This window comes from Dermacentor albipictus, chromosome 6, assembly GCF_038994185.2.
Source record: "Dermacentor albipictus isolate Rhodes 1998 colony chromosome 6, USDA_Dalb.pri_finalv2, whole genome shotgun sequence".
Classification (NCBI taxonomy): Eukaryota; Metazoa; Arthropoda; class Arachnida; order Ixodida; family Ixodidae; genus Dermacentor; species Dermacentor albipictus.
The window spans coordinates 61905891-62027786 of record NC_091826.1 but is presented as its reverse complement, the minus strand read 5'-3'; the positions used below and the strand labels follow the sequence as shown (position 1 = coordinate 62027786).

At 48.2% G+C, this 121896-nt stretch overlaps 3 protein-coding genes across 7 annotated transcripts; all 3 read right to left on the bottom strand.

Moving 5' to 3' along the window:
• Window positions 1-442: 442 nt before the first annotated feature.
• LOC135896586 (neprilysin-1-like) lies at window positions 443-12507 on the bottom strand. Of its 2 annotated transcripts, XM_070540662.1 has the most exons (6): window positions 12339-12507; window positions 11928-12269; window positions 10343-10915; window positions 8748-9325; window positions 3862-4177; window positions 443-1270 (listed from the first exon to the last, which is right to left on the bottom strand). In XM_070540662.1, exons 2-6 carry the CDS (start codon window positions 12171-12173, stop codon window positions 863-865), a joined length of 2121 nt encoding a protein of 706 aa, XP_070396763.1. In that variant the 5' UTR covers window positions 12174-12269; window positions 12339-12507; the 3' UTR covers window positions 443-862. The 2 variants fall into 2 exon arrangements, with proteins under 2 accessions (XP_070396763.1, XP_065281118.2); XM_065425046.2 differs by having other exon boundaries at window positions 11928-12507.
• A 3256-nt stretch (window positions 12508-15763) lies between these two features.
• On the bottom strand, window positions 15764-86681 carry LOC135896581 (phospholipid-transporting ATPase ABCA3-like). Of its 3 annotated transcripts, none has more exons than XM_065425037.2 (27): window positions 86524-86681; window positions 82121-82422; window positions 79043-79306; window positions 76073-76376; window positions 75509-75757; window positions 72363-72551; window positions 69019-69203; window positions 66810-66935; window positions 64251-64368; window positions 59721-59875; window positions 59096-59251; window positions 56891-57063; window positions 55500-55710; window positions 50378-50543; window positions 47603-47862; window positions 45149-45348; window positions 42153-42465; window positions 38713-38866; window positions 36330-36455; window positions 34228-34485; window positions 31932-32176; window positions 30266-30415; window positions 28824-28982; window positions 22808-22989; window positions 21924-22097; window positions 19470-19692; window positions 15764-16223 (listed from the first exon to the last, which is right to left on the bottom strand). In XM_065425037.2, exons 1-27 carry the CDS (start codon window positions 86534-86536, stop codon window positions 15978-15980), a joined length of 5301 nt encoding a protein of 1766 aa, XP_065281109.2. In that variant the 5' UTR covers window positions 86537-86681; the 3' UTR covers window positions 15764-15977. The 3 variants fall into 3 exon arrangements, with proteins under 3 accessions (XP_065281109.2, XP_065281110.2, XP_065281111.2); XM_065425038.2 differs by having other exon boundaries at window positions 30266-30412; XM_065425039.2 differs by lacking the exon at window positions 79043-79306.
• A 3736-nt stretch (window positions 86682-90417) lies between these two features.
• On the bottom strand, window positions 90418-108417 carry LOC135896602 (uncharacterized). 2 transcript variants are annotated; one of them, XM_065425061.2, is made up of 4 exons: window positions 108127-108417; window positions 105572-105777; window positions 101345-101450; window positions 90418-92888 (listed from the first exon to the last, which is right to left on the bottom strand). In XM_065425061.2, exons 1-4 carry the CDS (start codon window positions 108380-108382, stop codon window positions 90841-90843), a joined length of 2616 nt encoding a protein of 871 aa, XP_065281133.2. In that variant the 5' UTR covers window positions 108383-108417; the 3' UTR covers window positions 90418-90840. The 2 variants fall into 2 exon arrangements, with proteins under 2 accessions (XP_065281133.2, XP_065281134.2); XM_065425062.2 differs by having other exon boundaries at window positions 105596-105777.
• Between the last annotated feature and the right edge of the window lie 13479 nt (window positions 108418-121896).

The following is a 121896-nucleotide window of genomic DNA, read 5'->3' as shown; positions in this document are numbered from 1 at the left end:
GTTCTCTGGTGGTAAATATATTTATTACCCCCCCCCCCCACACACACACGCACGCACGCACAAAAAGAAACGCTTTCAGCAACCAATGGGCGCCGCGCCGCGTTCTCCCTCAACCCCAAAACGTCATCAGTACCCCCCAAACCAATTGTCTTGTTCCCGAGGCTTTGCTCAATTAAATACGTTGCCGACATCATGGATCTGACAGCAAAACTGTGGCATTAGCGCCTTCATTAGTATCTCGCGAGTTTGGCGTCGCTTTGGCATCTACACCGAGCGCTGCGCGATTTGCACCACAGCAGAAATGCCCCCCCTTCCCCCCCCCCCCGTTTTCTAGTGGGAAGCGAGGAGTCTCACCACTGGCTGTAAATACTGATGGGGAGCTACAGAATATGCTTTATTAGCCTAACGAGAGAGAGTTCATAACCGCCACGGAGAACTAATCTCCAGTTCTAAGGCGTGCCTCTTTATTAACTTACAAACGAAAATATCTGTAAAAATGCAAAACGTAGGAGCAGCGCGTCACAACGCTACCTATATTAAAAACAATAAGACGCTTTACTAAATATTAGCTTCGCGGTAGACGGCTGGTCTCTAATACCGATTTTCGATTCCATACTGGGTTGTTTTTATTACCAATAAATAAGGCGTTTAGCAAGATGCGATTCACGAGAGAGATATATATGGTCTCCACTGTGTCAGACCAACGAAGCTGATTTCTTTCTTCAACGTGCAAAACAACGCAAGACAAGAAAAAACTACTCGCCGTAACATCGATTGAAATATAAAGCCTCCGTCTATAGCCACACGTAATCGCTTTTATCTTTCTATAATATAACACGCCCCCTCCCCCGCCGCACCGCCTTCACTTGAAGGTGCACTTCTTGACGGGGTTCATGGGCGCCCCGGGCCGGCAGCCGTAGGCGGCGGCGAACTCGGCGTTGTTCATGAGCGGCACGTTGCAGCGCAGGTTCTTGGGCGAGTAGTAGGGCGAGTTGAGCTCGGCCCTCGCCGAGCACCACTTGTGGCACGAGGCGAGGAAGAAGAGCTGGTCGTTGCCGAAGCCGCTCACCCCGGAGGCGTCCGCCCCGCGGCCCACGGCGCGCCGGTAGGCGGCGAACGTGTGCTCCAGGCCGCTGTTGTCGGCGAAGTCCTCGGACAGCGTCAGCGAGGTGGGCTCGCGGTAGTGGTTCGACGCCTCGCTGTACTGCTGCACGAGGCACTCGAGGCGGCCGATGAAGCTCAGCCGCGACGCCTCGGAGAACCAGTTCACCTGTTCGGGGGAGGAGGAGGAAGGAAGGAAACTTTATCATTCCGACAGGGTCATTCTGGACTCGCTCTTGGCTTTCGCCAAGGACGCGCAGCTTCTAGGACGGCTCTGAATATGCCTCCCCCCTCCTCTTCCTATTCCCCATTATAGGCCTTCGCGCCATCCCTTAATACATACATTTTGTCATCATCATCGTTTGCCCTGCGAGTTGGTGGGGAGGGCCAAAGCCACCCCCTCCCCCCCTTTCGCCGCCAAGTGGCGATAAAAAAGGCGAGGTTTCGAGCGCTTCGCGGAGTTCGAAGCGGTCCTCTTTTGAACACTCGAAAGCCCTCGAATGCGAACGTGACCTTTGTTTTTAAGGTAGGTGTCGAGGCGCCTTTTTAAACGTTTCCAGGAGTGCATTAAAATTCCAGAATTTCGCTTTTGGCTAAGCTTTAAGATCTTTGAACTCCGTTGAATTTTTCCCGCAAGAGACACTATGGGCCCTGGGTTCGAAATGGTATGGAGCACGGTGTGTATAGTTACAGGGTGCTACAGGAATTTTTTGCTGTAACGCCGATCGCAACGCAGGCATTATATTATAGATATTATATAGTATTGTATAGTATAGTATAGTGTAGTATAGTATAGTATAGTATAGTATAGTATAGTATAGTATAGTATAGTATAGTATAGTATAGTATAGTATAGTATAGTATAGTATAGTATAGTATAGTATCGTACAGTATGTATTGCTGCATTACGTGCCTGCCACTCTCTTCCTTTACGTTGCGAAATACTTGAAATTATGGTGGCTTGGATACTGTTTTGCCGATATACTGTTGATTGTATTGAAAATTCTAGAAAGCAGGCAAATCGCACAAAAGACGCCGTGAAACGGGAAATGCAGTCGGCGCAGGAAAACGCGAGAAGTGAACGATATTTGTTTTTTCAGATGTCTTTAGCGTTGGCGTATTCCTGCCTTTAGATGAAGGAGGTTTTCGACAATTCGACTCGGGTCAAGCAGGGGCGGTATTCTCGAGCTATCACTTTCAGGGATACGATTATTGTCACGGGATTTTGCGTGACCACATATCAGTATTTCTACGACCCGACGTGTACGGTACGAAGCAGAGTGCCGCATTCTAAGACCAGCTGCAAGAAAGAGAGAGAGAGAACTTCATGTAGTCGCCTGCAGAACGACACCATGACTAAATGGCGCCGTGACGCGGGCCCTGACGTCTTCTCAGCGGGTGGTCTCTACTCAACTCTAGCGCGTGTTACTCCCGCTGTCAGTCGCCCTGAGGGGCAACGTTCCGTCGGTTTCGCTCGGCCTTTGTCTTTCAAGAGCCACCGAGACCTGCTGGACGGCCAAGGTTTGGCTTTCGTGGTCGTAGCATTCCGCCGCAGCCGCGAGTCGCGGCGGAATCGCTGTACTTGTCGAAGCCTCATAGGGGAACTTGGTGCAATCCCATAGGATGTGCGTCAGGGTGGCCCTCTCCCGCTGGTACACGCGGCGCATACAACTCACATATGATTTCGGGTATAGATGAGTCATTATCCCTGGGGTGGGTAAGGAACCAGTTTGCAATTACCAGCTGCAAAATTACGGTGACTTAGCACCTTCCTCCGCCCTGAAGTGACGTCGGTGGAACCACGCACAGCTAGCAGTCTTTCGTTGGGCATTTTCTTTGACGACAGTGACGACGCGCATTGACATTTCGTACGCATTTCCCGCTTAGTCGCAGGCCCGAAGCATCTTTCTGTCTGACGAACTGTTCTCGTGGAAGGCACGTAACATCTTCGTCACTGTCTCTGATATGTTACCCTAATGGATCATGTAACATTCGCAGAATCTTATCCTACGAAAAAAGGTTCTTTTCTTGAACGGCAAACTAAAGAGATGTACTAAATAGCCTAAAACTGCGGACAGTAATACAAAACGATTTCTTTAGCATCTATTTAGCGGTGAAATATGCATCACAAAGAAGAGACAATGAAAGCCAAATTTATTTCTCTATAACTTTCGCGCTTAAACAATCGCTCTGACGTCAGCGTGGCGTCACAGGCATCACGAAACTTTCTCCTATTAGGACCATTTTCTTGCACGAAAACCACCGAGTTGCTATAGGCTGAACCTCTATTTTATTTGAAAAGGCAGCGTAGTATTTATTGATAGATAGTTTATTAGGCCCTAGGAGGCGCTGTCAAAATCTGCTGACTTCAGAAAGAGCTGAGGGCGAATCGGTGAAGTGGCGTCTTTCGTTTTCTAATCCTGTCCTTCTTAATCAAGCGCTGGCTTTTGGTAAGGCGGAGCTAACTGCTATTACAAAAGGTGTGTAATCAAACAATCCAGCCAAACACTTATCTTTGCACTCTGACCAAAGTGAGGTCACGGCGGCCGCATTTGGATGGAGGTGAAATGCGAAAACACCCGTGGTCTTAGATTTAGGTGCACGTTAATGAACCCCGGGCGGTCCAAATTTCCGGAGTCCCCCACTACGGCGTGCCTCATAATCAGAAAGTGGTTTTCGCACGTAAAACCCCACAATTTTTTCTTCTGACCGAAATGAATGATAGTCCCCAAAACGGGACCGCGTACGCGCAGAGTATACCTTGACTCCGGTCTGGTCCATGTTTCCCATGAAGGGGTCGAACACGTGCGTGATCTCGTGGCCGACCACGTGACCGAGGCCCCCGAAGCGCGCGGCGGGCGGCAGGGAGCGCGCGAAGTAGGGCGGGAACTGGATGGACGGCATGATGAACATCACGTGGTAGACGAACATGTAGAACGCGTTCACCGGTATCGGCTGCGCGTGCAGGTACAGCTCGCGGTTGATGGACCGGTTGCCGCGCCCGCCGCGCAGTAGCGGCTTGGACTGCGCCAGGGCGGCGCGCAGGGACTCCGTGTAGGCGCGCAGGAACGGGCGCCTGCGTCGGGACGCGCATGCGCGATGTTGAGCAGCCTCGTTTTGCATTCCGTGCGCGGAGGAGGTCGTCCAAATATGAAAGGGGCTAGAGATAGAGATATAGATAGATAGATAGATAGATAGATAGATAGATAGATAGATAGATAGATAGATAGATGGATAGATAGATAGATAGATAGATAGATAGATAGATAGATAGATAGATAGATAGATAGATAGATAGATAGATAGATAGATAGATAGATAGATAGATAGGACCTCATCTGTGTTAGTAACGGACCTTTCTACGTTAGCGAAAACTCCACTCGCGCTTGTGTCCCGTCCTTCTTACTTTGTGGTTGCATGTGTTTCCGCTGTAACAATTCTTATGTCAAGTATGCACCAACTCGCCCAGAAAGAAGCTTTAATGAACTCCACTCTTGCCGCTACCAAGAAGGTTGGTCGACCCGGAAAAGGGGCGTAAAACGGAAAGATTGCTGGAAACGCCGCCCCTTTGAGGTCCCCCGCACCAGCTGGCTGTGGCGTCACGAGTTTTGCAGGCGTCTACTGGCGCCTGGTTAATAATTTGCGGATAACAAAGGACTGCATTGCGTCTTAAAGCCAGAGGTTGATTGTGGCAAGTTTCCAGAACTTTTGGTGAGCCTATACGCGGTCCAGATGAGAAAAAAATGTGCTTAGAATGACGTCACACTGACGTACCAACACCTTCCCGAAACGAAAGCAGCAACCGATTCGTTATGGCGTCATTGCGAGGCACGCATTGTTCGCTAAACCAGAACCGTTAACTATGGAAGTCAAAACCACCGAGCAGTTATTTACAGTGCCAATAGCAAAGCCTAATCTTTACACGTATGAGAGAGAGAAAGAGAAAGCAAGGGTAGGAAAGGCAGGGAGGTCAACCAGATCAGCATCCGGTTTGCTACCCTACACTGGGGGTGGGGGAAAGGGGAATAGAAAGAGGAAGAAAGGGAGAGAGTAAGCACTGAGTACGTGTGGGAGGGACACCTTACACAATGACACTATAAGCGGTCTCTTAAGCCCGTGCACTTCAAGTACCGCACTAGTGCACGAATCGCTTTTCGAGCCAGTGACGGTTGTGGCCACGGTCCGAGTATCTTTGACTCGGTGAACGGTCTCGAGTCTAGTCTGCGTAAAGTTGCCCGCAGAGAGAGGCGTTGGACATCGTAGCGAGGGCAGGTACACAATAGGTGCTCGATGGACTCCTCGCACCCCCAGGAGTCGCACATCGGGCTCTCGGCCATTCCCATACGGTAGGAGTATGCGTTCGTGAACGCCACTCCCCATTAGAGCGCAGCTTATAGGGTGCCTTGAAGAGGAAAATGTAAGCACCTTCCGTATCACGATGTCTCGAACCTCCGTGGTTTGATTATATACGCCGCGAGAACTGTTCGCTTCGGCAACCCACGGAAAGACCACCTCGTATACACGCGCCTCATAAAGAAGACACCACAAGCCTCGTTATGTGAATTCACTTGATTTTCGAGCACCACCGGAGCGAGAATGAATGACGCTTCGGCTACTCGCTGGCAGCAAGCACACGGTAGAAAAGCCATATTAAATAAAAAAAGAAAAATTGGCGGAGCAGCTGCGTCCGTTTCGCTAAACAGATACATCATAACTGCTCCCCACTAAACAAGGCCCGCTATATTGCCGGTCGTAGTTGAACGTGCATCACTGAAAAAGATAATAAATATTGGTCCATGCATTTTCATGCGCTGCAAACCGCTGAAAGCCTCAATCAGTTTTACTTCAAATAACCGGCGCTTAACATTAACTGGCAAAGAACGACCCAATTTTGAGAAGCACTTTGAAAAACAAAGGGCGCTGGCGGAATTATTTTTGACTTTGGTATTAGTTCAGTCTTCTTGATACCGACGAATGTTTGTTAAAAAAATGAAACAAGAATGCTATATTTAACCACCACTAACTCATCGTGAGCAAACAAGATTTAGCGGGTTTAAGGTAAACGCCGCAGAAGACATACATAGCCAGCGTTTAATTGTTACATGCTTGTTGCACCGCGGCAAGTATGGTCGCTTAACTGGGTTGTTCTATCCAACTTTTTCGGTGTTTATGCTTCTATTATCCAAACGAGTTACTGCTGCAGAGTGTAGAACCTTGCATAAAGAATCCGTACCGCGCTGGACTGAGCTCCATCGGCCGGCATTGTAACGTTGCCTTTGAGAAATATATTTTTGGTTAGGCAATAAGGCTATTTGAATAAATTTTGACAAAAGCCATTGTGATAATATATTTCACAGGAGCGTCATAAGTGTACTAGCATAGGGAACGAAAGCGAACAAACGGAAACACTGCAGGAGGCGCCCGGACACACTGCAGCCCTAACTGTAGCAGACGATAGGCGCAAGTCGTTGCGCTATATGTCACGCGAACAGCGACAGTAGCGCCCTTGCACATCGTCTTCGGGGTTAATGCGTAGGCAGTGGCGCTATAACGTAAAACTATTCCAAACTTTTCTAATCCCATTCTGCAATCAGCCCTCTGCGATTGGTCAAACACCTTTTTGGACCACCCCCATTTCACCTGTCTGTCACGCGACGTCACGAAAACCGCGATAGCTCCCCATCTGATATGATGTGAACACACTGATTATGCATGAGCTGACCGAAAAAAAAAGAAACATAATCACTTCTGATTCGACGCCTTTTCACCATTAGCCCTCGGCTATTGGTGAAAATTTTTCGGGCAACATCCATTTCACCTGCCTGTCACGCGACGTCACAAAACCACAAGAACTCGCGGCGTCAAAGTGACGCGTACCCGTTAAAGATGCATCAATATGCCGAACAAAACTGAATTTTCTTCTGAATAGCCACAGGCTGCCCCGTTCCAAAAGGAATAAAAGATGGCTGCCGCCGATTGCTCAGGCACTGGCTACTCGCACCTGCCGCAGAGCATGGGTTTATTTGCGTGTAATTAAACTTTTTGCGTGACCGTGTAACGTTTTCCTGCACTTTCGGCACGTTTAAGACCTCGTTCTGCCAACTCTTCTTTGCTGAGGATCCGTTTTAGCGTCATTCTTATGCTTCCGTTGCATGCCGCCGCGATTTTCGACCAGCCCCCGCAACCCAAGTAAGAGAAAGCGGACGCGGTGGCTCGACCCCGTCGATTTCTTCTCCACTTGAGCATGCTCCTTGCCTCTTGTCAGCCAATTAGATAAGACAAGGCGCTCAATGTAGGCAATGCTATTCGTTTTTAAAGCAAACAAAAGTGACCGCCTATAAACGAGGAGAGCGTTTGATTGGTTTGTTCAGACAACCTTGCGGATGAGCGCCCGATGCTTGCGTCGGTGGTTACGCAAATTTGACGTCAGGAGATAGGAAAAAACCATATTGGAATGGTTTTACGTTATAGGGTCCCAGGATAAATATTCAGGTGGGCCAATACTGACTAGTGCATGGCGGGTGCCTCCGCAAGGGTTCTAACACGGTTTGTAACGCTTGGATATCTCGTAGGCAGTGTTACGAAAGGTGTAGGTGGGTGAATTTTCATTCCAACGAGTGTGTGTGAGTGCATATCCGTTCAAAGTCATCCACAAGCGAGAAATAACTATAGAAGGGGATAGACGAATGTAAGAGCAAAATCTTGTAGTTTCTTTCCAACCCACATATCGGAGTATACATTAGACGAAGCTTTGCCTAAATTTGGCCTTACTGGCTTTAGGCAGCCTTGCGACTTCGCAAACTGACAAGATTACAGCGAAGCTGTTAGCCTTTCGGTGGTCAGCATTATTTGTTTCCACCCCTGAGCAGAAATTATCATCAGCAATGACTCATGCAATGACTCATCCCCGTCGTATTGCAGAGGCTACAAGCAGCCAGCAAAGTGAGGCGAACAGTGCATATATTCATTGAAATCACGCATACAACACGCGGAACAGCGTACGCTTCAACAAAGAACAAGCCCAACGCAAGCATCTGAACCATCATTGAAGCCTTGCATACCTCCCCAGCAGTTGTGGTGATGGTTTTGCAACAGCCTCGCTGGACGTCCACCTTTGCAGGGCAGGAACGACGAGTAAATTTCTTTTTTACCGAAATATTGCGCTATAAATACAACAATTCGTAACAATTACGCATACTTGCAGAGACTCGCTGTCTTGCTACGTTTCGTCAGAGAAATCGCCATTCTGACCAATCATGCGAGGGCAAGCAAATGGTTCGCTTTCCGAAGCGCTACAAGATCGCCCACCAAAATGGCATCCTTGGCTGAACCGGCCTGCTTGAAGCTCGCATAGACACTAGCGCTGGAGTTTAGTAATATTTATAGGAAACTCCATAGAGGACTTGTTTTCTGTTCATCTTAAAAATTATTGTGCGCAACAAACAGGGATGAAGAATAGAAGAAACACAAGGACGAGCGCTAAAGCGCTCGTCCTTGTGTTTCTTTTATTCTTCGTCCCTGTTTGTTGCACACAATAAGTTTTAAGATGAATTTGTTCCAACTAGGCCGACTCGCAGTCTTGCGTTGTTTTCTGTATTTCTCCGCGGAGAGTACCGAGAGGACTCCTTTGACGTGCGCGTCCTGACCTGAGCTTCGGCAGATAGGAGTAGTGGGCGTCGATGGCCTCGGCCGACGACAGCTCCTTGGGGAACGCGACGATCTCGTGCAGCGAGGAGAGCTTGTTGACGGCCTCGCGCCGGGTCGCGTCCTCCATCCAGGACAGGTTGCGGAACGCGAGCAGCGACGAGTCCCGGATCGCGTTCACCATGTGGTCGGCCGTCTTGAGCGCGCCCGCGGGCAGGAACTTGGCGAAGAAGAAGTGCGCCAGCGCGAAGGGCGCCATCTCGGACACGCGGCCGATGCACGACTCCAGGTAGGCGACGGCCATCTGCGCCTCGCTCGTCTCGGCCAGCAGGGCCTTGGCGAGCTCGTACGAGGCCAGCGGCAGCAGCGACCGGGTCACGTGCCAGCCGACGAAGAGCCGCAGCCGGTCGAGCTCGCGCGCGTACTTGCCCAGGAAGCGACCGGCGACGCCCAGGTAGGCGGTGCCGATGATGTACAGCTCGTTGAGCGCGCCCATCTGCGCCTCCTCCGGGAGGTGCCGGTTGATGGCCTCCAGCCAGCGCTCGGACGAGACGCGGCCCGCGCTCAGGTCGCCCAGCTCCTGCGTTGCGTACCGTACGAGTTGATCTTTGTGCCAGGCATGTGTAACGCTTATGTGTAAGCGGGTTTCCACAAGGAGTGCAATGTCAGTCGCTGGGGCACGCGCGACGCCTGTGGTAGACACTCGCCTCGTACGGCTCAACTTATGTGCATGCGGACCTGCTTACAAAAGGGATATCATGTTGTAGGCGATTGCTGGACTGCTGGAATTTGGGCAGCCGATTCCTTCAGAAACATCTCAACGGCTATCGCTGATGATACGACTCGCCGCTGACAGCGAGGATGTAGTGCTACCACGGAGTCACGGTAGCAGTGCTGTAAACGGCACAAACTCACGGAGGCTCTATGCTTGTGTGAGAACTAGTCAAAATACATTCGAAGCAGCAAACCCGTGCCTCCTTACGTGTGCTCATTCTTACCTGAATCCCAAAAGAGATCTTCAAACGACATAGTTTCCTGTAGTGCAGTCGGTGTAATTCATGCGTCGAAGCGGTGGTTCTGAACAAAGCCAGTACCTATGCGCGGTATACACTCACTGGTAGATTGAAAGCGCTCTGGAGGCATTCGCATCACTAAGAGAACGCTAAGGCATTTGCAAGCCGTGTGCGTATGAAAATTTATATCAGTTCTTGTATTTTAGCAACTCGCACTGTTGAGCAAGCTGGCTCTTCTCAAATTTTAAGATGGCGCAAAGCAATGTGGCAGCTAGTAACTGCGACATTGTAAAATGGCACCCGTTTTTTATACTTCGCTCCGGTATTCGGATCTGTGACTTTAGAAGCAATATTTATTCACTGAGCAAAAAAAGAAAGACGTCCTGATTTGTGCCAAGAAGCTTAGTTTCGAATAACATGAACTGCTAAAAGTTGGCCGTTCTCCTGAGTGTGATGCCTGTTTCAGTCTTGCGCTGACGAAAGCTTTTTTATAAGGCGTGATCCGGCACAACCTCTCATCTGGTCTCTGACGTTCTTAGCTGGCTCTAGAGATGACGTCTTTGACAGCGACGGGGATGCCTCACCTGGAACTGCGAGTAGCCGATGAGGTCCTTCTCTTTGTACTCGAAGTACATGGACATGAGGTCGGTGTCCATCTGGACCATGTCCTCGACCAGCGACGTGTAGTCCTGCCCCGCGGTGCCCAGCGCGGCGGCGAGCTTCAGCAGCGTCTTGCCCAGGGCGGCGCCGGGCAGGTGTAGCGCCCGGTGCTGGAACCAGAGCATGAGCCCCTGGTTCTGGCTCAGCGACAGGATGAGGCGGTCGTCCTGCCTGAAGTTGGGCACCAGCTTCACCTGGAACAAGACGTGCACGTCGGACTCCAGGCTGAGCCCGACGAGCGTGTCGAGCACGTTGAACTCGGCCGAGTCGAGCGGCGCGTCGGGCCAGCCCAGGCCGTGGTCGCCGAGGAACGCGCGCAGCCCTTCGAGGTTCTCCTCGCGGTTCGCGAAGATGTCCTCGCACATGCGCAGAGCCTGCGCCGACTTCTCGCCCGAGCGGCTTTGGGCCAAGCTCGGCTGGCGCCGGATGTCGGTGTACAGGCTGAAGAAGATCTTGCGCTGCAGGCTCGTGAACTGGTTCGTGTCCACCGGGTGCACCTGCGCCACGAACACACCGATGTTCCCGTCACGTGAAACGATGTTTGGTAGTCAGGTGTAGGAACGGATCGCTGAATCATTCATTCAAGAGGAAGACCATGACGTGGCCGAGATAGATGCCGATATAGCGCAGCTGACAGCTCATCTGCGGAGTGATTCGGCAGAACTAAGCCACACCCCGATTGCCCTGGGACTGAAACAGCTATTCGCCCTGTCGGGGAGGATTCATGTTAATCAGCATTGGCGTAGATCTCTAGCAGACGCCAAATGCTGATGAATTTCTTTTTGTCTGACAACAGCTCAAGTGTCAACTTTTAACTAAGGAAATGAAATAAGATAAGATCACCTATTTCCACTTGTATTTCGGAGACACAGACAGGGTACCCGCAGATAGGACTATTGGCAGCTTGAAGCCGCAGCCCTATTACATTTTCCTAACTGCCGCAGCAGCAGTTACATTAAAACTGCTGTCTGGACATACTCGTACAAACAAGTTCTGGAGGTACAAGTAATACTTATTAGTACAAACAAATGATACTTATTTTGTAAGTACTGTACTAGCTCGGGAACGGAAATTGTGCCGAGAACATATCGTACGAGGCCGAAAGTAGACATGACCCATTGATCGGCATTTCACATAATCTATTGTGAGCGTTTAAAAACGAGGGATGTACCGCAAGAATTCATACGCTTTCTTCAATTATGTAAGTGGACCTCAATGGACGACGAAATGGGGCAGGGCCCTATTCTTTCATACATTGAAAATGTCATCGAGTTTAGAAAAACAAAAGTCTTTGCTGCTGACAAGTCTTGCGTTTTGTTCGTACGTGCTCTGTGCCCTAAACGAAGACAGAAAACACCGTGAGGCACAACGACATTCAAGATGCCGCAATCAGGGCAGGTACGTTGTTCCACCCTTACCTGGTACGAAACTTAGTTACGACATAAAGTTGCGTAGAACACCCACCGGCCATACCCCAACCATATCCAGCAGCGTATGGGCAAAACCTACCTTGCTCCATCGGCCGCACGAGAACTGGTAGAAGTCGGTGCACGGGTCCACGCTGGCGTCCATGGCCATGGCCAGCTCGTTGGGGAAGTCGTAGCAGTCGGGCGCGAAGCAGCGCGGCGCCACCACCGTGGTCACCAGGTGCGGCACCAGCGCGTACAGGCTGGCGTACGCCAGGCTCGCCACCAGCGTCGCCACGTACGGACTGACGTTGGTCGCGCACCAGGACAGCGCGCCGGCCGCCTGCATGTCGTCCCCGTCTTCTTCCAGCGTGGCTGCTTGCTGGGTGGCCCACCCGACGGCGAAGGAGAGTGCACCCGAGTCCCAAGCCCAGTAGCGCGGTCACTGCGCAAGGCGGTCGTCCTGGTACGGGCTTCCCGAATGGGTGACCGAGGGCAATGGAAAGCAAAGTACCAGGACGAGGCAGCAGAGTGGCCGGCGGCTCGGACTCGAACGTTCTCTGTGCCGTGTCGTCTCGACGAGCAGCTAGTGCGAGTCGAGTCCAGAGCAGGGAGGCCTTCGGATCGGCTCTGAATCGGCGGCCTCGGATGGGAAGGGATGAGCGTGCGCTCGCGACCTCGTGCTTCGCTTCTTCTTTTGTCTCGTGCGCACCGGCCACGGGCCTTCCGTGCAGAACGTCGTCGATGTTGATACCTTGATCCGTGGAATGTGCCCACGAGTGGGATTTACCACACAAGAACAAGAAATGAAATAATTGCCTGGAGATGAGATAGATAGATAGATAGATAGATAGATAGATAGATAGATAGATAGAGATAGAGAGAGAGAGAGAGAGAGAGAGAGAGAGAGAGAGAGAGAGAGAGAGAGAGAGAGAGCTTTATTAATGAATGGTCCTGCAGTTTCGTTGTGGTGGCCTCAGATGGCGGCTCGAAGTCCTTGGACTCGGGCGGCATCTATGGCTTGCCGGACGGCCCAGAGCTGGTCTGCCAACTCTGAACTTTTGAGAGCCACCTCCCAGCGGCGGAGACTCCCATGGAGAAGGTCCCCGGCGGCCCCCGCAGCCGGGGCGGCGTCGGGAAGAAGCGAGCTTGAGGCTTCCCGTACTGTGGTAACGGCAAAATAAAAAAAGGCAACAAACGAAGGTGTTTGAGAAAGAATTGTAATGAAATTTAAAATTAGGGCATAATTAAAGAAAGCGGCTTGTGATAAACATCGCAGTAGAGATGGCACCCCAGAAGCGCAACTTGCTAGATGCTTATTTAAATTTATGAAATGCCTTGCAATTGCCCTGGCGCAGATGCCCAACTGGGCAGCTTCATCATCATCATCATCAGCCTGGTTACGCCCACTGCAGGGCAAAGGCCTCTCCCATATTTCTCCAACAACCCCGGTCATGTACTAATTGTTGCCATGCAGCTGGGCAGCTTCGAGCGAAAGCAAATTTGGTGGTCATCGAGAACGCAAGATGCCGAAGAGGGATGCTAGAGAGAGACAGAAGAAAGGGGAAAGGCAGGGAGGTTAACCAGATGGGTAGATAGGGTGTGCTACCCTACGCTGGGGAGAGAGGGGAGAGGGAGGTAAAGTGATAGCAAAGTAGAGATAAAGAAAGAAAGGAGCATAGACATACCGTCACAGTCAAATACTGTCACCGTGTACCGTCACCACACAGCACAGTAGCACTTGCAGCACTATATATAAACATCTGTTCATGCTACAGCCGTTTGTCCAATTTTGTTGCCCGTCGCCCTCCGCTGGGATGCATGCGAAGGAAATATATTGAGCAAGGGCGTGACACGGCGGCAAGAAACAAGGAAGTGATCAGTGCTTCTTCTTTATTATAAAGAAGGAAAGATTGGAATAGGAGGTGTCGGACCGATAAAACGGCAACCATCTAGGGAAGAGACTCCAGATCGTAAGCTGGTCACTGTAACCTAGCATTGACGTGAGAGGTATTTATCCGAGTCCCATGGGTAACGTACATGTTGTTGCTGCTGCCTCGGAACATGCTCGATGTTGACTTACGATATTAGGATGGCTATACCCAGGGCACTTTAGCGATATAGAAGCATCCTGAGGAGTTGTCGTTCATGGATAATTCTTATAGAAGTGCCACTCGCGATCAAGGCGTGAAGAGAGAGGCGAATAGGCAAGGAGGTCTGCCTGGGGCTAGTATGCTCTGGCCTGCTGCCTTGCACAGGGAATGGAAGAAAGGGGACTAAAAAAAAAAAGAGCGATGAAAGGCGATGACGGCAGGAAGAAGGAATGAGTATATACAAATAACCACGCAAGGAAGTGACTTTTCTACAATCCCGAGTCTTGTCCGGTACTCTAGTCGTGACTCACTGTGAACAGACTGTGCTAAAAGAAGTCGGGATATATGTGGCTGTACACTTGCGGACAAGGGAACGAATGGGTCTGGAGGTGGTGCGACACGATTTGCTGGAGGTTTCGTGAGTTTGGGGTGCGGCGGTGGTTTCGTCTGGCGGGCGAGGTGAGGCGCAACACCATGCCAGAATTCAGCAGTTTTTTTGAAGCCGTGAGGTGGCATACGAGCGTTTCGGCCCGGTTAAAAAGGAAGGGTTGTGTGTGTACTACATATATGCATTGCATGTTATGTATGCACCATGCCCCACCGGGGTAACAACACTACTTGGACGCTCCTGACGGCGCTTTTCATACTGCCAGCGTTGCGAGGGAAGCCCGGTAGCTGCCGGGGCGCTCTTCGTCATGCCCCACCGCAGTTGGCTTGCGTGCTTCGTCGCGCTGACACGCCGAACCCACTTGTAGTTAGAACGTCCTCCGAGAAGCACAGGCGTCAATCCTAAACCAGGCTATCGCTGTGAATGATTCGACCTCCAATCGAAGTTGCAAAGCTCTTTAATTTCTCTCCCGAAGTTTACGCTCGCAGCATCGTCTTTGTTCGGCACAGACGTTGCTCGCTGTGCCCTCCGAAATACTTGTACGACCGATAAAACGCTCTCACAGCCTGAGTGGGACACCAAACTCCACGCAAACAGCGAAGCACAACAGCAAGCTCGATATGCATTTCGTGCCCCCTCGGTGTTGTGTCAGGTGGCGTAGGCTAGCGCGAGCTCAAGCGCTCTCTAAAGCAGTAGTCCAGACGCCATGCTGCCTGGTAGCGAAAGAAGCCAAACTTTATTACGGCACATTGCTTAAATGGGGCGCTTTATCTTTAGCTGCACCAAATTTTAATAAATTTTCTGCGGCAGATAGCACAATTCTAACCCGTGATATAAATTACTCGACGAGGTGGCCATTATACTTCTGCGAGAAATGAAAAATCTTTATCCGAATAATTACCATTACTACGCTAAGTTCTTAATTACTTTACGGTATTGTATCTGCGAACGGCAAGGGTCACGCCAGCCAACCTTAATAGAGAACCACAACGAGACGTTCGTCCATTGCCCGCCTGTAATCGCCATCCGGGCGATTACAGGAATTGATTCAGATGGAATGGAAGCTTGCCGGAAGGTTTAGGAGTGCACAATGAGCGAGCCGTCCTCCCTTCTCGGAACGCACAATCAGCCCTCGTTATTGATTGGCTGGCACGAGCACTAGCCTTCGCCGCGTTGCACGGAGCTACCGAGACAGTCAGCGAATGGAAACGAGGAAGACAATGTTCGTGAGTGGGAGCTCGCGGAGCGGTTCGACAGCACCAACGCTGGCCCGCACTTCAGCACATCGGGAAGTGGGTGAGTCGGTGTGAATTCATGGTTAGGAAAGCGCGAAGAGCAAAAGGCGACAGAAGAACGCTCGTCCATTGTTGCTCAGTTGTCTTCGCGCTTTCCTAACCGTGCTGGCATAGCACGGTATGTAAGATGTACGAGCCGGTTATCTGTTTAGTTAAGATTGAATGTACGGGCAGAGAAGTGTGGTAATTCCGCGGAAAGCCCGCACGTATTTTCTTTGTTTTCTTTTACTGTCAGCCGACAAATGTATCTGTTCGACCCGACGGGAGCCCACACGGCCAAGCTCCTTGGTGCGCGGACACAGCGCTTGCGCGCGGCGCCACAGTTGTCCAGGCGATCGAGTGCGCGCAACACATCAGAGGGCATGCAGCCGCTTTCATCAGAGTCCCAGCGTTGTGCCCAGGACGGGCGGCAGCGCGCCGGTGGCTGCCGGTGCGGCGGCGGCGGCGGCCGCGGCGGCAGCCTCGAACGCCTCCTTCCGCGTCACGCTCGTGAAGATCTGCTCGAGCGAGGTGTCCGTGATGAAGAAGTCCTGCAGCTTGAAGCGCTGCTTGATGCGCGCCATGCGCGTGAACATCTCGCTCCACTGCATCTGCACCCGCGACATGCGGAACTCCAGGAGACCCTGCGAGTCGGCGAAAGAAGAAGGACCCGCCGTGGTTGCTCAGTGGCTATGGTGTTGGGCTGCTGAGCACGAGGTCTCGCGGGATCGAATCCCGGCCACGGCGGCCGCATTTCGATGGGGGCGAAATGCGAGAACACCCGTGTGCTTAGATTTAGGTGCACGTTAAAGAACCCCAGGTGGTCGAAATTTCCGGAGTCCTCCACTACGGCGTGCCTCATAATCAGAAAGTGGTTTTGGCACGTAAAACTCCATAATTTTTTTAAAGAAGAAGGGCGCGTTGCCGGTGGTCTTCTGAAGTGCGGCGAGCGGATCACCGGATCTCGGTTACGCGAAAACTTAAGTCGCGACGCGTATAGAATTACAAATGGCTGGAAAATGCATTTGCAGCTGGCAGTTGCCGCTCGACGTCATTCTCGCGGTATAAGTGCGACGTGTGAGGAAGCGACTCACGCACATTTCGGCTTCTATTCGGCTTCGTTACGGCTTCGTTCGGCTTCATTTCGGCTCTTCTTCGCAACACGCCATCGAAGCGCAAGCTGCACAACTAGTACATAGTTTTACAGCGAGGTTGTTGTTCTTATTAGAACCGTTCGAAGACGTATATGCGTAAACGCAAGGTGTGAAACATTCGAGTTTCTCTGGATGGAACCAAAAGCCGTAGCGTGCTGAAAATGAGAAATTGGAAGCAATTGGTCTTATCTGGCGCGTTGTGAGATTCCAGCCGATCGGAATGGAGCTATCACGTCAGCGGGAATCGACCTCGCGACTTGATGCGCCGCATCAGAAAGCTACAGCCAACTGAGGCACCGCAATACTCATGCGGTTGACGTCCGCAAGGCTAGTGAAAGGACATAGTCGCAGCAGGCGTGCTGTTCGGCACAGTGTTCCTACATGCGGTTAGGCGAAATAGCACTCGCCAATAGAGCAATTACACACCCCTCCCCCACTTCCGTCCTAATGAATGAATGAATGAATGAATGAATGAATGAATGAATGAATGAATGAATGAATGAATGAATGAATGAATGAATAACAATCACCGGTTACGAAACTTCCTGCCTGGTGAAACGCTCGCTGCGCTAAGGAAGACGAGACGCAACGCTAGAAGTGCACAGGGCGGCGGCTGGCTTTGTTTATTTTGCAGCAGGCTTTGCTGGAATACGCTGAAGACTCCGCTGAATGGAATGATTCTTAGCGACTTACATATAAGGGACGTCTCTTTCTACTTTCTTATAAAAGTGGTATGTAGGACTATGACACATAACAGTGCTCGGTCCATACTTCCTCTTCCGCCGTCAAGAGCATTCGTGTGTGCTCATTGTCCGGCTAATCTTTGACTCGCGTTGACGTTCGGTCTTGTTGGCAACACATATTTAGGATTATATAAGCGCGCCGACAACGAGGACAAGCCAATGAACGCGCTATGTGTGTGTTCGTTTGCCTGTCCTCCTTGTCAGTGCACTTTTAAGTATAGAACTTTTTTTCGAATTCGGTGCATGGATTTCGATGGGAAAACTCTTTGCGTTCGAAAACAACCCACTCGCTCCTTTTCACCGCACTATGTCGTGCTTAATTGTCTTTTTTTTTTCCTGCGCGGTACTTGTAGCGCGCGAAAATACCGTAAGCACCGCGTGATTGCGCGCGCACGCAGAAGCCAGTGTTCCCCAAAAGTGGTTTGAAAGAACACGTTGTCAGGTTAGGTTAGGTTAGGTTAGGTGCCCGACTCGGCGCGACTCCACTCGCTGCCCGACTCAGCAACCGTCAGGAAGTGGCAAGCTGATGTGTGTTGGCTTCCGGTTACCGCGAGCTGCGTGTTCCGTGTGACTAATATCACAGCCTGTCACAATGACCAGGTGGGCGGGTGCCCATTGAGGCAATCAGTCGAGTTAGTTCCTTCAAACCGCGCTTGGGACCGCTGGTGTAGCGGTGCACAGTCGCGCATTCACGCCGCACTTTTGGTATTAAGCCCCAGACCCATTACCGGAAAAAAAAAACGCGTGCTGTGGAAGCTGCCGCGTGGCAGCTTTTTTCTTGCTGCGGTAGGTTACGAGGGTGGTACGAGTAATGCGCGGAAGAAATAATTACGCCGGACATGGCACCCGAAAAACGACTGAATGGGTTGCTTTTGGACGCAATAACAGGTTTCCCATCTCCAGAGGGCACATGCTTAGTTAAAAGAAAAAGATTAACTTAATCTTGTCCAAGTAGCCGGACAATGAGAGCACAAAAAATCCTATATTGCAGTAGTTTTCTTTTTTTTTTAACAGCATGGCTAAACTTAGCTGGGACAAGTTTTTTAATATTTAGCATGTTTTACTGAAAAATTGACCAATAAGGTTACGATAAGCTTGAACCTGTCGGTTTATATGGCGCTTCTCGTTCCCCTTTAGCTTCAGTTTTTACGATCGTGAACTGGACGTAATCTTCATGTCTATATACGTATGCATTCAACATCGCGTACGTATGTGGGACAATTCGTTTACGTGCCACTGTTTTCGTGTTCCGTTTCTTCAATTTGTGCATACTCAACGCATACGTATACAAGCAGCACGGTAAAGCGCGTTGCTTATGGCACTGAGGGACACGATACACTTAATAGGTAAAATAGCGAAACAAATTTTTATAAATGCCGGAAGCATTCGATGGCCGGGTTTTCAAACGGTGGGAAAAGGGGGTGTAGCATACACAGTCACACGCCTCCTGTGGTGAACCAGAATCTCTGGAACACCTCCTGCTGGCCTGCCCTGCTCACCTGCAGCACCGCGGTCGACTTCTGCAAGAGTTCCACCGCCTGGGGCTCCCATGTTCACGACAGGAAGATATCCTCTTCCCCTGTCGTAATCAGCTACCAGCCTTCCTAAGTGTCGTCGAGTACCTCGACTCGTCGGGGCTCTCGGCGAGATTATAGGACATTTCTACAAAGACGGATGGCCTAACGGCCATCCCACCACCTCGGGCTTCCTGATCGGCCACTACTTCGCTTCCATCTCTACGACCCTCTACCTTTCTCCCTCCTACCCTCTCTCTCTTTTGCGCCAGCCTTTTCTCCTTCCCCTCAAGAACCACTTCTCTCTCTGCAACTAACGCCCCCTACAACGAAATGACCTGTATAACAAGGAATAATTATGTCCCGCTTCTATTGCGAACGGCGCGGTGCGCTTCCTTTACAACGAAGTCACCTCTATAGCGAATTATTTCGAAGGCCCCCCCTCCAAGCACTTCAGTTACAAAGGCCTCGAAGCGTACCTCGCAAGTGTGCACCATCTCGGCTTCCGGGAAGGCCTTGCACACCGCTTCGGCGACGTCCTGCTGGTAGCCGAAGTCCTGCTTCTTGTCCGGGTACGTCTTGACGCTGATGGTGTAGCCCTTGCCGAACTTCTCCTTGAGGTGCGCGAGCGAGCCGAGGCACTGGAGGCGCCCTTCGCCCATGATGGCGATCCGGTTGCACAGGAATTCGACGTCCGACAGGCTGCGACATTGAATCCACGGATTGTTCCAGCTTAGTTCCTTGTCACATATTGTTACAGCTTAGTTTCCTGTCGAAAAAGAAACCCATATATCCAGAATCTGAAATAAGCATATTCGTGTCCTGTATAAAGATCCCTATGTTCCCATATATCGCTTGGGATGGACAATCGAAAAAAACAACAAGAACAACTATATGCTGAATACCTCTATGTTCAATATTTGAGCACATGAAGATCACATAAGAATCCCTCCGTTCCCGTCTAACTATAATAGGAGGCATTTATGTATTTTCTTCTTTAGCGGGACACGCCCCTCATAGACCTATTTATCACATGCGGCATACATACCATAGAATGAGGACATACACTTTCTTATACGAGATGCTCAAATGTTAATATATTGCGTATAATAGTTGAGGTTAATATAGTCTACTTTCTTAATAGGCTGTCCCATACGGCATATGAGAACACACGGAGCTTTATGTGTAATACCCATATATTCATATGGGACTACTGGATATGAGACGTTTTTTATCCATACGGCAAACAAGGCTGTGGAAGCTAGGAGAGTAGTGTCGTTCATAGAAATCTCACCGCGCGTTTCACAGTGCAGTGGTCCTTCATATGCGATGCTTTGTGTACTGAATAACTACTTTATATATTACAACTGCATATTGTGGATGTAAGGTTACGTCAAATCACGCGTAATTTGGGCCGCACGCGTTGTGCATCGAGTTCACGCGACGCACTACATTTTTGGGCAAGAGCGAAGCGCGAACTGCGGCTATTCGTCGCGCAAACTTGTCACTCCGCTCGTGCGGTGGTAAACACGTCCGGAGATGTGACGCCTTCCGCACAGTAAACGCGTCTTATTATTGCTCAAAAATGTGGGACCTCATGTTACGTCGAGTTGCACGATGCTACACCTACATATATGAATTTCTTCCGTACGGTTTCCACACTTTCTTTTTGTCGCGAATTCGAACAGTGAAAGTATAGTCTCTCTACAGGCGCTGTGGCGAACTTCCTGCGCAGGCGAACTTTCCGCCGAACTTTCGGGCAGGCTTCTCAGCCGCCATCTTGTTTGAACAAATCATCCTGCATATTTTTTTTTGCCTAGGATGCTCTGTTCGCGAAATTGTTTTATTTTCTTGACGGCTTCGTGAGATGTGAAGTGAGGCGTAACATTTCAATGCCCTACGTAAATATGTTACGCAGTTCTCACAGCTCAAAAATGCGGACTTAGGCGCGGAAAAGCTTGACGCACGGCTCGTAGTAGAGATCGTGACACTCTGGAGTGAGTTGTCATTTGTAGATGGCTTGGCAAACCAATTCCTAAATAATAGTATACTAAATAAGTTGTAACTCAAATAACATTTCCCTATTTTTCTGCACCAATGCAAGCTCCTTGGATAAATAAAGGGGAAAATGTTCTAACCTTTTTTTAATGCGGAACTGTGATTAAGCTCTGCAGTTGTAACATCATCATCTCCATTGTGCATAATCATCTGCTATCACCGAGCCTGATATCCCATGACTCGGATCGCGAGCTTAAAAAAAAGGCGCTCGTCCTCTAGACCGGGCTGTGGTCGCCGCAACCGCCGCTCCGCTGTCCACCTTCCCAAATAAATGCAGGGACGACGGCAGGCCTCGATCGGTCACCATTGCGTCCTCCTCCTACACAGTGTAAAGACAGCAGCTCCCTGATCTGCCGTTTACTTAAATAGCCGTCTACACTGAGTATATTGAAGTGGTGTACGGAACGTTGGCGTCTATGTGGCCTGTTTTCGGCTCCCGCAGTCGCTTGGGGGCGCATGCACAACCTTCGAGTAAGGCCCCTTAAACTTCGTAAAGTAGCGACACTCTCCGCCTCTGCCTTCACTACTCCTAGTTTCTCTTCTCTTTCACGCTCCCTCCTCGACCGTGGCGCCGCCTAGACCGCTAGAGCGTAGCAACAGCGCCACCATGCGTTTCTCGCCACTCCGTAAGCGCTTCTAGAGCGAAAATGGCCGAAGTTTGGCGCTAAGGCGCACGTGATGCTATTAGGCCAATAGCGACGCGACGTTGGCCTCGACCAGAACGCGCGAGGAGGAGGCGGCATTCTTCAAAGCGTGACGCTACTTTACAAAGTTTAAGGCGCTTTAACTTCGAGATCTATGCCTGTCGGCCAGAGAGACCCATCTTTGGGGGCGTGGCTTCGGGCGCCGCTGATTGGAGGCAGCACTGCACCAACCTGTGCGAGCTGAGCAGTATGGACATCTTGCTGACTTGCTGCAGGGCGTTGATGTAGTTGACGATGCGCTTTCGCGCTGCCGGTGCTATTGTGGCGTAAGGCTCGTCCAGTAGCAGCATCCGGGGCATTCCCATCACCGAGACGCAGAGGGAGAGCTTCCGCCGGTTGCCAGCACTGCGCAAGACCCGTCGTGTAACACAATAGGTCATCGAGATGAAAGAGAATAAGAGGAACCAGGAACCAGAGAGCAAATTTTTTTGTCAGTCAGAACTGCATGAAAGTGGACGAAAGAACAACTGGCCCGCCGGTGGGAGCAGAGCCCAGATTAGGCGTGCGATGTTGAAGCAATTCAGTTAAGGCAGTGGCTGTTCCCGCGTTCACTTTTTTTTTGCGTTTATGCAGGTGTACTAAATCTGACACTGGAAGTCAGCGCCCCTCATGGCCCTGGCGGCCGATGTGGCGAATCCTCTTGACCGCTGGCATGGCGTAGTACGTGAAGTTTAGGAGCAGCCAGCTGTCCAATGAACATCTCGTATCAATCGTACCCGCACTGCGCTGAATCGTTTGTCGCGACGGATAGAGCAAAAACCGTTCTTTCTTATCACATCCGCTGAAAAAAGGCCCTTGTGGCATTACGAAGACATTGGGCGAGCAGGCGCATGACTTCCTTTGAGCTCCTGACCATGAAAAGGTCAGTCTGCTAGACTTCGATCTGTCGTAATGTTAGGAAAGAAGTCACTGACCTACAGTCTAAACGAAGTGACGTTTCGAGATACACAGTGAGCCCTTGTTCTATTGTGAACAAGGATTCGTACGGATATCAACACTCAGAACGGTAATTCAGTCTCAACGACCTCACCGGGTATATGTCATTGGCGACTCACCTGAATGTGATGACGAGCTGTTCGGCGATCTCCTGCAGGCGGAAGATGTGCAGCAACACGTGCAGGTACTGCGGCGTGACGGCGATGCCCTTGAGGTGCCCGAACAACTGCAGCGTCTCGGTGCCAGTCAGCATGTCGAGCACGCCGTCTCGCTGCGGGCAGTAGCCGACGTAGCGCCGATACTGCGAGACGCGAGGCGAGAGGAGGCCGTGTTACGAACTTGCGGGATGTCCCTGAGCATAGGATGATTCTTTTTTTGTGATGACTTAACGATGCGATTAGCATTCTTTGGGAACTTCAACCAGTTTACGGCTTGTCTGTCTGTCTGTCTGTCTGTCTGTCTGTCTGTCTGTCTGTCTGTCTGTCTGTCTGTCTGTCTGTGTGTCTGTCTGTCTGTCTGTCTGTCTGTCTGTCTGCCTGCCTTGCCCTGCCCTGCCCTTCCCTGCCCTGCCCTGCCTTGCCTTGCCTTGCCCCGGCCTTGCCTTGCCTTGCCCCGGCCTTGCCCCGGCCTTGCCCCGGCCTTGCCCCGGCCTTGCCCCGGCCTTGCCTTGCCTTGCCTTGCCTGCCTGCCTGCCTGCCTGCCTGCCTGCCTGCCTGCCTGCCTGCCTGTCTGTCTGTCTGTCTGTGTCCGCGTCTAACGTCCTTCACGCCAACTTGGTTCACCAGGAATGTGCCACTGGGTATGCGCAGCTCTTAAACGATAAAAAGGAAATAACCCTTTAAATTTTTATACGGCGCAGGGCGCCGTTGAACCTGCGTCTTATATATTCAGGCAATCTTGCGTGAATATAGACATTCATACTCGAGGCAAGTGCGAACTTCGCGGCGTCGGCGCTAGATGGCGCAATGTGTTCAGAGAGAAGCGCGAGAGAGGAGTGCGGCTGCAGTACAGGTCTCATACGTGACGCGTTTGGGCGGTAGCAATATACGGTGTGTGTCTCCACGGTGCTTCAATGTCAAGCGCATTAACGTTGACAGTCATCCTGAGGTGGTTTGCAGCGTAAGTTTTTTTACGAGTAGATGCGTGTCAAATAATGTTCAGGTCGCCCTAATCACACAGTATATACTGTGCACCGCCTACTTATCGAGTGTTAAAATACCGAAACTGCAAGGCGGACTTCGAGGACATATTTGATGTCAATAAATCGCCTACATTTACCACGAAAAAAAATGTTGGCCCTGGGCTATAAGCGGGTTAAAACGGACGTTTGGGCGAGTTGGTAAGCCATATTTGAAACAGAACAGCGCGGTTCTGACGGGGACAAGCAGGGAGAAACGACATGGACGAGAGCTGCGATGCGACACGGACAGCGCTCGTCCGTGGCGTTTGTCCCTGCTTGTCACCACCAAAACAGCGCTGTTCTGTTTCAAATACTATAAGCGGGGTTGCGGAGAAAAACGCTTGTTGCTTTAAAGTTCTATAATCTAGGGATCTAGGGGCCCAATACCACGATCCAGGGGCCAGCTATGAGGCGGGACGTAGTTGAGTGCTCTGGATTAATTTTGATCGCCAGTGGTTCTTTAACGTGCACCTCATGGGTATACACGAGGGTTTTCTTGCACTCCACAGCCATCGCAAGGCCCCGAACGGGATTGAAACCGCGACCTCGTGCTTGGCAGCGCAACTCCATAGCCACTCAACTACCGCGGCAGGTGCTTCGAAACTTTTTTTGAAAGCGCAAGCAACTTAGGCTTATACTAAATATTTGTTCTTTAATACAAAAGTATTACGTGCAGGTATACAACGATTACATCTGTGTCGCGAGTGTTTAAAATAGTTAAGCGATATTATTTAGTTCTGTAATATGCTGAGTAGTTATGGCCCACTCATCTGCGAAATGTTAGCTGTGTTTTTCACGCACAACTTCAAGTACTTTATTTTTGTAACTGCGCGGGTTGATAAATGTGTGCGCATGTTCCTGTACTTTCCTCTGTGATTTACTGGACTAGTGACAAGAACTTTCTGTTTGCGTTTATTGCCTGTACTCGATGCTCTTCGCTGGATATTGGCATTTCATTTCGTCTAATATACAACAAAGAGTAGTGACTGCCCCCTAAAGGCGAAAACTCGTCCGAAATGATCATCCTGATAAAGAAAAAAAGAAGCCTAGACATAAAGCGAAACAGAAACATACGAAGATGTACTTGGGTGACCCCATACTTCTAGGTTCTTTCTGCAAACGCTAATAGTTATTTTGTTGCATTTATAGTAATACAGAACGAACAGCACAAAACAGCACAAGCATTACCGCACAAGCAAAAAATAAAAAAAATGGAAATAGGAATTCACAATTATCACACAACCAATAAACGTTACAGTATTTACTGATAGCACCGCATGCTTGTCTTGCGGAACGTTGGTACGTTCACGTTATCAGCTGCAACCTAAAATATTTTATTGTTCGGGAATAGAACCCTAGTCCTCCGCTTGGGAAGTGAACGGGAAGAACTGTGTTGTTTGCGAGCTGAGGCGTCTTTCTTATAGCTCGTAGCAAAGCATCCCGTAATGCTGCATTTTTTTTTCATTCTTCCGGCCTGCTCACCAGCGTTTTTGTTCGGTTGGCCTCAGTATGCTTAATATTCTGGGGCGGCTCCATCACCTCGCACGTCGCTAACTGTTGTTATTCAGTCGGAAGTGCAGCATTATAGATTCCGCTTTGCACTCTGAAAAAGTTGGTGGCAAGTATACCCGTGGTATTGCAGGTGATGAGCGTTAGCTAGTCAACATCGAGTTTTTAAAAGTTTTAAGGCGAAAGCCTTTAGATCTCTATGTTTCAAGGTCGCGTTGTAAATTGGACGTATCACGTGATCCAAGGAAGGCCAGAGGCGACTCAAAGCATGTCCACCCCTGTATAAGAGAATGATTACCCAAGTTAATGAATAATTAGTGATTGACATAAGGTGGATTAGGGAAGATTAAGGTTCATAAGGGTGTATTAAATAAGATTAAGGTGGATTAGAGTGCATTATGAAGGATTAAGATTCATGAATAAAGATTAAGGCGGGTGTAGGAGGATTAAGGCGGATTATGGTGGATTAAGGTGAAGGGTTGATGAAAGGGTCTTAAGACCAATTAGGGCGGATTAGGATGCATGAACAAAGATTAGGGAGGATTAAGGTGGATAAAGAAATATTAAGGTCGATTAATGTGGATTAAGGTGAATTAGGGTTGATAAAGGAGGATTAAGACCGACTAGATGGATTAGGGTAGATTAAGGTGGACTGGGGACCATGGAGCTGGATTAGGTTTGATAGAGGTGGTTAGAGTGTATTAAGGTAGATTGGGACTATTAAGCAGGATGAAGTTGGAATAAGGTGCGTGAATAAGGATTAAGGTGAATAAAGGAGGATTAAGGCGTATTATGATGGATTAGGGTTGATAAAGGAGGATTAAGATAGGGTAGGCTAAGGTGCATTAGGGGCGATGTAGGTTGATTAGGTTGTATTAAGGTGGATTGAAAGTATTAAGCTGGATTAAGGTGGATGAAGGAGCATTATGGTGGATTAGGGTGGACTAACGTAATTAGAGTTCATTGAGTATTAAGACCGATTAGTCTACCATAATCCTCCTAATGCACATTAATCCATCGAATCCACATTCAGCGGCCTTAATCCTCCTTCATTCACTTTTCTCCACCATAATCCACGAAAGTCCTCCTTAACGCACTCTAATGCACTTTCATTAACCTTAATCTACTCTAACCCTCCCCTTAATGCACTTTAATCCTCCTTAATCAGCCCTAATGCTTCCTCATTCCTTAATTCACCCTAATCCACCCTAATCAACATTCATCTACGTTAGTCCACCCTAATCCTCCTTCATTCACTTTAATTCACCCTAGCCCACCATAATCCCCCTTAATGCACATTAATCCTCCTTAATCCACCCTTATCCTTCTTCATGCACTTTAAACCACCCTGATCCACTATAATCGTCCTTAATGCACCTCAACGCACTTTAATCCACCTTAGTCGACCTTAATCCAACCTAGTCCTCCTTTATGCACCTTAATCCACCTTCATTCACCTTAATGCACCTTCATCGACTTTAATCCACCTTAAACCTCCTTAATATACCCGAATTCATCTTAATCCAATCACTAATCGATCATTACTTTGCTAATCATAAATCATCTCTTATACGCGGCTGCACATGCTTTGGTTCGCTTCCCGCCTTTCTTCGGTCACGTGATGATGTTTTCTGTAGCTCAGAACGCGACCTTGAAACAGAGGTCTTAGGCTTTCGCTTATTAAGCCGCATACAAAGGGATGTGTCACAGTCAATACTATACCAGAAGCACGAAGTAAAGCATCTGATCATGTGACAGAAAAATTGTCTGGAGTATAGAACTCGCCTCAAAGCTCCCTTTACATCGGTATAACCCGTTCATACGGCTTTAAGAAAAAACCAACCACCTCATAAACGTTGCCTCCAGCATTATCGATGCTGTTATTAGGATTTCTCAAAATTTTCAACCCTACTGAGGCGCGCAACTGGTCCAAAATGACACGCCTACATAGAATCCTGCAGCCCGTCCGCTGGAGCCAAGGAAAAGCGCGCCGTGCGCAGCCGGCGGGCAAGGAGAATCGAGGAGGAAAACGCCGTGAAGAGGAGAGTGGCGTTACTTTCGAATTATCAAGGGGCTTTAAAACGGTAGAAGGCCGAGCATAGAGATACTTAAGCCGTACATTGCGTCGTCACCGTAAATTGAAAGCTGAGAAACAAGTGATGGGGTAAAAGTTGAGGCCCGATGGCAAACGTGCGAGAACGGTAGGCTATTGTTCGTAAAGTGCATTATTATGATATCCATGAATATTTTTGTCTTTCTTTTTCTTCAATGAGTAGGGACGCCAAACACGGATAAATACATTGTCGGAGTTTACTTTCCAGGTGTTCGTGTGTGCACGTGTTTGACATTGTTGGCCGCTGACCCTCGCCTGATGCTTACGGAATTTTGTTTCTTAGGAAAGCTGTTCTCACTGGATGTCGCGCTTTGGATTGCCTGGAGAACTAGACTGTCACATTACGTTTTCCTGTGGTGTTGTTTATTTGGGTGAGCGCATATAGTTGTCATGCAAGCGAAGGAGTAAAACTGCGCTAATAAAGTGTTCTACGTTAACTGGCATGGCCGCCTTTCTTAGGTCGGTGGCGCAGCATACATTTCAAGCAAATCATCCCATTTTATGTCGGCAATATTTTTATCGCCACGTAAGCAATTGCGGAAATCTTTTACGAACCTTCATTTGCAAACTGTTGAGCTAGTTCATTTGATTAAAAGAAAAAAAATGCTGACTGAAAATACCGTTTGCTTTGCTTATAGTGTCTTTCGAGATACCTTCTTATGCCCAAAAAGTTCCATTTTATAGATGGCTTTGTTGCCCATAGGTGACGTGAACGTTCTCCAGAAGCCGCTAAACATTCCCGTGAACGCGCTTTTAAATTAAGCGCGAACAATTTTCTCGAGAAAGGTTTAACGAGAAAGTGTGTCATAATGGACAGTCCAAAAAAGACAACTCCACAGCGTGCGCTGAGCCCGGCTAGGGCGGAAAATGAAGACTTGCCGGGCCACGATCACATTCTGGGCCGACTTTCTCAGTCATCATTATTCAAAAGACTAGCGCAAAATAGCAGGGACAAAGACAGAGAGGACGACAGGACGAGCGCTAAACATCAACTAGCCAACGCCAAACACCAACTAGCCCAGCTTTCTGCCTTGATCGACTTTCTCAGGACTGCGTTTTTTTAAAACGCGTGACTCTCTCTTCCTCCCAGTTAAAATTCCTTGCTCCACGGATGATGTGGGTACAACAAGCTCATCGAAAATACTCGCTTATCATACACAGCTGCCGATGCCCCGAACAATATGGTCGGAAAGCACGCGATATCGGTATTTCATCGTCGCTGCACTGGCAACACCTTCCCTTCTGTATACGGCAGCCACGGCCACGCGGGCGGTGGCTTTCCCCGCAAGACAGGCGTGCCCGGTAAGTGCGCCCTCGTTCGGGGGCAGCTCACCATGTGCGTGTGATTGACGACGGAGAAGCCGGAGATCAGGGCGTCCCCGTCGTGCGGCAGAATGTCGCTCGCCAGCACGCGGAAGGTGGTGGTCTTGCCCACGCCGTTAACGCCCAGCAGGCCGAAGCACTCGCCGGAGTGCACGGTGAAGCTCAGCCCCTGCGTGCGAAGTGCAGTGCGGGAAAGGCGAATGCGCGGCGACGTTGAAACACCGCGACTTCTTCAATCGTTCGTTTCTTTGAAACGACGCCACAGAAAACAAACAAACAAACAAACAAACAAACAAACAAACAAACAAACAAACAAACAAACAAACAAACAAACAAACAAACGCGGGATGACATTTCAGTCTCACCAGTTCTTCGATCGTACCGTATCTGGAACTGCGTCTTTAAAACTCCGTGAACACCCTGGCACCTTCGTTTGGGAGTTAATCGACTGACGCGCCACCATAGTGTCACAAGGTCAAAATTGCCGTCCCCACTGAGCACCCGATAAAAGAAAAAGCCTTCGCGGATGGAAGGAAATCCGAGCAACTCGTACACCAAAGACATCGAGGCTACGTGCAAACGATGTTCCGACAGCCTTCGCAAGTTTTAGGGGTCTTGTTCGGTCACTGCCCGAAATCTGCCGAAGGCTTTTGCGAGCGCCTTACCATGTCCATTGCGATTTCCTCACTGGAACTCAAGCCTTTTTCATACGCTTTGCTATATTCGTATACGATGCGCCGGCTCTACTGCGCCGATAATGCGCCTGCGCTTTCTCGATTCCGACCATGCCGCACGAAGTTTAGCCACGCAGTCCATCTCACGCGTATCAGGCAGCCTTTAAAAACACCGTTCTTTTTTTACATGTCGGACGTCAGCTCCCGGCTGCTCCGCATGACCCAAACAGTGTCGGCGTGGGGGGCCATGTTTACTTATTTGAAGTAGTAGCTTAGCGCGAAAGAAACCACGGACACAAGAAAGACGGACAAGGACGGACAAGGAGACTTCAACAAAGTGACAACGCGAGCGAACTATGATTGCTCATGTTGATATAGACGCTTTATTACTTATTTTTATTTTCTACCACATTGTGTATATAGTTCCCTTCCTCCTACTCTAGGATCACTTCCTGTCATTTTCCGCTGTCGGTGTACTGTAAATCAGTTTTCTCCGCTTCAGTTACCTAAGCGCGTGCAGTGTACAAAATTGCTATACTTGCGACTGTTGCTATAATTGCTATAATTGCTATAAATTGCTATAATTCCTTTGCGTCTGCTTAGTCACGCAGACGCGAAGTCGCTCATCAGTTTGGCCTCCCCCACTGACGCCTTCTGGACGTATTCGCAAGAAACTGTCTCCCAACTTCTGGCCGGGTAGAATCGGGGAAAGAGAACGCACGTCCAGGCCTTTAAAAGCACCACAGCGCAACAATGCCAGCGTGCGCGAGCAACTTGCCTGCAGCACGGGATTGCTCTCCACGTAGCCGTAGGACTTGAAGAGGCGATTCACCACCATGAGAGGTCCCGATGCGGGCGTCGCCGTCGGATTTTTCACGAGCCCCCCGATCAGCTTGTTTTCAATCGTCACGTCCGTGTCTTCCGGCTTCTTGCAGAAACCGAAGCAAAGAGTGCGCAATCGTTAAAACAAGTTGAAGGGGCAGCGCAATAGGAATACGGAAGACAGAAGGCAGGGACACACAGAACAGCGCTGTCCTGTGTGTTCCTGCCTTCTGTCTTCCGTCTTATTGCGCTGCCCCTTCAAGATTTTCAACCAGTACCAACTCGCCCAAATGTCGATCCTTCTACGTTAAAACAAGTGCTAACCGTATATTTGGCACACGCATAGATCTAAGTGTTCGGTTAGGGTGTTTCACTGCGATATTCGGGCTTCACGCACTCTTAAAGTAACGTCTGCGCCCCCCCCCCCCCCCCGCAAAACAAACAAACAAACAAAACGCGGGCCCATCTAGATGGCGGTTTGCTCTAGCACCAAGTCTCGAAAAGCTATAACTGCCACGCGAGAAGAATGCGAGAAACTGCCACGTGACGGCCGCGCGAGACGTTTCAAGGAGCCCCCTCATCACCCCCAATCTAAGTATATATTACGTACTTACAGAAATACCGGTGCTAAGTTCTAGTTTAGTTTTCTTTTTCTGCATGACAATGTCGTAAAACCGACACCCCCCCCCCCACCCCCCCCTCAGAGGAAAAATGAAGCATAAAGAATGAGAGTTCCGCGAGAAATCTGAAAATGGTCGTAATGGTTAGTGCATCGGGGTCCTGCAGCTGGGTCACGCAAAATGGGTTTGATTCTTACTGCCTTTCGTAATGAAAGTGTTATTAGACGGTGCCCTGGGTTTTTTGTGCACGGAGCACTTAAACGGAACCTATGAAGTGCGCTGTAAAAAATAAAAACGCAAACAGTGCTCGTATCATTTGTCCAGTGGAGGCCAACGCGTGGCTTGCTGTCGAGCGATATTGCGCCGCGCCTTTCAGATTATCAGTAATCTAAGATTCAGCATTTACCGCAAGAGGGCGTTTAAGATGGTGTGGCTGGTTAACCCAGAGTATATATGAGCGCGCTATAGACACTGCAGATGAATTTGGCAGACCCCGCCCGCGAGGGACTATTCAAAGGCGTTGCCAAAACAATGCAGCTGAGTCGCCGCTGTTTCTTCTTGACGCAGAGCGACTTCACATATTCTTTGTGGCATCTTTTAAAATTATCACTTTCTCTCTTTCTTGTGCATAACGGTGTGTCTCCTATGTAGGCACCTCAGCTAGGCGCTCCTATACAAATGTAGCTTCCAGGTCACGGAGTTTTCACAGTTCTCTTAGCAAAGAAGTAGCTTTACAGGCGAACTATAAGTGCTCCCGGATCTAGTCGCTACAATGCGACGTATGTGTAAGCAGCTCCTTTCTATCTCGCTATCTTCATGTTTCTTTACATCCCTCACCTCCCTCCCAGGCTCCAGGCTGAATGCTCCAAACTGAGGTTCCATATTGTTCGCCCATCGTTGATCGAAACGCAAGTTGCAATAAAAAAAAAATCATAAAGTAGGCGGCGTGATTGATTCAGCTCTGCCAGCGGCGGCATCCCAGCCAGAAGCGATAGCGCTCACCTTCTTGGTGCCAGTCAGCGCCTTCCCCACGGCGTGGGAAGGCTTGTCCACTCTCTCCCGGTGGGCACTGGTGTTAGGCGTGCTCAGCGACTTGTCCACCCAGGGGAGCCACACCTCGATGCACACCAGGAGCACGAACAGCACCACTCCCTCGATGGAGAGCGTGAGGAACTCGTAGAAGGCGGAGTACGGGCTCACGTCCAGCGGGTGGATGATGTACTCGGACGGGTCCGGCGTGTGGAGGTCTGTGCAGCGCAAGCCGTCACGTGGGGAGGGGGGGGGGAGGGAGCGCCTCAGTCGGGCATGCGCATGGCCTGTCGCATCACTAAAGAGCGAGCGTCCTTAAAAGGGAAGGATTCGTGCGAAAATTAAAGAAATTGCGGAATTTAACATCCACAAGCCTTTTTCCTTGCCACCTGGGTTCTTTATTGCATGCCTAAAATAAATACAGGAGCGTTTTTATTTAGTCAGCATTGCGACCAACGGATAACACGTGGATTCACCTAAACCTTTGTGTTTGTGGTGGCTTGAAACTGCTGCCTGACTTTGCAAACAGGTGGTGTCGAAGGCCTGGCGTCTTTGACATGCTCCTGCAATCGCGACCGCCGCATTCAGCCAGCAAAAAGCATAGCCTTTGAGATCTGTATTTGTTGCCCAAAGGGGGCTGTCGGTGGAGCGTAGATTTGGACACCACCCATTGGTCACTTTAAACAAAGTATTGCGTTATGAATGCAAAAGCTGTCGTGATTTTACATCTGCGCAGATACGTATTGCCTTTCCATGTTTAGAAAACTACGATTACTTGGTAATTTAGAAAGGCAGAGCTTAATATAATGAGACCATCTGCACAGACATGCACAAAGATTGGACAAATTCGTGCGCTACCTATAATTTCCATGGCGATAGAGCAATCACATTCACGAGAGTTCCCCCTATTAAATGTTGTAGGGAAGTATGCTTAAGAGGTTCTAAGCTGGGATAGTTGTTTCAACATGGCGAACAGCGGAGACGTCGTGACCAGTGATACGAACACAGCGCACTAGCCCTGCTTGTGCCATGCTATAAGGTGCTGCTTAATATATGTGTACGGCTATGACGTGTTGCCGGCTCTGCAATCGCTTCCAGCGCATCCACAATCCAATTCAAGATTTGCGTCTGTTACTCCAAGGAAGCGGCCGCTGTGCGCTTGAGTTGAACGCTACCTATTGTGTCCTTGTCCGCGCGTTTTGCCATGTTGCCTTTAAGGGGCCAGCCTCGCTCGAAGGGAAGTCAGATTTCCCCATGCAAACACAAGTGGGTCACAGCATTGACAACGGCACTTTCATGAGACAATAGATCTGTTGTGTTCAATAGGAAAAAGAAACTATTATCCTGATTGTAGAAAGCGCAATTTTTCGCCGAGGTCCTCAAGTAGGAACAGTTTGTTTTGAACGTTTAAATTAACCAACGTTTCATGACTTGTTTTAAGCGAGACGGAGAACTGCTTTGACACAGCACGCGTTACTTGGCGGTGATAGCGAAGCGGAACGACTAGTTCAGTCGACTCGGTGGAGTTGAGCGTCGATGCGATGTTTGCTTGTAGTTACAGCCGTCACGGGTTGCTTGTCTTTTGTGTCGATCACCAACAGAAAGTTAGCATCGCCTTTCATTAACGTTATTTGCGTCCTTGGCTCCATCTGCGGCCATGGTAGTTTGGGCTGTGCGCACTTCTTTAGGCGCGTCTGAATTACTCGACGAAGGTCCCTTTGTTTTTGAGCGCCGGACGCTGGCGTAAAAATAAAAGTTCTTTTTCTCTCTCTCTCTCGCCCTTTGTTTGGCGTTAGTGTACGCCTGTGTGAGACCGTTTGACCCATTGATCTCCACTTTTGTTGCCATTTTTATGCTTTAGTTATTTCATGGTTGCTTGTCGGCTGAGACGTTGTGAAGAAAGGCGTTAAATGGCATTCTGCGCAATAATATGCACTCTGTGGGATATGATGTTTTAAAACGCTTTCATGCGTTGGAAGAATGCCTGAGTAAACACGCGTTGATCTGCTTGGTTTTCCGACAGGCATCGTCCAACATGCTCACACAAACGCCAATACCTCGAGAGCCCCTGTTGAAGCGCGAAACAACGAGACTTTGAACCGTATGCTCTCAACATCGAGTCCCAGGTCCTAATACTCGCTGATAGATGACTTTCTGCGGGGGAAAGCTGCTTGAGCATAACCGTAGCACCCAATAAACCATCGTCCAATGAATATAATGGACGCATTTTCCATTTGCGGTTTTTCAAAGCCGACTAGACGGAGCTCACGCAAGCAGCACTGCAGCAGGGAGAGTCGGCCCTGTGCCTGCTTGGTGTGGCAACGGCTTTCGAGCTGCAGTCCACCTCGGCGACACAGCCCGTTCTCCCTGGCCAGCTGGAGGATCTTGGTCATGCCGCGAGAGTAGGACTGCGAGGGCAGCAGCCTCAGCACCTGCAGCGTCACTTCGATGGCCGTGGTCAGCAAGGCGTTGTTGAGATCCTCGCCGTAGTGCTCCATGAACACCGCGGCCAAGGAACCTCCCGAAGCTGCGCGAAGAATTTCGATCAATGCGTGTATGCTCGTTCCCGCTGTTTTAGTTGGCGTGATCACTCTTGTTTCCGTTATATTGTTGCAATGTCAATGATATGATTTGTTTAACACTAAGCTTAAGTACAGCTCATTGTGTGTATGTGCATGCGGTGTGTTGTGTGCGTGTGTGCGTGTGTGTGCGCGTATGCGTGTGTGGGCGGGAAGATGCTCTAGGCAAGTTGGTGTATATGACACAAGAACACGGGACAACGACAAAGACAGGACGCACAAATGCGCACCTGCAGAGAAACCAAGTGGTTATCGAATAGTACGGATTAATTTCACGAGAGAAGTTGCTGAGGCCTTCCACATACAGCGCATGTCAGATTTTTATGTCAGTGCTCCATCTGTGTCACTCCGGAAGAGTAAACTTCATTTTATTTTAAAATCTTGGGGATAGGACAGTGTTTCTCGAGCTGCGGGTCATGACCCCCAAATGGATCGTGAGCATTTTTCTGGGTTCAGGGAGCGTTCCATTATATGTGCGTTCTGCTCGCCGGAACAGTGATGCGTTTTCAGTCTCGGTGCCCACATATATTGCCCATGCATATTGCACCTGAAATTATGTTAATTATGCAGAGTGTAATCTTAATGTTTGTCAAAGAATGAACGGTGAAACGGCAAGGCAAGCACACGGTTGATCTCAACCTTCGGTCACCACAAAGAAAAGTCCCCCAATCAGTTTTGTCTCGTCGAAAACTGTAGAATTGGGGTTCGCCAGGTATGGTTGTATCAAGAAAGGAAATACATCCATCATATCAAAATACATGATTAAATCAATCCTTGTTAAAATATTAACCTGCATTATTAGTAGATGTGTCTGCTGTGGTTAATGGGTTTTAAATAAATTAACATACAAATATCTGCGTCACTGAAAAAAAAATTCAGAAGGCTTATAAAAATAGGGGGGGTGGGGGGGTGGGAGAAGGCCGGGTGTCATTGTAGGTTTGGGACTACTAAAAGGAGTCACGTAATAGAAAAATTTGAAACACTGGACAAGGAGAATCATGTCGATCTTCGTTGCTTCTGCTAGTTATCTTGCCTGCTTTTATACGCTGGTTTATACGCCGCGTAATAATACTTATGTTTCACTCGGGATGACACATTTGTGTGTCCGGTGCTTTTCGTACACCCCCCCCTTGTGTTTTTTGCGCCGTTTATAAACGCCTAACTAACAGCGCTTTACTTTTTCGAATACATGCATATTGTGGACTATGTTGCTTCGATATATAAATTTTATGAGCTAGATATTACTGTGGATATTACTCCGTCCTCAGTGCGGAAATGCTGGTAAATATTGACACGTGTACTTATCTTTATCGGGCGACCACGTTTGGCCGCCTAACAAATGTTATCGCGCAGCGCGGGACGCGCCTGCATGTATCCGAAGTTTCTGGAAAGTTATTGATGCTTCTATCCACTGTCTGTTGTCGCCGAAGCTTGTGTTATGTGATTTCATCGCGTGACTTGAATGGTGTAGAACTTTGTGGAAGGCATGCGGGTCCCAACGATTAGTCTGGAACGTTCGACGACTGCTGTCTAAAAGCCGACGCGCTTGACCCGCTGATCAGATTTTTGACGATCGCCGACCGTGTTCGCCGCTATCGTTGTGCTATAAGTGTAGCCTGTTTTTGTGGGCACAGGTTCGCCCAATAAAAGTTAGTTTTGTCTTTCACAGTATTGCTACTGTGTTCGTCAACGTCACCACCACGTGACAATATGCCGGTGCTCTGTGCCAATCCAGTTACACGGCCCATGTATGGCGATGTCTCCGGCTTTGACGGGCAACGAGCATACTCACAGATGATGAACGTGAAGATGACGAGCTGCGAGTATGCTACGATGGGGCTGTCGAACACGAAGGAGCAGATGTATATTGCCGGTAGAGCAGCGTAGCCGTGTAGCAGGTTGAGCAGGAAGATCAGCTCTGCCAGTCAAAACAAGGAACGTAGCGATTTAGCGTAGCCTTTATTGTTTGAATAAAGCTTCGACTGGGGCTAGTTGGTGTGGCACCCTTACTGCTTGCCGCGCTATACTTTTATACGAAGTTAGACAAGTGTTGGAAGTGTATTATTAGAAGCGTTAGATAAGTATTGCAGTTGAGATCAAGCCATACTTCTCATTGCTAAATCAGATGTGCGTAATTTGGCTTCTTTTTCGTCTTTCATTCCGTGTTCTATATTTCTGTTACAGTCATCCTTCGTGTATATATTTGATGTGTGCTTGCGAACAATAAAGAGTTGAAAGTTTGCGCACTAGTGTGTCTCTCTTCTTTTGTCCTTCGTATAACAGTTTAGCGGAGCAAGCAGAGAGATTATTTCAGACAGTGCTACTCACACAACGCATAGGGAAATGCTGTTAACCGAGAGAATACGGTCAAAACATTCGGCGCAATAAGGTCAGTAGGACGAGCGGTTCAAACCTTGTCAAGCAACAGGTTGCGGGATTTCTGGAATCAGCTTTTCCGAAGCATGCGTGCTGATCGGAACATTTTCTCGAACTCATTGCGTCGGAAGAGACCCGGCGTTGCAGTGTTCTAGCTGAGAAAAGTGCCGCGAAAGCATTCAGATACCTATACGCCGATTACAACGAAGATTTCGCGCACGGTAATGCGCATTTTATCAACAGGAGCCGATGTCAGGGCTTGTGCGTATGCATAATCAAAGTTGATTGCGCGCGCAGTCGTGCTGATTAATCAAGAAAGTCTACCATGCAAACACATTTTCTTATGTTGCGGAAAGTACAGGTATAAAATAGGTGTTGGTTCACTGCAAATCTTCCTCTGAGAACGTAAAGCACGACAAAATATCTTTAACCGACTGCGGTTTCGTAGAAGCGAAAAACACCTTGGCACATTGGCCGCAAAGCAAATTTTTACGGTTTATTACCCAAATCAATAGATCGTTGACCGATAAGTTAAACCGTAGGGTGTTTAACCAGCCCACACCATACATGGTGTTTCACGTAACTTGAACCAAGAAATAAAAAGAAAGCGCTTAACCGCAGCTGAATGAAACCAACGACACATGACTTGCCGCCATGTGGCGCTGCTTAGAGTATACCTTATATTCCGCTTAATTAGTTGATAAACTAAGATAAATTAAGCAGATTTTTTAATATTCACTTTTAGGCCAAGTGCGTTTCGTTGCGTTGTAGGCGGGATCCAGAAACGACGGATCCAAATTTTTGTGCGGACATGCAGGCTGCGTGATGATCTTTTTCGGTAGTTCAAGAAAGCCCGCGGATTATGAAATAAAACCACGTGACTGCGCTCATGCACTATCGTATTGCAGCGCTATCAAACGCGTTTCGTGCGAAGGGACCGTGCGCGCGGACCGTGGCGAAGTGAGCGACCGCGGCTCTAGGCGTCAGCTTCACAGTGAGTCAGCAACTTCGACTGCGGCACACGGAAAGGAAGCGCCGTCGTCCCTGATAGGCGATAGGCTGATCCCCGTCTTGCGTTAGCTCATTCGAGCTTGCGCCGCAAATTCCTAATTTTCCTTCATCCCACCTAATTTTCTTCCGCCCTAGACTAAACTTCCCTTCGCTTGGCGCCCATTCTGTAACTCTAATGGTCCCCCCTGTGCACTTCGTATTACATGGTCTACCAGCTGCATTTTTTTTCTCTTAATGTCTGCTAGGATATCGGCTATGCCCGTTTGCTTTCCGATACACTCCGCTGTTTTCCTGTCTCTTAATGTTACGGCTAATATTTTTGCTTCTATCGCTCTTTGCATGGTCCTGAATTTGTTCTAGAGGTTATCTGTTAGCGTCTAAGTTACTGGCCCATATTTTAGCACAGGTAGAATGCAATAATTGTGCACCCCTTTTGGACGACAGTGTTAAGCTCCCAGTCAGGATTTGGTAGTGCGTACTGTATGCATTCCGACCCATTTCTATTTTCCTGCAAAATTTCTTCTGATCAGGGTCCTCGGTGAGCAACTGACTTACATAAAGGTGCTCCTGCACACACTACAGAGGCTGGCTGGCGATCATGAATTCTTGTTCCCTTGCCGGGCTATTGAACATTACCTTTGTCTTCTACATACTAATGCGCATGTTCGCGCACACGTAAGCGGCCTATTTCGTCTAAGTTTTCGCCGTAACACTGCGAAGTCCATAATAGGCAACCTTGAACGGTAGTGGAGACGGCGCCGCGAGCGAGACCTCTGCAGGACACTTACGGAAGTCTTCGGTGGACAACGTCGTGTGGGGGACGAGTGGCAGCGGAAGCAGCACGATCAGCGCCGTGCCCATGTAGAACATGAAGTCGAAGGCGTAGTTCGTGAGCCAGTAGAGCACGGGGCCCATGCCGGCGATCATGTGCAGGTGCTTCACCTGTCGTAAGACGTGTGCCGCGCAGAGAACAAGCGCGGACGGTTTAGGGGCGCATTCTAGGGAACCAGTCTCGGAGGTAACACGGCAAGTTTTGGTAGCGAAGCGACGTTGGCTAATGATCGGGTTTTGTCGAAGCCGGCATTCATGTATTGGTGAGTCGCAGAGTTCGCGGGAGTGAATGGGTCGCAAAAATAACAAAACAAAAAAAATTACCGACGATTACGTTAATTCCTAATGCGAAATTTGAGCGCAGCAAATAAGCTGTTTCACCTTTTCGATAGATTGAGGCAAAGAAATCGAGCAACACATGTATGCGCTATCACAGAATTTTTTTTTTATTTTTCACACGTATTCCTTTAACAAAGACTCCACTAACAGTTCTTGACAGTCATGAAGGAAGCTTTGTGGTCGGAGAAATAGACTGATATATGTTCGACTTGGTACACCAATGCTTGATTCTCAAAGACGAGATCTATACAAGTGCCTCGCGAGGTTGTCACAGCCGTGGGACGCGTTACGAGCGAGAGGAACGGGATGTTCTCCCGCATAAGTGTTAGGAAATTGCTGTTTGTCTTTATGTCAACATTAAAGTCCCCCACTACTAACATCGGTGTGGAGTTAGGGGGGGAGGGGGGCGGCGTGTACACCCAGCGGCAAACGATGGGGGCAGAAGCGCGCGCAGCAAGCGGACAACACGATAAAGGGAGGAGGGAAGAGATAGCAGCGACTGACTGATGCCGCTGACGCCGATAGTGAGTCAACCCCAGCTGCGGAGTTGGTTTCAGGGACAACGCCGCCGATGCCGACACAAACAATATGATACCCTCGCTTCCGCAGCGCTAAGAACCAGTTCTAGCCGTGGGAAGGTGGTCACGTATTCGTCGACGTGCCAGGGCCTACGTGAAATAACCGGCGCGTCGGCAACTGAAGAGCACCCTATCCGCCACACAAGAACAGGGGGGGGGGGGGACCCTTTCCTCCTCTTTCTGCATGGCGGCGACGGTGTTCTATGCAGTCACGTTATCTTGACTCTCTAGCGGCGTCAGCGGCATCCAGCGGTATCAGTCGGTCGCTGCTAGCGCTGGGGGGATGAAAGGGGGGCGGAGCTGGTTACGAGGCCGACGACAACGCCGACGACTACGCGAAACCCAGGAACGGACGCCAAAGAGCTGCGCTCTAAAAAACAAGAGGTATCAAAGGGCGCTACAACGTAAAACTATTCCAAACTTTTCTATTCCATTTCTGCTATCAGCCCTCCACGATTGGTCAAAACCTCTTTTCAACCACCCCGACTTCACCTGTCTGTCACGCGACGTCACGAAAACCGCGATACGTCCCCATCTGATATGATGTGTACACACTGATTACGCATGATTTGACAGAAAAAAGAAAAACAGTTATTTCTGATTCGACCCCCTTTCGCCCTTAGCCCTCGGCTATTGGTAAAAAGTTTTCGGGCTGCACCAACTTCACCTGCCTGTCACGCGACGTCACGAAACCGCAAAAACTCACCGCGTCAAAATGACGTGTACGAGATAAATATGCATTAATATGCCGAACAAAAGTGAATTTTGTTCGGAATAGCCGCAGGCTGCCCCGTTCCGAAAGGAATTAGAGATGGCTGCCCCCGATCGCTCAGACGCTGGGTACTCGCATCTGCCGGCGAGCATGGGTGTGTTTGCGTATAATAAAACCTCTTGCGTGGCTGTGTAACGTTTTCGAGCACTTTCGGCACGTTTACCCCCTCATTCTGCCAACTCTTCTTTGCTGAGGGTCCGTTTTAGCGTCATTCTTGAGCTTCCGTTGCGTGTCGCCGCGATTTTCGACCAGCCAGCTCAAGCTAAGTAAGGGAAAGCCGACCAATCGTAGATGCCGGCACCACCCTCTTCATCGGGTTATCGACTTTCAGTGCAGTGGCTCGGCCCCATCGAATCCCTCTCCACTTAAACGTTCTCCTCGCCTCTTGTCAGCCAATTAGATACGACAAGCCGCTCAGTGTAGGCAATGTTATTCGTTTTTCAAGCAAGCAAAAGTGACCTCCTATGAACGAGGAGAGCGTTTGATTGGTCTGTTCAGACAACCCTGCGGGTGACCGCCCGGTGCTTGCGTTGGTGGTTACGCAAATCTGACGTCAGGAGATTGGAATAGAAACATATTGGAATAGTTTTACGTTATAGGGCCCAAAGTGAGCGATTTCGTTGAAGCAGTTCACAGACTAACTTGACAGAAAATAACGACAGAAATCATCACTTTATTACGCCACTATTTGCATATTGGGTGCAAGCTCGTCTTCGAATCCGCCGTACGTTTAATGGACACTAAAGGATATTGTCTAATAGAGTCAGAGTCGTAAATTACGGTTCTGCAGCACAGAAAGCTTTAGTCTCCTTACGTTCGGTGAACTTGCGAGCCAGAAAATGGCTTAAGAAATGAAAGACTGCAGACGACGTGAACTTGAAGTTCTCGCATTAGTTGCTCATGCTATCGTGGAATTTACCAGCCTCTGCTCTGGTCTTATGAACTGTATTTTTCTTTGATAAACCAGGATTATCTTACATTGTGAGATAACCAAAGAATTTAACCGACACTGTAAAAACCAGCAGTCACTTTAACGTTCATGTTTTTATCATTTATGGCAGGCCACCGGCGTAGTCCTGACAAGACTTTTTTTAACGCCGTGAACAAGGAGATAAAGAGAGAGACGCGAATACCACTCGAACTAAATAATGAAATTGCTCGTAACGTTAAGGGCGATTCGATTGACTGCCGTGTGCGGTACGTCATGGCGTTTACCCGCCGTGGTTGCTCAGTGGCTATGGTGTTGGGCTGCCAAGCACGAGGTCGCGGGATCGAATCCCGGCCACAGCGGCCGCAGTTCGATGAGGGCGAAATGCGAAAACACCCGTGTACTTAGATTTAGATGCACGTTAAAGAACCCCAGGTGGTCGAAATTTCCGGAGTCCCCACTACGGCGTGTCTCATAATCAGAAAGTGGTTTTGGCCCGTAAAACTCCATAATTTAATTTTTTTAAACGTCATGGCGTTCGCCTTACAAAAAAATGACAGCCTGCCGTCATTTTGACGGTTAAATGCTTGGAAATAGATCTGCCAATATATTTCCTGTCATTTACTGCGACACATTCTACATCGCAGTGAGTTTTTTGAGAACATTCTCTCCACCGAAAAGTCCCAAAGCTTTCGTATTGGCGCGCTTCGCAAGAGATTTCGATTATACGTGCATCACGGAACACAACTGGAGAAACCACACCACTTGGGACCCACTCACCTTGAGGGTCCTCTCGGCGGTCGGGAAGATGACGAAATTGCTGCACATGAGGCTGGTCACGAGCGGGAAGAAGATGGAACGCAGGACCTTGGGCAGGAGGGTGCGGTACGTGTTCTGGCTGCGGATGTCCTCCTCGAGGACGCCGGTCCCGCTTCCCGCAGCCGCGTGGAGTTCCTCCGAGCCGCGCGCCGACAGCTCGAAGGTGAGGCTGGCCGCGGCCTTCTTGGTGACGTTCCGGAGCCGCGCCATGTTGTAAAGCGTCACCACCAGGGGCGCCGTGTGCTGGATCTGACCGTTGTACCAGAGCACATTCCTGCGAGATGGATGTCCGGGACAGAGGGAAGGATGCTGTCTGCCCAACGTCTTCGACTTCAGTTTGAAATGAGGAATAAAAAAAAAACACGAAAAGTAAAGAAAGAGCGCCAGTAACCTGCAACTACATTTATGCGTGTGTCAGCGTTTTATTTATTGCGACGATATGGGGGGACGTTCGAGGTGCGTTTGCGTGGTAGTTGCCGCCATCTTGTGCTGGGTGTTACAGCGCATGCGCGGCTCAACCTGTCGAACCCGCGCGACCAAGCGCATGTTTTCACCTCTTGCTTCCTTTATGTTTTAAAGTTTTATTGTGATAGCAATTACACGGACACGCCAGGTGCATTTATGCGTCAGCGTCGCCGTCACCGTGATGTCCCATACAAAGTCCAAGGCCGATAACATCGTCGCCGCGCGCCCTATGCTGTATGTGCGAGTGAAAGCATGCGAAGGTGAGCACACGATGGTGGCTCAATGTCGGGTGCGCAAGTGAGGAGAGCGGGGAGGAAGCGCGCCGTCTTCAGTCGCGCGCAAGACAAGGGGAGAGGGGAGGAGCGTTCTGTTCCAACGGCCACTGCGTATGCCGCGGCCGCACGGGTGCTATCTTGAAAGCGATCTGCGATGAGGATGCATTCTAGGTGCGCCGACGGCTCATAACTTCGCGTGCGCTGTGCTCAGGCCGCTCAGTTTGCGTTGAACCGATATGCAGCACGAAGGTCACTTCGCTCGCTGCAGCTGCCGCGCTTCCTCTCGCCAGTGTTTTGACAGCGACTGTCCGCGGTCGTTGAGTGAGATGTGTTCATCATGTTTGCTTGGGCACGCGTGACACCATGCTTGTTAATTTAGTAAGAATGTTTGCAAGTTTACACGGCCGATGAAACTGCTATCCCTGCTTGGTATAGCTGTCTACTACTTTATTCTCGCAATCGATGCTTCGCCTTTCGTGCGAAGCAGCGACATTTTTGTTTATTTCATTCGTCTTTTTCTGATCAGGATAATCACTTCATGAGGCAAGCGCCAGTTATTAGCCTGGAATTTACGCCTATGCATGTACATATAACGGACAAATTCGACCCGTGCGAATAGATTCCACGACCGATGATTGGGCTGGTCGCTATCGCAGTGACTTGAGTGCTTCGTGTGCTTCTGCGCATAAGTTCGTCCAATGATGAGCTGCAATCTTAATATTCTTTTGTTTTTTTTGTTCTCCGTCGTGATCTGTACACGTATTTGTATTTGTACAATAATACACCCGCATAGCTGAGGAGGTTATAAATGATGAACTGCTTTGAATTGTCCGAGTCAGTGAGTGTAATCAAACGAGAGAACAGCATGTCGACAGGTGCACGTACCGTCTTGGGTTTGCAGAAGGAGAAAAGTGCCGCATTACAGAAGCACACATTGTGCTTACGGGGGCATGGTGGGTAACTACCTTTAAAAAAAGCGCTTTTCCACTTTTGCTACAAAAGAATAATTCATTTACAGAAGGATATATCCTCCTATTTTCAGCCCGAAACAAACATTATAAGTTCTTCAAACGTGGCACCAAAGTAAGCTACCACCTATAAGAATCAGCTTGGCCTTATATAGAAGTCTGACACAACTGCTTCTTTAAGAGAACTAGAAACATGCAGAAAGTTCAAAAAGTATGTTTTTCGCTTTTGCAGGCGAAGATGTGGCTTTATGGTGCTTTTTAGCTTTTCGGAGTCCTGAATATTCACTAATGTATGACATTGCTGAACGTTGTGGCAGCATCGCGCTAGCCTACGCAATTTCGCTCATCGCAGGGTAAAATGTTTTTCATACAAACGTATTTATGTTCGAAGTGGCGCTTTTCCGTCCAAACCGCTGTTATCCTGTACCAGAATTAGCCGTAACAGTTCTCACATTCATCCTCCTGTCTCTTTCGAGTATCCAGCAGTTCTCAAAATCCGTTATGTCCGCAGGAAACGAATACTCGACAACTCCGAACAGCGGATTCTCGATTCGAAAATGAACCGCATAGCAGAGACTACTGGATTCGTATTCGAAATTTTGTGTATTCGCTCACTCCTATAAATAAACGAAGAAATAGCCGCGTGAACAGAAGCGAAGAGTTCACCTAACACCTTTTGCTTTTTCCTGGATTTTATGCATAAAAAATACTAGATTGCGCGACAATGCCTTTAAATTTCTGACACCGTACTGACACGTCACGGGCACTGCTGTCAGGGGGGCAGTAGTTGAAAAGGTTGGCTACACATTTCTTTACTGCGAAAGCACTCAAAACTACCCTAACAAAGTAGTTATGAAACACCTGCAGTAAAACACGTTGTGGGGCTAGTTGGTGCATAGCTTTCAATAGAATAAGCGCCAAAAGTGACGGCACACAAGAAGAAATACAGACAGGACAAGGCGCTTCCTGTCTGTATTTCTTCTTGTGTGCCGTCACTTTTAGCGCTTATTCTATTGAAATGAACTACCTATTTTGGCTCTCTCACAGACATCGTGTCTCTCTGGTGTGGCTACATCGTGTTTCTGTGGTGCGGTGTCACCTTAAAGAAATTCTTAAACTCTCACCTTAAACCGGTGTGCTAGGCGAGCCTAGCGCACCAGTTTTTTGCTTTCTTGCGGTACATAGAGTTTGCTTTCCAGATTCTCTACCGAGCACGTCAGAGGTTAAGTCCTTGTAGCCACGCGCTCACCCTTTACGCTTGGTCGTCTGCACGCCGAAGTGCATGTTGAAGACATATTTGCGCAACGTGTCCTTGGCGATGTCGAGGAGATATTTCGTGAGGTCGGTGGACGCGTCCTCTTCTTCCATGATGTACTCGCTCGCGTCGCTGGTCAACGGGCGCAGCCACTTGTCGGTGAACGACTTGTCCGTTTCCACGGCGTAGAAACCCTACACGGTAGCCCGTTAAACTTTAGTAATTGTCGTTGTAGTTATACAGCAGCTGTTGCGTTTTCAGTCAGCCGTCGAAGCAATGAAACAAGTTATTTTTATTGATGCAACAGCGCAATGTTATATTGCGCTACAGTATAGCGGTGCCTATATTAGAGGAATAGGAAATTTTCATCCCACTAAAAGTAACAGGCACAAAGTAATCTCAAAGTGGTATGCCAGAAAAGAAAGCCTTTGCAGTCGAAGGAAGCATTTATCCAGTTTTCTGGAATGTGGGGGGACATCACGAAGGTATCTGCGGGTTTCACTGTCTTGCAGTATTTTTTTTCGGCGTTACCCACTGTAAGGACTAACTATGGTTGCCAAATTCTGCAAATGTAAACTGCCACTCACCTTTATTAACCCGGTTAATGGTAATGCTAGCGTGCACAACATAAGTTATTCCACTGTTGGGGACTATTTTATATCCGCAACCCGGAGGCGTAGTGAATATGACGTTGTGCCACTATGTCCGAGGGCGCGGAATCAAATCCCGACCGTGGCGGCCGCATTTCGATGGGGTTGAAATGCAAAGGGCCGTGTACCATGCATTGGGTGCACGTTAAAGAAATCCAGGTGGTCAAAATTAATCCGGAGTCCGTCCCAACGGCATGCTTCATAATCAAATTGTGGTTTTGTCACGTGAGACCCCAGCTAATTAATCTAATTACTTTATATCCACACAAAATGATCTTGCCTAACCAGCTACTGCCTATATTTTTAACCTTGACTTGATCGATTTCCAATCTTTCTTTTCTTCTTTTTCAGGGACGCCGTGAGTTGTTAGTTTCGTACTTATGACGGTTTAATTGGGCCTTGTGCTTGATTAGGTTAATTAGGTGTTTCGTATACAGGTAGGATGGGCTTGGTATATTTTTTTACTTTCATCGCAGTAGTCTTCCGCGCACGTGTATCTGTTATTATTATTTATATTTAGCACATATGATGAAGTATTCACATATGCTGCAAGTTACAGGTTCCACTATTGTGTGCGTGTGATTTATATCTCGTAGACGACTCCTGTCGTTGCCTTCTCCGTGGAGGTGGACATTTTGTAAAGCCTTATCTCGCTTTTAATTCTGCCTCCTCTCTCAAAATGTATGTGTTGATGGGAATAAACATTATCATTAAGTTAACGAAACTACTTCAAAGACCAACTTACGTGTGCCGAAGAGTAGATCATGTCGTGAAGGTAAGTCAGTGTAACAGTCACAATAATGTTTTCAAACATGGTTTTCCCCAGTGCAGTAAAAGAGTGGAATTTATTGCCAGAAGTTATGTCACTGCGCTTTATTTTATTACACTGCTGCAAGAACGTGTATGTTTAAATAAAAACTGACTACTTGGGTTCTGTCAAACAATATTGTTCATGTACATATTCTGGCCGCGCTTAACTTGTAACGCATTTTTTTCTTTACCAATACAATAATGCCCAATTTGAGTGCTGTAGGCATTTCTATAAGTAATTTTTTTTCAGCGCACTTCAATAACCAGATACTTCTGTCTAGCTACCTGAGCTAACACTTGTGGGAACTGCTTGACGGAGTTCCTCGTAGCTGCTACAAGAAAGATGCAGCAAAAGCATCATGTCAGATACAGAAATACTGTAAACTATATATATAAAAAAAGAATAACCGGTATAGCTGGCTGAAAAACCTGACAACCGAAACAGCGACAAGAACCACATTAATTCAAAACTTAACATCAGAAATGTAAACACCAGGAAATATCCGTTGCAGTATACGATAAGTAGAAAGAAAAGAAACGGGTAAAATAAATACGTATATTACAAATAAGTTCTGCGAAAGGTGGAGGAAGCTTCGTGACAGAGAAAATTGCCTCATTTCAGGAGCCTTCCTAATTTTTAGTTTTACCTTTCATGAAACCTTCCTTTCCCTTCGCGGCTTTCGCACAACTGATTTACCACATTCTGTGTCCCCATCCAAGAAATCGTCGAATAAGTTTGCCTCGCTGTGACGATCTTCTAGCCTGCTGGTTAGCTCAGATGAGCAGTGACAACTCCGCAAAGGCGCCGGTGCCGGGTTCTATCCCCGGTCCACGGTGGATTCTTTTTACCCGCTGCAAAGATTTCTTTCCAAGAGGTAAGCCCGTATATGGGTTACCTTTGTTCAACTTCTCGCGACAGTCGGGCGGGCGACAATTTCGCCATTCCATAAACATAAATACCGAACCAGGTGTGCGCGCACTCGCTCACCTGGGCGGTTCCGATCACTTCGGGGAAGGTGTACCCGACGTGTCCTCCTTCGTGCTCGACGTCGTAGCCGCTTCCGCGTAGGCCCACGTCCTCGAGGAAGAAGAGCAGCAGGAGTAGGAGTGGCGGCAGCATCCAGCTGAACAGGGGCATCTTCTTCTCGCGCCACATGTACGTGGCTCGCTTGTGAAGCACGGCGCAGACACACGACAAGGCCGAGGGTTCCGTGGACGTGGCGCTGGCCATGATCCGGATGACGGACACTGTGGGAGGGAGGGAGCAGCACGGTGGTCGTCACTTCCTTAACGTGCAGGCATAAGCCTAGTTGCTTATTCATTTCTTCAGGTAGGAACAGGGCATAAGACATAGTGAGAGAACACATCAGCGCAGCGTCTCGTCTGTTTCACGTGCCTATTTTTTCCTGGTCCTCACCGCTGCTCCCGCCCGAAAAGGAAGTTCTTACTTGTCGCACACCATATGACCATGCGCTGTATGAAAAGGGAAGCCGAGGGAGTTGATTTTTATATTGGTTACGACTACGTGAAGCCAACAGACTACGAAGCCAAGGGATGCATGGGCAAAATTAACCGTCCCGGGAGCCGTACCCACATCTTCCGTCGTTTCGCCTGCGGTGCTCTTCCAGTGGGATACGACGACGTGCGTTTGCCCGTCCGCTTTCTTGGGTATTTCTGTATGTATACTAATTTGGAGGTTTGTTAGCCAGTGCCACTCCCGAGCACGGTGGCAGATGCTGAGGATCCTTTCAACCGCAGGAATCGCGGAGTATGCGTAAGCCTAATAACAGGCAACAGGCCATGTTTTGTTACGGAGTTTTAATGTTCCGAAGGCAGCAAAAGAGTATGAGGGAGGCCATACTAAATTGGGAACCCGATTAATTTATACCGCCACCCGGAGTTTTGAAACGTGCACCAAAAGTACGGCTTATGGACGTCCTTGCATTCTGGCCCCCTTGGTATTCTGCCGCCAGGGATGGGGGTTCGAACCTTCGGCCTGGCGGGGTTCAGACCGTCAGGCCTCAAATAGCAGTGCCTTGCTGTTTGAGGCTTGAGCTGGCTACCTGAAGAGAAAAACATGCCGGAGAATATGCGCCGCCGGATGAGGTATGTGCGTGCTAGCAAAATAATAAAAAATAAAAATAAAATAAAAATAAAACCCAGGAAATGATTCGGCACATCGTAACGGCAAGCCAAGATACTCAACCAGCAAGACCCGTAGGGAGTGTGCACCTTCCAAAAACATTGGGATTCAGAGAAGATGGAATAACTAACTGGTGAACTGTCGAGCTAAGTAAGATGGCTAGAGTATTGGTGGAAGAAGAATAGGTAAACATATTGACAAAGCCGCCGGAGTCGTTAATGGAGAATGTAGGGATAAAGGTTTGAAATGCGAAAGTGCAGATCGAGATCAGATAGTCTAAAGGCTAGATTGCGATAAATCTCGTAAAACCTGAATAAATAGAGGAGGCTGGGTGACTACTTGCCTCTGCCCCGTGGCAAAAGGGGATTCAAATGAACGTAATCATCATCACTTCGTGCTCCCCATCTAACAGTCGTTTAGCAACAGAATCACTACAGTCTTTTTGAACAGGCCTACAGGAAAGATCACTACAATAAAGCAGACGGAGTTGGTCATATCACGTAAAGCGCGCCACAGATAACTGCTTGCTTAGGAATGAAGGAATGGACGATAGGATAAAGGGAACGTGCCAGGGCACAGCAGCAGTTTAGATAGTGCGATGAGATTAGTTTTGAACGAGGACGCAGCGCAGGGTCTACTGGAGGTCACTGACGGATGAATCTTATGCATGCAATGTACTAAAGCCGGCTAGGACAAGTAAAACGTCATGGGATAAACAATTAATAATAAATTACGTTATCTTAAACATGAAAGTGAAACGTGAGGCTAGATCTCTTGCGGCATACAAGTGCGCTGGTCCTATGCCCTGAGGCAGCGGCCAAATCACGATGGTGTAAGAATGCAAAAAGAAAAAGTACTTACTTACGTCCACGCAGACTCGCACGCTTAATAGAGTGATATCGGACGTTTCGTGCTATCTTTCAGCCCCGACGGTGACGGCGACCGCTTAGAGGATTTTTTGACCGATTTGACATGGACTCGTTGAGAAAGCATACGGCAGCTTCTTTTAGTGTTTGCCGTGGTTCAGAAGTACTCCGTGCTAGCTTAACAAAATCTGTTTAAAGTAATTATGTGTTTCGCGTTGACGACTACATGTGGCACGCAATTTGGCATACCAATAGATCGCGGCACTCGCGGGCATTGCATGTCTCTAAATATAGATGACGTCTGCTTAAGTGACATTTGTCGCGCTAAGCAATGCGTAATGCTATTTCGTAATCTGTACAATTATTTTTGCTTCTGATATTACGGAAGCCATTGTATGGCAGAAATATAGAGCCTTGGTTATTGTCGTACAGCAAACTTTTTTAGATTAAATGACGTTCAGGAGGGTGGTTAATGCGAGAGTCCACAAGGTCCCTCGAATACAGGATGGCTGATTTTGAAGTATATACGCGGGCGATTCCCACAGTTCCCCACGGAGACTGAACACTGATGGTGGTGTTCGCAGACGCTATAGCGTCGAATTTGCCTCACGTGTTTCCGTGCGGGAGCGTATATACTGAAGCCTACGGCCTCCAAAATCCTAAGCGCGCGAGGCCCGAACTCGGAGGCCTCGGTGACACTCCGCGTGGCTCATATATATACAGCGGCGGGGGGGAATAACGGGCCACGGCTTACGCTTGCCATCGACGAGCGAGGGCTCCTCGCTTGCCACGGGCCCCAGGTTGTGGGCCTTGCGGTGGATGTGCTGCTCTTCGGCCACCCGCACCAACACGTCCTCCAGGGAGGTCACCGTCATGCCCACAGAGGCGATGCCGAGCTCAGCGCTGCGGTTCTCGAGAGCCTGGAAAAGGCCGGATCGCGGAGATTAGCAGTCAAAAAAAGAGAAAAGAAAGAAAGTAAGAAAGAAAGGAAGAAAGAAAGAAAGAAAGAAAGGAAGCAAGAAAGAAAAACGCAGCATCGTCATCGCACTTTAATCCACGGTTATTCCGTCAGCGAATTGTTTGTATTGTCATATGTTCACAACTATAGATAAAGTTATTACACACATTTTGAAATCATATGCTGTAGATTTATTAATTAATTACCCTTATGCTACTGTATAATTCGTTGTTCTTCGCATTTCTTGATGTCATGGACACTACCTGTTGCTGTACATCAATACTGCCTTGTAGAGGGGGTCATGGGCCTAGTCAAGCTGTCGAGACAGGTTTTAGCTCTTGACCTTTTCCAGGAGCTACTATTTCTGAAAAAATAAAAATTGAATTGAGTTGAATTGAATTGAAAAAAAACTACCGTATGGATGCCCCCGCGTTACTTCTTTGTACATTAAAAATGCACATTTGCCTACAAGCCTTGTAGAAAGTAACTCGGAAGCGAGTGGTAACGTATTCATCCCGTACGTAAGCTCGCGTGCGTGCTGAACTTATATGACAGTGTTTTAATCGTGCTGTTATCGCCAGTTTTCGAGAAAAATAACTATTGACAATGACTCGATGTGGGCCATCGTGCTGTCACAGACGAAGTGAAAATGCCCATAGAGTACGTTTCCAATATCGCGAGTTCGCACTAAAATGTGGGATGTGGTGCCGAAATGCCAACTTGCCATAGACGATGTTACACTATATCTCATTGGTGTTTAAGCAGAGAGAAGCGGCCTTGACGATTAGAAACGGGAGGACAGGCTTACCTCCCCCCCCCCCCCCCCCCCCACGCGCCTGGAGCTGCTTCCTTCCGCATCTAACCATGGTATCTAACAAGTAATAGCCTGTGCTCCTTATTGGCATACGAGTCGGTAATAAAAACCGACTCGAAGAGTGATAATGTCTCCTTGAGATATGTCCGTGATTGAGGAAGGCTGCAGTTGGAACGCGAGCTTTACGGTGTGCCGTAATGGATTATCAGTGCATAGCGTGAACAAGAAGCCAAAACTTATGACGAGGAAATGAATACATAGCTAACGTGCCAGTAGCTTTTGAAATTCGGGTACCGGTGGGTGCCAATAAGGGTGGCGGCGAGCGTTGAACACATCACTGCTGCATTACAAGAATTGCTAGAGGAAACGCTCGCACTGTGATCACTCGGCGACCACGGGAATGTTGGTTGGTATACGTGGATTTGCCTGTTCATTGTTCTTGTGGCTTCAGACCTTGTCGCGACGTTGTTTGTTACGCTTGATCTTTCCCAGTTTCCCAAGGAATCGTAGCTCTTTTTTTCAAGGCGAGGACATTTAACTCGGTGGGCGCATTCGTTATTGTCGCGAAATGTTGCATTTAACAGGCGAATACTTTGTTGAAAATAATCGATTTGCGACGCCGCAAAGCCGTTTGAAGCCTGAAAGACGAAGTTTAGGCGAGACGATGCACTGGCGACCCCATCGACGTTGTATGAACCACGTGGCTTGCACATTCTGTACACACTAGCGCCAGAGTTACAATGCACGGTCGCCGGTATTGCGCTGAAGAACTGCTCGAAATGATAAATCGGGCTGAAAAAGAAACGATGTCGACCAAAATTTATTTTTGAGCACTCTTTCTTGCTCTCGTTGCGGTACTGCATGAAGCCTAGCAAATTTTCCCGCATGGAGATTTGCAGTGGCTTTCATTGCGTGCAGGTCACGGGAAATTCGGCGCGTTTTTTTCGGCCCAGTGGTGTAAGTGCAAGGCCCATTTAAACCATGTAACATTCTCATTTGACGAGAAACACGTCTTACTCTCGAAGATGCTAAGACTAAGACGTTTACATTGCGGGGACGTTAGCGTACGACCTTGTGACTAAAATGGCCACATGAAAAGGCGACTGACAGCGTTGTTCGTGCTAAAAATTCCCCAAAAAACCATTTCAGCATGACTGGCCGACATTAATGCGATTAGGAGTGACTCAAGTTGGCGTCAAAGACGTTAACCGAGAACAGACGCACAGACATATAGAAAACTCGAAGTTCCCTAAAAATGCTAATCGCATTAATAAAGAAACCTAATGTTCGATTGCCGCCTGCTGGGGTTGTCTGGCGGGAGCGTAGGTATTACTGGACAATTGATCGTGGAACAATGAGGCCGCTGTAGCAGGGCATAAAACTTTCGGCGTCGTTTTCATCAGCCATGTGGATTTAGTTAAAACAAACCTTTTTGCTGCCCCTTCCCCGGTAACGTTGTCAATTTCTAGTCAATAAATTAAGAGGGGAGTCTGCATATCTGGTTCTTTTGGGCAAATGAGATATTGCGATTAACCCCGAAAGAATACAGCAAAAAGGAAAGAGGACGCACCGCGAATTAAATTATTTACTGTTGAGACAGCAGACACTCGGTTCCTCGAACAAGAGACTCAAAACTTTCGCAAGTTAGAGTAATTAACAAACACTAACGAGAAACATCATTTCTAATTAAATAAAAACGTAATTCCCGCAGAGCCCTTGTCCCAATGAAAAGACCACGTTAATGCGATTAGCATTGCAGCGATGTGGCGACGCACGGTCCTGCGCCACCGCCGAAACGCGTCACGTACGAGCCGCGTGTGCAGCTGGGCTCCCCTCTCCCGCGTCTCCGTGGACACGCTGCGCCACCTAGCAGTGCCGCCTCGAACTCCGCGCGTGGCGCGTGTGTGAATATATACAGGATTGCCTGGATATCCACGACGTGGGTTGCACTCCTCACGGCACGGAAGAAAAACTGAAAGTTGTATTTTCGACATTGAGGAGTGGCAAAATCACCAGTGTCTGTCCACAGTTATCATGAAAGAGGATCATTCAAGAGTGACTCGTGCTCAGGCACCCAAGTTCCTTGGCGTCGGGAGAATTTCATCGAAATGCGCACATACCGAGTTGCACACATCACCCAATGACCAAAGTTTTGCGTGAAAGAGCTTCAGAGCTTCATTGAAGAGCGGCACGTATCCAGTGCTTTGTACTGGATACGTACGACGCACTGGATACAACGGATTGGTTCAACGATTGGTTGCGAACGTAGTTCCCTCAGCACAGCAGCACGATGACCGACCCGACGATGACCGACGATGACCGACGATGTAGACGTTAGCCGAAGGCAGAGATACAGGCATACATACATGTACGCGCAGACTGCTTGAAGTTACCAAAGAATGCTAATCGCGTTGAGATTCCTTGCGGGAACGTGCCAGCAGCTGTTCGCTTGCCGATATACAGATCTGGGTTTTTAGAAAAAGAAAAGTCGCAGTTTCATCCTGAAGGCGAATCATTGACGAGGATATTGAAGTATCGAACTATTACGCGATCTAAGGCTCGTATATATTTATGGGCAGTATAAAAACCATCGCTTACTAAAGCGTCACGTTCATGTGTCTTGGGCGCCCTACTTGGCAAGTTGGTATTGGTGCTGATGTTATTAGCCATGAATGTGAACAGAGTTCACTCGATGATCGTAGGCACTTACAGTGGAAAACTGCATATGATGACGAGAGCCGACAAAGGTGAGCGTTCGCGCTTGCACCGAAGTGAATTTTCGGTACTGCCGTTCGATTCGCTATTTCAAATGCGCCGCACCTCCGAAACTCGCCAGATAACCTGACTTCCGCCACTTGGAGCGCGGGAAGATAGCGTAAATTAAGGTGCTGGCTTTCTTGGCTTGTTCTCGCATGATCGGCTTTTGCACCTACGCAGCATATAAAGTGAACTCCAGCTTACTGCGCGCGAGACACAAGGTCGATCCAAATAGGTCGCGAAGTTTCGGGCCAAACGCGGTGCAGAACTAATTGTCACCGACATAAGGAAGGGTGGTTATGGGAGCAGCGATTGAAGCGCGACAATGTTTGGAGAGTACAAACATTGAGAAAGAAAAAAAAAGCTTTTTTTAATTAAAGCGAGACAGTTAGATTCATTCAACGAAAATAAGATTCCTGATCAACTTTATATATGCTCGATGAGTACAGAAAAAAATTATTTTATTTTATCATTACCAATAAATAGTTTTTTGCAGTGCCCATCGTAAGAGGGAGCGTTGACGCCGCTATCACTTGCAATGCGATGAAGCTCTTGAAGTGTGCAGAAAGGCGCGCTCGTGAAGTTCACCTGTTACAATAAGCCCCCTTCACACGTTGGGCTGTTTTCTCGGTCGACGTTTGTCTAGATTTGGTGACGCAAGTAGCTTCATCTTTTCTTAACCCGTTCACTCAAAAGTAGTGGGTTACGACGGCCAAATAATTGTTTACCTTTTCATGCGACTGCGCATGCCGACGGACCTAGCGTCCGACGATAGGACCAGCACTCTACACCTAAAGCTTTCGTCGGCCAGCAAAGAAGGTATGTTCTGGGCATGGATGCGATTTCTACACTCGTACGGCTGACATTTTCCTTCATCGCTTTGCACGCTGAAAGCTCGAAACACCCATCCAGTGGAATGGCGGGGCATTTGGACATAGAGCTCTAACGGAACGCCACCATAACAAAATTCGCCCCTTTGCGAACAAAATGACGTCACTTCTGTTTTTAACGGATATGTAATCACATATTTTCTTCCACCGGAAGTGTTCCCTCATCCCACAAATGATGCTAAGCCCCGTGAACAGCCGGTGAACCGCCATGTTTTGAACTTATGCGCTTCTATGGAAGCTTTGCCACCAGGTACGTTTACCTTGCGAGCCACTCAAACACAGTCGCACTTGGATCAGCACGGCGACGGCGACGGCGCAAGCACCCTTCGAGTGCCCGTACAACTGCTATCGCAATAAAATCAAGCACTCTACTGCCCGTGTTGTATCACCTGACCACTTGACAGCACGTGGGGTCGGGCTTTATGTGGGCAGGCGCGAATGTGCGCCGAGCGTGTACCTTGAACATGTTGACGAGCTTCCGCGTCGCGATGATCTGCCCCAAGATGAAGACTGCCTCGTTGTCCGAGTTGCTCTGCAGCTTAGCCTTGGGCGCGTACTTGTGCAACAGCTCCTCGATCGCTGGCACGTTGCACCTGTGAAGCTTGTTGATTTTCATGTGGTAGCCCGCACCATATCGGTGCTTCAAGAAAGTCGGCGAGCCACCGCACCTGCGTGACGTGGCCAAAATGACTTAGACGCTGCGACGACATGACGCGCTATCGTGGATATTCGTCACTCTTGGGCTCAGTAATGTTACACACTGAACGTTTCAACACTATCGTCTGTCTGATACTTATGAGGTGACGCGGCGAAAGCTACGGAGGCAGTGCTGTCATAGCATATCTCTCCCTACGCATTAACAGTGCACTTGTCTTTGATGTCCAGCGCTTTCTACGGAAGTATACTTTGCATATTGTGGGCAGGAAGTTCCATCCAATGTTGTGGGCATCAAGGTACATCAAATTGGGCATTCTTTGTGCAACATAGTGCCACCTATGCGATGTGCTAAGTATTGTCTGCGAGGGCATGTGTTGCGCTGTAGCCACTGCCCGCATATACGTGTAACTCCACTCACTCCATAGTAAATAGGTGCAGATCTGCGACGCGCTACATTGATAATTATGTTATATATTGCGACGCAAGTATGAAGCATTACATGGCGCACACCGATGCCTTATAGACTAATACAATGCGATTGGGTTTTTTGTTTTTGTACCGTGCTATTCCTGGGACATGGAATGCTTCTTAGTGCGCAAGTTTGTTTAAGACCGACTTTAATGGGCGTTGCATTGCTCAAAGTTGAGTCTACCAGATGAAGGAATGAATGAATCGGTCGGTTGATCCGTTCTATACAGTCGCATCTAGGTATATACACAAGGGACCCCAGAACAAGGCGTGGCCTAAACTTTGCACAGAACGGCATTGGGTTTGAGATTTTTGTGAAAGACTTTGCATATCAGTCGATGTTTCCTTTAGGTCAAACCTGTGCATGCTGCGTTGATTATATGCAAGGTAGGTAGGTACATCGTTCATAATAGCGTCAACACATTGTGTCTGTGCTGAAGAAATCTCAATCGCTTGAAGCTGTCACATTCGTACAACTCGTCCAATCGCCAACACTATTAAACAAAACGAAGCTTCGCTATTTGTACGAATCATCTGCTGGCCCATTAACGTTTTAAATTATGTCGCTTTCTCCTGAATTGAACAATTACCGCAGAATTACTTTACTGGCCTCGTTGTTTCTTGTCGTGAAACTGTCCCTCCTTGCGCCTTCAAGCCTCGGGTCTAGCCCCGGTGTGCCTCGAGTAATTTTCGCAGGATACTCGCGTCAACGCGAGCTCGCACCTGATCTGTCCGTGGGCCATGATGACGATTCGATCGCCGAGGACGTCCGCTTCGTCCAGGTGCTGAGTGGTGAGGAAGATGGAGCAGGATCGGCGCACCTTGAGCAGCAACTCCCACATCTCGCGGCGGCCGTCCGGGTCCATGTTTGCCGTCGGCTCGTCGAGTATGATCACCTGAACGGATAAACGCGGGGAAAGGTGGCACAACGCTCGCCGCGGCTCAGTCATGCACTAAACTCATCGATTGAAGGGCGAGCTCTCTCGTCTACTTCGCGTACATCGGACGGTCGGAAAGGCAGCGTTCTCGCAAGATAAGCGGAAGTAGACGGTGTGCTGGTAAAGACGAGGAAACTAAATGAGTAGAATACTAATACTTTTAAGTATAGCTTTTTCCCTAAAACAATTGAAGCCTGGAATTCGCTACCAGGAGCCAACCGTTCTCTCCCATTAAATGAATTCTTGTCTGTACTCCCTCAACACTGCGCCTAAACTTTCTTTGTTGCCTATTGCATTTCTTTCATGTATTGTATTATCCACTCCCCAGCAGGCGCTGCAGTATGTGTAAATAAATAAATAAAATAGATAACCCGCCGCTGTGCAGCTTAGGGGCTATGGCGTTGCTCTGCTAAGTCGCGGGTCCCATATCCCGGCCATGGTGGCCGCATGTATATATGGGGGCGAAGTGCAAGAAAAAGATTATGTAGTTAGATTTAGTTGCACCTTAAAGGACGCCGGCTGGTCTAAATTAATCCGCCGTACCATAGTACGGCCTGCCTCGTAATAATATCGCGGTTCTTGCACGCAAGACCCCACAATTTAAAGGGACACTAAAGTGAAAAGTGATTTCTTCTGCATCAGTAAATCACCATTCTACAACAACAGAAACACCACTCTTACAACGATAAGACGTTTGGTAAGCCAGAAAAAGCGCGAGACGAAATACGGGTGGTGACGCCTACTTGAGTTCCCGCACGTGGGGGCTGTGACGTCTTGGATTTTGATGGCATCTTCTAGGGCCTACTAATTATATATAGCTGTACAGATTGACTACATTGTGTTCTAAAGGAACCAAATATTAAACATGCCAAGTTTCGGGAACCTTTATTCAGCCAACGCGGCCCAAATGCGAAAACAAACTTTAGAATCCCTGACGTCACGCTGACGTACTGGCGCTGGCGTTTCGGCGCGAAATTCAAATACTGATACTTGGACCTTCATTTTCTCATCTAATATTCAAACTATTTTCTTGAAATGACGTCCTGCAGGTTTCTCAAACAATGCTTTATTAGTCTAAACTGATTTATTGTTTCCCTTTAGTGTCCCTTTAAATATAAAGCCGGAACCCAATTCGCAAAAATTTCTTTTTTTTCCTAAGCGCAATTTGCCAGTGGCCGTCCATCCATCAGGATTCGCCGGAATTGTCCCTTAATTACATTTTCGGCGTGATAGCTTTCTTTATTGCGATAGCAGTTAAACGACGCCCCAGCTAAATTTGCGCCATCGTCGTCGCCGTCGACATCCACTTCGCCATGATGTTCCGCATAAAGTCCATACATCGCGGCCGCGCACCGTATGCTGTAGGTTCTTGTGAAAGCTTACGAGGAGCCGAGAAGACCGGGGCTTGATGCGGGGGCATCTTCTCGTCTTCTCGCAAGGCGGGAAGGCGGGGAGATGTGTGCGCGATAGGAGTGGTAAGGAGGGAAAAGTTATTGCGCACCTCCTCTTTTTACACCATTTGCGGAGGCTTAGCGCGGCCGCTGGCGTCCTACCTTAGAGGCAATCTGCGCTGGATTCGAAGGATAGCCGACCGGATATGGCTTACGGCTTCATGTACGCTGTGTTCTCGCGCGCCTAGTTCGTTGTGAAGCGAGAGGCAGCGCGAAGGGGAATTCGCTCGCTACTGCTGCCGCTCTTCCTCGCGCCAGCGCTCTGACAGCTAGTGTCCGCAGTCATCGACTGACATGTGCTCATGCTTTGCCTGTGCGCGCGTGACAACGTGCTTTTTAGTTTAGTTAGTAAACGAATGTCTACTGCAGTTTACTCAGCCGATAAAGCTAGTTACTTCGTACAGCTGTCCAATAATTCGCTAACGCCATTAATACTTCGCCCGTAGGGAGAAACCAACTTCTTGCGATTACGGGCGCGTTTGTTTGCTCTGTGCCTTACTTGGCTTCGTCGTACGTCAACGTCCTCTTAGCGAGCTCACCTTCGGCGTGGCTATAATGGCCATTGCGGTGCAAAGCCGTCGTTGTTGCCCCAGTGACAGGTCCACGGCGAGCGTCGCGCGTTGGTCCAGGAGGGCCACGTCATGCAGGAGGTTGCGCACCTCGCTGCGCGCCTTCTCTAGACGAACGCCCTTGATCTGGATGCGAAAGAAGGCGGTGACAATGGCAAAACATCGAAGTTATAGGCATGGGTGACCTAAAAAAAAAGCAAAATGAATTTCTTTGGGTCCATTTGCGCGCGGCAACTGGCGCCGTCATCTCTGTAATACTATTTCGCAGGCTGTCATAAGATAATGGATGCTTAGCCTACCAATTCAGATATTTGTATGAAGTGCGAAAATGTGCGGACATCAATGCATTTCTTCATGCCAAACGCTAACTTCAGTTTTTCTCTGCGCACCTATAAGTTTCCTCCGAGAACTAGCAATTCGTGGGACACTGATGCTCGCCATTCTAACTTTGCACCAACGCATTCCAAACTGAAATTCTAAGGTGTACAGCATACATATTCAAGCTATAATGTTTAAATAAAGAAATACAGAAGTCACAGTGTTGAGAGACTGTTTTCAGCATCGCTAGAAAGCAAGGAACCAGAAAGTTCCGTACGATAGCGAAGTACATCAGATGTTCCTCGACGCTCAGGTCGTCGATGAGGATGTTGTACTGCGCGCAGTATCCGATGCTGTCGCGCGCATCTCTTGTGCAGGTCTTGACGTCGTAGCCACCCACAAGCACGACGCCAGAGCTTGAGTCCAAGAAGCCTGGACGAGAGAAGCACGCACATCTGTGAGTGTCATGTGGCACTGGTCGTGCCGTAGCTTACAGCCCTATATCCTACATTGTTGGGGCAAACGAGATTCGTGGGGAGACTGCCGACATCGTGAATCAAGTTTGTATAGAGTGGTCAAGTGACTGATTTTTAGCAGCTGAATACTGGTATGCGTAATTCCAAGACGGGACAGAGGATAGGCATAGTATAAACCAACAAGTATGAACTAACTAAACTAGCCCAGCAACAAATTTTGTTGACTGATTTTTGTCGGCATCAGTCCCGAAAAAGAAAGCACACAAGCTTCATCGTTCTGTTGCTCTAAGCAGGCACGTACCCAGGGGGGGGCCCGGGGGGGCCCGGGCCCCCCCCGAAATCAAGTGGCATACCCCCCCCCCCCCCCACCCACGCCACCACTCCTCACACATTCCTAAAGCACCACCAGATCAATGTTGAGACTTGACAGCTGTACATCGGTCCGCATTATGCTGCCTTTTTCACTCCTTTTACATGGCGGTAGTTATCGCCATCTCTTGTATAGTGAAGGACAGTTTTCTCGTAGATTCCGCACCCGCGCGATTAACTCGAGATGCGTTCAGTTGTCACCATCTATTCAACCGTCACGCGCATAGCTGTTGCTTTTGTTAGTTCAACCTTCTTTGTTTAGGCTGATCCTGGGACAAGGAGAGGGATGCGGCTGTTACTCAGCTGGTCTGTACTCTCATGGAACGAGTTGCGGACGGAGAAAACGCCAGTTGCGTTTAACTTATCCCTTTGCTTCATTTTTTCTTTGAGTTACGGCTCGCCGCGACGCTGGTAGATGTCCGGAACCATATACACGTGATATGGGTTAGATAAGGTGGGAAATCAAGTAATGTGAAAGAGCGTCCATCATGGAACCCTGCAATAACCCTTAGACCCATAAGCAAGATGACTGTCGCCCGTTACCTCGTCTGTTTTTCCCTAACTGTATAGCACTTTACGTGCAAAATTGGCAACTGGAAACAAAAATCGTAAGGAGTTGAGAAATTCAGCGATCTACTAAGGGAGAAACCAAGGCAACAACCGAACTGCAAGCAAAAGCGAACAATAAAAAAGTTAACCGTTGTTTATGAGAATATTTATGGATCAACATCTTTTTATTTAAAAAGGAAGTAGAGAAAACGCCGCCGGAAGTGGAGAACAATTACTTGTTTTGAATGACGCTTCTACAGTTATCGGTCGAACCGCCTCACGTAGCCACTTCTCTGCTGTGCTTATGTGGGTGTTTTTCTAACCTTTCGCAGTGAGCGCAGTACGTCTAGAATCGCAGAGTCCTGCGCTCTAGGCGGTTGTATGGGACTGGCGGCCGCACAGCGTTACGCAATTCGCGGAACTGTCAAACCTGATCAACAAGGCGAAAATAACTGATATTCGAAACTATAACATGAGAAAGAGTGAAGAAGCCGCAAAAGATGAACGCAGCCTGAAATCAGTAAAAAAGAAACCTGGCCTAGGACAAACCATGATGTATGCACTAAAAGATAAGAAGGATAATATAATCAGCTATCTCGAAGATATAGCAAAAGCAGCGGAAAAATTCTAAGCTGACCTGTATACAGTACCCAGAGGAGTCACGATAGTTCACTTAGAAACAGTAATGAACAGGATACAGAAACTCTCCTATCGCTAGCGATGAGGTCAGAAGGGCCCTGCAAGATATGAAACGATGAAGAGCGGGAGGATAAGGTGGAATAGCAGTCGATTTAATCAAAGATGGAGGAGACATAATGCTTGGAAAACTGGCGGCTCTTTATACGAAGTGTCTATCGACTGCAAGGGTCCCAGGAAACTGGAAGAATGCAGACATTATACTAATCCACGCAAAAAAGGAGACGTTAAAGAATTGAACAATTATGGGACCATTAGCTTGCTCCCCTCCCAGTATTATATAAAATATTTACCGAAATAATCTCCAATAGAATAAGGTTAACACTGGATTTCGTCAACCAAGGGAACAGGCTGGCTTCAGGAAGAAATACCTTACAATGGATCACATCCATGTCATCAATCAGGTTATCGCGAAATCTGCAGAATACAATAAGCCTCTCTATGTGGCTTATATAGATTACGAAAAAGGCATTTGATTCAGTAGAGATACCAGCAATCGTAGAGGCACTACGTAATCAAGTAGTACAGAACGCTTACGTAAAAATCTTGGAAAATATTAGTACATGCGTGAGGTATTTGTTTGTTTGAACGAGGCGCGTAGGCGCCATCACTCCAGAAAAGAGGAGGAAGAACGAACTAGGCTCGCGCTGTGAATCTAACCGGTCAGCGCATCAACCGTTGTTGTAAATATAATCTGTAAATAGTTTCTTGTCTTACTGACTCGTCTTTCGCGTTAGAATATGTACAGAGGTTCTACAGCTACTTTAATTCTACACAAGAAAAGCAGGGAGATACCTGGAGAGAAAGGGGTCAGAAAGGGAGACACAATTTCTCCAAAGGTATTTTCTGCGTGCTTAGCAGAATTCAAGCTATTAAACTGGGAAGGCTTAGGAGTAAGGATCGACGGCAAATATCTCAGTAACCTTCGGTTTGCCGATGACATTGTTCTATTCAACAACAATGTAGACGGGTTACAACAAATGATTGGAGACCTTAACAGAGAGAGTGTAAGAGTTGGGTTGAATATTATTATGCAGAAGATGAAGATAATGATTAATAACCGGGCAAAGGAACAAGAGATCAGGATGGCCAGTCGGCCACTAGAGACTGTGAAGGAGTACGTTTACCTGGGTCAATTAATCAGAGGGAACCCTGATCATGAGAAGGAAATTCACAGAAGAATAAAAAATAGGTTGGATCGCATACGGCAGACATTGCCAGCTCCTGACTGGAAGCTTACCATTATTATTGAAAAGTAAGGTGAGCAATCAGTGCATTTTGCCAGTGAAATATGTCCAGTGCCAATGCATTTGCCAGTGCATTTCCCAGTGCATTTTGCCAGTGCATATGGGGCAGAGACTTGAAAGCAAGTTAAGGACCACGCAAAAAGTGATAGAACGAAGATTGCTAGGCATAACGTTAAGAGAGAACGAGAGTGGTTTGGATCAGAGAGCGAACGGGTATAGACGATATTCTAATTGACATCAAGAGGAAAAAATGTAGCTGGGCAGGTCATGTAATGCGCCGGTTAGATAACCGTTGCACCATCAGGTTTACAGAATGGGTACCAAGAGAAGGGAAACGCAATCGAGGACGACAAAACACTAGGTGGAGCGATGAAATGAGGAAATTCTGGGGCGCTAGTTGGATTCGGTTGGCGCAGGACAGGGGCAATTGGAGATCGCAGGGAGAGGCCTTCGTCCTGCAGTGGACATAAAACAGGCTGATGATGATGATGATGATGATGGGGGTGGTGGGCCCCCCCCCCGAAAAAAAATCCTGGGTACGTGCCTGGCTCTAAGGCAGTCACAGTGACATACAAAGCTATTAAAAGAATGCCACAGTCTTGCCCGGAAGGCGAAACCTCTAATAGCAGCAGCAATACTAACTAAGAATAGTAGTTTTATATGCTGTGTAAAAATTAAGAGCATTGTTGAAACGATGGCGTGAGGAAGGGCGGCAGCAGCAGCGAGTGAGTTGCCCTTTGTGCTGCCTCTCGTTTCAAGCCAGCGCACGCGAAGCCACCAGCCCTCGGTGGGCCTAGATTCTATACCCACCGTACGTGGCTTTCAAGGTAGGGACCGCGCGACCACGCTCATCCATGCCGTACGCAGACGCCGCCGTAGTAGTACGCCTCCTCCCCTCCCGTCCCCGCTGTTGCCTTGTCCGCGATGGAAGACGGCGCGCTTCCTCCCCGAATTTCTCCCTCACCCGCTAGATCAAGCCTCCATCCTTACCGGGTCACACTCGCGCGCTTTTACTCCCGCCCCCAGGAAACGACAGCGATGTTATCGCACTTGTACTTTATATTGAACATCACGGCTTCGTCGACGTCAACGTCGACAGCGATAATGCTTCTGGGGTGTCCATAATAATTGCTACTGCAATAAAGTCAAGGAACATGCAACAGGTCGCGTGCTCCCTTGTTGCGCGTTCCTTGTTTTGCACTAACTTCGTGAGCGGGCGTGTCTGCCACCGCACAACGCAACAATAAAGCTACACCAGCTGGGCCCTTTTCAAGCTCCGCTTACTTTCATTACGTGTGCCTCGGGCATTACTGATCCACTCTTCTTCACTTGTCGTACCAACTTCGTGTGTCACCGTGCCTGCCACAGGGCGGTGTGAGCATTCTACCGACTCGGACAACAGAGTATTTGCGGCTGCATTCCAAGGGCTGTCGAGTCGGCTATGTGACCAACAAGTGCCATTCGTCTCACCGGTGATCATGTTGAGCAGAGTTGTTTTCCCTGCGCCGTTGTGTCCGAGAAGCACGGTGATTTGGTTCTCGAAGACGCGCATGGAGACGTCTTGCACGGCCACCACACCATCGTAGTCCTGCAGGCACAACAATGACAGAAGCATGGGACAGCTGAACGGTCCTGACAAGCTTACAGATATAGGAACAATATGAATACAGTCTCATTATGATTAAAGCGATAGTTTTACGACGAGATAATGGGCTTTGTCCTAAAGAGTCCGGACGGTCTGACAGGATAACATGTGAGTGAGGGAAGCTGTCTAGGCTCAACGCTCACGAACGAAGGCGAATGCCTCTGCAGGTGTGTTCTGGTAGCCACGTGATGCGAAGGACAGTTAACATGCATAACAAGACTTGTTGGCGAGTTGGTTCATGTCAAGGAATCAATAAAAAGAACAAAAAAAAGTACGACAGATAAAGCAGGGAGCAGCACGAGAAAGAACGTTTGCACTGTTCACTGTCCAGTTTTTTTGTTCTTGCTCCTGATATGGTCGGTTAAATAATGAATACGAAGGGAAGGGGAGTGGAGGGTGGAGGCGGGTTAGAGGGCCTTATTGTATTAGCAAATTGCCGTTAACACTAAGTTTGATTGAAGTAAAGAGCTTCAGTGTGAACGGAGAAACAACACAGACATTCGCAGTCAAACGGAGACGACAGGATGAACAGCGTTCGAACGAGGCACTGTTTGCTGAGTCAAGATTTCGACGAAAACAAGTCTTGTTGCCGAAACGTCGGCTCCCGAGACAGGCATTTGTCCGACCACTGTTCAGAAGCATTCGCCCTCTTCGTAAGTCCTCTCCACGTGATGAAAAATCTGAAGGTTGAAAACTTTAACGAAAGAGAAAAACTACAACAAAGTCGAGGGCGACCAGCCGATCGATTTTTGCATTGCAGGATTTAAAGCTTAAGATCAGACACACCAAAGGGAAACGACATCCTTTCTTTCAGTTGTATAGGTTTCGCGAATCGAAATTTCTTGTTATGAGAATGACAACGCTACGACGCTCATGGACTTTGCAAGATCATTTATTTACTTAACTATTCATCTCTCGCGTCCTCTTAATTGGAGTAGTGAGTGATAGTGGATCGATTATTAATAATATATATATATATAGAGCAACGCCACGCATTACAGAAAATCTAAATTAAGAACAAAACATTAGTAATTAATGCCTTTTTTAATTGCACAGAAATGGTTGCGATACCAGAGAGAAAATGTTATCTTGTAATGAACTTGGTATCATCAATCAGTACCACGCGGGGGACGTCGTTTTCATGAACGAAGTTCACTTGTTAGTCCGGCCACCTTCCGGTCGCTCTGTCTATGCCTGCTTCTCGACTTTTTCTACTTTCAAATTTGCTGGCATTCTGCTAGCATAACCAGTGTCACGTAGTTTCCCGCGAGGTTGATATATTGCCTTTCTAAACGCAACATTTTCGCGGACGTTAACAGTGCTGTCAGGGAGAGCGTTCCAGTGATTGATTGCTCTTGGCAGCGCGGGCACACGAATACTTGAGCAAGGCCCAACAGCCGGCTTGACGTACGATGAGGCTGTGCTACTGTAATGTAAAATACTTCGATGTGTGTAGTAAACAGTTGAATGGAATAAACCAACAGAGGCTCTCCCTCGTCGCGCTTGGAATGACGAAAGGGAGAAGCAGCATCTTCTGTTAGTCCCACTAGAGCGATTATAACAATCCATGGTGGTAAAACACGCTGCTTAGTTTTGTACGGATTCCGCAGAATTGATTAGGTTGATGACCTTGACTAGACGGGCAATGCGAACTCGAGTTGTGGACGAACTAATGTCTGGCAAGCTAGTTTGTTACGAGAGACGCCCCGTGAACAATTATTGAAGCACTCTTCCGTCTTAGCAACTTAGCTGTGAGGGATTTGGGGCGACTATTGCAAAAAAAAAAAGGATTTTCACTGGCACATTTTTTTCTCCCGTAAAAAGATACGTATGAAGACAAATGTATTTCAGACTTGCCGGCGACTGAAATCTCTTCATCCAGACGAAAGAAAAGGTTTCTCAGGAGAAAAGTTTCACCAGAGAATCGGCCCTGGCCGAAGAGAAACGTTTGTTCTTAAACCGCCTCAAGCCGGCATTCGGCGCGAGATCAAGCTAGAGGTGGCAGGAGCATCGCTGCATTAGAGAGAAGAGGGCTGCCAAAGGTATTTTTGAAGCGCGAAACGGCGGGGCGCTTCGCTACGAACAATTAGGGTGAGGTTTGGCAATTAAAATTGCTTTTAGCTGTGGTGGCTCGACGATGTAACCCCCTCCGGCGTGACACTGGTACAGAAAACGTGCAGGACATCCCCATCCTACGTGACGAAAAGCACGAACTCGGGAAACGGGGGACTGTAGCCTGACGTGCAAGATATTTCGGCATTTTCTGCCTGCTTCGACGAGTGGGTGGCCTGCCTGCTGTCTCGCATCTGGCTAACTAGGTTCGAAATTTCGATTCGGAGATGCGGAATAAGCGAAAGGCTGCGCCGGTCCGCGTCCGCACTTACCTTGCTGGCGTTGATGATTTCGATGGCAACCAGCTGGTTCGTCGGCTCTGGCTCGAAGTTCACCTGTTCGTCGACCGACTTGGGTGGCGCTCGCAGCTCAGACATCCTCGGAATCCAGTAGATGCTCTGAGCGTGCGCGATGGGGCGAGACGCAACTGGCTGTACTCGTGCTTACCGGTTCCCGACTTTCAACATTCGTAGAATATTTCGAAGCGCATTCTCGTCAACTGTGTACGCCGCCAACTGCTCCGTTATGTAGTGGGCCTAATTAGCCACTGTACTACAGAGTGATTACAACGAGGCCTACAGTAGGTTCTACGCTAGAATGCCCTTGTAGATTGAGTATAGATGAAACGTTTTCGTTACGAGATATTTCAAAACCGAAACAAGTCCCATCGGTAGCGGTTACTTCCCGGTGTTCTTACCCGAAATTGACCCCGGCATTCAGTACACGATGCGCAGACCGTATCACAGATATTATGCTACTGTGAATAGAGTTGGTATACTCCTAACAGGGTAAACAAGCCCGTAAATAAGTTAGTTCGGTAGGTGAATTCGCTTGCGAACTGAAATCTTCTTGAATAAGCGTGCTGACAGTGAACCGTTAATTGCATGCCACAGGAGACATATAGGTAAATGCGGGAAAGTTTGCTTTCCCGCATTTCCCGCATACCACAAACGCTCATCTCTTCATGTCGTTATGTGCCGGTTACCAAGGTCTGCTTCTAACATGCGTGACTTTATGGCTTTCAACTTTGGCTGCAGGCTTTCCCCTCAGCAAAAAAACTTATTTAGTGCCTCTCTAGATGGTCACTAAAGAGGATGTAGATGTATTTTTTTTTAATGACAGCTTACGAACTAATCACCTTACATAGTGCACACTATTGCCTACGAGATTACTGAAAGCAATCTAATGGGAAGTTCTTGCGCCGCTAATCGACCATACAGACGTGTTGACATTTGTTCATACAGGGTATATGAAAAAAAAGAGTGCACTTGAAATTCCTGCAATATCAAATTCCTGCAAGCCTCAGAACTCATTTCACCACAGAAGGAGACATAGTGAAACAATTCTAGGGAGCATTCGGTCAGGTTATTGTGAAAATTAAACTACTTTAACTGAAATATCTGGACAATTTATTCTCACCTATTTTAAATTATTCAGCTATATTCTTTCTTCTATTCTAATGTTTACGCCTGACCATCTGGCTAGCACGAAGCGAGCGTATATTTATAAGCGGGATCTTGCTCGCTTCATTCATGCCGACGGTGAAAGGTAGAAACGTCACTCATGGACATCTGCTCAAGGCATGGCAGTTGTGTTGTTCGGCATTTAAAATTTTGTGAGTGAAATTTGTGGGAATTAATTATTCTGAAGAAATTAGCAGCGTAAGCATTGTGCCTTTCCGGAAGTAATGATCAACTCCTAGGATGACGAACTACAAGCATTGCATGACGATAAATCGACTGACTCTAATTTAAAAAGCTTATTGGTTATATCTTCATAATTACCTCCAAGTCCTACCTCCTACCTCGAGTGCTCCTGGCTTATGTAGCTCTGTAGTGAAAGTAATGACTATCGCTCAATCACTACACCTTCTCTACCTTTAAGAAACTTCAGACGAGTTCCTTGAATCTTGAAACACTGTAGACAGTCTCCAATATTTCATGCATAAAACAAATCTACAGGGAACCTACAGATGTTCAAATTTATTACCACGAGGGCAAGCTTCAGCAGCTACTGGCTGGTGGCCCATCATACATTGTATGTCCGAACATTGCTAGCTGTGCCAATTCTGCGCTCAGTGACCATCGCAGTTCCCCGTTAGCGTTGACTGCGGTTTCGCTTTTCTCACGTTTTCAATTGCCCGGAGGTTGAAACCGAAGCGTGCAACAAACGAAAACGTGAAATATCGGGTATAACGGGCCGCTTATGTCTTGACTGTTTTAGGCTTGTAGCGCAGCTCAGGAAGAGCGAAAAATGGAAGGAGGTAGGGGTAATCAAAGGGAACGGAAAACAGAGTGAGCGCTCACTCTGTTTTCCATTCTCTTTGATTACCCCTACCTCCTTCCTTTTTTTGCCTAAAACCTAAAACAGTAATGACACACCAACTCGCCCAAACTGCCACGCTTATGGATGGGCGGAGAAAAAGGGTCACGTCCTCGTAAGGCGAACGACGCTGCTATCGCACCTGCGAACCGCGATTACCTGAAAGGGAAATAGATACGGCTTCGAGATGCCGGGGCCCACGTGCAGGGCGTTGTCCAAGTACCACACCAGGAAGATGATGGTGCAGTCGCACATGAGGCCCACGAACAAGAGCTCGGCCAACGTGATGTTGTCCGGCGTCGCGGAACGGTCGTAGAAGTTGCTCCAGTTTGCCCCGTTGGGGACTGTGAGCGGAGACGCAAGCGTTGTGGCCGATTGCTTGCACGAGACGCTACGACAGCAGGTTATCTTCTCTCTATTACACATCCGTTCTGTACTGATACTATATATACTGTAAGGACTATTAACGTACTTCGTCGTTTTCATTTGTACATAGCCATCATTATCTTTCCGGTTCTACTACTTCTTCGCGCGTGAGCTGGGGCGGTGCCTTTTTTTGGAATAAACAGCGCTGCTACTTGATCGGTCTCGGTATTATAATACTTTCTTATATAGAGAGACGTGCGCTTTTCACTTGAAATTGTATAGAAAAAAGGCCTGGCGCTTACCGCTGCTTTGTACTTGCTCGAATTTCACAGAAAGATTGCATTGTATGATCCGGATCGTTTATTGCAACACTTGGCACAGTTACCCACCACCTGGTTATTAAGAAAAAATCGCACTTTCGTCCGAAAGGCGAAGCACTGCTCATGAAAGCACTGCCAATCATAAGACGAAGTATGTGGATTGCAAAATTCAAGTTGTTTATAAAATATCGTGCACTTGTGGAAAGGTTTGCGTAGTGCAAACTAATCTAGGTTCAACTATAAGGATCCAGGAAAGCATGCGATCAAAGGAAAGAATGACACTGGTTCACATTTGGCGGTTCATTGCAGCTTAAGATTGCGTAAGCCCGTTTTTGATAAAACCGAGATTTAGTGCAGGCATAGTGCGAAAAAAAAATCAAGGGAAATAGTGGAAGCCTCTTACATGTTTTCGGAGGGTGACAGATGCATCAGTCAACCCTCGATAGCTTTGTCACAGGCAGAAGTGTTTTACCTTCGGGGGTTTGTGCGAATCAGTTCTTGATCAGCCGGCTTTGCTGTTGCCACGTCTATGTTATTTTCGTTTTCTCGTGCACACTTGAGAGGGTGGGTTTTTGTGCTTTCGGCGTAGTTTTCTATTTATTCTGTTTCTATGGAAATAAACTGTTAGTTAGTAGCGTCCGTGTTTGTCGTTTCTCTCTTTCTCGTCTACGTCTTTTTCGCGCGCTTTTTCGTTAAGATGGAACCACACCAAACTCGCCGAGCTCTCAGTTTTAACGATTGCCCGAGGGTTGTCGCGTCTTGCCCGCTCTTCTGAACAAGCGAAAAACATCTCCCGATGCGGTTGCTTTCGGCAGCTGCCAAAAGGCGGCAACAGAAATTTACGATAGCGTCACCTTGGGAGCCAACTATACATTTCTTTTTCTTAACCATCAGGCAAGTAACGTTAAGGAACCCAAACCACACCATGTGATTTTTCAGCGAAATTTGGAGCGAGAACGGAGCAGAGGTAGGCCAAGAAAACGTTTTTCGGCAAAAACGTACGTCCTTGTACTTTCCAGCTGTTTCTTTAATATGGCCTCACCATACGTAGCTGTCGTACCTTCTAGGGGCTTATCGCTGTTGCCAAGGGTAGAGTCTCCATCGCGTGCTTTATTTGCTGCAGTTGCTTCTATTGTTGCTTTGCGCTTCGTCAATCTGCCGCCTTTGACGATGTTAATGGAGAGAACACCCAAACATTTGGGGAAGAAGCAAATGTCCAACGTAGAATATGGCGAAGACGCCATTGTGCTTGTTTCCTAGTGGAGTGTATGTGCGCATCCACTCGTTATTTAACTGCGTATTGTACACGCCGTAACGATCGTGTCTTTAAAGTATCACATAAATGTGCAGCGCGAAAGCAGCTGAAAACAGAAAAAATATGCGCGCCTTTATCAAAGGATCCTCTTGACTCGTCAGAAGCGTAGAAATCTACTCGCTTAAATTTCTTTAACAGTATAAAGTCGAAGTAAAACTAGTATTTTGTGTAATGCTAAGTAACGACAATTTCTGTATATGCTTGTGCTTCAAAATCTTAGCATGCGCAAGGCGCGTTAGAAGAAAACAAGATTCAGCGGCGATTTATCGGCAAATGCCAGAGTAATTCTCTCTCCCTCTACCACGTAACCGACTCCCCATATCTCTCACACATACTATTTTTTCCACTTTGACATTCCTAACGCAGATGCATTAAAAATGCACCGGAATATATACGTCTTACTGGTTGCCGACGGTGCCAATATGCAGCCGCGGAGCAGATATTGTTGCGTTGTTGATTTTACAGTAGTGATTTGCGTAAGGCATGGTTGTAAACTGGCTGAGTTTTTTTTGTAATTACAGTGTACATGAATCCGTAAGTTTAAGTACATAATAGTTCGTGCAGCGCGGTCCTAACAGTCACGAGAATATCACCTTAATTCTCCGCTGCTGTTTATGGTGGTGTACAAGGAGGGGGGGGGGGGAAAGGCGTGACATAATTACAGTATCAAGAGAAGAAAATCGCGTCTGAAAAAGTGGAAAGGCCTGATGAGCTGAGCTTTAACGTTAGGGAAACGAAAAATATCACCGAAAGTCGTGACTTAATTGAAAATTATTCGCAGGGCACAAATCACTTATACACCAGAAACATCGGGCGGTAGCAATATACCTTAAGAAAGAGAACGTGAAAGCCACCCGTTTCGGTGTCAGAGTATTGCGAATTCCCCATCAGCTCGAGAAATTGTAGTATGTAAAGCATTTACAGCAGTTGCAAGAGGAGGGCAACAGGTGCAACAATGGCGGACATGGCGATAAAACTGGGGAACGTGGCTAAACTTTCAACCCGTAGGTAAAAAGAGAGATGGCACAGTAGGACTATCGCCATCTGAACACAGAGTGCAATTTTACCGGGCACGAGGCACGCACACGTTATCTAGGGCCCCTATTTCATACTGCCCAGCCTTTGCTCACACACGGCAGAAGTTACATTCTCCACCACCTCAAAGACATAACGACATGGTACAGCGAACAACAGCGTTTATTTACTAGCCTTGTATAATACAGAGTATTCTTCTCCATCACCGGAACACTGCCTTTCGCACATCCACTTTTGAGAACTACATTTTTGTTTTTTATGAAATAATTATTCCAGTAATTCGTTTCCGTGTTATCAGTCAGAACGAGTACGCCAAGACAACCTTGCAGCCACTGTTCTTGTGCTTGGTCTACTTCGACTTTCAATATTAGTGGCACCTATAACTGGATGTATAACCGAGGCACTATTCAGAGGACGCCATGTCGATTAGTCTCCGCGGTAGCGCTTCGCTCCTGGCGGTGTCGTACCGAACTTCTCGAAGCGCTCCAGGACGCGGAAGCTCCAGTGGAGGCTCATGCCGGGGAAGATTGATGTCCACAGCTTGTGCTTGCGTTGTATATAGTAGTAGCCTTGGCCGCCAGCCTGCTCCAGCGTGAGGAAGGGCATCACGCAGCTGAAAGTCCAGTACAGCATGGCTCCGGCGATGGCGTACTGGGCTGCAAAAGGCGAGGGTGCACGGGGGCGTCAGGTCAACTTTCATTTCTCCAGAATAAACACTGGAAGGCGTTCAGGGACAAAACGATTACGGCAAATCCAGCCTTGAAGATTATATAGGTGAATGAGAAGCATTTGTCTCCCCCCCCCCCCCCCCCCCCCCCCTGCAAGTGGCGCAAAGCCCTAGCTAACTGAAGCATTTCCCGGGGAAGTACTCGCTCGACGACCACCACATACGTGGTACCCGACATCCTGACGACGTGCTATGGCAACGACAGTTGGTCGCGGACGATACACGCCGCACCAAGTTCGTCTTAGGCAAAGTGCTTCTGAAAGTACGCGTCTGCGTCCCGTTAAGTGGCGATGCTCCAGTCGGCATCTTTGACCTTGGTAGATTCTCTTCTTGCTTCTTGACGGCCTCGCGTTTAACCTTGGCTCCGATTAGGCAAAGAAATGTTTAGCGTTTTAAACACACCATAGGCAGCTCGAAAGCGCCCCTGAAGCACACGCACAGACACGCACACGCGCTTGCCAACATAACGCGCCCCAGCGAAAAGGGCTAATTCTTGCGGCTGCAAAACCGCAGGACCCGAAGTACACGCAGGGGTGGTTTTCTGGAGAACAGACAAGCGGCATCGACGTTCAACACTTACCCATTCAGGATCTGGGCGTGATGCGAGCTGGTTGCCTTTGCTAATAGCATCACGCTCGGCTAACACTTCCTAGGAGCCGTTCTAGCGTGTATAAAATTTCAGGATGCAGCTTTTGATCTTGAGAACAAATTAATAAGAGATAGTTGGTCATTTAATTATATACAATAACTCAGAGTATAACTCCCCTAACGAAATAGCCAATGCCTTCAGCTCCTACTTTTTTGATAATGACACACCCTCTCCTTCACAAGTCACTCAACTTAATCGTCTCCCTCACACATTTTTTCTTTTCCCCACAACGCCAGAAGAAATATATAACGTTATATGTCAACTAAAACCCACCAGTGCTGGAATAGATGAAGTTCTACCTGCTACCATTAAAATGATTGCCCACCTAATTTCTGATATCATGTCTCATATTACTAATTCGATATTCAAGACTGGTGTGTTTCCTAACGAGCTTAAACGCGGTAAAGTCATTCCAGTTCTAAAAAAAGGTGACAGTACATTAATACATAACTACCGCCCTATTTGTATTTTACCCTTTTTCAGCAAAGTTCTGGAGAAATTAATCGCAATGCGTCTAACCAAATATCTCACTAAATTTAACATTCTCTCTTCATGCCAATTTGGCTTTCGTAATGGATACTCCACAGATTTGGCACTCATACATCTAACTGACCAATTAAAAAAAAATAATTGACGATGGTCTACTTGCAGGCTCAGTTTTCATTGATCTAACAAAGGCATTCGACTGCTTAAACCACATTATCCTTTTCACTAAACTTGAGGCTATCGGTGTTCGTGGTCCTGCGCTCTCATTATTAAAAAGTTACTTATCAAATAGGGTTCAAATAGTGTCTGTATCTAACGTCTACTCCAGAGAACAAACCACTAACATTGGCGTCCCTCAAGGATCCATCTTAGGACCACTACTGTTTTTGATTTATATCAATGACCTACCTAACTGTTTGTCCTCTACTAAGTGCATTCTGTACGCTGATGATACTACCATATTTTCCTCTGATAAACACATGTCACTTCTTATTAACAAGCTAAATACTGATCTACAAAATGTTTTAAGTTGGTGTAATGCCAACCTATTATCCATTAATGCCACTAAGACTAAATTTGTTGTATTTTCCTCACATCAACAACATTCGGCATTCTCCCCTTCTTTAACTTTCGGCTCACACTCCATCTTTCCCAGTCCACGCTCATCTTTTCTTAGGATTTCTCTTGACTGCAGCTTGAAATATAAAGATCACATATCTCACATCAAAAAGAAAATAGCATACGGTATTCGCGTTCTAATTAAAACTCGTCCCTACTTTACACATAATACATTAATCTCGCTATACTACTCATTCATTCACTCTCATATTAACTACGGCGTACTATGCTGGGGTAACACTTATAACACTCACTTGGCATCCCTCCAGGTAATCCAGAACCAATCCATAAGAATAATTACAAGTAGTTCACGCTTTGCTAATGGAAAATCCTTACTACATGAAAACAACATCCTAACCATTTCAGAACTGACCAAATATAATCTAGGAATTTTATTCTTCAAATATATGACTAAGGAACTACCATCAATCTGCTTCTCACCTTGTGACCTAATAGCTCATAGTCACACTAGATTTGCACTCAATAATAATTTTCTTCTACCTAAAGTGCGAACTAACTATGGTAAACAGACTGCGGAATTTTCCGCAATATCGCTTTGGAACACTTTACCCCCTATCATCAAAAATGCAAAAAATTTATACCAATTTAAAAAAGAACTAAAATCATTCATAATAAATACTTACTGAAACTCTCCTCATTTTTTTTGTATTCCGTTTTTTTATATTGTCCTGCTGTTAACAAGTGTTCTTACTACTCATATGCTACAAACATGTTTCGATATTACTCTTAGTTCTCATCTATACTACTGTTGCTTTAAATTTTGTATAACATCATAAGTGTCTTTAGCAGGAGGTCCCGATACAGTCTTTGACTTTGGGACCTCCTTATGTATACTACGCACATGCAATTATCTGTATTTTTACTAATAAATAAATAAATTGTGAAATTGTGAAGTTTAGAGGAACGTGAATCGGATTGATGGGCCCTGAAAACGCACCCGCAGTTTACGACGCGCACTCTATAATCGCCGTACAGAGGCGTTTTATCGCGTCCGCCGTAATCTGCGATCGAGCCCCGTGCTCAGAAGCGACATACCTTAGCCACTACGCCACAGCGAAGGCTTTCACCTCAAAACTGACGGGCAGAGTTAAGCGCTGGGGGAGGGCACTCACAGCTGGTGAAGAACATGGAGATTAGTATGGCGTGCATCTGGCAGTTGCTGCAGAAGCACATGAGAATGGTGAAGAGCAGAAGCGGGTCGCTGAACTGGATGAACGAGCGGTCTTCCTCGTTCCTCTTGACGCTCACGAAGAGCATCATGAGGGTGACGGTGATCAGGTGCATGAAGAAGCCGCTCAGGTAGTGGCTCACCCAGTACACCCAGTCGCTCAGCCCCATCACCCGAAGCATCTCCTTCATGCCTGCGGTGCAGCAGCGAGCGGGCGAGATGTCAACTTTGACTCGAAGCAGGAGATGTCATCATCAAGTGATCTACTTTATGTATGCACAAATTCTTCTGCCAGAATTCTTCCAAACCTACGCTGCGTCAACGGAACCTTATCCTAAGCATGCATATTTTAAGACTACCATAACACCACGTCATTAATCCTCTCGGTGCTAATGCGGTGTTCACGTTGCCATGGCGGATGGAGGGCTTGCAGTTTTCGTAGTCCGCATTTTTACTACGAGTAGCCCTGCTTATAGTCGGTAGAGCGTACGGTACGCGCCGCGCTCACCGGTCGCCTTCTCGTCGCTGAGTCGAGCGACGAAGAAGGAGAAGGGGATGAGCATGCCGATGCAGAACCGGGTGAGCACCAGCGCGTAGTTCTTGGTGTCCTTGTATTCGAGGTAGCTCGGAAAAGGAAAGCGCTGCAGCTTCAGCGGCTTCACGGTGTGCTCGTAGCCGAAACGCTCAGCCTGCAACTCCAGGTGGCGCTGCTGCAGTGCTGCCATCACCGGCAGCATGGTGTTCATCTCGGGGAACCGTTCCTCGGCCACGGGTCCCTCGGGCTGTGAGATGAGCCTCTGCTGATATAGGACCTGCTCGCAGCCAGCAGGCAAGTGAAAGGTTGTGCGAAGGATTGTTGGCAGTTTGTCCCGTAAGGGCATACTTGCGCTGCGCATATCCTTAAGACACACAGTTCTTTGAAAGACAGCCACACGTACATCGCTACGGTACACCGTTTCAAAAATGAAACAGGTGTGAATGCTGTCACCACACTCACTAAATAACTGTGGGGGATCAGCAGTGGTTGAACAAGGAATGTTGCGGTAGCCAAAGTTTCGAGAAGGGCTATTTGTTTTCGTCGGTTCCTTTGTCGAATCCTCTTGTAGTAATGTTGGCCACAGCGACGTTCCTTGTTCGACGCTTTTCATCACTTCAAATATATATATTCTTGGGAACTTCTCTCTTGTTTGGATTCATAGCTATCCTTACTACTCGCTATACAGCGTAACTTGCTTGCAAGGCGAGCGAATTTTGTGGACTCATTACTGGTAGCTTCCGCGCCTGCTAGGTCTCTCAAAGACGGTGCTGAGACGGAGGACGATGTCGATGGACCTCTATGTGGTGACGTCATAGGCAGTACTGGTCGTTGTCGCTTTAGTCGGGGAACACTTTTACTGCATTGTAAACGCCTATCGAAATGTGTCGATGTATGGTAGTCCGTTATCGCGGTATATTTAGCTCATGTCCAAAGCGTCGCTATGCGATCGTGTTTAAACGTCTGCGTTTGGACTTGGAGACGCCACACCGAAGATAACTGGAAATTACGTGTTTCATGCGGTTGCCTTCCGCCGATACATGAATCGTGACCCTGCAACGTGACGCCCACTTCGACCCTCGGGAAGAGAAGGCGATTTGTGAAGTCAGCGTAGCTAAGAAGTATCCGCCTTGGGAATGGGTGACAGTGGTAAAGTCGCTTTTGCAATGCTTCGCACTGGTGACATAGTGTTCCGCCAGGGTGACGGCCAGCCACCCTGTTAATGTTAAACGACTGAGTGGTTGCTTTGTTCTAGCAGTACCCCTTGATCGGTCCCCGTTCCACGGCAACATTTTCGTAAGTTACCTAGTTTCTTTTCTAGCATGTCGCATGCCTTTTAGAATATTCAATTAGGCGTGACAAATATCTGCTTGATATTGTGTTGTATGCGTTTACTACATTTTTATTTTCGCCTTCATTCTGTGTCTGTTAGGCGAAGACCTACTTTACTAGGCAACCTGCTCTTGTTGCCTTTTCGCCAGCCCCTTAGGAAACGGTACCCTTGCTGCTTAACTTCAAGATAAAATTTCAGTTAGCGGTGGGTTCGCGCTCGTGTTTGCCATGTCTCTTGAAGCATTCCGTCGAAACCAGCCAGAATCGTTTAATAATAATCTTTGCTCATTCTTACCAACTACCATTAAATACCCGTCGATTCCGGTGATAACGAGGACGGAGCGGCGCCCGGACCACTGACCAAGCGTGCATAGTATACATCATCATCATCATCATCATCATCATCATCATCATCATGTTTAATGTCCACTGCAGGACGAAGGCATCTCCCTGCGATCTCCAATTGCCCCTGTCCTGCGCCAATCAATTCCAACTGAAGCCCGCGAATTTCTGTCGTCCTCGACTGCGTTTTCCTTCTCTTGGTGCCCATTCTATAACCATAATGGTCCAACGGTTATCTAACCGGCGCATTACATGACCTGCGCAGCTCCATTTTTTTCTCTTGATGTCAATTAGAATATCGCATATACCCTTTTGCTTTCTGGTCCAAACCGCTCTCTTTGTGTCTCTTAACGTTATGGCTAGTAATCTTCGTTCCATCGCTCTTTGCGTGGTCCGTAACTTTTTCTCAAGTTTCTTTGTCAGTCTCCAAGTCTCTGCCCCATATGTCGGCACTGGTAAAATGCACTGATTGTACACCTTCTTTTTCAATAATAATGGTAAGCTTCCAGTCAAGAGCTCGCAATATCTGCCGTATGCGATGCGATCCAAGCCATTTTTATTCTGTGAATTTCCGTCTCATGATCAGGGTTCCCTGTGATTAACTGACCTAGATAAACGTACTCCTTCACAGACTCTGGAGGCCGACTGGCGATCCTGATCATTATCTTTGCCTTCTGCATATTAATCTTCAACTCCACTCTTACACTCTCTCTGTTAAGGTCCTCAATCATTTGTTGTAACTCGTCTGCATTGTTGCTGAGTAGAACAATGTCATCGGCGAACCGAAGGTTGCTGAGATATTCGCCATTTATCTTTACTCCTAAGGCTTCCCAGTTTAATAGCTTGAATACCTCTTCTAAGCACGCAATGAATAGCACTGGAGAGATTGTGTCTTCCTGTCTGGCGCCTTTCTTTATAGGTATCTTCCTGCTTTACTTGCGTAGAATTAAGGTAGCTGTAGAATCTTTGTAGATATCTTCGAAGGCACTTACGTAAGCGTTCCGTATTCCATGATTACGGAATGCCGCAATAATGTCGTTCCATTATTTCGGTACAGCTGAAGGAGCCAGTATGTATACGTACAAAGCAGCAGGGATGCTCAGGTAAAAAAAAAAAAAAATGTACGAAACCTCGAGGAGATATGTCGCGCAAACCGGATAGGACGTCGCGTATAAAGCACCGCGCAATGCTACAGACGGGGCCCGAAAAATCGCGCGCGCAGCGCGTCGTCGTCGAGCGCAAGCGAGTGGCGACGCGGCGCCTTCCCACCTGCAGGTCGAACGGCAGGCGTCCGGCGTACATGCGCACGTGCAGGCTCACGGGCACCACCGTGTCGTTCGCGCCCGCGTGGTTGGTGTACAAGAGGAGCACGCTGGTGGCCGGCAGCGTGCCGTTGGCGTAGTTGGCGTCTTCGCGGGCGCGCTCGATCAGCTGCTGCTCCGTCGGCACCTCGATCACCTTGCTCACGCGGAGCGCGCCGAAAGCCGAGCGCGTCAGTGCCGAGAGGTACTTGCTCTTCGGCGCGAAATACACCTGCGCGGGGCAGAGCGGACGCGGTGGCACTCTTTGCGCAAGTTCCCGACACAATGCAGAAACTCCTGCCCATGGTGCGGAGAAATACCAACTCTTTACCACATAACATGGGAATGTAAGCATAACTACACATTCCATAAACATAAAAACCCGAGTGCGGAGCAATGGGAGGGCTGCTCACCAGCAGCGAGCTCACCGCCCAAAGGGCAATGGTGCAGCACGCATGCGAAGTGGCCAGGCTCAGTGGAGCCCTGGAATAGGGGCACACCCGTGCTGAAGAGCCAGGCAGCAAGCGCAAGACGGCTCACCGCTAAACCCCTTGATAGAACCAATAAAGTTTTTTTCTCTCTCTCTCTCCCTTTGTGCCGCACGCAGTGTGGCGCAAATATTAGAGAGTTTGAGGTCAGGGGATGCAAGCGGCTTGCGTGTGTAAAAACTAGGGGCGACGGTACTGCGCATGCGCAGACCCAGACGTGGGCGTCTGCGCAGCGGTCCTGCAGTGGTCCTGTAGTGCGGACCTCGGTCCCGTTTCATTACCAAAGAGCATCTATCCCGACGGAGCCACTGTCGAAAATTTCTTCGTAGACAATTGCCACGTTTGGGTCTGGGTTCAAGAGCAAGAGAAATACACCCGGTCCAGCGCTTACATATATTGCTCTAGCACGTGAACACCAGCTACAGGGCTCACCGTCATAGTTACACTGACGACGTATACATCATATGCCATTGGTGTGTGGATTCCGTGAGCGAGTGTTACCATCTCTGCCACTCTCACTCACCGCACTTCAGCTACAGCCACTGAACTAGCTGCACTGCCGTCAGCTTTTATGATTACATGATAAACCAGGCAGCTGAGTCTTGGGCCGTCTTCACTGACTCAAGGGCGGCCCGACAGTCCCTGAAGTCGCCAGGCACATCGGTGGAACTCGTCATGGACATCAGACGCCTATGCAATAACTTCCTCACAATAACTGCGAACCGCATCACAGCGTTGTGCTGCAGTGGTCACCAGCCCACTGCGGAATACAACGTCCAGGCTGACTGCATTGCAAGAGCTGGACACGACTTGAAGCGAAGTGGTCCAGATACCTTCCTCGAGAAAAGGTTCGGCGACGCTGGCATTAGCACAGGCTTGGCGTCTCCAGCTCCTCCTGCGCTACGCTTTGGGCCACGTTCTGGCGCTTGTGAGACGGGCTCCTAATATTCAGTGTGCATGTTACCACCAGGTTATCTAGGAGGTTTGTTAGACAATGTACGGTTCGCCTCAGAACACCGGCTCAATTTCATTCACGAATTGAACTTACCCAGAGGATAACGACCGCTGTTGCCGCGAAACTTGCCGTTACACATCGCCCGTTCTGATAAGACCTTCGTGTTCTCGGAAGCAAAAGTGGCCGCAAAGCGCCGCCACATTCCTGTTTAATAGGCGCGCCACACAATCTTTATGATCGGGCGATGTAACGCATCTGTCCTTGCCGAACGAACGGAAATGCTGAACCACAGCATCACGTTCGTCGATGCGCTGGTTGCAATAATGTATATTACAAGCGCGAGGCCGAGCGGCGGTGATTTGGATATTACATTAGGTTAAACTTGTCGTTGATAATACTGCAGTGAACGGACGGAGGACCCTTTGTCATGGACGTCATACATTACTCTTACAAGGTGGGCATACTAACTGTTTATAAACATCAGCAGTCGGTGTTCTGAGAGGGTGTCAGTTTCAGGGCTATAGACCATGAAAGGTAAGGGTGGGGAGGCGGGAAGGCGGGGGGGTGCTTTGCTGGACATATTAGGGACATTTAGCGTGTCCGGTATTCGGGCAAGCGCGGGTGGTTTTCCGGTTTAGCGGGGGCGTCAAGGTGAGCGGCCCGATCGGTGGCGCCAGCTGGTGGCGCAAAGCTCAACCACACAAACACAGAGCTAATTACTGTATTCTGCTTTGCTGCTGGGGTAAATTTTCGACAGTGGCGTAATCGTGTTCACAATTACGCCGCTGCCAAAAATTTGCACGAGTGGTGAAGCAGGATATGGTGAGTTACTGCAGTTTTAGCTATGCGTTTGTCTGGTTGAGCTCTACAACACCAGGCGGCTTCACCGCTCACGTTTGCGCCCCGACCATCCGGTAATCCGCCCAAACCGCTCCCGTTTACCGGAATAGCGTACACGCTAAAAGTCTCTATTGAAATGGCGATGCGTTATCGTATTCCCCATCTCGTCAATTGGGATAGATCTGAGGTACTACGGCGGCCTTCCTAATTTTTCGAAGTGCCAACGTGGCGGAATTTAACAACATGGTGGAAATTGAGAGTATCCATTCTAGCACCTCTGATCCATTAGCGCTCACTGTCGCCGCCTTCGAGGTAAATCATTCGAAAAAATTATATGCGCCTTCATCCGATAATGCGGATATACAATATCAACGTATGAGGACCTCAAATCAAGTGCCGTGTGTTGTCATATATCATATAGTGCGTGCTCCGTGCATGAGATACCGCGGTGGGACATATGGGGAACACGGGGGTTTTTAGGCAGGACCTCCACAGGTTGAAATGAGACATGCTCCATATGATATACGGTAACATACCGGTTTCTAACTAGGATGCAAGTATGTTCGTTCTACTGGATACGGGCATAATGTGCAGCATGTCCCACGTGGCATCTGGGAACATAAGGGATCCCCAGATGTCCACACGGTGCTCTTTGATTTTGGGTGCCATCACCGGTGCCATCCGGTGCCATCAAAATAATCCACATGGCCCCACACCCGACGGTCAGCGCGAAGGGCGAAGGCACATCCCGTGCAGCGCTCACCGTGTCTATGTGGGCAACGTCCCGCTGCGTGTTCCAGAAGGCGTCGGTCTTGATCGGGTTGAACACGGTGTCCCCTCGGCGCACCATGGGCTCCCGGACCACCGAGTCCTCCTGGATGCCCAGCAGCAGCGTCACCATGAGCGCCACCTCGAGCACCGTGGTCAGGTAGTGGCGGCTGATCCGCTTCACGTACACGTTCTTCCAGAGGATGATGTACAGCTGTCGGCACCACAGCAGGGGCACGGCGCGCATGGACCGCGACCCGACGAGGGGGCCATCTATGCCGGTGGTGGGGTTGAAGGCTGCGTGGGAAGCCTCCGATTTAACGACGATGACTTTTTCATTGACATCGCCTTTGAAACGGGGAACCTGGCATGATACCACTACGCATTCTGCCGCCCCTGCTACACATTTTACGACTACTACCACTACTAACTTTCTGCTGCACTACGCGTAGCAGGGGGCGGCAGGAAGTTAGGGTGGGCGGATGAGATTAGGAAGTTTGCAGGCACAACATGGCCACACTTAGCACATGACAGGGGTAGTTGGAGAAGTATGGGAGAGGCCTTTGCCCAGCAGTGGGCGTAGTCAGTCTTATGATGATGATGATGATGAAACGGGGTAGAGACAAATGGGTGCCAAGCCTGCTGGAGTTATTCAAGCTTTTGCAGCATTTATCGCCATCTAGCGTTTTTTCTCTATCTGAACTCGATCTTACTTGCTCTATCCATGTATTGTACCATTACCTATGCTTGCAACGAGTCCCGTTCGATAAATATCTGCTGTATTGTTTTTTTGCTGACAGTCTAATCGTCTCACTTATCACGCCTGCTGCCCAGTTAATCCTTCCACCTGCTTTGAATTCCGAGGCTTCTGGAAGGTGGACATACCATACGGGGCTCGTAATTCTATTACTATGAGCAGAGCCGTTTTCGGGATTTTCTTGAGCACACTTATACCTTATCATGTGTCCCATATTTGCTCCGGTATATTATTGTCCTCGGGCAGTTAGCTCGGATCTCAAATATTAAGGTGTTATCATACAGCTTTTCCCACCCCCTTCATTTCTTGCCGATTTTGTAAATCTCCATGATCTTCTTTTGTTTCCATGCTTTGCGTACAATTTACCTTCTGTTACTTTCACTTTCTTTTTGGTAACTCTTAGTTGTCTATTTACACTTTCATTTACCCTGTACTTGATTGACAACTTTCTTGAGTTGCTCGTTGATTCCGTGTCCACGCTTTTGAGGTACAGATATTTGTGTTCTTTATCCGCCTATTTCTTTTCACTCATGTTTCTTAGTCTTTTATCAAAAGTAATATAGCTCGGCGCTTCTCTGACCTCATAAAAAGCAACCAATGTCACCTTGAGATGCCTCCTTTGTGGTTTTACCACGAGCCCCCAAAGCCACTCGGTGCACCAACCTCTCGTTAATATCCAACCTCGACAAGCTTTCAGATATAAAGCACAGAATCGCATTTGCGAACGTTATAGCGCTGGCACAATTACACTTTTTTCCAATTTCCTCAAACCACCTCACATTTATTTTGGCCCGAAAGTTCTCAGCTTCATTGTTGCTGCATTCAGCTTCCCTTTCATATTTAAAAATTATCCTAGTGTACGCTTGAGTAGGTCCTTCCTTCGTTTATGTGTGAGCCCAAGTATTCATATTGCGTGATTATGGGTACGACTTCCCGTTAAGGTAACACGTCATTAGTCGCCTCTTTTATAAGAATCAACATTCCTGATTTCTCGGTGCTAAACTTAAGGGTTATATTCGTAGCTGCATTGCCACCTATATTCGGACGTCTCTGTATATCCCTTACAATGTCCGCATACATTAGTCCAGGCATCTTCTGTTGCACCTTTCGCCTATTACGGATGTAATTTAGATCAAAACCTGATTCACTTCTTCCAGTCGCCTTTCTATGTCCGTAACATAAAGTGTGAACAACAAAGGAGACAGCGGACATCCTTGCTTCCGTCCTCGGTGAATTTCCACAACTTCACTGCATTTCCGGCTTTCCCATACAAATAACGCTTGTCCCATACGAATACGCTACCCGATACATCTTCCATGATCAGCTCCGCGAAATCGTGGTGTTTGCCCTCGTGCTTGAGAATATCCCATAGCAATTCCTCATCTACGTTGTCCTAAGCTCCCTTGATGTCTATAAATGCTATCCACTGAGCTATTCTGAGCTATTGAAATCTCTATTAGCTGTGTTAGTACAAAGATATCATTTAAACGCCTGCCTTGCGTTAACACATTCCGTAGTTCCCCCCAGTATACCATTGTTCTTGGCCCAATTCGGCAGCTGTAATTTTGTGGCTTGCGTTGCCATTCTGTAAACCACTGACTTAAGTGTAACTGGCCTATACGAGCTCGTCTTATCCTTGTCACCTCTGCCTCTGCAGATAAGGTTAATCTTATTTTCACGCCACTCAAACGGATTTTCTTTTCGTTTTAATCACTTCCTCAATGGCATTAGTCACCAGTGCTTTGCTCTTTGGACCCAGCTGTTCGATTGCTTCTGAGAGCAGACGCCAACCGATAACGGCATTGGATGCGACAGTCAAGACGACCAAACAACAACAAACAGAAAAAAACTAATTCGGCTCTAGCTCTAGCAGTGACCACGAGCTGTAGTTGTTCGATTACCTAAGGCCAGAGTCAGCTAACATGCCAAACTATTGGCACAATGTAGGTTGTGCCAATTTAGATAACCAATTTACATTAATCAATTACACTAATATTGTACTGAGAGATGCGAGCGCCTTCACAAAAATGAACCCGTCTCCCCATGTGACCTTGCTGATTCCATATAGCACGTCCGGCTGACTGCGGTCTTTATGTGGGCAGGCAAAAAAAAAGAAAGAAAAAGAAAGTGGGTTTCGCCCTTTCCTCCGCAATCGGTGACATCACATTTGGTGGTCCTTTTATAGAAACTCCCAGCCTTGAATACGAAAATGTGAGCCCTAAATTTGATGAACATCTGGGAATTAACGCGCACTTTATTAGTTTGTAATAAAAGTGAGTTGTCCGCTAATACGATAACCAAGTTTGAAATAAACGTATCATAATCGCGAAATTAAAAAAAAAAGAATTCGTAATTTTTATAATTGGTCTACTAGCTAACTACTTATTCGCAACGACCGTTTCCGTGAAAGCGAATAAACCACATGTACGAGCACAATTTGCGCCGTCCGTGCAGCTTGTAGCTCGACTTTTGAAAACTATGAATACGAGGGCTCGAAGAGCGGCGTTACGTTAGATTAAATTACGGTACCGGCAGCTGTTCTCCTCGAACCTAATAACCCTGAAACTGGCTCAACGGACAGTGTGCAGCAAGAATAACTTTCCGAGGGTATAGGGGCGCGAAATGCGTCCGCTATAGGCAGACGCGCGCAGAGAGAAGAGAACGAACTTTGAGAGCGACCAGCGAGAAGCCGAGCGCCGGTGAAACTGAAACGTTATTGTACGTGACTTCCACGCCGGGGAGGCCGGCGCCGCGAACATAAACATACGCTCGTTGTGCAGACGCCCACGGCGGCGGCGGCGGCGGCGGAATCGGATCCACTACAGAGGGTAGTTTAGCGGGTAAGTTCTGACTAGTGTTGCAGAAGTCGCGGGGCACGGTAGAGCGTCACAGTTTGGCGGGTAGACGTAATTATATTTATTCAATCGTGTTTTGTACTAATTGAAACGACGTGTCGTTATTTCGCACTGGCGGCGGCTCCAGAACACCAAAGCGGCAACGGCGACACCAAAGCTGGAACCCGGACTGGTCCGTGGGTTCGGGCTCGCCGAGGCCTGCGCGTGCCAGGGGGTGTGCGCATAAAAAGCGGCTGTCCGCGACAGCGGACAGCTGATCTTATACACTTCTGGCACGCGGCCTCCCCGGCCCCAACCCACGGCCCACCCTGTTTCCAGCTTTGATCGCCCGCTTACCCATGGGTGTCCTGGAGATCCTGCGCCGTCTCCTTTATTATAACATCAGGGGCTCTCCTGAGGGCTCCGCTTGCCGGTTACATGTGACCTTCTGGAGCCGTGCGTGTAAAAAATCAATCTATCGTCGCGACGGAAAAAAACGGCCCGCGACTTACACGGCAACAGTAAGAACCTTGCCGTTTAGCGTAAAACACTACACAGAGCTAATCCCAGCGGAACCGAATCTTTGAAAAAAGAGCTGCTCGCTGTGGAATCCTTTCAAACAAATGGTCGTGGGAGGCTCATAGCCGCAACGGTTACCGCAACTCGTAAGGTGTCCCTCGAGAGCGACGCCAAAGCCGCAGAGCTTCCTGGGACGCGTCGAAAATCTGCCTGAGCTACGCCAAACGGCGCTACAGCGATCTACGAAAAAAAGCAAACAAAGGAAGAAAGACAGAGGCGATCACTCACTTGGCGGCGGCATCTTCGGGCTGGGCTGCGGTTGCCGGTGCTGCTGCTCGGCGCTGGTAACGAAGAACGATCTGGAAGGCGACCGCCGCGCGCTTAGCGCAAGGATCCTTCCTCTCGCGATTGTCACGAGCAATGTCGACGGGGCTCTCGGCCGTTACGGCCGCGGGAAACGAGCGATAAAGAAGGATGACGATGGTGATGCTCAGTTATGGTTCATTCATCATCATCATCATCAGCCTGGTTACGCCCACTGCCGGGCAAAGGCCTCTCCCATACTTCTCCAACTACCCCGGTCATGCACTAAATGTGGCCATGTTGTCCCTGAAAACTTCTTAATGTCATCCGCCCACCTAACTTTCTGCCACCCCCTGCTACGCTTCCCTTCCCTTGGAATCCAGTCCGTAACCCTTAATGACCATGGGTTATCTTCCCTCCTCATTACATGTCCTGCCCACGCCCATTTATACTTACAAGCAAAGAATGCAGTTCACAAGAAAAAAAATGACAGTGGCTTAGCTCGGCTATGCCAGGATATACGTAGCGAAAGCTAAGGCATCGTTAGCCTTGGTTAATCCTGATTGCAAGTCCAGGTTAGTCTGGTTGTCTAGCTAAGTTGCGGCGTTCAGCCAGTCGTTTGGCGCGCTGTTCATCTGTTTCCTGGGCGATTCGTTTCCTCTTCGTCTCGTTCTGATCTCGATTCCAGGCTTCCTCCTGCTTATCAGAACTGTCGCCGTCCATACTGCCACCTCAATTGTGGTTGCGGCGCACGCGAGCTCTCCTTTTCAATCCTCCGACGTGTGCGACGCAGCTGGCGAAGCGAGCGGAGGCGAGCGCAACGACGAGGAACGCGGTGTGACGTCATGTGCCTCCTCGGAGCACGGCCACGGCGAAATTGCAACTTCGCGGCCAGTAATGCTTTCGCTTTAAAAATCGTGCTAGTTAGTTGTCATTCACGCTCACCTAAGGACAAGCTCGTAAAACGAGCAAACGCACAGAGAAGAAAGCTGTGCACGTCTATGTGCTGCGCTGCAGGGTATGAAACGAAGTAAAATTATGTTGGCGTTTTTACGACCATGCCAGCACCACGGCATGATTATGAGGTATACGCCGAGGCGGGGCGACTGCGGTTAAGTTTCGACCAGCGGGGGTTAATTAACGTCCGCGTATACCTGAGCAACACTGGCGCTCCTGCATTTTTGACCCCCATCGAAATGCGGCCGCCGCAGTCAGAATCGAAGCCCCGACCTCAGAAGTGGAACGCCATAGCGGCTACGCTATGGCGCATGTGCGGTGGGTACTCCAGTTCTAAAGAGAAATACCTTGAATGACACAACCGCACCGTGGCAGATAGTGCATGAACAAGGGGGTATCACGAGGACAAAATATAGTTGAAAGCAAAAAAAAAAGATGAGAGCCGATTAGTGATGGAATAAAGCATTGCGTAATTAAGCAGTAAGCCTTGGAAACTGAAAGAAAAAGATGAAAAAAGAATGGTAATATAAGAGGAAGCAAAGGAGTGCAATAAACATTTCGAATTGAATTTTTTGAAATTTGTTCCTTCAAATTTAAATTTCACAATCTTTAGGAGCGGAAATAAATCGTGGCTAGAGAGTATAAATATGATAAAAGGGGAAATATTAGCAAAGTGACTTTATTGCCTTGCAGAGGTAATCATAGGTCGCACGGTGAGTGAGTAAGTGAGTGAGTGCGAACTATATCTAGGTCCTGAGGAGAAAGAATTAAATCAATCCGGCGGCTCTACCCAGGTCGGGGCCTGTAGACAGAGTCCTTCGGCTATGGCCCGCGCCCTATGGACAGCCTGGAGCTGAGCGATGAGCTCTGTGCTTCTAAGCGCTGAGTCCCAGGAGGACTGGTCAGGAGAGCCCGTGTCCGCGTTGGGAGGGCACAGCCAGAGCATGTGTTCGAAGTTGTTTTATTTGTGGCCGCAGTGTGGGCATTCAGTAGAAAGGTTTGGATTGGTCCTGCTTAGTTCCGTTGGTGTGATGTATGTTCTAGTGTGCGACTGTCTGTAAGTGACGACCTGTGCTCTTCTTGAGCTTCAGCTAAACGTTCGTTTGTTTGTAGCCTAGCACCGGTGTTCCAAGTGAGAGTGCAACTGTGGTTAATACGCTGAACTTAAGATTACAAAGCGGAATCCCCAAAGTCATTTTCGTTGCGTGGAAAACCCCGGTACGATAAAAAAATGTAACCGACAAACTCCAGCTCATTCTAGATCTAGCATATAGGAGATACGGCCGGACCGGGACTCTGCAAGTTATTAATAAGCGGCGGGATAGGACGGCGCCACCTCCCCAACAGTTTGGTAGTAAACTAATGGTGGTTTTAACAGTAATGAAGATGCAGACATTTTACAGATTTTGCTAGTGGCTTCTACTGTCCTTTGTCCAGGCGTACAAGCAGTAGCTGGAAGCTCCGAGACCAGCGGGTAATTCAAACAAGCGTGTGCAATGTTTACTTTATTACCGCCTGCTGCTTTCACCTCATTTCCTGGGAGTTCCTTTTCGTTCCCTCTCGTTTTCGATTACTGTTCTGAAGGTATGCCCGTTTGGAACTTTAAACATTGACCGCAGCCACAGGGAAATTCGCCCTGCTCTTAACAAGCTTAAATGAGCACCAACAAGAGAAAGATAGTGAATAAATTTCATTCACTTCAACATTTCATTCATTCATTCATTCATTCATTGATTCATTCATTCATTTCAACTGAAACTTGCTCCTAATCAAGGGTGCTCTAAGCTGTACAACACTTTTTATATAAAATGAAAGTTTCTTTTACAAAAATGCATACGTTTAATGCAGTGTTCAGCTCACATAAACGTTTGCACACTTGCATAATGTACAACTACGCTGATTATTCTGCGCGCACACACACACAATGCACCCAAATGCATTGCTAACGGTTGATGCAAGCAATCTAACAAGGAAGTGTTTTTCTAATGTCCGTTTATAAAGAACGCACCTCTATGTTAGCACCACTTACATTACTCGTGTTTATCTGCAAACAAGAATACTAAATTTTTGGCACAATAAATCACGACAGAGATAACTTGTTTTCTAAACTATAACTATTTTTACTTTACGCTTGCTCCAGACACACAGCTACCCTAACCCCGCGGTCCTACATCACGTCTACCCAGGTTTATATCCAACAGATGCCTGTAAAGCTTGCGGACAGCGAACAACGCTACGACATATGCTCTGGGAATGTGCCGGCAACTACGGTAATGGGACCACATCCGTTCGCGACGCGTCTGTAATCGCGGCCGTTACCACAGTACGGGAAGCCTCGAGCTCGCTTCTCCCCGACGCCGCCCCAGCTGCGGGGCCCGCCGGGGACCTTCTCCATCGGCGTCGCCGCCGCTGGGAGGCGGCTCTCAAAAGTTCAGAGTTGGCAGACCAGCTCTGGGCCGTCCGGCAAGCCAAAGATGCCGCCAGAGTCCAAGGACTTGGAGCCGCCACCTGAGGCGACCACAACGAAACTGCCGGCCATTCATTAATAAAGTTTCTTCTCTCTCTCTCTCTCTTGATACAATTATTAAGTTCTATTTTTATTTTTGCTCGGCCAGTTTCTTGGCCAACCTCGGTATTACGTTCCATATGCCATGCTCTTTATATAGCGGCTTAGCAACAAGGGCGACGTGGGATCTGTGAATCCTAAGCAGAGCTTAGGAGCGAAAAGTTTTCATGCTTTGCACGATGTTTGCCGGCTCGGAGAAGGCTGGTATGCCTTTTCCGATACCTGAAGCTTACTGTTTTTAAGTGTGTCTCATTTATAAATCAAGTTTTAGTAAAAGAACGAGCTGTACAACCAACTAACGTAGGAGTGATAAAATCAGTAAATACGAGTAATATAACCGGTAATCAGACAAGTAATAAAATCTGTCGAAACCGGTACTGTACTGGTCAGTTCGTTAACACACACTGAAGGAAATGGAAATAGCGCAAAAGAGCAGCAATAAATAGCAAACAGGAATGTCACGCCTGTGCAACAGTTGTTTCAAAGCGGAACTCCATGACTAAAAGAAAATATGCGCGATAGGCACCGTAAAACCCGATAGACATTTGCAAAGTAGGGCTTCCGGCAGTGTTGCAGTTATCACTGTACAGTAGAAAGAAATAGTCATGTTTCACAGTGCCAAACCCACTCAGTGTTCGAAATGAAGCGTCCTTGATAAAACCATTTCCGAAAGAAACTTGATGGTGGCGCCAACGCTCAAGCTGTTCGTGAACCAGTACCGTCCGTGGTGACGGCATCGACGTTCGTGTTGCTTATTATGCGGAACCTCGCGGTACCGTCTAGGACAAGCTCGCACAGTTTCGCGCACCCAGTGCCTCATCTCCCACGCAATCGAAGGCCTCGTAGAACTCGGCCATGCTGGACACCGGCACGATGCAGTCCAATTGAGACTCGCCCGTGGTGTTGTTGCGTCCGCTGCCGCCGCACGACAGCAGGCAGAACCTGCGGAACAACGTGCGTTGGGCATCTCTCCACACGGCGTCGAAGTTGCTCGCGTAACGATACCCGTCGTAGTGGTCGCTGACCGCCCTGTGGACGACCCTGAGCGAGTACGTCCGCGCGAACAGCTGGAGAAGCCGGTCCGGCGGCATCGCGTTGACTTGCGAGGCGATCGCTTTCGACTGCTTCACGCAGCGTCCGAAGGCGCCCACGTTCTGGTCGTACCACTCCTGGGCGCCTCTCTCCCACGGTTCGCCCGTGCGGAACATCTGCATCGCCAGGAGGACGCCGACGGTGCCCATGTTGAATTCGGCGGGCACCTCGCCCGAGTACAGCACGGGCACTCGGCGGAGCGATGCCGGGAGGAAGATCTCGTTCAGCAGTGGCGAATAGGCCGCGTCGCTGGCCAGCAGGTGACGCCTGAAGGTCACGTGTTCCACCAAAGGCGGGGCGCTGAGACGTCTCAGGGCTTCGCGCACCTTCAGAGTGCCGTACATCTTGGGGAAGTTTGCGGAATCGAATTCGGCGACTTCCCTCGGCTGCCAGCCGGAACCGTTTGGCCAGACGCCGAGCGTGGTTCGGTGGACGTGCAGGTTGATGTTGATCAGGAGAGAGACCACGCTCTTCCTGTCTTCTTCGCTCAAGCCTTGCTTCAGCGGGTGCCTGGCGAAGACATTCCCTACCCTGAAGAAGATGGCGCCTGCCCTCGATGGGGCCGACATTGCGCTGGCCGTCAAATTGTTGAAGACGTTCGACAACACCGGTGGCAAAACGTCTTGCGCCAACTGTATGCACGTTTTCGTCGCTTGCCTCAGTGGAATGCCGTAGAAGCGCCCGATCTCCATCGCAACGTGGAGTAAGACGTATATGACTCCCAAGTCGATGTCCTTGCGGAGCTCGTCTACGGGCCTTTTTATCGCCTCAGCTTCGGATACGAGCACGAGCGACGATTCTTTCAGCTGCGACTCGGCAGGCAAGAGCGAGTTCACGAAGCCCATCCAGTCGCCACCACCCACGTACCGCCTCATGAACTCGAGCCTGGAAGCACCGGCCAACTCCATGTCTCCGGCGTAACCGCTTCGAGGGCGGAGACTCTCGTCGAACTTCAGCAGGCGCATCACGGCGTTACCGGCGTGGAGCCGCCGCACCTTCTTCGCGTCGGCGAACGCGCCGTCGAAAAGCCCCGCCAAGAACTCCTGCAGCGATGGGCCGTCGGCCTGCTCGCCCAGTTTCTCGCTCAGCGACTCCCCGCGCGAGACGTACAGAGCCACGCTGCCGTGGTACGTGACGACGCTCGCGCTGAACAGCGTGGAGATTCCTCTGCGCAGGGACAGCCGGACGACGCGTCGCAGCACCGACTCGACGTCGGCGGCCGCCAGGATGTCGCTCTCGTCGGCTACGGCTCCCGCGAGGGGCGCCTCGGCTAGCGGCTTGGCCGATGTGGCGAACGCGTAGCAGGAGCTGAACGTGGTAGCCAGCTGCACGATGCCCGGATGCTTCTTGCCTTCCTTGTGGCTGCGGTTCAGGAGGTGGCGGTGGACTAAGACGAGCAGGTCGCCGAGCGCCCTCTTGGTCAGGTCGGCGCCGCCGAAGGTCTTGTCCCCCGCCCTGCCGCACACGTGCGTGTGAAAGTCGTCGCACGGGCTGACCTGGGAGTCCACGAGCGACGCCAGGTCTTCGGCGGCCAACCTGCACTCGACGCTGGCGCAGTGCTCCACGACGTTCTTTCGAGAGTGTAGCAAGTAAAACGTGATGACGACGCCGAGAGTAGCCGCCACGATGACGGCGCCGACGGTGACCAGCGGCCACCAGTTTCGGTACTCCTCGGGCGACAGGCTCCTGGAGACGCTGTTGTGGGGCGTGATGAGTTGAAGAACTGTTGCGCCAACTGCAACGAAAGAAGAAGATCGCCGAGTCCCAGATGACTGGAATGCGTGAGAAGAAATAGAAACGAGTCGCTCGAAATTAAATTTATTATTGTGTGGCAATTTAACAGTAGTCAGGTTCTCCTGTCATTGACACTCCATAGTAATAGTAATGTATTGTGTAATAGTAGTAGATTCTATTTCACGGAAAAACCAGAAAAGGCCTTGAACGTCGTAACTGCATCGTTTTTCGTCAGATCGCTAAAGCGTATCGCGGCCAGAGAAAAGAACAGGGTTACAGAAAAGAAACAAGAGAGTAAACTTTGAAATAATATGGTCGTAAAAATATTAAAAAGAGAACGTGATTAAGAACAAAGAGACGTAATTGTACACAGCGTAACCGAAAGAGTACAATAGCAATAGAAAAATATTATGCTTTGATGATCGATACCCCTGCGTGAACCGACACAGTTGTGTCTAAAGGATAACTGCAACGAAATTTAACTTTAACCTAAGTTAGTAATTCATAAGTAGCCTATAACTATTGAATAAATCTTGGAAAATGCGCATGACCGATAATGGTTCAATTGGTAGCGGATATGACGTCATGTCCCAGCACGTCGCCTACGAAAATTTTCAGCGCACCTCTGGCAGCCACGGGCGCAGCCAAATGTCAAGAGTTCATGCCGAAGATGCACACATTTTAGACATTGTTGTCGCTTCTGGCTAAAAGTTAATAGCGGCGTCTTTCCTTTTTTTTTCAATTTTCGCACCAAAAACTTGTCTTTGTGCGAGCTTATCTTAGCGCACTCAATCGTAATTCAAACGCACAATTTCGCACGGATGCAGTTCTGTACAAACACCATTTGAAACTAGGCTTATTAAGTTGTCCAACATTTTGTTGAAGTTGGCTTTTAAGTACGCCATACGTTGCTGCTGCTCTGAGTCACTGCCAACGCTCGTGTTACCCACTGTTGCATACATGTCAACTAGCTACTGGTGAAACTCCTTCCGACGTCACAATTATAATAATAATAATAATAATAAAGTTTATTTCTGCCTCAAAGATACATGGACAGAGGAGCTGCAGAAAAAGCTGTAAAAAATACAGCTTGACAATGCCGCAGCCCCCATTTTACAGGCAGCAGCAGAAGACAAACAACGACTCAACTTCAGGTGTCGTATAAACGAAACAAAAGAACAAAAATGCAATGCTATACATCGCAAGAGCACTTCAAGCGTACTGAGTAAACACAGGGATAAAAAGATTGTTGTTACTTATCAGACTCTCATACATGAAATATTAGATACAGAAGCAAATACTTATTTTGGCACAATTGAAGATGAAAATTGTTCGGAGCTACCATCTATATACATCCTACGCAATACCTTATGAGTACAGGTGAATAAGTCAAAATGTGCAGATGTATAAGCGTTCAGAAGGGAAGGGAGTGTGAATTGCAAACGTTCTTGCCCGGAGTTTAGGCGTGCTGTTGGCACCATCCATTGTTCGGGTTGTCTGAAAGGGTAATTAGTGGTTTTCTCTTGCAAGTTTGCCAATCGTCGAATATGGTTTGTACCATTTTTTATTTCTGTTTTGTAAGAAATGCTCAACCGGTATCGGTATAATTCATAGATTTGGACCACACCGGCTGTAAGAAAGAGACCTTTGCTGGGTGACCCATAGCTAACATTGAAGGCGTAGCGAAGGACCCTTTTCTGCAGCATGTGTATTTTGCGAAGACAAGAATGTGTTGCAGTTCCCCATACAAGATGACAATAATTTACGTGAGAATAAAAAAGTGCGTGATAAAGAGTTAGTTTGAGTGACGTCGGAAGAATGTGCCGTGTGCAACCAATCATGCCCACTACTCTAGCCAGTTGTTTGACAACGTGAGTTACTTGGTGTTCCCATGACATGGTTGAAGAAAATATAACTCCAAGGCATTTAAAATGATTAACTATTTCTATAGGTCGAGAATTATATAGAATATGACTGTGAATAGAAACCGGCTTATTTTTCGGGCGAAATATTACGGCTTTTGTCTTCTTTTCATTCACGCGCATATCATTAGATTTCGACCATTTTTCCAGCGTGACCATTGTTGTATTGCAAGACACTATTAGATCCTGAATGTTTTTCCCAGCAAAAAAAATACTCGTGTCGTCAGCGTATATGATGAATTTGGCATTTTTGTTAATGTTAACAATGTCATTCAGGAATATATTGAAAAGAAGTGGGCCTAACACGCTGCCTTGAGGGACGCCAGAAATAATAGGTTTTACCTCTGATAGTACATTATGTAAGCTAACTGCTTGTTTTCTTTGCGAAAGATATGATTTTATTAACATTGCAGCCTGGCCTCGGATACCATAGTACCATAACTTCTTTAGGAGTAATTCATGATTCACCAAGTCAAATGCCTTTGAAAAATCTACAAATATACCTATTACGAAAGCTCTGTTATCAAATTGGGACAGAATATATTCTTTTTGATGTAGAAGTGCTAGCTCAGGTGATTTATTTTTGCGAAAACCGAACTGACATGGAGTGAGCAAATTACATTGGTCAATAAATTTAGTGAACCTGGAGTGCATAACTTTTTCTAATGCTTTAGAAAAAACAGGAAGTATGGATACAGGTCTATAATTACCTAAGTCATTTTGGTCGCCCTTTTTAAATAAAACGGTTACTTTGGCGGTCTGCATTTTTTCTGGAAAGGAAGATGTAGATAAGCAGAGGTTGAATATGTGTGTAACTGCGGGGGCTACAATATCAGCAACATATTTTACTGGTCCTATCTGAAGGTCGTCAATGTCTCGGCATCTGCTATTCTTTTGGCTTAATAATACTGACACAACTTCCTCTCTTGTAACAGGTTCTAGAAACATTGTTTTATCGTTACGACAGTTTATGTACTCACATGCATCTGGAAGCGATCCATAGGTTGGCATTTGCGTAAAAAAATCATTAAAAGCATTAGCCAACTCAATTCCAGTTAAATCATTGTCATTAATCTTCAACCTTTGTACGCTGGCATGGGATTGGTTGCGTTGCAACAAAGAGTTTAGACGGGACCAAAGTAAGTCATGACGACCCCTTTTAATGTCCAAAAATGCAGAGCAATAGTCCTTTCGAGCGGATCGTAATTTCTTTGTTAATTTATTTCGGAACTGCTTGAACGCCTTCAGATTATCAGCCGTGCGTGTCGCCAAAAACGTTCTATATAACTTATATTTCATTTTTATTTCTTGGCGCAAGGCATGAGTGATCCAAGGTTTACGACTCTTACGGGACCGCTGATATGTCTTATTGGGAAAGTGAAACTGGTAGATTTGTTTGAATATATCAAGGAATTCGTTATAAGCATCATTTGCATTATCCAGCTCAGCAATTTGCGTCCAGTCAACTTTGTTAAGGGCATTTCTGAAGTCCTCCAGTGCAACTTCTGTTATACACTGGTAAGTGAAAGCTTCCGGTTCCTTTGAAGTTCGTGCTGGCACTTCCATACAGAAATACACAGGCAGATGGTCGCTGATGGGGCACGATAATACACCTGCCTTAAGTTTCGGGTGGCATAAATTGGTGATGAACAAGTCTAAGGTGGATTGACTTTCAATAGTTATTCTCGTTGGGATTTCAATTACATTGGTGAATCCGTTTGAAGCCAACATAGTGCTAAATTCTCTACTATGATAATTATCACTGTACATGTCAATGTTAAAGTCCCCTCCAGCAATAAGCAGGTATCCTCCGTCTGCTACAAACGATAAAAAGTGATCATAAAACTTCAAGAAAACGGCTATGTCCCCATTGGGTGGGCGATAACAAACGGAATAAATAACTTTCCCCACAGACAGTGATATGACCTCGTAGTGTGGTGTGATCATACTGTATGAGTCAAGCATTTCACCATTTTCGTTCATATCCAGTAGAACTGCCACTCCCCCACCACGGCCAACAGATCTATTCAGGTAATACGTTTTATAGTTAGTCATTCTGAAAACATTATTTTCACTGGTGCTCCACGTTTCACTTAACATTATCGCAGTGAGCTTGAATTCACTGAAAAATTCTTCTAGGGATTGTGTTTTGTTCTTCACTGATCGTGCGTTGATGTGCACAGCTTTTAGCGATGCGGGCGAAAAACAGGAAATGATACGGTTTAAGTCAGCAGGAAGATGATATTGGTTTTGCATCTTTATGCCTCTTTACTGTATTTTCTTTTATCGATTCGGCAAGCACAGTACTCATTTCAACTGTTCTAGGTCGTCTTCTCCTTTGATATGGATGGCATTCATCCCTGCACTTTTGCGGAGAAGAACTTTTCCATTTACATGCCATACATAAAGATAACCATTGCCTTTTGCCCAGTCCTTCACCCGACGAAGCAGTTCTCTGTTGTACCGAGTAAGGTTTTCCTGGATGACGATAGGCAGATCGTTCTTTTTTACTTTGTTCTTGGCTGAAAGCCACGTGTCTCTTGTCGCTTGTCGGGTAAAACGAGCGATTATACCTGGCTTCTTATCTTTCCGGGCAGGCAATCTGTGTATCGCCTGAATATCTGTTGCTGTTAGAAGCGGTACCTCAAGCTTGGGGGCAAGACTGTTTAATACAGAAAGCAGATTTTCATCTGGTTGAAACGGGATACCGTGTATTTCTAGGTTAAGTTTTCTACTGCGGTGCTCGAGGTCATTAACATCTTGCTGCAGTTGTGCTTGCACTACCTGCGCCATGTCGTCTTTTTCTTCTAATTCAGCTACTCTTTTTTTCAGAGCCTTGATTTCATTCTCTTGACGAGAAACCTGTCTTTCGAAGTCATCAAATTTCTTGGACATGTGTTGGACAGATTGTTCAATTTGATCCACTTTTTTTGTTAGTTCTGGCAAACTTTCCAGTTTTCCTAGGATAGCGGCAAGAGTCTTCCGAATATCAGATTCAGAATCAGAGCCATTATCCTCCTTGCCTGTTACAGGAGCCTTTCCTGCGCGGCATTTACAACAGCGCCACGTCTTTTTCAAATCAGGGGGCTTAGCTTGAAACGATTTCTCTTTTACCCCAGCACACTGGCCAAAATGGTATGCACAGTTACATTCCGTACAGATCGCACGCGGGACACTTTCTTGAATAGTTGATGCACAAGAAGAACATGTGCTGGACATTTTTTTTTTCACAAGGTCTGGCCGTTCAACGCAACACAAAGCATACCGTTACGATGAGTAAGTTTCAACTAAGGTGGCAGCAGCGGCAGGAATAAACTGCATACAAGTTTTGCGTAATATTGCACTAACCTGCGAAGACAGCAGTAGCTCTTTAGCGATGCAGTCGTGTCGCTGCCGCTGCTGCCAAGTGACGGCTGCTCCGATGTTCGCTCTTTTATCTAGTAGATGGTCCAGTGTACGTCTGCGCAGATGTTGCGAATACAGCGCCAAGTGTCCGATGACGCAGTTGGATGACGGTGGCCTCAGGTTGGGCGCAAGTTCACAGCAGCGGGGACCTTTCGCAGTAGTACGCAGATTCACTTCAGCAGGGGTGGTGTTCCTTGGACCCAGTCAGAGGTGCATCCAGGGATCTGCGAAGACAGCAGTAGCTCTTTAGCGATGCAGTCGTGTCGCTGCCGCTGCTGCCAAGTGACGGCTGCTCCGATGTTCGCTCTTTTATCTAGTAGATGGTCCAGTGTACGTCTGCGCAGATGTTGCGAATACAGCGCCAAGTGTCCGATGACGCAGTTGGATGACGGTGGCCTCAGGTTGGGCGCAAGTTCACAGCAGCGGGGACCTTTCGCAGTAGTACGCAGATTCACTTCAGCAGGGGTGGTGTTCCTTGGACCCAGTCAGAGGTGCATCCAGGGATCTGCGAAGACAGCAGTAGCTCTTTAGCGATGCAGTCGTGTCGCTGCCGCTGCTGCCAAGTGACGGCTGCTCCGATGTTCGCTCTTTTATCTAGTAGATGGTCCAGTGTACGTCTGCGCAGATGTTGCGAATACAGCGCCAAGTGTCCGATGACGCAGTTGGATGACGGTGGCCTCAGGTTGGGCGCAAGTTCACAGCAGCGGGGACCTTTCGCAGTAGTACGCAGATTCACTTCAGCAGGGGTGGTGTTCCTTGGACCCAGTCAGAGGTGCATCCAGGGATCTGCGAAGACAGCAGTAGCTCTTTAGCGATGCAGTCGTGTCGCTGCCGCTGCTGCCAATTGCACAGGGAAACCGAGGACGATGTCCTCCATGCCATCGCTCAGGTGCCAAATTCACCTGAGCGACGACAAGTTGCTAGACACTAACTGGCCGCCGATCTGCCTTCAACGGGTGGACGGATAGAAGAACATTATTCTGCGAGCTGACGGCTTGATGACGTAGGTTAAGGGAAATGCGGAATGGGAAAGCGGGTAAAGTTGCATACTTCCCATGATTCCTTTTTCGTGTGGGAAATCCCACAGTGATTTAAGGACCCGAGTAACGTTGACTTGCGGCGTGGGTGAAATACGTTGTAGTGCATGAGATGACGGAATAGTCCCAACGGATAACTTGCCCTACCACGAAACGGAACTAGACGAATTACTCAATTGCGCACAGTTAACAGGACGATTGTGAGCCCAGTAAACCTGCCTGCGCAAGTAATATTATATCTGAGCTGAGACTGAACCAGCGACATGGCTGTCTCAACGCAAGCATTCTAACCTCTAAAACTATGGCCGTTTTATGCAACTGAACGGATAGTAGTGATTCGAAGGAGTCCCAAAGAAAGTAATTTCCACCGTCGAAATTCTTGAAGTGCGGGACTCACAAAGATAAAATAAAGGAAACACGAAAAACAAAGGAAAGGGTTTCTGACCAGAGCGATAGCTGCCGAATCTAAAGCGGAAGCAATAGGTACTTACCCGGACACATATCACATTCAAATTTACCAAAATTCCGCACGTGATGCCAAATGCCTGATGGTATTTCAGAAATTTCCTACTCCACGAGACTCGGTTTCAGCTTCATTGGGCACCAGATCGGGCCGCAAATGACAAGACACTGCTTTCTCTTCAATCGTCCAAATTTTCTTTCGCGATTTTCTTTTGCCATATTTTTACATCCCCGTGGACTTTGTTTCCACCATTTGTATGGAATTTACCGTTTCTGCTTCTCTCATTGACACGTCGATGACTTCGAGGCCGCCATATTTACACTTTGCTTGGAGTTACTCTGTGCTTGGTTGCCAACTTTCCTGACCTCTTCCTCAATTCCTTGTCCCCGCATTTTAGTTACCTATATATGTGCACCCTGGCGCCCATTTCCTTTCATCAGTGTTCACCAAATCAAGCTATCTTTGCTTGCCTCTTTTCCCACCGACGATAACGCATACGTATATACGGCATCACAGATGCTCGTCAAGATTTGTTGTAGGCGAGCTTGGGAGTATCGAATCCCCGATACACGAAACTCTTTACCGTATGATCTTGTTGGTTGATCCAAATAAAAGGAGCGTGCTCCTAAGGTTGAAAGAAAACCCATATATAGCTGAAGTTTCGTGACCGCTGTGGCTACCCTGTTCACATGAACAAGACCGTGAGAGGGCTCGCTTGTTTAGGAGTACTGTAGCATATTTATTTAGAAATAAATAATCCTACCCATTGGCACGCCTCTTCATTTCGAACAAAGGACCCGCAGGGGGCTCCGGAGCGTCAGTTATACGTTTGTTTTTGTTTGAAACTTAGGATAATGCTCGTTTTATTTTGATCACGTGCCACGCTCGCCTAAGGCGTTTTCGTCGAACGTTGAATGAAAACCCGCTCGTTGTAACCGGGTTCGACTGAAACCGAACGCGGGTATAGCGAAATTTTGTGACGAGTTCATTATGCCTGGGCACAAACAGAGAGTTGCTATTAAAATACCCCATGGCAACCGTTTGCTATGGCTGCAGCCGTGCAGTAAAGCTGGGGATGAGAAGAACATCTAATTTATATCAAACCAGTAAAAGAAAAACTACATATGCAATACCGAGTGTTTAATTTCACTTATTGGCCCTGCTTTTTTCTCTTACTTGGGCGAATGCAGAACGGTCGCACGTGGAAGCTGTCTGATTCTATCTCTCTCCCCCCTCCCTTCCAGCATCAGTCCGAAGAAATAAAAAAGCGCTCTCAAGCGCTGCCGGAATACTTGAAGCCAGGTGTTTACACCTGAAGAAGTTCCAGCGGACTGGATCCGATGGAATGGATCGGACTGGATTACGGACTGGATCCCAAGGGAAGGGAAGCGTAGCAGGGGGCGGCAGAAAGCTAGGTGGGCGGATGAGATTAAGAAGTTTACAGGGATGGCATGGCCATAATTAGTACATGACCGGGGTTGTTGGAGAAGTATGGGAGAGGCCTTTGCCCTGCAGTGGGCGTAACCAGGCTGATGATGATGATGATGATGATGATGATGAAGACGCTCCAGCCCCGTAGCTGTGCCTTCACTGCCGAAGAAACATGGCCGTGAGCGTAGCGTATACTCACAGCGGACTGATGGCTTCCTCCTCGTCGGCGAGTTCTGTTCCATTTCACTTGACCGTACCAAAGCCTCCGAGGTCTCGGCCGCTGCGTCGGCGCCCGGTTTCGCTTCCTGCGTGATGCGAGTAAGAGGTTGCGTCAATCGCCCGCGCGACACACGATGCGACGTTTCCTTGCAGCGCTGTATACGCGTAAGCATGTTTGCTGCGCTGCTTCCATCGCTCATCCCTACGCCTCCAGAGTATGGCAGTGAGCTCAGGCCGCATTGTCTCGCCCAGACGGACGCCTTGCGCATGCGTAGATGACCAGTCCCGGATGTGATTAATAGGCTAGCGAGCATCCGTTTGCTGGCCTTCGAAGCTCATAGGGGCTTAGATACATAGTAACGAGTTTGTTTAATTCCCAAGGTGCTTACCTCGCAAACGCGCGACTACCTTCTGCTAAATAAACTTAAATTTCAAGCATTAAACTTCTTATCAAGCGATCAAAGAATCATGAGTAAGCTTGGTGGCGCCGTCCGGCGCACGAAGCTAAACTTCGTGCTCTTCTTTGTCGAGGTTAGTCAAACATGATCCTTTGCCAAGTGCGTAAAAAAGTAGTTGTGTAGGCCTTATAGTGCTGCCGAGCACACGGTGTCCTCTATCCTCTTGCGAGTCCTTTATCCTATCCTCTTGCAAGCTTACGTACGTTGGTATATACCCAAAATGAATAGTAGGAACTGCTGCCTATCCCTTGAATCGTCCGCAATTTGTCACCATTAATATCAAGCCAGATTCGCTTGACCTGTACTCATGTGTGCCACATGGATCAGGAGAGGCCAGTGTTAGGTCCATTGGTGTTTCTCGCATATGTTAACGACTTTGCTGCATTGCGTCGAGGACGGCGTGATAGTGCGGCTATTTTCCGGCGATCACGTGGTGCACCCACGTGGGCGCGGTACAGATGACGAGAGGCAACTGAACTTGTCACTTGACAAAACCGGTGCAGTAGGTGGGGTACGGATATTAACACCAATAAAACAAAGTACAGGAGTATAAGCCATAAGAAGTCGTTCGTAGGATTAGGTTATAAATCGATGCCATTTGACATAACGCGAACAGACGCTATAACGTATTTAGGTGTGTCCATCACACGTACGCTAAAGTGGGACGGACGTTCACATCTAGAATGTATGCGCAAAAGCATTCAGAACACACTTGTTTCTTTTTTTTTTGCGAAGGAAGTTGGCTTCGGCACCTGTTCCTGTCAGGCTAACGGCCTATAGAAGATCAGTGCGACCAATCCTCGAGTATGGTAGTACACTTTGGAACTCTCATCAGGTATATCTTATAGATAGGCTGGGAAGCATGCGAAAGTAGACAACTACGGTTCATTTATTCCCCTATTCTCACCACGGTAACGCTTTTCGGAATGCATCAGAAATACACGCACTTGCTTGTCAATGACGACTGAAACCAACATAGTCTCTATTGGTGCTGTATAAGAATTATATAAACATACACAAAAACGAGTACTTGAAATCACCTCATCATCGTTCTAGTAGAAATTGTCATAATAAGCACCTGAGACTATACATCCCACGCTGGGACACATTATTCAAATTCTCTCTTTTTTTACGAGATGTATAGAGAGATAGAATGCGTTGCCGCAGAAAGTTGTCGAAACGGAATGTATAGACCAGGGGCGCTATAACGTAAAGCTATTCCAAACTTTTCTATTCCAATTCTGCTATCAGCCCTCCGCGATTGGTCAAAAACTTTTTTCGACCACCCTCCACTTCACCTGTCTGTCACGCGACGTTACAAAAACCGCAATACCTCCCCATCTGATATGATGTGTGCACACTGATTATGCATGATTTGGCAGAAATAAAACAGTTATTTCTGATTCGACCCCTTTTCGCCATTAGCCCTCGGCTATTGGTGAAAAGTTTTCGGGCTGCACCCACTTCACCTGCCTGTCACGCGACGTCACAAAACCGCACGAACTCACCGTGTCAAAGTGACGTGTACGCGATAAAGATGCATTAATATGCCGAACAAAACTGAATTTTTTTCGGAATAGCCGCAGGCTGCCCCGTTCCGAATGGAATAAAAGATAGCTGCCGCCGATCGCTGAGACGCTGGCTACTCGCACCTGCCGGAGAGCATGGGTGTATTTGCGTATAATAAAACTTCTTGCGTGACCGTGCAACGTTTTCAAGCACTTTCGGCACGTTTCCTACCTCATTCTGCCAACTCTTCTTTGCTGAGGGTCAATTTTAGCGTCATTCTTAAGCTTCCGTTGCATGCCGCCGCGATTTTCGACCAGCCACCACAAGCTAAGTAAGGGAAAGCCGACCAATCGCAGACGCCAGCACCACCCTCTTCATCCGGTTATCGGGTGGCTCGGCCCCATCGAATCCCTCTCCACTTGAGCGTTCTCCTCGCTTCTTGTGAGCCAATTAGATACAACAAGCCGCTCAGTGTAGGCAATGTTATTCGTTTTTCAAGCAAACAAAAGGGACGTCCTATGAACGAGGAGAGCGTTTGATTGGTCTGTTCAGACAACCCTATGGGTGACCGCCCGGTGCTTGCGTCGGTGGTTACGCAAATTTGACGTCAGGAAATTGGAATAGAAACATATTGGAATAGTTTTACGTTATAGGGCCCCAGAACACAGAAAAAAATTTATTGGCGCCATTTTTAAAGCGTGGTGGCGCCACCTGCTGCTCCAACGGCTCCGAGCTATTAAGTGAGGCGACCGTAGGTGGACGCAGTGCTTGCGCTGCTTGCGCTTTGACATTTCTTTGAAGTTCTCACGAAGGACGGGACGGTGAGTTTTAGCTAACGAAGTTGGTTAGTGAACTTCAGATTCTCGGCAAGATTGTGCTGCAAATCGGAATGGCTGTGGCAAGCGCAACGTCTCCAGACGGAGCGGATCGTTCGGTTATGTGCGCGTTACCTTTGCATGCGGAAACATTGGTTCTGCGGCTGTTACACTTTCATTTGCACGCCTGACAATACGTCATGAACTAGTATGACGCTTGCAGTACGCGATATACTTTACATTCGCGCTGTAGTGCCTGGAAAAATCTCGCGGCCCGCACCTTGAAAACAGGCGACATGCCGTAGGTTCGAGTAAGCGTAGCGCACTTTCGCGGATGCCCAGATGTGTCCGTTCTTTGTCTCGGGAGGGGGGGGGGGGTAGGCGGAAGGATGAAATAACATTAGTTCAACCGTGTCGGATCTACTGTGCAATGTATGCATACTTTTTTAACAAACATCGCCGCTCTTGCCCTCTGGCCAGTAGTTACGATAAGCAACACCAACAAGCTTTCACGCGTAAAGGTTTCGAATAGTTGCTGTAAGGTATTGCGAAATTTGTGGCCACTAACGCCAGTGCACGGAATTCAATCTGTTATGCATGAGTTCGATTGTCACGAGCGTCAGAACCCTGCAGCGGTGCGAACACTTTCGCGGTATTTGCTTGTGAATCAGGTGCGAAGTTCTATGGCGAGAGCCGCTTTACAATGCCCGCCTCAGGCCTTTGTGTAATCGAGGCACGTAGACAGACACATACACATAGAGAGACAAGCACAGATACACACATACAGAGACAAAAGGACATGCACGGCTGAATATGCAACAGCGGCACAGCTCTCGACGTACATCGTGTTCGTCGCAAACGGTGCGCCGTAATCTGCCTCGTTTTCACTTGTTATTTTCACTTCCATATATGACGCAGTGACGCCCCGATGATGTTCTGTACTTGGATGTTGCCGGCACAGGCATATTTACGCGTTGAACACTCCTTAACACACACACGCTACATGCACGCGAACGCGCCTTGGCAGCTCAGGGAAGATGGCGGCCGGTCGCTGTGTACCGGAGTATGCGCTCAGCCCATCCGGTTCGAGACTATCTGGTCTATAGATGACTTTGTGTCGAAAGTGGAGTCCTTTCTCACATAGTAAGAATAGCGTTACATATTGCTTTACTTGCGCGTTTGGCAAGTGTCACAATGTCTTCGCCATTCACGTGCATTTTTGGTTAACGTGGCTTAATGCTTTGTTTGCTGCACCTGTTGCTTGTCACTGCTTACAAATAATATGTGTACCACACGTGCGTTCTGCGTGCACTTAATAACCGGCTTCCATGTAACAGCCTGTGCAAGGCTTACACTATTTGTCAAATAAAAGGATAACGAAACCAGTCGTTCCAATATGCCATGGCTATAGCGGTGGTGCCGTACGTTGAACGTCGCTGCCGTGGTCACCTGGGATGGCGCTTGCTGTTTCTTGGCTGGCATGGACATGGACCGCCTCCTGGCTCCGCGACCGAGGGCCGAGGGTCGCCCGGTGGCCGTGGCTGCTGCGAGGCGGTTCACCTGATTGCCATCTCCTTCGGACGCCGAAGATCGGTCGGACAGGTCGGACGCCGCCGGATTGCTTTCTGCGTCTGCGTCAAGCATCCGGGTCAAAAGAAAGACGGCAAAAATTATTTTCCCTCATCAGCCGTAGTCTTTTGTGTTTGGCGTTATAGGTGGCATTGGCATCGCACAAGCCCGGCGACTGCTCCTTCCGATCGTTACAAGTTACGGTAGTTGAAGATTAGTGCTAAGCGTCGCGCGTTTTACAAGGATATAGAAAAAAAGTTAAGAACCCGAGTGTGCATGTTAATTGTGCAAGGGGCCGCATCTAGCAAGAGAGAGAGAGAGAGAGAGAGAAAGAAAGAAAAGCAGCAGATCCAACGAGCTGGAATCTACTTACACTGAAGCATTGTGTGAGTGCAGGAGTCCAGACACTAGTTTGTGTTCATTGAATGCCCGTACAAGGTGAGACAGAAGGCTTTATAAACTATTGTGGAGAGGCTAAAGCAATGTCTTGTGAATGTACAACACACACGTACGATAGATCGCGGGGCGCCCTGACGTTTTTCCGGTTATTTCTTTTTCTTTCCCCGCCGGGCCGCTGCTGCCGCTGCCGCGTATGCGCGGAGACGAGCTCCATCTGGAGCTGGTGCAAGGAACCCAGCGGCGGTGACGTCACCAGCGTCCCACGCTACGATTGGTTTGGCTATTTGGCAAGAGAACAGCCACGCAGCACTCGCCGTCAGGAAAACTCCGAGGCGTTCGCAAAAAAGAAAGGCTTCGCTCTTAAAAGGCAAGGATGGGAATGGCCTGGAGGTGAACGAGACACACGTCAGGTTTGCTACCCTACACTGGGGGTAAGGGTCAGTGGAGTGGAAGGAGAAAAAGAAGTGAGCAAGTGAGCAGACCGTGCATGCGGGAGGTTGTACAGGATGATTATACTGTGTATAAATGGTTATTCAGAACTGTGCACCTCAAGCTTTTTTTTTTCTTTACGAGCAACGTATGTGGCCATGCTTAAAGTATGACTTTAGTAATGTATAATCATGCGTGTGCTACATCACTGCAGTCGCTGACAAAACAACATAAGCAAATAACGCGCAGGGCTGAACCGTCCGAAAATGAATGTATACGAAACGTCTCTCTCCGTTGGCTCTATGGCTTCGTCACTTCAGAGTAATATAGGTCGGCAACTGACGTGTAAGCAGAATGATATTGTCATCAGGAGGTGTCCAACACCATAGCGCTGTGGGATTGACGTGTGTCCGGATAAAGCAACATTCATTCTACTGAAGGAGTACGCAGCGAGAGCTGGACCAAATCGTTAAAGATTTACATGCCAAAGCCACTTTCTGATTATGAGGCACGCCGTAGTGGAGGACTCCGGAAATTTCGACCACCTGAGGTTCTTTAACGTGCACCTAGATCTAAGTACACGGGTGCTTTCGCATTTCGTCCCCATCGAAATGCGGCCGCTGTGGCCGCGATTCGATCCCGCGACCTCGCGCTCAGCAGCGCAACACCGTAGCCACTGAGCAACCACGGCAGCTGGACCAAATCATGATGTCGTGAATGCGCTCGCACCCACACACACTCCCACACAGGCACCCACACACGCGCCCATGCACCAGCCCCCCCCCCCCCCCCCCCCACACGCACGCACACGCACCCACATACACGCGCCTACGCACCGCCCCCCCCCCACGCACACTCTCTCTCTCTAGACAACTTGTATCGAGCGCATCGGGCTGGAGCAAACATAGGTGCGAGCGGTCGGACGTTGTCTTTCAAAATGCGCCATTTTCGCGCTATCCCTACCGGAAGCTGTCAACGTACCTTAGTTGCACATTGAAATTTAGAGTTTCTTTTAAAAATTTGCTGTAGGAAACTGTGGCGCTATAGTGATTACAGGAATTGCAAGTGTAGCTGTTAGGCGAGCACGGCAATGATTTTGCAGTTTATGAATTTACCTAAACGTCGTCGCTTTGGCTTCGAATGGCTTCGTGATTTTGTTAAATCGTCATTTTAAACAAAATGTTAAGTTAAAAATGCTGCAATTCAGAACTGTGGCTAAACAGCGTGACTAAAACAAGGACGCAGCGCGAATTCGTAATGTGGTTACGTAAGTGTGTTGAGACGATTCGTCTTGTGTTTAAACGGAAAGCCATAAGCAGTTGGAACTTTAGAGCGTTGATCTAACATCGCAGTAACGTATAAAGCCATAAGCACCACGGTGCCTATGGATTCATACTCAGCTTGTTGAATACTGCAATATTCAACAAACTCATGTACTAGCTACCGTTCTAACGGTAGCCAGCACGATCTGATTCCGTCTATTAATTTTTTGTTGTATACTCAACGACTCAAGCGGCCGTATCATCTCAAGGCCAGTGCTGGTTCTGCATGCAGCAGGCGTGAAAAAACAAAAGCGCACGTACCCTTGGGGGGAGGCTTCTCGGGCGACCATTGGCTTTGCACTCGGTCTTTGCTCCCCTTCCGGATGGGCCTGAGCTCTTCGTCGGCCTCCGGCTTGGTGGCGTTCTCGGGGTTCGCCTTGTTCTTTTGGTGCTGCTGCTTCTTCTTGTGGCTGGCTTGCAGCTTGCCCTGAACCGCGCTGCCTGTCGCATTCGGGGCCGTCGAGGGCGAGTTCTCGACGCTATCTGGAGGGAGCTCGTCGCTTCGCGGAGCCGCCATCGCCGGTAGCTTCTTCTTCTTCTTATGCGCGAGCACGGGCGCCCGCGCCTCATGCTATGCTTCGGTCACGTTCTCTGTAAGTCACGAGGAGACGAATACCCCTTAACTGGGCTACCTGAAGGAACAATGTATACCCGCCGTGGTTGCTCAGTGGCTATGGTGTTGGGCTGCTGAGCACGAGTTCGCGGGATCGAATCCCGGCCACGGCGGCCGGATTTCGATGGTGGCGAAATGCGAAAACACCCGTGTACTTAGATTTAGGTGCACGTTTTAAAGAGCCCCAAGTGGTCGAAATTTCCGGAGTCCTCCACTACGGCGTTCCTCATAATCAGAAAGTGCTTTTGGCACGTAAAACCCCATAATTGAATTGAATTGAAGGAACAATGTGTAAAGGTGGCTTTGAATGTTAATGTGTTGAAAACATAATGTGAAGTTAAACTGTCTAGCATGTAATTAACACTATCGGGTGAGGAGTTCCCGACTTTGTGTTACGCCTTTATCTTGCAGCTGACATAAATAGGTTGACGATGAAGGCGATGACGACTAGTGTTCTTTTATAGATTCGTCGCGAAAAAATACAAGCCAATGACAAATAAAATAAAACATTTACCCACGGGATAAACGTGGCTATAATATGAATTCTTGTTTGTTTCTGGTCGTGTCACGCGTTAATTAGAGCGTAGCGCTTCCCCTTACGAGTAGCACAAATTTTTCAGTAATTTGTGCATAGACCTGTCTCATGCGTTTAATAAAACCACACCTATCCTCCTCGTAAAAGCCACTATTTCTTTTTTGCAAGATCATTCTTTAAATCTGTTTTTGCAAGAGTTGGTTTGCTATATATATATATATATATATATATATATATATATATATATATATATATATATATATATATATATATAATATTCAGAAGGCAAGACACCAGGGGGCCCCTTTATTATTAGTCAAATCATAAGAAGCCAACAAGCAATGACACCAAGGGCAGCATAGGGCAAATTACTCGTACTTCTTAATTGAATTAATGTAACAATAAGTACACGGAAATGAAAGTGGCTGAAACAACAACTGGCCGCCAGTGGGAAAGAAACCCACGTCTTTGCATGCAAGGACGTGGGTTAATATCCAACAAATATCAATTTATTTGTGAATCAAATTCGTTTTCTGAGAACACGTGGCCACGGTCGCAAACCACGCAGTTTGTGTTCGTGCAAGCACAATTATGTACTCGTATCTGGGAGATCATTCCACTCGATAGGCACACGAGGTCATGCAAAATTGAATTTGCAGAAAATTTTCCCGATAGCGCTAAATTTCTGCCCTAACATATTTGAATGCTCTTTTGCAGGACTATTTGGTCCCTTTACCAACAAATCTTATAGCGACTGACGCTTCCCTGGGTGACCGGCGTGGGAATCTACTCACCATTCTTCAACTCGTCTTGTTCACTCTGTGCGCCAGAATACACATCCGATTTTGAGGCTGAACTCCTGGGAATGGTTCCTACTTTGAGAAAGTTGCCCCTTCATGCCACAAGGGTAGTTATTGTCACACATTCTGTTTCTGTATTATGCAACCTCCCTAACAGGTCCACATTCCGGTAGCTTTGAACACATCTTATGCGTTAGCTCCACTCCACTTAAGTGTAGCTCATTGAGTATGGGTACAAGGCCACCGAGAGACTCTCCTGAATGAAATAGCTGATTCTATAGCGCGGGCCTTTTTAAATGGGATGGTTTTATTTGTGCTGTCGGCAACTGCGCACATCACTGCGACGAGATATAGGCACCTTCCTTTGAAGACAGAAAAAGCCGCTCATTGGCTGAAATATACGGATCTTATGTATTTAAATTATTCTTGGAACCGACAATGGTGTCCTCCCCGACGATCCGAAGTTTCATTTACAAGGCTCTATTTCCGTATTGCACAAATCAATTTTTAATTGCACTAATGTGCTCTGGTGGTATCTCCTTTATGCTGTCTCTGCAATGAGCAGCCGGAATCAATTGATCTCTCGCTCAGTCGAATCAATCGATTGATCAATGGAATCATCGCGCTGGTGGTTCTGCACTCGATGAAAACGACGTTTGGAAATGAAACTTTGTAATCTAGGGCTGCCTTTACGCATTACTGATCTACCCTCACTGGTAGCACTATCAAGTTTTTTACTGCATTTACCGACACAATAAGACGAAAGCGCATGACTAAATATCTTGGAAGGAGTTGAAACTTTGCCATAGCATATCAGAGAGTGCTAGCAAAGCGGTAGTTTTTTTTTCTAAGTGTGCTGCGAACGTGTGACCATTTACGACGTCAATAGTGCTTTTCACGACTCAAATACTTGAAGCGTTGTCTTGTCCTAAAATATCAAAGCATCAAATTAATATTTCGTGATGCGAGCGCACGCTGCCTTGTTTTCATGTTTGTGGTTCGAAGGAAGACATTGCACGCTCCAAACAGAACCCTAGCTCTGACAACTTGTGTAAAAATTGCCTAGAACTATGCAAGAGGTGCAGAAGCATTATTATGGAGGGTCGCTTGTGCGAATGAGTCGGTAATATTTAGGTGAGCCTGAGGAGGGCATTGATTTAAGCTTCGGTTTCTGGAAACTGGAATTGTGATCATGCACGAGTTTCATGCGCCTTCAGTTTGACCGAGTCTGAGCGCAATAACTAGTGGAGAGGCCCAATAGCAGACATTTCCTAATTTGTCGTGTCTTTGTCTTGCATGATAATAGGCTACGCATGGGCGCTGCGGGCAGTGTCTAATCTGAACTGACTCTCGGGGTCAACATACTTCACAGCACTGACCGAGCTTTAGGGCACAGTTCTTAGAAACAGAAACAGAACTGTTTCAGAAACAGAACTTAAGTAGGGCATCAATAAGTGCGGGAAAAGTACAAGTTTTACGAAAGGTTTAGGCGAGAACTTCAAAACGACACTTAAGTATCACTTTCGAAAGTAACACTTTTCGAGTCAAGTGTGTCGTCTGGTGTCGAGGATACGTAAATATTTTACGTGTACGATAGGTTCAATCGCAAAAAAATAATTTTTGCAGCAGAGGAATGTGGATATAACTGTTGCAGTGCATGCTCGAGCATTCTTCTGAGTAAAATACAAAGAGCGGCTTGGTTTTAGCGCTTTATATAAACTCGTCTGGCCACAAGTTCACGTTGGTTCTCGCAGCCACTGCGGTTCTGTGTGTCGTCGTCCCGACTTTTTTGGGTTTTGCTGCTGAAAACTTGCGGTGTTCTTGCGCAGAGAGTGTGTGTGCGTTGCGTGTTTTCAACCCGCGCGGACGATGGAAAAAAGGGAAACAATCTTTTCCGAAGAAGAACGCGCCGCGCTCCGCGAGTCCGTTTCACGCCATCGCAGCCTTTCGAGAGCGAAAAACCTCCGCGTCATCTCCTCCGGGACTTCTGATGGGTACATGAGTGCAGTGTATGCACGCGCGAACAAACACCAGGAAACCGTGCGATGGGGTAGAACTCCTCCATTACGGATGCCTAATCATTAGCATTTGGCAACTTTACGAGCTGCGGGAACAAAGTGTCGGCAATCATTCCTGACATTCGTGCAATGATTCGAGACACAGTTGCTTGCGAAACATTAACGAGGTTCCCGGTGACAACCTGAAATGTTCCGGCACCGTAGAATCGCAGCGCGATTAGAAGCTGGAGCAGTGGCGGCACGGGGTGACTGCGTTCGTGGCAGCATTTCCAACAGCCGTAGCACCGCTTGCTTGGAAAAGTGGTATCGCCACGATAATTCTGCGTCGTTGTATACTTCCACGGGATTCGGTCGATGCTTAAGCCGTTGCCGTAATGGCGACACGTATCGGTATGCCTCTTCCTCCAAATCGGCAAAGTCGTCGAGGCTGCCGTAGCAGCGGCCATCTTGCTTGCTAGGCGAGAGTAGCGAAAGTCGCTCTTAAGGTTGCCAATGACCATACTTTACTTTCCGGCACTCAAGTGTGGATTAAAGTTTACTTTAAGTACAAGATTTGTCCATGAAACGCGTTAAGCATCGACCGTCGACTTAAGTGATAAGTTAAGGGTAAGTTCCGTTGGAGAATACGGGCCTTAGGCCCGTATTCGCAAACTATCTAAATTACAAACGGCCCACAAGACGAGCCAGATAGAGGGACTCAAGCTCACCAGCACGGGTAGGGACACGCCAATAAGACTGGGCTACCCAGTCGCATATGAGTCCACAAAACAGCGGGTTCCTCTACCCCTGAGGGAGAAGATCACGGTGGCCAGCATTCCGAGAAACATGCACCCTGAATACCACAGAGAAAGGAGGCGAGTGAGAGTGAAAGCTCTACGTAAGGCCTACGAAGGACCGAAACAAGAAGTCCGATACACTGACGCGGCAAAGTACAAGAACAGAGCGGCCCACGCTATCAGCGTGATCAACGGCCGAGGACAAGAGGTAGCAGCGGCCTCGGTAAGCACTCCAGACATCGACTGCGCGATAGAAACGGCGATAGCCCTGGCGGCCACTACAGGCCACCGAGAGGGAGATCAAATCACAGTCATCACCGACTCACAAACAGCATGTAGAAATTACCAAAAGGCCGCATTTCTAAACAAGCCCTGAGCATCCTCGAAAAACAAGACAATTTTCCAGAACTGTACATTGTCTGGGCTCCGGGACACGAGTCCCTGGCGGATAATGTAGCGGCTAATGCCGCTGCCCGGGATCACATTCTCCGGGCTATCCCACCGGGTTCACGAGCACCAGTAGACCAACAGGATAGCGTCCCGAAAAGATACGCCAATATCCTGAGCCACTACAGACTGGGTAGGAGGATCTATCCACCCCCGCATCCCCAGCTGACAAGAGAAGAGGCGGTGATCTTCCGAAGACTACAGACCGGCACATTCCCGCACGGCACCCTGCTACACGCCATGTATCCTACGAGCTATATTCACAAATGCGCCTTCTGCTCTACGCCCAATACCCTCTACCACATGGTGTGGGAATGTCAACAAAATCCATCGACACCGCCCATCACCGGACCAACCGTCGAGCAGTGGGAGGCTCAGCTGACAAGCTCAAGCCCTGAGGACCAGCATCGCCTAGTGAGCAGGGCCAAGCTATCGGCTCAGGCCCACGGCACCCTGCACTAGAGAAGCCGCCCACCTCGGACGATTTTACCATCGGCTCATTTCTACTAATAAAGTTTATTCCTCCTCATCCTCACTAAATCACAAACTAACTAAATTATATGAATTACGGAGCCACATATAGTCCTCTGGTTTACGACATCATGGCTCTGCTTACTGAAGTGTCTCAATGCGGGCGTACCATCATGCTGTAGGGGATTCCTAGTCATCGTGGAATAGCTGGAAAGTAACAGGCTGACGCAGAGGCAAGGAAAGCACGCCCTGACGGGAAGATTATGAAACTTAATTTTTCCCGGTATGACATCGCCGCCTTGCTCGATAACTTTATCTAAACTTCTGTGGCCCGACAATGGGACAACCCCGAAAATCGACAATAGCGCCTCCATGGACTTGACCCTGTTTTGAGATTCCGGCTTCCACTTCGGTTGCGGAGAGGCTAGGAGACATCACCCATCGAATATGGTTCGATGTGGCGTGGACTCGTCGATGCCTTCACAAGATTGGACGAGTACGGGACCCTTACTGTAGCCTCTGTCACACTTCCGAGACAATAGCTCACATGCTTTGCGCGTGCCCTCGATAGGCGGCCGAGCGAAGGACACTAAGTTATAGTGTCGACTGCTTGGACTACCGCCCCTTTTGGAAAGATTGTAGGCGCGTGGAGAAGAGTTGACCATGCCCAACGAACCATAAAATCACTCTTTAACTTTCTATGTGAGATTGGCTTGGATGGTCGTCTTTGTCTCCGACAAAGTGCTCCTGGACCCAGGGGACACGCCGCAAGGCTCGGTCATTTCGTCTGCTATCTTCGACATATGCATGGTCGGCGTCTCGAGGAATCTCGCGTAAGTTGAAGGTATCAAACACGCCATCTACGCCGATGACATCACGATCTGGCGCACCGGCGGTAGCGAAGGGCAAGTGGAAAGCGCCGTGCAAGAGGTGATAGACGTCACGGAGCAGTACCTGCTACCCACCGGACTCATATGCTCTCCGACCAAATCTGAGCTTCTGCTTTATAGAAAAGAAAAGGCAGCAGACCCAAGGGCTCGAAACCAGTTTCGGAAAGTGACATTCACGTGTTCACTCGGAGCGGTGACTGGTGACCCTGGTGACCCAGGGTCGACACCACCAGAGTCCTGGGTATGTTCATCGACTCAGGTGGTGGCAATGGCACTGCGTTGCGCAAGATCATTGCGAAGACCGACAACACTTTTAGCCTCGTGCGAAGGGTCACGAACACACACCGTGGCCTCGAGGAAGACAACCTGCTTGGGCTCATCAACGACTTTGTGCTGTGTCACTTCACCAGCACGGTGGCCATGCACAACTGGCTCCGAGCCGAGCGGGAAAAGCTTAATGCCCTCATTAGAAAATTCGTCAAGAGAGCCCCCGGGCTGCCCGTCAGAACGCATACCGAGGACCTCCTTCTGCTCGGCATGCACAACACCATGGAGGAGACAGCCGAGGCTTAGGAACGGGCCCAGCTAACTCAGCTGTTCACCACGCCGGCCGGTAGGCGTATCCTCGAGGAGATCGGACTCGCACCCCCCAAGAACTTGGCTGAAGACACGGAAATCCCCTAAAAAATAGGGGAAAAGATCGTGGTCGCCCCTTTGCCCCGCAACGTTCGTCCCGTTCACAATGCAGGTCGTTACAAGGCAAGAGCATTGAATATACTGAAGCAAATAAACAAGCACATGATCGAAGCAAGCTTCGTGGACGCCGCTGCATACCGAGACGGGAAGGCTTTTGCGGTTTCCGTCGCGGATGAACTGTGCTTCCGTCCGGACGACGAACTCCGAGGTGGCCGAGCAAGTGGCCATTGCACTCGCCTTGCAAGACGGTTGGAGAGAAAGGGTGCATAGCGATTCGAAAGTGGCCGTCAGGGCATTCCAGAAAGGCCGGGTAGCCTGGTAGGTAGTTCAAATTCTGAAAGGCGCCAAGCACGACAACACCCCCATACACTCCATCCTTTGGTTCCCTGCCCAGGTCGAGGCGATTGAGGGGGTTCCTCTGAACCTCAACGAGTCTGCCAACGAGGCTGCGCGTGTCTTTACCGACCGCGCTGCCCGCGGATCGGGTGACTATCTCCCCGAACAAAGAGGCGCTCCTATCACGCCCAGTTAATCTACTAATTTTTTTTACATAGAGAGAAGGGTTTTCCCACCACCTATACTCCAAGCTAAGCAGGCCGCAGGCGGTCACGCTGAGGCTCTTGCAAACGAACTCCTACCCTAATCTGGCGTCCCTTAACAGCATATATCCCAAGATTTATTCGAATTGTTCTTGCGGGGCCTGTGTTGAGTTTGCTACTTTGCCTCATATGCTCTGGGAGTGTGGGTCGCTGGGCCCGAAGGTCAACAAGGAAGAGTGGTTTGCAGAAGGGTTGAAATCTGGGCCAGTTGGTACATACTTGAACGAAAAAACCAGTCAAAAACACAAAGGACAAGAGGAGAGGTCTTGTCCTTGAGACCATGAGAAGAGGGTGGTGTGACCTCTCCTCTTGTCCTTTGTGTTTTTGACAGGTTTTTTCGTTCAAGGAAGAGTGGGACGCACTCCTGCGAAGTCCCGTCTTTGAGGACCAAATCGTGGCCGTCCAGTGCGCCCGCGATCGGGCCGGCAGGTTAGACCTGTCAATCCCGTCGTCGAACTAGCCGTGTGCACGTTTTATTGCGTTTTGCTGGACCCAATAAAAGTTTATTCACTCGCTCACTCAGTCACATATGCAGCAGTGCGCTGAGATACAACAAAAATGTTCTTGAAAATAAAGTTGAAAATAAAATTCATGTCATGACATGTATGTCATGTCATCCATCTCATGTCATGCATGCCCATCATTGATATTCCTGATATATCTCGAGATATAGAAACGACCCTGACGGCATCATGTCATTCATGCCATTTATGCTAAGACATACATGCCATGACAAATATGTCATGACATTGATGTTGTGACATGCCATTCATGTTATGTATGCATGCATATGCCCCCGTTCCTATTCTGACAGATACCCAATTGAACACACCATGAGGGCACCACGACCTAGGAGGCTAACTAGATAGATAGATAGATAGATAGATAGATAGATAGATAGATAGATAGATAGATAGATAGATAGATAGATAGATAGATAGTCTTATTCAAAACGAGTGACGTTCGCAAAGAATGCTGCTCAATAAAAACAAACAGACTATAAAAAACAAGGATATCTGTGCAGCTACACGCATACAGCGAATTGCGGTTGAGACGTTGCAGAAGTGTCAACATTAATGCCACGGGACACTTGGCACCTATTTATTATGACACATGCCAAGCGCGAACTTGTCCGCTTGAAGCAGTTTTGCGATATTTGTATTTGTGTTGTGATTACAAAGTTCTAGAGCTGACAGCCTATTCTTTATTAAACTTTACATGAAAAGGCGACATTCACAATGGCGGCTGCTCCTTTCCGCTGAGTCATATATTAAATGTAAGAGGTAAATCCTGAATTTTATTAATGTTATATATATCCATAAATATATCCGGCGAGAAAACGACAACGAACGCCGATCCCCGAGTAAGATCCAAAGAAAGCCTCGCTTTAAAAACACGTGTGGTACCGATTCTGATACCAGCGCACGATATGCATATACGGAAGAAATTTTGTGGTGTAATTATAACTTCTTCTTCCAACCATCACTTAAAGTATACATTTTTTATGAAATAAAGTTGATTTAGATATGTAGCAATTACCTTTGGACTGAGAAAAAAATATTAACGCTATTTTAACGTAAACAATATAACACGTTATGCGTGCACCCCATATATAAGACTTGCTATGTCTTATGATGGTATGGAAAGAAAATTTTATTCACAAATGTTTAAGGGTGACAGCATAGCACTTGTGATACGCACGCACCCACGCACGCATGCACGCGCACAACACACACGGAAAGAAAAAAAGAAAAGCTCTAGAGGTAAGAGTGCTCAGAAACGAACTCGTAAAAGTAAGCAGAACGTGTAAGAAATTGAGCCTTTCTGTGAAATCTGACGAGGTTAGGCAGCTTCAAAATATCTTCGTGTTAAAGATACGGCTAACAACGAAGGGATTTGTAAGTGAGACGCTCAACATTCAAAGGAATGAAGCCAGCTGGTGGGAGCAGCTATCGCTGGCGTGGCTGGGACACCAGCAGTAGAGTATATCTGTTTGCTTTCCCGAAAAGTCATTGCGCACACATTCGAGAAACGACGGTCAGTATGAAAGTTTATCAACTTGGATGCATTTGAAATTTAGTAGCAATAGGTCAAGCCACGCACAAGTGACACGGGACGCATCTGCTGAATTTTCGCATGCAAATTGTGGCGAGGGAGTAGGTGAGTTCTCCGTCCATAATTACGTACGTGGCGCATTCGGGTAAGTGATGGTCCTTACTTAAGCAAAGTAGCTAGGTGACGTCATGATGGTGTCATTTCTTCATGTTCATTACGTGGTTCTGAAGCCTTCGGGGTTACATGGTCATCATTCCACCACCTGAAATATGTCGTCATTCCAGCGTCGTCATTCAATTGCCCTCATTCCATTGTTACTCCTTCGTCATCATTTCTTCATAACATGCCGTCATCGGCATGGCATCAGCGTCATGCAACTGTGGTGATTCCGTAAGCGTTGTTCAATAGCCATTGTTCCGTTGTCGTCATACACTCTTTCATCGTCATTCGATCGTGCACATTGAAGTGTAGTAATTCCATTGTCTCTCCACTCCTTTTTCATCGTTCCTTGTTGAAATTAAGTTCTTACGCCTTCGTACTCTCGGAGCCGTCGGCACGCGGTCATTGTCATGTTGCTGTGGTCACTCAGTAGTCGTCATGCCGTGGTTGTGAGGCGGTCGGTGGTTCAGTCGTGGTCATTCTGTCGTCCTTATAGCGTTGTCATTCCACTGCCGCCAATGCCTCCTACCTATTATCAGAGAGAAGAGGCCAAGAAGAAGTGGACAACATATACTCCATTTCATACTCCATTTTGGCGCTTCTTTTTGTCTGGTCTATACCGTGACGTCCGCCGTTAGGTCGGTGCGGGTGACCTTTGTCACTGACGCAAAAAGCCGACCACGCCTCCTGCAGGTCGCCCTCAACCACTTGACGTACCATCAGAACCATTATTCCGTGTAGGTGTTGATCTTTTAGACCATTTCCCTACGTCTGCTTCGGGAAACAAGTGGATTGCTGTAGCAACAGACTACGCCACCCGATATGCAATCACACGGGCTCTCCTCAGGAGCTGTGCAACCAAAGTCGCCGACTTCCTCCTAGAGGATGACATCCTTCACCACGGCGCCCCTCGACAGCTCCTCACCGACCGAGGCCGCTACTCTCTTTCTAGAGTTGTCAATGACATCCTACTTTCGTGCGCGACTAAACAAAAACTTGCTACTGCTTACCATCCACAAACGAATGGTCTAACCGAGTGTCTTAACCGCACCCATACTGTCATGCTGTCCATGTATGTCTCCGCTGACCATCGTGACTGGGACGTTGCGCTGCCGTTCGTTACTTTCGCCTCTAATTCGTCTCGCCATGATACTGCAGGCTACTCTCCATTCTTCCTCTTGTTTGGCCGCAACCCTACGCTACTTTTCGACACCATTCTGCCTGATAGTCTGATTTCCACATCCGAGTACGCCCGTGAAGCCATACTCACAGCACAAGAAGCACCCCATATTGCCCGACGTCGACTTGTGGAGTCGCAGGACAATCAGCGGTGCTTATATGACGCCCGCCATCGTGACGTCCATTACACACCGGGCGTCCTGGACATCCTTTCGTCGCCGTCGCGACGCGTTGGCCTCTCGGAGAAGTTACTTGCACGCTACTCTGGCCCTTACCGTGTCTTGCGTCAAGTAACTGACGTCACGTACGAAATCACCCCTCTTGACCCAACTGTGGCTCAGCAACGCTCCGACGTGGTCCACGTCATGCGTCTTAAGTTGTATCACTCGTCCACCTCCTAACCAACACTGAGCAGGTGCTTCAGCCGCCGGGGGTCATGTGACACCCTGACGAAGAAGATGTTTTAATCTTGGTCAGAAGAAGACGACGCTCTGGACTTCGCGCGCTGTCTACCATGTTGTCAGCTGCTGCAATTATTGTAAATATCCTGTAAATATACGTCTGACTATTTTTAACCCCGTAACATTTTTTACGTAAGCGTCCTGTGCTTTTTGCTTACGCAATGCCTCTAAGACTGCTGGTATCTGGGCTGAATCAAATGTCTTTTCGTCATATATGAAAGCCATATTGAGAGGCTTGTTGTAGTCTGTGACTTTCTCAATTACCTGATTGACGACATGGATATAATCCATTGCAGAGTATCCCTTCCTGAAACCTGCCTGTTTGGCTGACTATAGAGTCCAGTGTTGTCCTCATTCTATTGGAATTTATCTTGGTGAATATTTTGTGTATTATTGGAAGTAAGCTAATGGGCCTATAGTTTTTCAATTCTTTAACGTCTCCCCTTTTGTGGATAAGTATATTGTTGGCATTCTTACTGTTCGCTGGGACCCTTGAAGTCGATAGACAGTTCGTATAAAGGGCCGCTAGTTTTTCAAGCATTATGCCTACACCATCTTTGATTAAATCGACTGGTAGTCCATCTTCGAAATATAACGATTCATAATGACGCAAATAGCGAAATGACGCCTATAATCATTCCTTGCATAATTCCTTTAAGCTTTGCGAATATCATCTATAATTTCAAAAGAAGTAATTTCGTAGGGAAGAGCATTGAATATGCCGTTGACATAATAGGCTCGAATATATCTATCAAATCTGGCACGTGTATGAGGAACTGAAGAAGCGGGTGTATTACTTAAAGGACGACAAGACACAGGGGGGACTTATATCGATCCAGAAATGTTTGGGTACCACTGTTTGAAGAAAAAGTGATCGCAAATTCGGCAATTTTAGTATCTGAAAAAAGGTTCACGTGTTGTGGGCTACATACGTCATAAGTAACACTTTTAAACATACATTTTATTAACCTATTCCCGCGTTGACGCAAAATATCAGAACCATGAGTAAATGTTGTAATTCAACACCTGAGTACACTGTAGGCTGACGAGTGAACCAAGAGTTTTCTGACAGACAGAGGTAGAACACTTTAACGCGATACAATAAAGAGACGATTTGCGGGGTTGGGCGTATATGTAAGATGAGTGAATCGGAGAAAATAATACCGGATTCAAACCATATACCAAAATACTTTACTGAATCAGAAAAAAGCTAAGAACCCTTCCACTCTGTGAAGAAGAATGACAAGCGAAGCAGTGCATGCAGTGTAAGCAGTGCAAGCAGTGTGCACCTCTGCCAGGGGTCGGCCCGGTATTGCATTTTCTTCGGTGCCGGCCCACGCATGGGGTCGGCTTAACGCCTGCTTCTCCTGCGCTGCTGGTCGGCCCGGCATTGCACTCCTTAAGGATAGGCCCACGTATAGGGAGTGCTTAACGCCTGCTTCACCTCCACCACGGTTCTGCACGGCATTGCACCATCTTCGGAATCGGCCCACGTATGGGGTGTGCTTAACACTGCTCCAACTCCAGCGCAGGTGGGCCCGGCATTACACCATCTTCGGGATCGACCCCCGTATAGTCAGTGCTTAACGCCTGCTTCACCTCCACCGCGGGTCGGCCCAGCATTCCACTGTCTTCGAGATCGACCCACATATGGGTAGTGCTTAACGCCTTCTTCACCGCCGCTGCGGGTTGGCCGGGCTTTGCACTATCTTCGGGATTGGCCCACGCATGGGGAGTGCTCAATGCCTGCTCCGCCGCCGCCGGGGGTCAGCCCGGTATTGTATTTCTTCGGGATTGGCCCACGTAGGGATAGTGCTAAACGGCTGCTTCACCTCCGCCGCGGGTTGGCCCTGTACGCTTTGCTCGAAAGGCGAAACATCGATTGCGATCGCAAATTAACAGGTAGCTGTCCGAAGTAAGAATAGTAGTTTATCGGTGGTATGAACTTGTAAACATTCGCTTACTAACTATATTAAAAAGCACGGAGTCACGCGCGCACAGTTAAACATGAACACATCTCGCGCGATCACAGCGGAAACTCGATGTCAAAACGCTGGATTGAGGAATCGCGGCAGAAGCCGCGAGCGAATTGACCTCCGTGAACCTCTCGCTTCAACGCGAACGAAACGTCGAAAGCACAGTGCAGAGGAAGCTACCGGCACTACGCGCACTCTGTAAAACATCGCAGATCGCTTTGAAGATGAGAGCCGTGTGGGGGTGCACTTTGGCCACGGCGCAGATCGCTTTCAAGCTACGGTGCCCGCACAGCAGCCGTCGGAGAGCAGCCCGCCCTTCCTTGCCTCCTCCTCCGTGCCTCGCGCACGAAAGGGCG

Coding starts and splice junctions, on each gene's coding strand:
- LOC135896586 (XM_065425046.2), bottom strand. CDS start 12,173: ATGCAGGCGGCCGGCGCGCTGTCCTGGTGCGCGACCAACGTCAGTCCG. Junction 9,326..10,342: donor TCGGCTACTCGCAGTTCCAG/GTGAGGCATCCC, acceptor TACGCAACGCAG/GAGCTGGGCGACCTGAGCGC. Junction 1,271..3,861: donor TGGACCAGACCGGAGTCAAG/GTATACTCTGCG, acceptor TCCCCCGAACAG/GTGAACTGGTTCTCCGAGGC.
- LOC135896581 (XM_065425037.2), bottom strand. Junction 47,863..50,377: donor CTCGCTCGTCGATGGCAAGC/GTAAGCCGTGGC, acceptor TCCCTCCCACAG/TGTCCGTCATCCGGATCATG. Junction 38,867..42,152: donor CCGCCGAGAGGACCCTCAAG/GTGAGTGGGTCC, acceptor GTCTTACGACAG/GTGAAGCACCTGCACATGAT.
- LOC135896602 (XM_065425061.2), bottom strand. CDS start 108,382: ATGGCGGCTCCGCGAAGCGACGAGCTCCCTCCAGATAGCGTCGAGAAC. Junction 105,778..108,126: donor CGAGAAGCCTCCCCCCAAGG/GTACGTGCGCTT, acceptor TGCTTGACGCAG/ACGCAGAAAGCAATCCGGCG. Junction 101,451..105,571: donor CCACGGCAGCGACGTTCAAC/GTACGGCACCAC, acceptor CGCATCACGCAG/GAAGCGAAACCGGGCGCCGA.